Raw genomic sequence first — 144,179 nt, 5'->3', positions numbered from 1 at the left:
AGAGAGGATAGGCAGTCATTGGGTTCACGACAGGACAATCACTGTCACAATGACCGAGGGACACGAAGGTGACTACATGATAGACGGGTACAAACCAGGACTATTAATGATGTAAATATTAGGTATATCGATTACGGAAAACTAAGGGAGAATCTGTTAGAGGAGGTAGGAGATGTGGGGAGTGAAGTCCACCCAATAATTAGCGTAGAAATAAATAATGTAATCGTACCTTGTGTCATCGACACAGGCAGTGTAATGAGTGTTTTGAGGGAAGATGTGTTTAAGTGTTGTAGTCTTACAAAACCATGGCCAACGTTGCCATTGCAAAGGACAACAGTGAAAGGGGCAATTACAGGAAAGGGAATTGAGGTGAAGTTACAAGCGCAGGTAGACTTTGTGTGCCAGGCGAAGAGGTTTAGTACAGTGTTCATGATTGTGTCATCTCTAACTGTAGAAGGGATATTAGGCATTAATTTTTTGAACCAATATAAATCAGTCGTTAACATGAGAAATGGTTCGATGGAGTTGAACCGAGATTCGGAGGAAATTACATTAAGATTCGACGATTGCTTATATGCTAAAGATAACGCACACTTAGCATTATGTCTGGCGGTAAAGTCCGGTAGACAGGCACAGAATACGGGGTTCGAACAAGAGAAGAAGGAAATTAATAAATGTTTGGAGGAGGAGATCAGGGAGAAAATCTGGCATTTACGAGGGACCACAGTCTACGGGGAATTGCAGAAAATTTTATACGAGAATAGAAAGGTATTTAAACATGCTGCGGATACAATAAGAAATTTTGTGTATAGATTCAAGGTCAAGCCACATAAACAGTTTAGGGCCCAAGTGTACCCGATACCTGTTGTGTACAAAGAAAGAGTGGAAGCTGAGATCGAAAGCATGCTACAACAAGGGATTATCGAACCAGCATCCAGTCCGTACAACAGCCCTTTAGTTTGTGTTGAAAAAAAGGATGGGTCAATTAGATTAGTTTTGGACGCAAGAAGGATTAATAAGATAACAGAGCCAGAGACAGATCGGCCGCTGACACTTGACGAATTGCTACAAAAGTTCCACGGGATCAGAGTTCTCAGCTCAGTTGATTTGAGAATGAGTTTCTGGCAGGTGGAGTTAGATAGGGGGTGTAGAAAATACACTGCTTTCTTGTGCTACGGGAAATCGTATCAATTCCGGAAACTACCATTTGGGTTAAATGTATCATCCGCGGCATTTATCAGAGCGCTAAATACTGTCATTCCTAATGAAATAAAAGATAAGGTAACACAGTACGTGGATGATGTCCTGATAGCCGAAAGAAACTGGGAAGACCACAATAGAACTTAAGCATATTGCTCGGTGCATTGGAGAGACATGGGGTAACCGTGAATTTGGGAAAGTCAGAATTTGGACGAAAAGAAATCTAGTTTCTAGGTCACATTGTGACACCAGATGGAATAAGACCAAATCCAGACAAACTCGAAGCAATCAGAGATTTTCCGGTGCCAAGAACAAAACGTCAGCTACGGGGTTATTTAGGATTAATCAATTTTTACAGGAGGTTCATTAAGATTGGGGGTGCAGCGACACCCAGACTATGTCAGCCGACTGGAAGGAATACGGTATGGAATTGGGACCCTGTCGCACAGGAAGAGTATGAGGCGTTAAAGAAGGCACTGCAATCGGCACCTCTTCTCGGGCATCCAGACCTAGGGAAAGAGTTTTGTATGGCCACGGACAGTTCCCGTAGTGGACTTGGGGTAACATTGTTCCAAGAGCAAGAGCAAGGAGGAGAAGTAATACAACAACCTATTGCGTTTGCGAGCCAAGTGCTTAGCAAAGCTGAGAGAAATTACACGGTAACTGAGCTTGAAGCTTTGGCAATAGTATGGGGTTTTAGTAAGTTTAGATACTATTTGTATGGGAGGCATACTAAAATCTATACTGACCACAAGTCACTACAGTTTCTGATGTCGGCCAAACTTAACCATAGACGACTCGCTAGGTGGGCACTCTATTTACAGGAGTTTCAGTTTTCGGTCATGTATATTCCTGGGCCACAGAATATAGTGGCAGATGCGTTGTCAAGGAACCCAGTAGGTCATGGTCAATGCTTTGATGAGGAGGTAAATGAGAACAGATATGATATATTGTATATGCAGGGCGTGCCGTTCGAGAAATACATAGGGGCGGTACTCACAAATATCGCAAAAGAGCAGGATAAAGACGCGTCATGGAGAATGGTGAAGTACAGAGTTAGAGCGAACTTAGATGCCAATATAGCGCGCTTTTATACAATTCAGAACGGGGTCCTTTTCTACCGTAGAAACCCGAACACACAGGACTGGGTGTTGTGTATACCAAATGAAATAGTCAACAAGTTGATCTGGTACACACACCTAAGCTACGGGCATTACGGGGCAAGGAAATGCTGTAAGAAGTTAAGGGAATCAGTTTATTTCATTAGCATAGAGAGGAGGATCAAGAACGTGCTTGGTAGTTGCAAATTGTGCCAGAAGGCAAGATCGTTAACTATCTCATGCAAAGCACCGCTTTTTCCGATAGTGCCAGGTAGATTGAGGGAATTCGGAGCAACAGATTTGTATGGCCCGCTACCTAAGTCAGTGCAGGGATATAGATATGTTTTAGTAGCAGTGGAATTGGTGTCAAAGGATGTGACTTTTACCGCATTGGAACGTGCGACGGGAAGGACAGTGGCAGCAGCGATCGTTAAAAACTTTTTGCGAGAAGTAGGAACTGTAGAAAAGTTCATAGCTGACAATGGACCACAATATAGATCCAGACAATGGCTAACCACACTGAAGAGAAGAAGGATAAAACTGGTGTTCATATCCCGATACCATGCTGCAAGTAACCCCAGTGAAAGAGTGGTAAAAGAACTGGGAAAATTGTGTAAGATCTATTGCCATAGGCAACACAGAAGTTGGAGTATTTTTCTCAAAGATTTTCAGGACATCCTCAATGAGCTACCACATGGAGCAACTGGTTTATCACCAATTACGGTACTAAAGAATGAACCACCACCAGATCGAGTCAGGGAACTGGTAGATTTTCCGCAATCAGGAAAGCAGAGGCACACAGAAATTGTCAAGGTTGCGATAGAGCTTATTAAGAAAGCAGCTAAGGATAGGCAGGAGAAGCAGAAAGGAAAGATCCGTAAGATCGAATTGGCAGTGGGAGACAAGGTTCTAATTAAAACTCATCGATTATCAAAGAAGCACAGATTCCTAACTAGCAAATTCTTTACGGTGTATAGTGGACCATTCAGAGTGAGGCGGATTGTCCATGAAAATGCTGTACTGATTGAGACGATAAAGGGAAAACAATCTCGTGGGCTTCATCACATTTCTAACATCAAATTATGGAAAAGTTAAGGATAGATCGAAAGTAGGCAAGTTATGGTAGATAGTCAGTGTATTTATTTGTGGTGTGTAACGTTGTGCAGCGTTAAATCGAACATAACAATTTTCAGGCGGGATGTCAGAAAGTATGACGGAATAGACTGGTCGAATGAGTCATGAACAGGAGTCGACAGAGTGGTGTATGTACGTATTTTTTGTCGTATGAATAAGGATCAAGCAGAAACGACTTGATGATTAATGAGTGGATAAAGATGGTAGATAGAGAAGTGACGTGATAAATAGTAGTGGATAAAGGTGATATTTAAGGAGAGAAGCGACGTGAAGCAGTGTGATTAATAAAGAGAGATTCGACGTGATGAAACAGTGGTAAATAAAGGTGAGGAGAACTAATAATGTGGAGATGTCTTAGAGGTATGTTACAGAGAGGCCTGTGTATGCTGCAATCGAGATTGATGCGAATGGCGAAGGAAGACCAGGAAATGATGGAGTAATCGACAGACGGAGAGCCGAAATACGAATGAAGAGATGAGGACAACTGCACAACGTGAAGGGACATAAAGGGAGTATGAGACCCAGGTGGTGAACGTTGTGGAATACTGACGTAAGATGTAATATAAGTGTAAATCTAATTCTTACCATAACATTTGCGATTTGGCAAAAATAATATTTTTTGTTGTTGTTGTTGTTGTTGAAGCCTGGTACCAGTATAACTAATCAAAACGGTACCAATAATGTGTACAGTTATTTTGCAGGATGAATAATTTGTGTATTTTTTGTTCTTAGATGAAATGTCGCAATTCTAAGTTGATATTTAGCAGGATGAATAATCGGTAAAGCGAATGCAGAGGTAAGCCGATGGAGAGAGGTGCCAGAGTGAAAGGACGAATTCAGAGACTGGAAAGCTATCTCCGAAACAGCTTCATGTGTTATGTGGTTGAGTATAAGGGAGCAAAGGTATGGTATGTTGTCGTGAGTGTGGTGGTGTTAAGGTTAGCTGACTTCTAGACCTATTCTGTTAGTGTATTAATGGGTTGAATGAGAAGGAAAATGTGATGTCTGGTGAGTGAGAGTCGTAGAGTAGTGTGATCAATGCGCACACTCCTGTAAAGGGGATGCTACCGATCCATAACGAAAACATTATTGTATTATTGTTTGATTTGGATGAACCTCGATGGCAGGTCAGGATCTGACATCATGTGGGTGGTACATACATGTCCTAGAAATGTTGTTATATATAATAAAAAAGGTAAAATATATAAAGAGATATTAATTTCAGTCTGTAACAAGCACAAAGGTGCATTGTATGTTGTAGATTTAGAGTCATCAGTTTCTAAAATGTTTATTGTGTTAGGATGTTAAAGTAGTTTACTATTTAATAACATGTGGTAGGTAATTGTGAGCTGTGTAGATTATTTCTTATTTTTTTGTTAGAACACTTTCAAGGGGTATTAATTTCAGTCTGTCACAAGCACAAAGGTGCATTGTATGTCGTAGTTTTAGAATCAACAGTTTCCAATATTTTCACTGTGATAGGATGTTAGAGTAGTCTACTATTTGATATTGTAATTATGAGCTGTATAGATTGTTTCTTATTCCTTTTGGTTTTTTTTTTGACATGTTCATGTTTTGTATGAGGGACGACAGGTACAATCAATAGCACAAGTGTGGGCTGTATATAGAATAGAGATAAATGTTGATGTTGTATGTGTAGAAAACTAGGGTGTATAATTTTATGTTTTTTAGAACAAAGATTCTTTTATTACCAATGTATCTAATAGATCATACATGTAATCAATGAGTATTTAAATAATGTAAGAATATCCTTTTGTCTGTAATGTTGCGAGATGTACGTAAGGGTCTGACTGATTGGGTGTCGTAACGCCCATACCGCTAGTGGGGCGAAGCTGACGTCGCCATGGGAGAGGTGACAAAGCTGCAGCAGTCCCCACTCCACTGCCGGTCGGGGTACACTCCACGCGCCCGCTACAGCAGGTCAACGGCCTGGGGCGACACGCACGTACCACTGGCCATTCATAAGTTCTGCCACCCTTACGACTGGGGAAAGTATCCCGCAGAGGCAACAGCGGGTGGTTTCTTCTGCTCAACGGCGGAGCGACGGCAGAATGAACGACGCGCGGCAGAGCCCGGCGGGCATTTTTTACCAGCAACTATTAACTAGTGCTGGACTGTGGAGCCGTGAAACAAGATGACTGCTTGTATGTCTCCATAAGGTGGAAAGTGAAGGACTGGTGTTTCCACGTTGTGAGTGGTGGAAAAGATTTTGTCTTTAGCAGACAGGGCGATTGTTTTGTTTTGTCTTGTCCACTGAACGGTGGGATCCATAAACTTTTGGCAGTGACTTGTTAAGTGTGCTTTGTGAATTGCATGTGGGACGCTTGGTATGCTTAAAGAGGACAGTTGTCGTTTGGTTTCTAATTATTGTATGAACGCAAAAAACTAAAGTGGGACACTGACATTTGCATTTGTAGTAGGAGACATTTCTTTAATTGGTGTGGGAATAAGTGCTGTTTGTTGGAACTTACGACTTTTAATTACACCATGAACTGAAAGGACAGAACCGTGGGTAATAGTAGTTGTAGGGCCAATTTTGGACGACCAGATTCGTGTGGATGGTACTCTGAGAGTGACTATGACATTTGTGTTTAATGTGAGATACAGTTTACTGTTCAGTGCGTGTTCAAAATGCCGATTTGAGTGACTTAAAGACTTTCGTCTGGGTAACCATGGGAGAGCTTTGACACCGAGACAGTGTTTCTGGGGAACCTGTCAGCAACTTTTTTGACCCCAAGAAAATCACAGAATGAAATGATTCCGTGTGACTCGCAAGATAGGGAATAATGTATTTGTACTTGTAATTGTGTAAATTTTTTTATATGTTTCATTCCTGAAGGGACAGCAAGTGTAATTGTATTTCATTAACATTTGTGTTTAGAAAATTTGGTACAATGATGCTTTAATTATTAGCCAGTGGCGTAATACTAACGTAGCGGCTCTTGTTGCATAGGTCAGTAAGGTTGTCAAAGGGGACAAGAGTTTGCATTGCACAACAAATATCGGAATTAATTGATGCATTTTGATGTCGTGGACAGTAATGATCTTGTTGGTGTGTTGACTGAACCCACTTATTTTCATTATCACAGTGGTGATATTTCACATTAAAGTGTAACGAAGACTAGTCGAAATGCAAGTTCTTGTCGTCTAAATGAGCAGTAGAGTAAGATACGAGAGCTACTGGTGGATTCAAGCACTTATTGCTAACTATTTACTGCGTGTATTGATCAAAGTTGATGGACTGACTAGCTCAGCAGCAGGTATTTGTACTGGTGGACAAGGGTAAGGTTAAACTCACAGTCGAGTAGTGGTGGCAATTGCTTAAGTGATGATAGTTAATGAGGTATGACATGATGTCTTAGACTGACTATATTACGTAACCAGTATGTAACTTGTGGTATATTTCGTTGTTTTTTTTCTCAGTTTAATTTCTCTGTAGGTTTGATGTACATTTTAGAGTAATGGTATGGAGCCTGATATTCTACATGTAACTAGTGTATGCAATTTTATCTTCTGTTGATTTTGTTTTGTATTTAGACATTGCCGTGTTAAGATTATTACAACGCAATTTATGAATGTCAGATTACTTGTTCGGTGTTTGGATGGTGAGCTATTTAAAATTTCACGAGTACAATTAGTATTTTCTTTTATTTGTCATAGAATTAGTGAAGTTTGGATTGCTCCTAAAAATAACGGAGATCCCGGTAACTAAGCAATTTTTATCTAACCATTATTTTTTATTTGTATGATGTGATGTTTTATTTGTCATGTGGATTGTTGTAAATTTGTATGTGTACGTTACTCCGGATTGTGGAGAGTACAATAATGGAACTAGTGTGTCAATAATTTGGTAAAGTAACAGCATTTGGTCGTCTATTTGAGGTCACCAGGGGCTAAGGTCTCCTCCTGGTTATTTTGATGACTTGCTAAGTTTGTTCTAATACAGTTTTCTTAAAAAAAAAAAAAAGTTCGGAACTACCCTCGCATTGCAAAGATAGTACCGTGCCATTTTTTTCTGCATGGGTAGCCGTTGGTGAAAGGGTACAGTACTGCCCGACATTGAAAATAGGTGGAACATACTTCATTATTTTTGTCAGAACAACACATTTTTTTGTAAAATAACTCAATTTCAATTAATACAGCGAAGCCGGATACCAGTGTGGGAAAGAATGACAATTTATTTATTTAATTGATCACATGTGCACTCCCACAAAGTAAATCCCTACATCCAGTTTGGTGAGATCTGTGAAATGAATGAATGTATGGTCGTCTGCTAACCACAGATAGTGAATGTGAATATATGATCATCTTTGAGACGATCCTTTGGCCACCTTTGGTGGGACCAAAGAGAGGAAATTTACCTGAGCTTTGAGCGCCTGAAATGTGGCTGACCAATACGGTAGCAAGGTGCTCCCCCACTTCAGCAGAGGTGCGAGAGGACCTCAAGAACGGCCATGTTTCGGCACTCTGCCGCTGGATCTTGTGCTGTTAAGACCTGTTTTAGTTGTGCTCTGTAAAGACAAAAGAGTGGAGACATGGTATGCATGTGGAATATTTAAGAGTAGTTTGAAATAATAATTTCTCTATTTCAGGAACTTTTGTGGGGAGAATTAAATGTCAGGCAGGTAATATTAATGGGATTGTAGTAATCTTCGGAAGTGACCAACGGTCACAATGAAACCACATGTAGCAATAAGTTGAAATACTTCTGTGTGCTTAAGTTAAGCTGAGTTACTAGCGTGTGTACAATAAGTTGAAATATTTAAGAAATAGCGTGTGTACCATAAGTTGAAATATTTACGAAATGGCGTGTTCAGGACTTGAAATTAGAGACGAGTACTTCCACATGGTGAGTACTGTGTGAGTCTCAATCTGTGTATGAGACAAAAGATAAAGAGAAGTACTCGTCCATGGTATCAGTTGAGGACTCGCGTGTGTGATGAATACATTCTTAATATTACTTTGCGTGATATGATTCTGTGAGACGCTACATTCAAACTCAAGAGAGAGAAGCAAGGTGAGTCGGCCGTCTATCCAGCAGCGCCACACGGCTTGCATTGCACAGGAAGACGTGCATATATCTCCAGAGTTCATAGTAGGAAAGTAGAATTACGAAGTGGGGCAGTGTCGTGTGAAACTGGGATAAATATTAATTGAAGTGGGAAAGCTGAAAGTGATAATGTTGTGACTATTCCCTGTCTTGTATTTCATGTTGCAGTGTGGTGTATGTCATGTAATTTAAGTATGTGTGGTTTGCATGGGAGAGTAGCAAGGTAGTTTCAGAGGTAGTGGGTATGCATGTTCCTTTTGTACTGCTCGGTCTGGAGGAAAGTTTCGTGATGATGATTGTGAGAGTCGAAGTGTGAGAAATAATAAAAGATCCACCATCCTATCCAGAAAGTGCACTGTAGCGTTAAATAATTACGAGACCATAATATAGAGATTCACCATTGTAAAATCGTGCCCACTGGGCGGAATTTCTCATGTGTTATTGTTGTAGGTTATAGAATTTGTGTGTTTAGGTTATAGAATTTATCGGAATAAATAAGATAGTGAAAAGAAAAAGATTGGTGGACTTTTCCTTCGAATTGTATGTTGTCATGATGTCCTGAATTTATAATGTGCGCGCCATTCATATTCAGTGCGGTGGCCACGTGTTGATAAAAGGCCTTAAATAAAAGACAAAAAAGAAAATGTGGTATTGCCAGTGCGTAGTGAACAGTCAGAGTTCTGTTAATCACTGATAGTCAGTTTGCGTTTCCATTGCGTATTAGTCATATAGGAGGATAATTGGTAACTTAATTGTGAGTACGAGAGTTCATGTTACTCGATAAATAAGAATGAATCCACTCGCTTGGCAGACCACTCATCTTGCAGGCCTGACTGCTTGATGCCACAGTATGAGCAAGGCATGTGGGTGCCTCTCAACATTACAAAGGGAATTATGTTTTCGAATTGTATGTTAGCCTATATAACTAGCGCCTCTGATATTTGTCGCAGTACAGCTACAGAAATCCATTAATTGTCATACACTTACATTTGAAAGAGCATGCCTTCCAGGTAGTGCATAGCGAGTATTTAGAGCCTCCACTGATTTTTGGAATGCTCTGTTGTCCACAATTATGAATGGCTGCATTGTGGAAATAATGAAATGTGTCAAGGCATCGTCTATTTTCTTTTTTTCGACACTTTCATTTCCATAGTTTACGACTTCCATGTTGTTTTGCACTTCATTATTATAGGAGTCTTCATGAAATCTTTTTAAATGGTCGTAAAATGTAAATGTCATGTGACTAGGGCCTCCCGTCGGGTAGACCGTTCGCCAGGTGCAAGTCTTCTGATTTGACGCCACTTCGGCGACTTGCACGTCGATGGGGATAAAATGATGATTAGGACAACACAACACCCAGTCCCTGAGCGGAGAAAACCTCCGACCCAGCCGGAATCGGACCTGGGCCCTTAGGATTGACATTCTGTCGCGCTGACCACTCAGCTACCGGGGGCGGACTAAACAGTAGGGAAGATTAGGTGTGTCGTCCACACAATCTACACGTAGCTTTTGGCATCGTTCATCCCCTGTCTCAAAGAACTGCCACTTAACCGATCTATGGTTTGACATACCTAGAAACGAATTATTTTACAATTAAAAATACAATGATTACGCAGATAAAGTCTAGCCACACTTACAAGAAATTTTGTGAACGTCAATTAACTTCAAAATACCCACTACTATGTGGGATACAAAAATACGTCAAATACACGTTTCCATCGGTTCAAAACAACCGCCTCATTTGTTTCGCCTCCTGCGCTAGTTCCAGAAAGGCCCGGGTGGAGCACACTCGTCGGAAACTCCATTTGACCAGCGATATTCCATCGCGCCCCCCGTTTCCTCCGGCCACCCTTCAATTAGCTTGGCGATCACCGGATGTGGCGCACTAGTTGCACCTTCGATTTACCTGCCATTAACCGCATCCGCAGACCAGAACTAGTTTTACACCATTCTTCAGAAATCCCCAAATGGTTTGCACTTGAGGGATAGCTTGTATATTATAGAGGGGTGTAATGGTACCGTACTGTGGAAACTTGGGAGTAGCCAGTGGCGTGTGCTCTGTTTACTCCTAGCAAGTGCAGCGAACGTTAGATTTAAGTCTTTACTCTTTGACGGTTAGTTCAGTTAGGTTTTTTTTTTTCTAAGTCGGAAAAAGAAAGTATTTTTGTGCAAAGCTCTATGTGGGTTTAATTTGTTGCCTACATAATTGGTGATCCCGGGAAAAATAAGAAAAGCTCTCGCAACTTAATATTGTGCGGCAGTTTCGCCAAATACGGAAGAAGCTAACAAAATTCTGCAAGCAACAAACGACGAGATACGATGGCTACAGCAAGAGATTGGGCCTTTGGAGCTTGCAACGCCGAAGAATGATAGCAAAACGGAATCCATGAATTTGCAGACTCCGGTAGTAGCAGCCACACCACGAGCATACTCACGTGCCGAAGATTTCTCAAGCGCGAATGCGCCGTTATCAACCGCGCCACGGTTGCAGTTCAGAGCGCCTCAATTCACGCCTACGCAACCAGACCGTATGGTTTGCGATAGTAGAGAATATCTTCGAGTGCCAATGCATAACCGAAGACCGCGAAAAATTCACTCTCGCAATTAGCAGCCTGGATCAGAGGACAAAAACGGTAGTCTCTGATATGATCATACATACGCCGCTCCAAAAATCATACACCACACTTAAAACGGCGTTGATCGCTAGCTGCATGAAATTACCTGAACAGCGTCTTTCCCGGGTTGTGTATCTGGAGAAACGCGGGGACAGAAGTCCATCTGAATTTTGGAGACATTTACGCACTATAGTCGACACAAGCATGATATTCAATGAATTGTTACTGCACGTCTGGCGACAACAGCTTCCTCATCAAGTTCAACTGACGTTGATTGCATACGAAGGACAGTCTCTCGACAAGCAACTGCAAATAGCTGACAAAGCTTTAGCTACACTACAGTCGACGGTCGTAGCGTCTGTAGCAACTTCATCTGCCACCTCTGCAACGGAAGCCAATGATTCATCAGAGTGGGATTGTGGTATATTCCTAGTCATCATTTAAGGCCAATTCTTGAAACGTTGTTAATAGGCTTTCCCAGACTAGTTTATGTCTATCTTCAATAGCCTTCTAGATCAGTTCCTTCACTATCTCTGTGACACTCTCCCACAGATTAAACCAACTTGTGACCATACGTGCTGCCCTTCTCTGTATAAGTTCAATATCCTCTGGTACAGATTTCACACACTTCAGCGATGTTCTAAGATGGGTCGCACAAGTGATTTGTAAGCAATCTCCTTTGTGGTCTCATAGCACTTCCCCAGTACTCCACCAATGAACTGAAGTCTACCATCTGCTTTACCCATGACTGAACCTATGTGATCATTCCATTTCAGATCCTTACAAAGTGTTACACTCAGGTATTTGTATTCGCTGGCCAATTCCAACAGTGATTCATTTACATTATAGTCATAGGATACTAAGTTTTTTCGTTTTGTGAAGTGCACAATTTTACATTTCTGAACATTTAAAGCAGATTGCCAATCTTTGCACCACTTTAAAATCTTATCAACATCTGACTGAATGTTTATGCAACCTTTACTTCACTATAGATAACTGCATCATCTGCAAAAATCCTGAAGTTATTATTACTATTGTCTGCAAGGTCATTAATATATAGCAAGAACAGCAAGGGTCCCAACACACTTGCTGGGGTAGATCTGTAGTTACTTCTGCATCTGACAATGACTTCCCATCCCCCTGTCAAAAAGTACTCATTCCAGTCACAAATTTTCCTTGATACCCCATATAATCGTACTTTTGATAATAAGCATAGGTGTGGTACTGAGTCAAATGCTTTTCGGAAATCAAGAAATACAGCATCTATCTGATTGCCTTGATCCAAAGCTTTCCGTATGTCATGTGGGAAATAAGCGAGTTGGGGGTTTCACATGATCCATGTTATCAGAAACCATGCTGGTTGACATGGAGGAGGTCATTCTGTTCAAGATACCTCATTATGTTGGAGCTCAGAATATGTAATAAGATTCTACAACAAATTGACATCAAGGATGTTGGACGGTAGTTTTGTTGATCACTTCTACTACCTTTCTTGTAGACAAGTGTGATCCGTGATTTTTTCCAAGAACTGGGCACGTTTTTTGCTCGAGGGATCTATGGTAGACTATAGAAAAGGGGCTAATTCAGCTGCAAATTCAGTACAGAATCTGACAGGTATCCTACTAGGTCCTGGAACTGCGTTCAATTTTAACGATCTCAGCTGTTTCACGACACCACTGACACTAATACTTATTTCATTCATGTTTTCAGCGGTAAGGGGATTAAATTGGGAGGATTCTCCTGGGTTTTCCTTTGTAACGGAACATTTGCAAACGGAGTTAAGCATTTCAGCTTTTGCTTTGCTACACTCAATTTCAGTTCCTGCCTCATTCGCTAGGGACTGGACACTAACTTTGGTGCCACTACCAGTCTTTACATACGACCAGAATTTCTTTGGGTTCTGTGAAAAATCACTTGACAATATTCTGCTATGGTAGTCATTGAAAGCATTACTCATTGCTCTCTTGACAGCCAAACGTGTTTCTATATATTGTCCCATGATTTATTCTTCACCTACTGTGCAGTAATCTCTGTTTCTTTAGAAGTTTCGTTACAGTGACTGTATACCTTGGAGTTTATGGACTGTTATAGTATATTGGGTACATGTTTATCCAGTGAATGAGTAACATTCTTTTAAACTTGAGCCATTGTTCTTCATCATGCTCCTGTCCTGTACTTAAAGTTTGAAGTACCTTATTGAGATATGACACTACTGATTTTTTATCTACTGAACTGAACATGTATATCTTTAAGCTTGTTTTAGTTATCCTTGTTTAGTAATCATTGTTGCCACAACTGCGTCATGGTCACTGACACCACTTTCGATTTAAACATTGCGAGGTGCCAGGGCTAGCAGTGTATTTAACACAAAATTCTTCTCGAATCTTCATATGGAAATGATGCTCTAAGCCCCCCCCCCTTTTCTAACTCCTACTTTTGCTGTTGCACATGGATTAAGAAGAAATGCGAACTGACTGTAATCGACCCTGCAAGTGGAGTAGAAATCAGTTTGGCACCTGCAATAATTTAATTTGATAGACATTAATTAAATAAAGGAAAGTTTCAGTAATGTAGTGAGAAATGAAAGGGTTGCTCTACCGATTAACAGAATGAAAGTTCTGTCCAAAATAACAATTTGATTTATTATGACTAAACTCAAAATCATAAACAAAACACATGAAACATTTACAATACATCAAAATGGATCAAACTGGATACTCAAATAAATGCTGTGAAGGTGAAGTTGTACATAAACTAGATTGTGACATTTATGACGAAGTGGTATGTGGAGCCAATCCCTTGCAACTCAAATCTTAAGAGAAACACACAACCAACCCAACATTAATTGCTGCTACAGTAGTGAGAACTCAGACAATGAACACCCAAGACAGAACAAAGTTAGAAAAAGGCGAACAGGCGCGCTCTGCTGACCTCTGATTATCACCGTGCAAATTCCCTAATCTGCCGGTGCTGCAGACATACATTACCAAGCTGTCTTCTTAACTGCAAGGACACGATCTGGCGTACCAGAAGCGATGGCTGGTTGCTTCGACGTCCCGTCGTGGTGATGATAATGTCGCGAGTATAGCCCGAAACAAATTGTCCTGGTCTGGTTGTTCCAGACTAAAGACTTCCTAGCAATACAAATGCGCCTCTGAGGGAGACGAAGAAGGCTCGCCACACAATCACAGACGGTACAGTGATTGATTTTAACAAGCGAAGTCACACAGTAACTCTGATACAGTCAACTTTAGCCAAAACTGCCCAAGACAGACAACATAGGCCGCTTGTACGCAGAACGCTCAATTGCCAACTGTACTCTGAGAGTTACGTTGAAGTCGAAACTTCAGCAACTTCGTCAAACAGTTACAATTAAATAAAAGGATATTAGACAGCCAACAGAAGGCAGGCTGTCCAGAGCAGCGAGAGCTCAGTCTTGTAACCTATTCTGACCGAAAGGCGAAAGCCGACTACCACAAGAGCACCCATACAAACCAAACACAGAACATTCCAGCCCCCACGACAGTGGCAGTGGTTAAACGTTCCAATCAGCAACTCGAAAACCGGCGGAAAATTCCACTCTATTGCCGAAGCACTACCATTCCACCAATGGAGATCCTTGGCGCCAATTTCTGCGCCGATTTTGCTACGTCACGGAGCTATGCCCTGAGCAAGCCAATCACAGTTACGATTTTGCAGAAAACGCGGGAATTTGCCCTCCAAGACTGCCTGGGTACACAAGTCATTCCCACACCTCGCTGGTAGCCCGCCAGAAAGTGTTTTCGCTTAGTTTCTGCGAAGTAACAGAACCTCTAGCCCAGCCGCTCCTTCAGGCCCCTGCGGGCGTTTCTCCGCCGCTATTATGACAATGTCGGTGTCTGGAAAGCATTCACTCAACTCCCTCACACACGTCGGCTTCACCCTTTCAAGATCAGCAGAGCCCGCCTGTCACCGGACCAACCGGGTGACAAGAGACGCTGCATGGGAAGTCTGTGTGTGAAGGAATAGCAACTTTTCACCGCATGCAATTAGAGAGGAATATCGAATTACTCAGAGTAAGATAGAAATATGAGGGGGGGGGGGGCTTCTGCCACCTCTCAACATCAGCTATATTTGTTGCCATTAGAGCCATTATATTTCCATCATGAGTGGGATTCCTAGATGCCTGTTGTAGATTATCTCTTGTTTTGCCGATGCAATTAACTTTGTTATAACCAAATCCATCGATATTGCAAAACACTGCACTGAATTGATAAGTAAGATCTGTAATATTGTCCAATATATTAAAGAGAGCGTCAATGCAAGTGAGTAGATACTCAAGAGACAGGTAGAGAGAGAGAACTGAAAGAGGCCAAAAGCCGGGTAAGGATGTAATTTTCTGCTGGCTTCCAGGGCACATAGGAATTCCTGGAAATGAACTTGCAGACGCGGCTGCCAAGGAGGCTTGCTCCATCCCACCTCCTGCTCCCTGTTCCTTCCCCCTGCAGGCAATAACATCATTCGTGATTCGGAAGGTCATGCGTTGGTGGGAGGCTCAGTGGCTGGAAGTGAGGGATAATAAGTTGCGAGTGGTGAAGGATTCTGTCCGACCGTGGCTTACCTCCTTCCGACAACGGCGAGCTGAGTAAGTAGCCATTACATGGCTTCGAATAGGACATTGTCCATTGACACACGGTTTTCTGTTACGTCGTGAGGAGCCACCAACGTGTCAGACATGTCGGACACAGCTGTCTATACGACGTATTTTAACTGAGTGTGTTTTATATGTGGGTTTGAGGGAAGATTTAAGTTTCCCACCAGACCTGCCCTCTATTTTAACTAATAATGAGGCGAGTGTGACTAGAGTTTCACGTTTTTGTGTGATGTCTGGACTTCTTCCCAAAATATTGGGACTGAGATCCTAATGTGCTGTAAAGTGGTTTGGTCACCCATTGTTTGTAAGTGGTCACCCAGCCACAATTAATTATTTTTACCTGTTTTGTACTGGTATTTTAATTTTAGTTTTATTTGCCTGTTTTGATGTGCTGTGTCCAATCTTGAAATTTGAGCATTTACAATTCTCGCAAAGATCGGCTCTTAATTGATCCTTGTTTAACAGATCTTGGCTGCATTTCTCAACATTTATTTCTGAACGGGCGCTGATAACCTCGTTGTAGTGCGCCCTAAAACATTAATCATCATCATCATCAGCATCGAGACTGAAAAAGAGACGAGCCGAGAAACAACATTGCTTCGAATGTCATTTAATTTTTAAGAGAATGAAATAATATTCGGCAAAACTCCAGGATTACCGCATGCTTCTTAGGTGGCCATACGAAAGGCATAAAATGCTCTCGTTCTCACCTGGCATAGTATCGTAATTATAAACAAGATGATGAAAATTCATAACTTTTTCACGGGGTAGTTTTTCTGAGTGAGCTATGTGTGACGCAAAAGCATACTGCCGGGATTTCACCATGTTGTTGAACACTGAAGCCCACTACAGGTATTAATTACAGTTAGTCGCCTGGTACTCTCTGACATCCTTCCTTATGTGAATCAGAGAAATATATTTCAGTTCTGGAACTATCAACTAATACGTTGATAATGAGTCGATCAACAACAGAATCCACGAAGCTACCCAGACACCGCATTTTCTCCTCTTCTTTCTTGACATGCCGTTCTACAGTGGCGGTCGAAATAATAGAGCCACCTCTATTGACGAGATTAAGAACTAGGATATCTATTAGTTCGCGAAATCGCCACGAGTGCCGTGTTGTCAGTCCCTTGTAGACAACATCAGGGAAGACGTTGCTGCTATCTTTAGTCGTCCGAAAGGAAGCGTTTGAGCTAGACGTGTGAAAAGAGGCATAAAGGTAAGAATCTTATGGGTCAAAATAATAGAGCCGCTTTACACATGTGCCTTTAAATTGATTTTTATGCAGTTGTTTTGTATGTAAATTGACGTGTGGTTTTGTTTACATTCGTCTAGATGGGCAGAGCAAAGCATACCAGTGAAGATGAGCGTATAGTAATGTTCCAGATGTTCAAAAGTGGGATGTCCATGAATAAAATAGCCAATGTCTTGCACGTTTCGCGAAAACGAGTCCAGAACGCCATGAGACGGTCAAAACAAACAAAGCCGCAGGTGGAGAACAGGGGGCGACCTCGTGTAACTACTCCTCGCGTAGACAGACTCATCACTAGGGAAGTGAAGAAAGACCCATTTTTGTCAACACCACGACTGAAAGCCATTTTGTTTAGCGACGAACATGATGTTCAACCATCAACCTCAACGATTCAAAGACGACTGAGATCTGCAAAATTGAATGGGCGCATTGCAAGAAAGAAGCCACATGTTTCACAAGCTAATGTTCGGAAAAGGTTAGCCTTTGCCCGGAGAAATGAACAAAAACCTAATACTTGGTGGAGGAACATCCTTTGGTCCGATGAATCCAAGTTTAATAGGTTTGCCTCAGACGGAAAAGTCTATGTGCGCCGCCCACCAAACCAGGAATTTAATCCCAAGTACACTTTAAAAACTGTGAAATACGGTGGCGGAAGTGTTATGGTATGGGGATGTTTTTCGTGGTACGGCATTGGTCCAATACACCGTATCAACGGCATAATGAACGCAGAAATGTACAAAGACATCTTGGCAAATGTGATGCTGCCTTATGCTGAAGAGGAAATGCCGCTGAAATGGAAATTTCAGCACGATAACGATCCAAAGCATACTGCAAGGATCATAAGGCAGTTTGTTCGAGAGCACAATATCGAAGTATTAGAGTGGCCACCTCAGTCCCCTGACGCTTCACCCATTGAGAACTTATGGGAGATCTTAGACAAGAGAATTGACCGCTCAAAAGCTACATCGTCAGAAAAACTGTGGGAAGAAATCCAGAGAGCCTGGTATGCGATCAGTAGTGACGAATGCAGGCGTTTAGTAGACTCTATGGGTAAGAGGTGCAGGGCAATCCTCAAAAATATGGGTTACCCCACGAAGTACTAATGCAGTCCTATGCAAAAAAGACTGTTCCTGTAAGTTTCATAAGACTGAGATCAAGTACAATATATTTGTTTCAATTGGCTCTATTTTTTTGACCCTGTGGTCTGGTATTCTTTTGAATATTATCGATTATTACTGATTATTTTGTGTTGTGTTATCGATATAACTGACTATAGTACAATGTGACTCGGTTGTAATGGTTTCCATCATAGTTCAAACATGTCAAGTAATAAATGTGCACTTTATTCCAAACCTTTGCCAGGTGGCTCTATTATTTTGACCGCCACTGTATATCCCGCCAGCGTTCGGCACTGACTTGTGACACAGCTTCTTGCGTTAGTTCCAGTACGTCTGGCACTTTAATAGTCTCGTTATTTCTCGCGATAAATCCCTTGGCTCCAGTTCAATTCTGTTGGGTTCATATTGTAATACAGTGGCAAATGTGAAAATGCGGCATTTGCACGGTGTGTTAGATGATTGTTTTTCATGTTTCTGTGACACTTATCACTCTGGTTTGTGTGAGACTACGCCAGTGGTATAAAACGATGGACGTAGTCCAAATAAAAGACTATTTACCTTTTCATTTTGGTCCTAAAAACTAAGTTCTATTTTCTTAATTTAAGCAACCTTTATTAACAATCTTTCATAAAATATCGATAGTTAAGAATTTATATTTGAAATGAAAACAGAAATTCCGCAGGCAATATGTAATTAGGAAAAAGAAGAAGTGTTTTATTCATAAAAAATGACGACGAATTTCGCAATTACGAGATGCAGGTATTTCAAATTGAACGAAAAAATAAAAGGACGACCAAGGCGAGACTTGAACGTGCAATCCATGAACTGCACCAGATTATCAATTCACTACGCTACCGATTCCGCCATGCATGCGGGATGTATCTGTATCTCGACTGTACCAAATACAATCCTTCGGATAACTTCAAGGCCGATTTTTTCTTATATTTACGAAAAACTGTAACTGCAACATATTTCTCGTCACTTTTTAACCGTGTGTCCACACGCATGTTTCACTACGGAACAGGACGCAGACTCACTGTCAGCCATTTTCATACTGCGTATCAACGGCGCGACGATCAGAGCACAACAGTACTGTGTCTGTACATGAGTTTTGAAATAAAAACTACGTAAGTAAAGCGTGATCTAGAAAAACGTTGATGCCTTTAATATATTAGAATATCTTTCAGTTTCGTCTTACGTAACTTAATCTAATACCTACTTCCGAGAGCGTAAGAACGCGTGTGTATGTGTGCTACGGCTTCTGACCAATCATCGCGCTTGTGTTTGTCTACACCAGGTTTATTTCTTTGATTAAGGGAGTATAGCAGAGAATTAGAGTGTGTCAAAGAAATGGCTGTATAGCTACGACCATTTGAAAAATTAAAAAAAGAAATTTCGAGGGGAGCTTGCATTACTGTAAGCAAAGTGATCTCGTTAGACTGCCACGTTCGGGAAGCGATCGAAAATACAAAACCTAGAAATGAAATTCTTATTCAGTTAATAAATAATTCAAAAGCCAAGATCGCTTAAACACTGTTTACTGGATGACCGGTTTCAACACACTACAGGTGCCATCATCGGATCTGTGAAGATATAACGTGACAGTTTTGAGGGAGGGCTTACATGAGTTACACTATATACAGTACTATTAGTACAGCACCACATTCCTGAATATAGCTTATGTGGTGCTGTACTAATAGTACTGTATATAGTGTAACTCATGTAAGCCCTCCCTCAAAACTGTCACGTTATATCTTCACAGATCCGATGAAGGCACCTTTAATGTGTTGAAACTGGTCATCTAGTAAACAGTGTTTAAGCGATCTTGGCTTTTGAATTATTTACATAACAGAGTGATCGCCCCACAAAACACTGTGTGTTCACTACAGAATTATTCAATTAAAAACGAAATTAAATTAAAAAACGGAATAAAGAAACAAGTGGCAGGAAGGTTTTGCAACTTAGAATATTTCGCCATTCTCGTCATTTTAACAACTCTTGATCCAAGACTCAAATTCAGGCACTTCAAATATGCCGTCGCTAAGTCAGTGGTTAATTAAACAAATTTGCACGGGGATTTAATGTACCTGTGATGAAGACACATCCGATGATTCTGATAAAGAAGGTTCAAAGTTTGAGATCTGGAAATGTTGCACGTGGTTGGAAAATAAAATCATGAAAATTAAGCTATCAACATCTGCTGGAAGCATTAATGCAGCGGAAGTTCAGATGTACCTGTCGTCCCCTGTTACACCAATAAAAAGAGACCCTCATGAAATTTGGGAGGACACGAAGCTGTTTTTCCAAAAGTTGCAAAATTGTGTCTTCTCGTCATTACATCTGTGCCTGATTACTACTTGTTTTCTTCACAAAATCCATTTTATTTAGTTTCGTAATAAGATTTGTACGAAGATAGATAATCACCGCGTCGCTCAGTAGCATTGTGCCTAATTTAAGTTAATATTAGGGAAGCTAGGTAGATGTAGGTTGGTTTAAAAAATGTTGGTGACTGTTTTCAGTCCCTCAGTTCTTTAAAATATCTCTGACAGCACAGCTTAAATTCTTTTATTATAGGCTATTATTAGTACTTGTAAACAAAATCATTTCGACGTGCTTTTTCCAATACTTCGAAAATGTATAGAAACACAGGAAAAACATCGAAGTATTGGTTTTATGAGCGATGTCTTAACTTCGACGCTTCGCCGTTTCAACATTGATGTCTCAACATCGATGTTTTTAAGAGTGATGTTGCAACCTAGTCAAGGAGTATTTGTTTACACTAGAGAGCCAATAATAATGAAACTACTTAAGTCTAAATAAGGACCTACGACAATATATTAAAATATTTCACTAGAAAAATGCTATATTTACAAGTAACCTAAACATTGATTTAGACGTTATTTCAGGTTTTGTTACACTTTTACCATTTGTACTGTGCACTATATAAACACCTTGCTGTGCTTTTTTATTGACAGCTACAAAACAATATAGTGTACTGATGTATGGTCTCTTGGTAGTATGAAGCCATAAGACCAGTCATTTAAGGTGTATCCACACGATGCCTTTTTTCTGTTGATCTTTGCACATGAGTATAAATTTCCAAGCTATGCATACGCATTTGTGTATGCATAATTTCCTGGAAATTGTGGCCGAGCGTAAAGCGTATTGCTTCCCGCCTTTCGGTAGGAATCTTTTCGTTTTTTAGCAGATGACAGGCAGCTGCGAGTCGTGTAATTTATTGTGTAGTGTGTCTAAGTCATGCCGTGAAGCGATTTAAGATCGATAATATCTGTTGGCTTCAAAGAAAGTACACTTAAATTGATAGCTCGTTACAGACAAAGAAAAGTCGTGTGGAATGCCGCTTCTAAAGATTATTTGAGATGTGATGTCCTGAGCATCAAGTAATAGATAAAAAGTCTCCGGTCATATTACTTTATAGAATAAGACACTGTCAGATTCGAAGTAGAAAATGTGGCTCCTCCTCCTTTTTATAGTCTTTCATGGGTACTAAATTTTAGTTTATTAAGTTAGCGGGTGACGATGTCTTCGATCTCCAGGGTTGTGCTCAGTTTATTTTTATTTAAAGCTGTGAGGACGAGTCTCAAACTTCATTAAAATCTCTTGAGAGAGTAATAGCGGATGTAACGCAGCTTGACATCAGTACTGGGGCAAGGGAGACACCACATCAAAGTATCGTTATCCAAGATGGCGGCGATGACGTCATCCAAGATGGCGGCCGTGACATCATCCGAGATGTCCGATTTTGGCGGAAAGATATGTCAATTGGACTACCTCCATTAACCTAACTCCCCTCTTCTCCAGCATAAAAATTCCAACAGGATAATGCATCACACCACAGTTATCTCTACCAACCTAAGAAACTTGCGGGAAGATAAGTCACTAACCTAAGTCACCCGACCACCACCTCACCTAGGGATTGCTGGGAAATTTGAATTTTGGTGGTCAAGAAAGGTCAATTGGACTATCTCTACTAACCTAAGAAAATGGCGGAAAGAAAAGTCACCTCCACTAACCGAAGTCACGCGACCGGCACCTCGACCTAGTAGGGATTCGTTGGACTCGACCAGTGCTGGACATATGTCTTTATTATTTTCCATGCACTATTTTATTCAAACAATTAGAGGCACTACCACCAACCACTGTGGTCGCCATAGGGTCTGGACTCCAACTGACCTAGTACACAGTACCACCGCCAGAGGGTGCTCTCATCCCACCTGTGACATAATTCAAGATGGTGGAGGCGGGGATGGCGGGAAACAGTGTGGTCGCCACGAGCTCCAGGTCTAGTCCACAGCACCACAACCAGAGGGCATTGTCATCCCTCATGTGATATAATCCAAGATGGTGGTCTGGAGGGGGAAAATGGTGCGAAAATGACTCTGCCTGTGCTGGGCTGCTGAAAAGCAATTTGTTTAGGGATGGAGTATATTTATCACACTGATACAAAACACATGCTCTGAAGTGCTTGGAGTCACGCCATACAGCCCACAGATCTGTAAACTACTCCTAAATATTGCTCTGCAGACACGCAAACAACTCCTAACTTACCAAAACAATTTTAGTACAGGTATGCAAACTCCCCATAAATAATGCAGTACACAGATGTGTAAACACGAAAACCGTCCAAATAACGCAAAGCGCAGCCCACAGACCTGCTCACAAAATAATGCAACAGATACGCAAACAATGTAAGCAGACAACGCCCGCCACACCCCTGTCCACTAGCCCACACAAGAGATACCGACAGCCCCACGAAGTGACGCGGCCATCAGCTGTCAACCACACACAGGTGCCCTTTCGGGTTCCGCACACATGAGGCAGCAACATCCCTTTCATACTTGATACCTGAGAAATTCCACTCAAAATATGTGTTCACCTAGGCACTGTTGCTGACGTGACTGGACGGGAGCGAAGAACTATTTACAGAGTGCAGATGCTCCAAGGTAGGCCATGTGCGTGTGTGCTCACTGCTGCTGGTGTGAAGCCTCCCTCTACTTGCACTCTGGCAAAGAGCTTATTGCCGAACGACACTGCAGAAATCCATTCCAGAATAGTACAAGCTGCTTTCTCACTAACAATTCTAACGGATCATGTGTGATGTGTGGCTGATGCCTTGCCACACGTAGCTACATACCATCGCAAGCACATCTAGCAATGTTCTCAATGTTATACTGAAGCCACATGGCTATCTAAAATAATAACCAAGTTGAACTCTAGTAAATAGCATAGTGGCCCAGAAATACTTAATGTGGGCTTTTGTAGGAGTTTTTGTGATGTCTCAGCTTGTATGCACAGGAATTCTTGCCCTAACAGAACCTCTTTACGAAAATAAATGCACTCTTCCCACCGGCCCTAGTGTGAAACCTCGTCCATCACACGTTATCCTCCCTGCTTTCAACACACTCAAACGTTCTCACCGCTATGTAGAGACTCCTATATCCCAGCACAAAGGATGTCTTGTGAATGAATTGAGCATTATCATTGGCTCTTATTGAATTTACCCGCTGGATTACTGATGCCACCGATATCGAAGCACCATCTACCTTTTCTTTCTTCCTGCAGACGAGATTTTCAGTGGTAAAATTATTATGCACAGATTGCTAAATTGCATTGACAAGTAAATCCACAAAGTTGTCTACAGATCATCAAATACATACGAGACTCACAAGAATATTGGAAGCCAGGAACATATTTACCAGTGAAACTACAATTAAATATTATGATTGCTGCTACTGTTTGACACTGATCTATTCACAGGTAAAGTCTCCTCGTGACAGCTTTGCTTCGGGAATGAATCTCATTTTCTGTAGCACACATAATTTTCTGCATAAGAAATCTCTCCCATTCCCTAGCGGTTATCGATGTGCTAAATCTATATGTCCCTCATGATAGGACACACAGTCATTTTCTCTAGTTATGCCACAACATAAACCCCAGTAACTTTACAATGCAATACATACACATTTTACAGAACATAAGCGACAGTAACGTTACAGTGCAATATATACTAATTTTACACAAACAGTACTGTATCTTTTATATCTGTACAGCACCTGAAAAAATTATGGTGTGCCTACAATAACACTGGCTATATGGGATGGAAAGGCAAAAGTTTAGGTTGAGGTGTACATCAGCAATGAGCTATATAGTCTGGTGACAGATTTACCATTGGAGTCAGATAGTAAGGTACGACTGGAGCCATTGATGGCACCAGCGATGTGGTTGTAGCATCAAACTTAGTGCCGACATTGCACAACAGATCTGTGTGTGAAACAGCAGTGTCGAATAATAATGATCACAGTGTGGTAGGTGCTGAAGACACAGTTGGCATGCTGTCCACCCACAGGAACACGGATTATAATTAAAACTTGTCGGAGTGGGTTCAGAGTGCACATTCATCAATAATGGCTGTACTTGAGGCAGTTGCTGTGTCACACTCGCTGCAACTCACAAACCAACCTTTGCACTAGTATTCTGGTTGATTTTGCACACTGTCTGCTGCTAAAGACAATGAGAACACTGAGTGGCAGCAGGTCCTGATGAAATCAGAGCAGTAAGGCCATATGGGACGGCCAATGAAACAGGTTTCATGTCTAATGGCTGCATTGTTAATATACAGTAAGGTGACAGGGGACAGTATTTCGTGGTTATCATGGTGTCCACAGTCAGCGTCACCAATGTAGGTAGTTTCCCTCATATAGGATAGGGGAACTTACTGGCAGCCCACATACACTCCTGGAAATTGAAATAAGAACACCGTGAATTCATTGTCCCAGGAAGGGGAAACTTTATTGACACATTCCTGGGGTCAGATACGTCACATGATCACACTGACAGAACCACAGGCACATAGACACAGGCAACAGAGCATGCACAATGTCGGCACTAGTACAGTGTATATCCACCTTTCGCAGCAATGCAGGCTGCTATTCTCCCATGGAGACGATCGTAGAGATGCTGGATGTGGTCCTGTGGAACGGCTTGCCATGCCATTTCCACCTGGCGCCTCAGTTGGACCAGCGTTCGTGCTGGACGTGCAGACCGCGTGAGACGACGCTTCATCCAGTCTCAAACATGCTCAATGGGGGACAGATCCGGAGATCTTGCTGGCCAGGGTAGTTGACTTACACCTTCTAGAGCACGTTGGGTGGGACGGGATACATGCGGACGTGCATTGTCCTGTTGGAACAGCAAGTTCCCTTGCCGGTCTAGGAATGGTAGAACGATGGGTTCGATGACGGTTTGGATGTACCGTGCACTATTCAGTGTCCCTTCGACGATCACCAGTGGTGTACGGCCAGTGTAGGAGATCGCTCCCCACACCATGATGCCGGGTATTGGCCCTGTGTGCCTCGGTCGTATGCAGTCTTGATTGTGGCGCTCACCTGCACGGCGCCAAACACGCATACGACCATCATTGGCACCAAGGCAGAAGCGACTCTCATCGCTGAAGACGACACGTCTCCATTCGTCCCTCCATTCACGCCTGTCGCGACACCACTGGAGGCGGGCTGCACGATGTTGGGGCGTGAGCGGAAGACCGCCTAACGGTGTGCGGGACCGTAGCCCGGCTTCATGGAGACGGTTGCGAATGGTCCTCGCTGATACCCCAGGAGCAACAGTGTCCCTAATTTGCTGGGAAGTGGCGGTGCGGTCCCCTACGGCACTGCGTAGGATCCTACGGTCTTGGCGTGCATCCGTGCGTCGCTGCGGTCCGGTCCCAGGTCGACGGGCACGTGCACCTTCCGCCGACCACTGGCGACAACATCGATGTACTGTGGAGACCTCACGCCCCACGTGTTGAGCAATTCGGCGGTACGTCCACCCGGCCTCCCGCATGCCCACTATACGCCCTCGCTCAAAGTCCGTCAACTGCACATACGGTTCACGTCCACGCTGTCGCGGCATGCTACCAGTGTTAAAGACTGCGATGGAGCTCCGTATGCCACGGCAAACTGGCTGACACTGACGGCGGCGGAGCACAAATGCTGCGCAGCTAGCGCCATTCGACGGCCAACACCGCGGTTCCTGTTGTGTCCGCTGTGCCGTGCGTGTGATCATTGCTTGTACAGCCCTCTCGCAGTGTCCGGAGCAAGTATGGTGGGTCTGACACACCGGTGTCAATGTGTTCTTTTTTCCATTTCCAGGAGTGTATAAGGCTTTTATTCACACCAGACAGAATACAATGCATACATCTCATAACATATACTAGAGCGAACTGCCTCTCACAATTGTAGACATTCCACTCTACTGAGCAAGAATACTAGTCGGTGATTATATCTGTGGTGGTGCCTCCAAGCTCCTCAACAATCTACTAGAAATAGAAATGAGCAAGGCTGATCACACAAAAAATACAAAATTGAAAAACACAACCTGTATTCCAGTGAATTCGGGCAACTGTGAAATTCCCAGATTTGTTCAGTCCAAGGAGGTTACTGTATGTACAATATTTGAAGATTGGACAAGAAGAGAATAGAAGCTTTCGAAATGTGGTGCTACAGAAGAATGCTGAAGATTAGATGGGTAGATCACATAACTAATGAGGAAGTATTGAATAGGATTGGGGAGAAGTTTGTGGCACAACTTGACCAGAAGAAGGGATCGGTTGGTAGGACATGTTCTGAGGCATCAAGGGATCACCAATTTAGTATTGGAGGGCAGCGTGGAGGGTAAAAATCGTAGAGGGAGACCAAGAGATGAATACACTAAGCAGATTCAGAACGATGTAGGTTGCAGTAGGTACTGGGAGATGAAGCAGCTTGCACAGGATAGAGTAGCATGGAGAGCTGCGTCAAACCAGTCTCAGGACTGAAGACCACAAAAACAACAACAACAACAGAGTTATGTAAACAACATTTTTTCTAAAATAAAATACAAATTACATGTTGAAAGTTAGTTAACCCTCACATAACAAATAAGAATCTCCCTTAAGTATTTTTCAGTTTCAGGAGTAATCACTGACATGCCTTATTTTGAAATGTGAAATAAATTGTTCAAACTGGTATAAAGTCAATTATTGCCAGGCTTATTGCTGTAGTTTCCCAAGTAGAAAACCTAAAATTTAACTGATATTTGCAAACAAAACATTGTCATCGCTTTGTGTTTCTCATGTATATGTTGTTTAGGTACTTCTTTGCTTACAGTCAATTTTTTGTTTTCTCTTTCTGCCACTATTTCCTAGCAATAAATGTAACACAAGCTCCCAGGCAAAGAAAGGGATCCATACCAGACTGCTTGCACAATGAGGCAACATGTGGACATGAGAACACCCATGTGTACGTGTGTTCTTTCCACAAATTTTTGTGTGAAACGTCCTGGTAGATTAAAACTGTGTGCCCGACCGAGACTCGAACTCGGGACCTTTGCCTTTCGCGGGCAAGTGCTCTACCATTTGAGCTACCAAAGCACGATTCACGCCCGGTCCTCACAACTTCTGCCAGTATCTCGTCTCCTACCTTCCAAACTTTACAGAAGCTCTCCTGCGAAACTTGCAGAACTAGCACTCCTGAAAGAAAGGATACTGCGGAGACATGGCTTAGCCGCAGCCTGGGGGATGTTTCCAGAATGAGATTTTCACTCTGCAGTGGAGTGTGCGCTGATGTGAAACTTCCTGCCAGATTAAAACTGTGTGCCCGACCGAGACTCGAACTCGGGACCTTTACTTTTCACGGGCAAGTGCTCTACCATCTGAGCTATCGAAGCACGACTTACGCCAGGAAGTTTCACATCAGTGCACATTCCACTGCAGAGTGAAAATCTCATTCTGGAAACATCCCCCAGGCTGTGGCTAAGCCATGTCTCCGCAGTATCCTTTCTTTCAGGAGTGCTAGTTCTGCAAGTTTCGCAGGAGAGCTTCTGTAAAGTTTGGAAGGTAGGAGACGAGATACTGGCAGAAGTAAAGTTGTGAGGACCGGGCGTGAATCGTGCTTTGGTAGCTCAAATGGTAGAGCACTCGCCCGCGAAAGGCAAAGGTCCCGAGTTCGAGTCTCGGTCGGGCACACAGTTTTAATCTACCAGGAAGTTTCACACAAAAATTTGTGGAAAGACCACACGTACACATGGGTGTTCTCATGTCCACATGTTGCCTCATTGTGCGAGCAGTCTGGTATGGATCCCTTTCTTTGCCTGGGAGCTTGTGCTACATTTATTGCTAGGAAATAGTGGCAGAAAAAGAAAACAAAAAATTGACTGTAAGCAAAGAAGTACCTAAACAACATATGCATGAGAAACACAAAGTGATGACAATGTTTTGTTTGCAAATATCAGTTAAATTTTAGGTTTTCTACTTGGGAAACTACAGCAATAAGCACCTGTTACCGTAGTGCCCTTTGGAACACAATGGGTAAGGATTACGCCCTCGCTGTCCCAGAACATGGACATCATCATTTTTTCAGCACTGGCGGTTACCCGAAATTTTTTTGGTGGCGGTGAATCTGTGTGCTTCCATTGAGCTGACTGGCGCTGTTTCTGGATTGAAAAATGGCATCCACGTCTCATCCATTGTCACAACCGACAAAAAGAAAGTCCCATTCATGCTGTCGTTGCGCGTCAACATTGCTTGGCAACAGGCCACACGGGCAGCCATGTGGTCGTCCGTCAGCATTCGTGGCACCCACCTGGATGACACTTTTCGCATTTTCAGGTCGTCATGCAGGATTGTGTGCACAGAACCCACAGAAATGCCAACTCTGGAGGCGATCTGTTCAACAGTCATTCGGCGATCCCCCAAAACAATTCTCTCCACTTTCTCGATCATGTCGTCAGACCGGCTTGTGCGAGCCCAAGGTTGTTTCAGTTTGTTGTCACACGATGTTCTGCCTTCATTAAACTGTCGCACCCACGATCGCACTTTCGACACATCCATAACTCCATCACCACATGTCTCCTTCAACTGTCGATCAATTTCAATTGGTTTCACACCACGAAAATTCAGAAAACGAATGATTGCATGCTGTTCAAGTAAGGAAAACGTCACCATTTTAAGTGTTTAAAACAGTTCTCATTCTCGCCGCTGGCGGTAAAATTCCATCTGCCACACGGTGCTGCCATCTCTGGGACATATTGACAATGAACGCAGCCTCATTTTAAAACAATGCGCATGTTTCTATCTCTTTCCAGTCCGGAGAAAAAAAATCGGAGGCCTTCGAACTTGAATGCACCTCGTAGAATGAATAAATAAATCAACTTACAAGTCATTAAATCAACATATGTCCTTTGAGGCTAACACCCACTCTGTGTAATTTTCTTCCTCTATCATATTACTATTTAGCAAAATTGTGCAATATTTGTTAACATTTTCCTTGACTTTAGAGGAGCCTACAGGGAGTGAGGGTAATCAGCTCAACCAAAGATGGACTCCTGCAGGAAGGAGAGAAGAGCTGAGACGCAAATAGCAGTTCTATCATATAAAGCTGGCAACTTAAGAATTGGTGACTGTGTTTTGCTCTTAAGTTTGAGCAATTATGAATTTAAAATTAACTTGCAGAGATAAAAAAAACTCCTATGAAGTAAAATGAAATGACTAATTTTCAGATGCTCAATGAAGGTGTAGATACTGCTCCAACAGAAATGTCTATTCTTAATATGAAAATTAAAAATAACAATGTACAAGCTTGTCATCACAATATGAAGGCAAGAAAATTAACAATAAAAAATAATCATGATCAGTTATCACCACCATTGTCTGTAGGTGATTCTTCATGAGAGGAGGCACTTTTGTGGACAACAGTTTCACAAAGTAATTTATAGCGCCAGTGTTGCTCTTGTAGTCACAGCATTTTTCCTTAGGTTGTCTACCTGTGTTCTGTAGTGCCAGATTGGTTAGAATCAACTGCAGTTTTGTTACTGACTTGTCTCCTGCGTTCCCCAATAAATTAAACTGTTGCCCATACTAATTCCACAGTCATATGGCAACAAATGGACAATTCCACTGCCTTTTTCTGCAGGTGTGCTATTGAGTAGACAGAGTTTCTACGTTTATTACATCATATCAACGCAAACATGGCCACTTTCTTCATTATGAGGATACCTCTCCTTTGTAACTATTCAGTCATCTTGCATTTCATGTATTGTAGAAGCCCCAATAAATGATTTGTCAAACTTTACTACGTTTGTCACATATTTGACTGAATGGTGCTGTTTTATGTGTTTGTCAAACTGTGTATTTGAGATATACACTCCTGGAAATGGAAAAAAGAACACATTGACACCGGTGTGTCAGACCCACCATACTTGCTCCGGACACTGCGAGAGGGCTGTACAAGCAATGATCACACGCACGGCACAGCGGACACAACAGGAACCGCGGTGTTGGCCGTCGAATGGCGCTAGCTGCGCAGCATTTGTGCACCGCCGCCGTCAGTGTCAGCCAGTTTGCCGTGGCATACGGAGCTCCATCGCAGTCTTTAACACTGGTAGCATGCCGCGACAGCGTGGACGTGAACCGTATGTGCAGTTGACGGACTTTGAGCGAGGGCGTATAGTGGGCATGCGGGAGGCCGGGTGGACGTACCGCCGAATTGCTCAACACGTGGGGCGTGAGGTCTCCACAGTACATCGATGTTGTCGCCAGTGGTCGGCGGAAGGTGCACGTGCCCGTCGACCTGGGACCGGACCGCAGCGACGCACGGATGCACGCCAAGACCGTAGGATCCTACGCAGTGCCGTAGGGGACCGCACCGCCACTTCCCAGCAAATTAGGGACACTGTTGCTCCTGGGGTATCAGCGAGGACCATTCGCAACCGTCTCCATGAAGCCGGGCTACGGTCCCGCACACCGTTAGGCCGTCTTCCGCTCACGCCCCAACATCGTGCAGCCCGCCTCCAGTGGTGTCGCGACAGGCGTGAATGGAGGGACGAATGGAGACGTGTCGTCTTCAGCGATGAGAGTCGCTTCTGCCTTGGTGCCAATGATGGTCGTATGCGTGTTTGGCGCCGTGCAGGTGAGCGCCACAATCAAGACTGCATACGACCGAGGCACACAGGGCCAATACCCGGCATCATGGTGTGGGGAGCGATCTCCTACACTGGCCGTACACCACTGGTGATCGTCGAGGGGACACTGAATAGTGCACGGTACATCCAAACCGTCATCGAACCCATCGTTCTACCATTCCTAGACCGGCAAGGGAACTTGCTGTTCCAACAGGTCAATGCACGTCCGCATGTATCCCGTGCCACCCAACGTGCTCTAGAAGGTGTAAGTCAACTACCCTGGCCAGCAAGATCTCCGGATCTGTCCCCCATTGAGCATGTTTGGGACTGGATGAAGTGTCGTCTCACGCGGTCTGCACGTCCAGCACGAACGCTGGTCCAACTGAGGCGCCAGGTGGAAATGGCATGGCAAGCCGTTCCACAGGACTACATCCAGCATCTCTACGATCGTCTCCATGGGAGAATAGCAGCCTGCATTGCTGCGAAAGGTGGATATACACTGTACTAGTGCCGACATTGTGCATGCTCTGTTGCCTGTGTCTATGTGCCTGTGGTTCTGTCAGTGTGATCATGTGACGTATCTGACCCCAGGAATGTGTCAATAAAGTTTCCCCTTCCTGGGACAATGAATTCACGGTGTTCTTATTTCAATTTCCAGGAGTGTATTTTGATTGACAGTAAATGTGACAAGATGGCGGACGTTGTTTGTTTTAAGAGTTTCACCACATATGCAGTGGCAGAATAGTGTGTGCGATAGGGGGGGGGGGGGCGGGGTGGCCCGCCCCATGCCTCTAGTCCTGTGGGCCTCAAGGTTGGAAGGCCCTCCAGGACCAAGCATTTTTAACCAAATACCTAACAAGGTCAACATATGCTCAGTAAACAAGAGACAGTTGTTAGAGTTTGAGACCCCTTATGTATGCAAAACATAAACATAAGTACCAACAGACCTATTATCAGACCATGAACTAGACGCTTTCCCCCTACCTCCTTTCCTGCGAGTCCACTTCCATGCACCTCTGTGGTCTATACCTCAGCTATAGCTTTGCCTGGACCTATCACAAGGCCCAAAAGGCTCCATTCCCCCTGAGTTCCTCAGACGGCAATTTCTCTCTCTTGTCGCCGAGTTCCAGGGCTCACAAATAGTCTAGACTGATCGATCAATGGGCGACACTCTTTTTGGCTTCACTTATGCTCACGATGAGCATACTGAACAGCGTTCATTGCAGGATGGCTGCAGTGTTTTCACTGCAGAGTTGGTGGCCATTTATCGTGGCCTTGAGCTTATCCGCTCCTGCACTGGTGAGTCCTTTGTCATCTGTAATGACTCCTTAAGCAGCCTACACGATCTTGACCAGTGTTTCCCTCAGAATCCTTTGGTAACGACCATCCATGAGTATCTTTACGCCCTCGAGAACTGTGGACATTCAGTTACCTTCATCTGGACCCCAGGATATGTCAGGATACCGGGCAATGAACTTGCTGACCACCTGGCCAAACTGGTTACCAGTAAACCAACTCTGGAGATAGGCCTGGCAGAGACCGATTTGCGATCGGTCTTCCGCCGCAAAGTGTTCACAATCTGGGATACTGAATGGTGCACCCTCAGTACACCAAATAAACTCTGTGTTATTAAGAAGACAACAAATGTGTGGCAGTCATCCATGCACGCCACTTGTAGGGAATCCGTTGTACTTTGTCGGCTCCATTTTGGCCATAAGGGGCTAACACATGCTCATCTCCTCCGTCATGAGGACCCACCATGGTGTCACTGTGGCTCTCCTATGATTGTCGCCCACATCTTGTTCGACTGCCGAATTTTAGCCCCTCTGCGGTGGACTTTTAACCTTCCCAGTGCCCTGCCTATGGCGTTGGGCGACAGCAGATTTAGTTTTAAGTTTTATTTGTGACAGGGGTTTTTATCGTACCATCTAAGGGTGGGCATCTGGCTTTCTCTCCAGGCCTCCAACCTCCCTACGATTTCACTCACTGTCATCATTTCTGTGGATTTTGTTTGCTTTGTTGTTCATCTTTTTCCTATGTGTGTTCATCTCACCTTGTCTTTTTACTGGAAATTTTCATGTGTCTCAATGTGGTCAGCAGATGCAGCAAATAGTTTCATTGAGAAAGTAAGTACGTCATTAGACAAGAGAAATAAGGTGGCAGGAATTTTCTATGACCTCGAAAAGGCATTTGTTTCTGCAAACCATGCATTGCTTGTTTATAAGCTTGAAAAGTATGCTATTAGCGGCAGTGCCCTACAATGGCTTAAATCCTACTTATCCAACAGAAAGCAAAGAGTTAGCATTTCTTCAAATGGCGCATATTATTTTTCTGATGGGGAAAAAAAATATCTCAGGGTCTTCCACAAGCCTCCATATTAGGCCCAGTCCTATTTCTCTTTTATGTTAATGACTTACCATTAAATATCAGCTCCGCATCAGTTCTGAATGCAGATGATACTTCTGTCTTAGTTGAAGAGCAGGATTCGTAAAAAATTCCCAAATCTGTGATCAGTACCCAAAATATCCTAGGAACTTGGTTTCAGCTAAATGGGTTGAATCTAAACATATCTAAGAGCCACGTGATGCAGTTCAAAACCCAGCAGTCAAAATGTGAGCAGATTAAGATTGTACACAACAACCAAGGTATAGAAGAAGCTGACTCAGTCAAACTCTTAGGTTTAAATGTAGATAAAAATCTGAGCTGGCAGCCACACGTTGAATACCTGGCAAACAAACTGAGCAGCTTTGCATTTGCAAAGCAAATATTATCAACTGCAACTGACGTAGACACACGAAAAGTGGCATACACAAGCTGCTTCAAATCCATTACTAGGTATGGCATTGTTTTTTGGGGTACCTTGACAAACATAGTGCGTATACTAAAAATATGGAAAACAATCATTTGAAATATGTCCAGTGCAAATCACAAAGAACCATATCGACGAATATTTAGAAAACTTAAAATATTAACTCTGTCATCCTTATACATACATGAGATTATTATATTTTTGTACACCAGACATGAATTATTTGTGAGAAACCATTTTGTCCATTCATATGACACTAGAAACAATGAAAATTTTATGCTCCCCACCCACCACCTCAGATTGTATGCCCAGGGACCTCAATACATGGGAATGAAATTTTGTAATAAATTAAAAAGGAAGCTATATGAGGTACTCACACTGAAGTGTTATTACTCAGTAGATGAATTCATGCGAAAAAAACTGGAAATTTGAGATGAATACAATGTGTTACACATGCCAAAAAATATCCTCATAGTGTTATTATTTATTAATGTAAAAATCATTGTATCTATTTTATACATTTTTGGCATGTCTCCTGTATGCAAACCAAGTGGATTGTAAATGTACATCATGAGATGAATAAAACACAATTCACACAATTCACTGATAACCCTGTAGTTTGGTCCCTTTGTATCCCAAACCAACCAACCAAGCCATGGCAACTGTTATTGGTTTTGTTCAGAAATTTTAAATTTTTTTAGAAAATGTTGCATGGAACTTAAAAACTGTAGGATGATATCCACTTGTGTGCTAGATGCAATATTCACCTTCTTTGATACCTATCCCATCTATGTAAGTGTACTGTAAATACACTTTAAAAATACATGCATAAGTCAATGATGAAACCAAGAAATGGAAAATCATTTTACATCGCTTTTCACATGTTGCAAATTTTGTACCCTGCAATATATTGTTTTCCACAGTAATTTTGAAGACATATAATCAGAAAACAAGAAGAAATTTCTTAGAATTGTTGCAGTTGATGGTGAAAGATGACCCAACATTGAAGGAGCACTGTTTAAAACTTGAAAAGGCTGCTGGTGAGTCAGACTGAGTTCCTTCTTTTTTTATACAAAATGAATTTATTTTTATTTTGCGTAAACTAATTGAAGGAAAAATTATTACAGATATATAAAAGGCTAAATGTTATGGAATAATTTTTGATGGCACTCCCGATGAAAGCAGAACTGGCCAAATAATTATGTATGCCTTTATACAAGACATCATCGTAGAAGTACCAATCCTTCTTAGGTTTTTTTTTAATGTTGGGAAAGAGCATATGTCAGAAGATATTTAACAGCAGGTGGAAAAAGATGGGCTAGATATTGTGTTGTGCAGGGCTCAAGGTTATGTCAATGCCATATCAATGTTAGGTGTACAGGGAGGAGTACAAGGAAAAATTCGAGACATCAATCTAAAAGCTAAGTGTAATCCCTGAGCTAAGTATTCCTTAAATCTTTGTGGAGTTCACACATTCTCATATGTTCCCATTAGTGTCACCTGTTTTTGAACTCTAGAGAAGTTCTTTCCTTCTTCTAAATATAGATGGGAATTACTTGTAGAAAAAATAGGAACAAGTATGAAATGATCAGGATGTATACGCAGACAAGGAAAAATTCCCGGATTTCTACCGGATTTCCTGGTTAAAAATACACTTTCTCCTGAGTGAAAACATGCTTTTTCCCTGTTAACTGACAGTATATTTTCTTTCGGAACTGTATACGTTATCATACCTTTGAATGGTTATGGTTTTATACATGGGCGTAGAATTTCCGGGCGCTTTAGAAAACGAAACTCAGGGGAGAAAACACGTTTGGGAAAGATCTTTGATGTGCAGCAACATGTACGCTGCACATTTTCGTATTACGAAAGTATAAATTCGAATTCCACCAAACACTGCATTTTACTTTCTGAAGCATTAAAATCGAGACTGCGATGCGTTTTTAAAGCCAGTCATAGCTCACGCCACCGATCTCACCAGCTGATGACAGCGGATATTCAGAGCTTAGGACACATGATGCAGTCAGCCAATAGCAACATCACTGTTAAGTAGCGCGAACACACAAACAGGAAATGTTAATGGTTTAAATTAATATACAGAGTTGCTACAAGAAAAGCAAAGCTTTCACATATAGTATTGGTTTCTAAGGTTAATAAGCTGCAAGAGAAGCTAAGCTTTCACATATAATGTTGGTCTTTTATGCGCGTATTACACTAAGATATATCACATAAATGCGCCAGTAAAATTTCAATGACGATATAAATATCTGCTCTTCTGGGCTCGAAATTCGTGTAATGGCTAGTCATCAAAGAGTTGATTTTTAAATCAGAGTCAAACGCTCTCTGATTTACGAAATTCATCGTACATTCTCGCTGATGGTTCAACTTGCGTAAAAGGAAATTTACTTTGAAAGTAACGCTTTTCAAACCATCATCCGCAATATTTCCCCGCGACCTGTTAGAAATAGGTTCGTTTCAGCAGTTGCCAGAGAGCGCCAGGTAACAGGTGCCACCGCACTTGCGTAGCTACGATGACGTTGGAAGCCCGTGTGTTGGTACGTGTTAAACATTAAAAGATCTTACTTTATATCATAAAAGAAACAAAACATCAGAGGATACTCAAAGAACATCAAATTTCGTGACCCATACTGAAATGTGCACATTTAAAGTGCATATTTAAAGTGCACATTCGTATTTCAAGACTCCCAGTGCAGTTGGTAACAGGTAGCTTTTTTAAATTAAAATATAGAACGTAGGTACGTTTAAACATTTTATTTCGCTTGTTCCAATGTAATATATGTACCTTTATGAATTTATCATTTCTGAGAACGCATGCTGTTACAGCGTGATTACCTGTAAATACCACATTAATGCAGTAAATGCTCAAAATGATGTCCGTCAATCTCAATGCTTTTGGCAATACGTGTAACGACATTCCTCTCAACAGCGAGTAGTTCGCCTTCTGTAATGCTCACACATGCATTGACAATGCACTGACGCATGTTGTCAGGCGTTGTCGGTGGATCACGATAGCAAATATCCTTCAACTTTCCCCACAGAAAGAACTCTGGGGACGTCAGATCCGGTGAACATGCGGGCCGTAGTATGGTGCTTCGACGCCCAATACACCTGTCATGAAATATGCTATTCAATACCGCTTCAACCGCGTGTGAGCTATGTGCTAGACATCCATCTCGTTGGAAGTAATCGCCATTCTGTCATGCAGTGAAACATCTTGTAGTAACATCAGTAGAACATTATGTAGGAAATCAGCACACATTGCACCATTTAGAATGCCATCGATAAAATGAGGGACAATTAACCTTCCTCCCATAATGCCACACCATACATTAACCCGCCAAAGTCGCTGATGTTCCACTTGCCCCAGCCATCGTGGATTTTCTGTTGCCCAATAGTGCATATTATGCCGGTTTGCGTTAGTAGGGGGACTAAGTATGTACCAGGACACGTTGTATTGTTGCCAAATTTATTCAAGATGGCGGCGATGACGTCATCCAAGATGGCGGCATGTACACTTGGCAAAATCGCATGATGTCATCCAAGATGGCGACTTTTGGCGGGAGAATAGTCGAATTGTGCTACGTCCTCTAACCTAACCTTCAGAAAAAATGGCGGGAAGTTTGAATTTTAGCGGGAAAATAGTCCAACTGTGCTACGTCCACTAACATAAACTCAAGAAAAATTGCGGGAAGTTTGAATTCCAACAGGATAATGCATGCAAAGACCGTACTTGTCTTTTTTATTATTATTATTAATTATCATTCATTAACATTCATTATCATTCATTATCATTTATTAACATTCATTATCATTCATTGTCATTCATTATCACTCATTAGCATTCATTATCATTTATTAACATTCATTATCATTCATTGTTATTCATTATTATTCATTATCATTCGTTATTATAGGCCTCCCTCCACTAGAAAATTGCGCCAAATTCAAATTCCAACACGATATTCTCTCGAAAACTGTACTTCTATGTATTATTATCATTTATTATTAATTCAAGATGTCCGATTTTCTCGGTGAGAAAGCCATTCTCCTTACAACCATAACAAAAATCTATCACAAGTTCAAATCCCCAACACCATAATTGATCACATGTACGAGCTTTCTCCGTCACTTATCTTTTTTTTCCCTGGTAACCTATTATAATCACGTCAAATAATAAACTGCACTTATAGTAACGTAATTCAGTCCTTTGATTTTGCAAGGAGGGAAGGGACTGATGACTTTATTTCAAGCAGTACGGTCATCACTTGTTCTCCAACACAGTCAGCACACATATCTTCGATATCGCAGTGCAGTCACCACGACGTCCGCAATCCAACTGCATTAGTTAAAATCCTCACCAGCCCCTGACCAGCTCACGGAAACACTGCCTACGCCTGTCACGTGAGGCGGCTGGCAACTAGCGCGGGGGGCGAGCCCAGCGATCGCTCCCATGTCGTAAACATGTTTCGCAAGACCGCTACGGTCGCAGGTTCGAATCCTGCCTCGGGCATGGATGTTTGTGATGTCCTTAGGTTAGTTAGGTTTAACTAGTTCTAAGTTCTAGGGGACTCATGACCTCAGCAGTTGAGTCCCATAGTGCTCAGAGCCATTTGAACCATTTTTTCGTAAACATGTTTTCGCTGGACACGCTGGATCTTGTCGAGTTTGACGTCACAGCGGCCCATTGCCCGCTCACCACGTGCATTCGTCGCCTCCTCACATTTCCCGCCAAAATTGACTCCCTCGGAGCTAAATCACACAACGGTCAACCGTTTCCCTGCAACACTTCCGGCACCACGTCAAACCTGCAGATACCGACCTCACACAGCTGTTCGCCACGTGTCCTTGTTGTGCGATCGAGAACGCAGTGCTACACTTTTGTCGGCAAAGTTTGTTCGACAGTCCCGCCAAAATTGACTGCCTCGGAGCTGAGTCACACAACGGTCAGCCATTTCCCTGCAACACTTCCGGCACCACACAGCCATTCGCCACGTGCCCTTGTGCGATCGAGAATGCAGTGCTACACTTTTGGCAGCAAAGTTTGCTTGACAGTGGAATCCACCATGACTATATAACAGCACCTTTGGACCGCACTAGAACGCCAGCTAATTGGGCCGCTCTCGCGCGCACGTAATAACTGTACAATCGCTGCGCCACCGCCCCGCTTATGTCACACACCCTCCATACACGCGACGGACATAGCCTTCTGTAAATACCTGGAAAATGACTCTTTATTTCAGACATTACGGTCATGCATGTGTATTCTAACTGACTTCTCCATGCTCACACAGCGAAACTCCAGAGCGCAGTTGATGTACGCGCGGCCGGTTGAGCCCGCTCAACACCGACTCAACGTGGGGCCATCTGGCACTTTCATTCTCATAAAACTCCAATAATATTTTCCTCAAATAATCTCTTGTCTCCATCAACTACTTCACAGTAACTTACCTTCTTATATTAACTTAAATATTAACTCATTCATACTGATCATTCATACTTACTTCCTCATTCATTCTGCTACATACCTATGTCATTACTGATCTCAATAGCTATTATCTCCTGTCATTAGAGTGCCTTGAAATAACTAATTGTTGATTCACCTTATAATTTACAATTAACAACAAATGTAACCTGTGTAGATCTCATTCGTATATGAATGTCTTTTCTCATTCAGTAAGCGTACTCACCTGGGTTTACATTCTCTTCATAATTATGTGTACAAGTGTAACTGCAGTATATAATTTCCATAAATTAACGTTTGTGTTCTTAGGCTGTATAACTTAATGTTCGTGTATTCAATACAAATATTTACGATCTCGTTTTCACAGCGACTTGCTCATGTTCAAATTAGTTGTCATTATATTATGTTGTTTTTTGGTGCACAAAGGGTTTCAAATGTCTGTGGGGATGCAGCCCCCTCAGCTTGTGAGATAATGGGTATTCTAGGGAGTAACAACCTGGGTGAGGTATGCTTGCTATTCTGAAAGGACCTAAGTATAATAGCTGCCATTTTCTGTTCAGTTGTTTTAATTTTGTAGACTTGGGATGTGAACGCAAAAGAATAAGGTCATCAACCTGATAGGTTTGTTAATTCCTGTTCTGCTGTCATTTTGTCGTCGTACCTGAGGAAACAACCCTCTCAGCCGTTGCGCTCCAACACCACCTCACGACCGAAGCACGAGCGCTTAGCTCGGTCGTCGTCTGCTGTGTTTGGCCGGGTTCATTGACCAGCTCCACTATGTTTACATTCCGGCCGGTTGGCGCCCACGCGTCAGCTGATGGCGCGCCGCAATTGTTATTGCTACTTCGTGGCGGGGAGTGCATAACTGTACTGGGAAACGGCGGCGGATTCCAGGGAGGGTTATGATTTGTCATGCGTGAATTTTGTGTGTTCCACATATTCTGTCGGTGAATGTTGGGATTGTTGTTGTTTTGGTGGTAATTATGTCTGTTATATGGCATGTTCCTGTCAAAGTAGCCCGGGATGTACCGGTTATTCTCACGTCTCCTATTGCTGTTGTTGTTGTACTGTCTGTGATTTTCATTTTGCTTGTAGTTACCATTTTGATATGGGTGGTAATTATTGTTGTTATTATTATTATTCCACGAATTTCTGCGGTTGTTCCTACCGTCATACACGTTTCCATTTGAATATGTTTCGCGCGCAGGCATCGTATTGTGTCGCGGCGCGGACGGATGGTTCCACCAACCACCGTCACTACGGTTCCTTTGGGGTGGGTGCTGATTTTGGTTACTAATATGAGTAAAACTTGAATGGCGTGAATCGTATCTGTAAACTACGTCCATTTGATCTAAGAAGTTTAAGAAAGTCTTAATGTCATTCTCCGGTACTCCTGTTAATCTGTCTCGGTATGGAAAGGGTAAGTGGCTCTTTAAAGTGTCAATTATCACTGGCAAGTCGGCTGGTTTGGACCAGTACAGTGTCTTGTCTAGGTACCTCTCAAAGTATTGTCTTAATGTCTCTTTTTTAGGGTCATAGGTCTCGGGGTTGCACACTTCTCTCCTTAGACTCTGTTGCTCATTCTCGGACCAGGATTCGTCCAAGAAGGCTTGTTCGAACTGTTCAAACGTAAGGCACCGCCGTTTCATAGCGGCACCCCACTTAGGTGCTCGTCCTCTCATGAGATTGGTGACGTATCTGATTTTATCGACTTCTGACCAACTACGTGGAAAAACACCGTCAAATGATCTAATAAACACAATAGGGTGGACTTTGTGCTTGTCCTCACTGGAAAATGTCTGGAAATACCCATGTCTTACAAACGTATCATCGGCCATGCCGATTGGCATAACTGTATTGACGTAGTTTGTGTCACTTGCTACTCTAGGTGTCGTACCGTAATATTGCTCGTTTGGTGGAAAAGAAAGCGGCACAGCCGGCCGCGGTGGCCGTGCGGTTCTAGGCGCTGCAGTCCGGAACCGCGGGGCTGCTACGGTCGCAGGTTCGAATCCTGCCTCGGGCATGGATGTGTGTGATGTCCTTAGGTTAGTTAGGTTTAAGTAGTTCAAAGTTCTAGGGGACTGATGACCTAAGATGTTAAGTCCCATAGTGCTCAGAGCCATTTGAACCATTTTTTGAAAGCGGCACATTGTAATTTTGATTTGAAATAGGTGATTCCACAATAGGTGTTCTGTCTGTGTCATTAGCCATGGTTTTAGCTGTTTTGTCGTTCCCTGACGATGCGTTTGCACCAATCGCCAAACACGGCACAACATTGTCTCGTAATTTTGTCACTTCGTCTTCTATGTGTTTTGTCTCGTCTTTAACAAGTGTCTTTGTTTTTGAAAGTATGTCCTGTGTAATTGTTTCAAGTTTTTTGTCCAGACAGTCGTCACACAATTTACATTCGTGTACAATTCTTTCGGCCATGTTGGTGTCGTTGTTTAGTGACGCGAGTTCCGCTCGATCTTCTAATTTTTCTATCTTTTCTTTGAGGTGGGTTTGTTGAAGAACTACCATTGTGAGCTGGTGGGTAATATTTCCCACTTCTTCAGTCAGCTTTTCTTTGGTGGAGCTAGCTGAAGTGTGGGCCTGAGCTAACTCTTCCACACGGGTGTTCACTTCCTGCTGCACATTAACTATTTGAGTTAACTGATTCTCACATCGGGTGATACTGTTTTTTGTTTCATGTGTGAATGTAACCAAAGTTTCTTCCTGTTTAGTGACTCGGTCGGACAATGTCTAAAATCGCTGGCTGAGCTGTTGAGTGGTGTTATTTAATTCTGTCACCTGTTTTGTCGTTCAAAATTTTCGGTCATAGTACGGTTTAGTACGTCAAATTTTTCGTCGCTTTTATCTAGCCTTTGTTTAAAGTCCTGACCAAGTGCGTCCAGTTTTGCGTCAATTTTCTGACTAACGTCTCGTTTCATGTCTGCAAATAACTCTAATAGTCGGTCCAGTTTGTCAGTCTCCTGTGTCCGATTTGTGCCACATTGCTGAATTTGTCTGATATTCGGTTTTGACACTGATGTTAACAATGGCGCTGACGGTCTAGTCTCGCGTCCATTCCACATTTCGTCATTTAAAGTCGCCATCTGTGTATTATCACAAATGTTGCGAGTTTGAGGCAAAATCATTGCATTGATCTGTGAACTCGTCCATGGAGGGAAACGCGGACTTTCTTGTTGGTTGAACGATGAATCTAGTTCACTTAACTCATCTGCCGAAATTATCTCTACCTCACCGCGTTCCATTGTAATAGGATGTAAAGGGTGTTACAAAAAGGTACGACCAAACTTTCAGGAAACATTCCTCACACACAAATAAAGAAAAGATGTTATGTGGACATGTGTCCGGAAACGCTTAATTTCCATGTTAGAGCTCATTTTAGTTTCGTCAGTATGTACTCCAACGTGATCAAATCGTAAATTTTCACAATCAACATGTGTGGGCTGACGAGAATCCGCACGCAATTGTGCAATCACGTCATCAACACAGATTTTCTGTGAACGTTTGGGCAGGCATTGTTGGTGATGTCTTGATTGGGCCCCATGTTCTTCCACCTACGCTCAATGGAGCACGTTATCATGATTTCGTACGGGATACTCTACCTGTGCTGCTAGAACATGTGCCTTTACAAGTACGACACAACATGTGGTTCATGCACGATGGAGCTCCTGCACATTTCAGTCGAAGTGTTCGTACGCTTCTCAACAACAGATTTGGTGACCGATGGATTGGTAGAGGCGGACCAATTCTATGGCCTCCACGCTCTCCTGACCTCAACCCTCTTGACTTTCATTTATGAGGCCATTTGAAAGCTCTTGTCTACGCAACCCCGGAACCAAATGTAGAGATTCTTTACAATATTGTGGTATAATCATTTGCTTAGGTACAATAAAGTTGGTGTTTTAGTTACCCTATAAAGTTCAGGATTTTTGGATATTCTCTGTTGGGAAAAAATACAAATTAAAGTTTCAAATTTGCTCAAAAACGACACATCCGAAAATTGCGTCCTGTTGCGGGAGTCAGTTGTAGTTTAATAAAAAAAAAAGAAAAAGAGAAGAAAATAAGTTGTAGTGGTTAATAAAAAAAAGAAAGAAAAGAAAAGAAAATGTTGAAAATGTGGGAAGAAATGGTGAATAAAAAGGGGGTTTTAAAGTCGTAAATGACCGTGAGAAAGGGGAAAAATGAAAAACAAATCGGACTTCGTATTACAGAAAAGCTATCGGACTTCGTGATTCGGAAAAGCTATTGTTGGGGTGGTCCTTGTGGCGTTTTTGAGTAAAAGTTAAACCAATTTCCACTACAAAAATTATTGAAAAAGAACAGAGAATAACAAAAGGTAACTGACAGGGGGAAATGGCGTAGCTTAGAGTTAATTCTTTACCATGTTAACATGTCTTCTTGTTTCGTGCGGCATCCAGGTCTTCAAATATCTCCCACTTCATTTCTGCGTGAAAAGTCTGCTCCGAAATCTTGCAGTAAGTTTCATTGTCCAGGAATTTCTAATGTACTCAAAACCGTCTTGATATTAAATGCAATTTAATTTACGTTGCTTCCCTCCTTCAAATTTCATAACAACTTCCTCAATATGTCCACACATTAAAATCAGATCAAGACTAGCTATTAAGTTTTTTACGTCAGCATCAGATCATGTCTGCATTAAGCTTCCGCTCTCGAGCGACAATAAGAAACGGATAGAAAAACAATAAAAGAGTTACAATTTTAGTATTTTCTCTGCCGTCGAGCGCTCATACCGCTGCGACGGCACAATTCATGTCTGAGGGAACGAGTGTAGGGCGGCGAAATTCAAAGTCCCGCTACAGTTTACAGCATGCTGCACATAGATAAAGTTCGGCGTTTGTAGAGAATTAATTTGAAGTCTATATCTTGAGAATTATGATGAACTAGTGATCGGTAGGGTGTAGCCTAGTGCATGATATTGAGAAGTACAGCTAAAATGGTGTAATATTATGGAGAAAGTACATGTGTTCTTGCAGTCTATGAGTCTGAGGATGTTTGAAGAAAAGCGAACAGATAAGGAAGGAGAGACAGTAAGGCGTTTGTGCTGAGGAGGGGACGATACCGAATTTGTAAAAGAGAGTTCTGAGGGTGAGTTACGTCCATTGATGTAAGAGGGAAGATTAGCTCTGAGTGTCGGGTCTGTAGAGAGAACAGGTTGACGGTGCTTTCCTAGGATTGGGGAGCATTGCTGCATATAGACGCTGTAGGGATAGGATATTTTTTTCGCATGCTGTAGAGATATACTGGATAAGTGCACTATTTTGTGTCAAATGTGTATATACTGTATTGTGAAGTTAATGTGGTTTACATTGTGTAGCGTTTGTATATACTGCACTGTAAAGTCAATATTGATTATGTTATGTGATGAGTAGAGAGGAAGTCGTAAGGACGGTAGAGATATTTCCAAAGTAACTGCGGTCAAGAGAGTGTATTTCCGATACTTAGCTCATTGTGGAATGCCAATCAAATGAGACCGCGATCGTAAGATTTAACTGTAAAAGTATAATGAGATCAAGGACTTCGGTATTCGAGAGTGCGAATATAATTTTTTGGTCTGTTTGTTTCTAGTTAATGAGTGGTTTAAAGGATGCTGTACTTAGAAAAAAAAGGTGTGTTCTTGTAGTCTATGAGTCTGGATAAGTTTGTAGAAAAAAGCGAGCAGGCAAGGAAGAAGAAGAGAGAGTAGCGCATTTGTGTTGAGGGGGAGCGATCGTCGAATTTGTGGAACAGTTCTGAGAGGGACTTCCGTCCGTTGATGCAGAAGGGCTGATTACCGCTGAGTGTGGCGTGTGTAGAAAGAAAGAGCAGGTTCACAGTGCTTCCTTAGGAATTGAGAGAATTGGGGCATGTAGTGGGTATTGTAAAGTTAATATGGTTTACATTGTGTAGGGTTTGTATATAATGGATTGTAAGGCTACTAATGCTTATGTTATGGGATGAGGATGACCGTGAGTGTATGTGTGTGTGTGTGTGTGTGTGTGTGTGTGTGTGTGTGTGTGTGTGTGTGTGTAGATTGAGGGGGGCTGTGCAGGTAATTTAGCGATCTCTGTAAAAGTAAGCACAGGAAGCATCAGAAAGCAAAGCAGGGTGGTACTTCGATAACGGGTCCTGAGGAAATTAGACCAGTAAATTCGATAAGAAGGAATAAGAATGATTAATCGGTTGTGCTGGGATATAGGAGGGTTGAGAACATTTGCGTATTTTGAGAGCTGGAAAGGTAGGAGGTGGGGAGCGCATTCAGTATTATTTTGGTGAACAAGTTCTGTTAGGGTAAGAATTTGAATTTACAAATAATCTTAGAAAACACGAAAGCGAGCGTTATCTGTTTTTGGGGGACACTATACAATTTTGGAGAGGTTGACTGGGCTCTTATTTTTTTCTTTTTAGTTTTCAAATGATCGTTTTAGATTGAAAGGGGAGAGAAGCGCTGGGATGTGTGCGGGCGGTGTGTGTGTGAACTCGCTCTCGGCTATTCTGACAACAGACGTGAAGGTGGAGATGTGTCGCATATAGGCCGGCGAGCAATGGAATGCGGCCTTAACATGTGTGTTGGACTGCACTGAGTTAGGACGGTGACAGACGACTCGCGTGGCCTGGCTTGGATAGTCATGTTCGGCGTGTAGGTGATATGAATTTCTCAGGTGTTCGGTGTGAATGCGACTGTCATCAAGTCATGTTTGAAGGGTCGAACAGAGGCCTTTGAGCGAATTGAGAGCCGTCGGACGTGTGCCTTAATGTGGGATAGGTTGATTGCGCGCGTCTGTTGAGTTACTTTGCTGTGCGTTATTTGGACAGATTACGAGCACTCACGGTGTTTACAGTTACGCGTACTGCATTATTTAGGAGCAGTTTGATATTGTGCACTGAAATTATGAGCTGTTTGCGTGTCTGCCGACTGTGCAACATGACACCAGGTATATCAGGACGAGTGTTTTTTGTATGAGAGTGATAGGTACACTCGATGCGTAAATAAAATGTACGTTAAGTATTTGTGGGACGATATAGAATATGAGAGAGTTCGAGTTGGTTGTTATTTTTTCTACTTGGAGGGTTTGTTAGATCGAATTGCTGAGGTGAGTAGCTACGAGAGCACGAGGGATGTGATTGCAGCATATCTCCGTCTCTCAGCGGTTAACTAAAGATGTGGCGAGCCATGTTCTCAGCTTAGGTACTGGGGGTGTGCTCTGGCCATGTGCTGGACCGTGTAGATTGAACAACAGTATTAGGGTCGTAGTTTAGCTAGAATATTTATACAGGAGTATGTCCGACGCTAGTATAAAGGTCCAGACTGTGATGTGAGCGGTCTCGCGCTCGTGGTGTGTGAGAGAGGCAAAGCAGACGATTTTGAGTCATCACAGGTGACTTAGGTTAGCGGCTTCGTTTGCCACAATTTTCTTGTGTTTGGTAGCGAAACACCTACTGACCATCAGAATTGAAGCTTGGCTTATTTGTATAGACAGAATGCGATATAAGTTAATGTGGGTTAGTACACGTTAGTAAACGGAAGCAAGCATTAGTACATGTTAGCCAACGAACATGGGTCGGTAAAAGGACGTGGTGGTCGGTAGAGACTTTAACTACTTCATTTCAAGTCCAGGTGGGTGTGGCAGTGGCGAAAACTGATTCCAAGTCTAGGTGGTCGTGGTAGTTTTCCGCATGAGAGAGGTTAATTAATTGATCAGATTAATTAAATAGTCATGTCGACTTTGTTACATTCATTTGCGTAGGTATTAAGCTAGGTGCGCGCGATGGCTCATGTGTATGGACGTGTGTTTTCACCAAGATCCCGGATTAGATAATCGAAGCATGTGGGCTGAATAATGAGAATCAGGTGATCAGTTAACTTAGTGAGAGCGTTCTTTGTCTGACAGAGCCACGTGGACGATCGCGGGCTGTGACGTCAAGGAAGTTTCCAATTCGGTAGAAAAAACATCCTGTTTACCAGAAACGTGTAGGAAGAGGTTGAGTGCTGGTAGCTTAGTTTGAAACAATTTTCTTAGGTTGGTGGCGGAAGCGCAAGTGAGCTTTGTTTACTGGCGGATTTCAAACTTGGCGCTGGTTCCTAGGAGGAGGAGGTAGCGTTCTGGTCCTCAAAAAGTAGTTGATATTAGGGAGCTGAACACGTTTGAATATGTATCTAAAATTGTAAATGGAATTATTTAATATAGTGGAGTGGTGAGAGTGAATTAGCGAGCGTTCTCGCGACGAGTAAACGTGCACGGCACGCGGTTGACAGGAAACATCGTGTCCGCTATTAAGTGCTCGCGGGCGGGGGCCCTCAGGCGACGCGGCCTACCTGTCGCATGGGCCGTGGGGGCTGGGCGGGCACCGTAAACCGCTTGACGTCAGCTGGCCGGGGAGCGGGCCAACACCGACTCAAAGGAGTTGGTTTTCCTGCATTCCTCTTGTTGCAGCATACTTGACTCCATGTACAAATCCCCCCCTGTAAACCAGAAGATAAGCAAGTACGTTCTCATTTTCACCACATTTCGGTGTATATAAGGTTAGTTTATATCTACGCGCTAATCAGTTTTCGCATTTCTTTCGATTTTATGTCAGATCCATCCATGCGACCACGACATAAGTTATCGTTCTGTGTTCTAAAATTGTCTCTACATATAACCAAGGCGTATCCAGTCACCTCCACATTCGGAGAGCGCTTGCTCTGTTTTCTGTACCTCTTTGCACATGCACACCTCGCGGAAGGCCCCCAGGACCGGCGGTAGAGTAGGGTTAACGTTCGAATGTGGATCCGCCGCGAGTTATATGGAGAGCAGTGTTCAGACGTGTATCCAGAATACGTCGCGCACGGTGTAGTGTTTGAAGGTGGATCCGCCTCGCACGAGGTAGGAAGCTGTATTTGAATGCAGATCCACAGTATTCAATACCCGAGTTGGCGTTCGAGTGTGGATCTGCTGCGTACTATATACCCGAAGCTGTGTCCGAGAGGCGGAGCCACCATGCGCAGCATCCATGATAGGGTTCGCGGGTGGACCAAGCACGCATTACGTTGGGAGAAGTATTCTATGCTCGAAGTTTGGTCTACCAGCCGATGGATAAGAATATCTTGTAGAACAAAGTGGCAATTATACCAAAACATTAGAAACAGTCAGAATCTAAATGCAGCAGCCCATTACAAACAGTATTGTAAGGTGCTTAAAAATGTTATTAGGAAGGCAAAAAGTATGTGGTATGCAGATAGAACAGCTAAGTCTCAGCATAAAATTAAAACCATATGGTCAGTCATAAAGGAAGTGGCTGGTCTGCATAGACAGGTCGAGGATATAGGATCAGTGCGTAGTGGGAATGTCTGTGTTACTGATAAGTCGCATATATGTACAGTATTTAATAATCACTTTCTGAATATAGCAGGTGAACTAAATAGAAACCTAGTCCCAACAGGGAATCATATAGCGCTCTTAGAAAAAAGTGTTCCGAGACTGTTACCTGAAATGCTCCTCCATGATACTGACAAGAGGGAGATTGAGTTAATAATTAAATCACTAAAGACCAAGAACTCTCATGGATATGACAGGGTATCTAGCAGAATACTGAAGTATTGTTCTATGTATGTTACCCCAGTACTTAGCCATATCTGTAACTTTTCCTTTAGGAGTGGTCGGTTTCCTGACCGATTAAAGTACTCGGTAGTGAAGCCACTTTATAAAAAGGGAGACATTGATAATGTTGACAAATTTAGACCTATTTCTATGCCATCGGTGTTTGCTAAAGTTATCGAGAAGGTTGTATATACAAGGTTACTGGAGCATTTAAATTCACATAATTTGCTGTCAAATGTTCAGTTTGGTTTTAGAAATGGTTTAACAACTGAAAATGCTATATTCTCTTTTCTCTGTGAGGTTTTGGACGGATTAAATAAAAGGTTGTGAACGCTAGGTGTTTTCTTTGATTTAACGAAGGCTTTTGACTGTGTTGACCACAAAATATTACTGCAGAAGTTGGACCATTATGGAGTAAGGGGAGTAGCTTACAATTGGTTTGCCTCTTACTTTAAGAACAGAAAGCAGAAGGTAATTCTCCACAATATTGAGAGTGGTAGTGATGTTCAGTCCCAATGGGGCACTGTTAAGTGGGGCGTTCCCCAAGGGTCAGTGCTGGGGCCACTGTTGTTTCTTATATATATATATATATATATATATATATATATATATATATATATATATATATATGATACACCTTCTAGTATTACAGGTGATTCAAAAATATTTCTGTTTGCTGATGACACCGGCTTGGTAGTGAAGGATCTTGTGTGTAATATTGAAACAGTATCAAATAATGTAGTTCATGAAATAAGGTCGTGGCTTGTGGAAAATAATTTGATGTTAAATCACAGTAAGACTCAGTTTTTACAGTTTCTAAATCACAATTCAACAAGAATCGATATTTTGATCAGACAGAATGGGTATATTATAAGCGAGACGAAACAGTTCAAGTTCCTAGGCGTTCGGATAGATAGTAAGCTGTTGTGGAAAGCCCATGTCCAGATTATTGTTCAGAAACTAAATGCTGCTTTATTTACCGTTAGAACAGTATCTCAAATAAGTGACACTTCAACTTGAAAAGTAGTCTACTTCGCATATTTTCATACGCTTATGTTGTATGGTATTATTTTTTGGGGTAATTCTTCTGATTCAAAAAGGATATTTTTGGCTTAAAAACGGGCTGTTCGAGCTATACGTGGTGTAAGTTTGAGAACCTCTTGTTGACCCCTATTCAATAGTTTGGGAATTCTGACATTGCCCTCACAGTATATATTTTCTTTAATGTCGTTTGTTGTTAGCAATATTAGCCTATTCCCAAGAGTTAGCAGCTTTCACTCAATTAATACTAGGCAGAAATCCAATCTGCATGTGAAATGCACTTCCTTGACTCTTGTGCAGAAAGGAGTGCAGTATTCTGCTGCATCCATTTTCAATAAGCTATCACAAGAACTCAAAAATCTTAGCAGTAGCCCAAACTCTTTTAAGTCTAAACTGAAGAGTTTCCTCATGGCTCACTCCTTCTATTCTGTCGAAGAGGTCCTGGAAGAGCTAAAAAATTAAGCAAATGCCAGTGTTACATTGTTGATTTTCTTTATTTAAACTTACGACTTGTCACCTGAATGTTTTTTTATATTTCATTTTATCTGTTTCTAATATTGTGTTATAATTTCATGTATTGACTCGTTCCATGACCATGAAGACTTCTCCTTAATTTGGCCCAATGGAACAATAAATAAAAAAATAAATAAAATAAACTTACTTACCTCTGTGTTAAAGGTTAACAGAGAGTGTACGGGATGATCGATCGAGACACAGCTGTAACTAGATAGGATTTAAATGTTGACTCATTTATTCTGGAGAAAGACAAGTTGCTGAAGGTCGATTAAATGATAATGAATGATAATAAATGATACTGAATGATAATGAATGACAATGAATGATAATGAATGTTAATATATGATAATGAATGATAATGAATAATAAACAAAAGTAAGGTTTTGCAGCCATTATCATGTTGGAATTTGAATTGGGAGGAAATTTTCTAGTGGAGGCAGGTCAATAATAAATAAATAATAATAAATGATAATAAATGATAATGAATGATAATGAATGACAATGAGTGATTATAAATGTTAATAAATGATAATGAATGATAATGAATGTTAATGAATGATAATCAGTAATAATAATAAAGACAGGAACGGTCTTTGCATGCATTATCCTGTTGGAATTCAAACTTCCCGCCATTTTTTTTGTAGGATTTAAACGTTGACCTATTTATTCTGTAGAAAGACAAGTTGCTGAAGGTCGATTTTTTTCCAGTGTTCTATCTAGATGCTTTAGTCTCGTGATATAGCCTGCGTTCTAGCCATATGCAGCTACAGTGCTTTACACATGATAGATTGGATGGTTTACGTAAATATGTGTTGAACTACGTTGCGTTTAAATATCACTTCGTTCTTGTTCTTCTTAACTGTATGCTATTAAATTAAGGCACTTTGAGATCTGTTACTATCTGCATCTACATCTACATTTATACTCCGCAAGCCACCCAACGAGGTGTGGCGGAGGGCACTTTACGTGCCACTGTCATTACCTCCCTTTCCTGTTCCAGTCGCGTATGGTTCGTGGGAAGAACGACTGTCTGAAAGCCTCTGTGCGCGCTCGGATCTCTTTAATTTTACATTCGTGATCTCCTCGGGAGGTATAAGTAGAGGGAAGCAAATATTCGATACCTCATCCAGAAACGCACCCTCTCGAAACCTGGCGAGCAAGCTACACCGCGATGCAGAGCGCCTTTCTTGCAGAGTCTGCCACTTGAGTTTGTTAAACATCTCTGTAACGCTATCATGGTTACCAAATAACCCTGTGACGAAACGCGCCGCTCTTCTTTGGATCTTCTCTATCTCCTCCCTCAACCCGATCTGGTACGGATCCCACACTGATGAGCAATACTCAAGTATAGGTCGAATGAGTGTTTTGTAAGCCACCTCCTTTGTTGATGGACTACATTTTCTAAGGACTCTCCCAATGAATCTCAACCTGGTACCCGCCTCACCAACAATTAATTTTATATGATCATTCCACTTCAAATCGTTCCGCACGCATACTCCCAGATATTTTACAGAAGTAACTGCTACCAGTGTTTGTTCCACTATCATATAATCATACAATAAAGGATCCTTCCTTCTATGTATTCGCAATACATTACATTTGTCTATGTTAAGGGTCAGTTGCCACTCCCTGCACCAAGTGCCTATCCGCTGCAGATCTTCCTGCATTTCGCTACAATTTTTTAATGCTGCAACTTCTCTGTATACTACAGCATCATCCGCGAAAAGCTGCATGGAACTTCTGACACTATCTACTAGGTCATTTATATATATTGTGAAAAGCAATGGTCCCATAACACTCCCCTGTGGCACGCCAGAGGTTACTTTAACGTCTGTAGACGTCTCTCCATTGATAACAACATGCTGTGTTCTGTTTGCTAAAAACTCTTCAATCCAGCCACACAGCTGGTCTGATATTCCGTAGGCTCTTACTTTGTTTATCAGGCGACAGTGCGGAACTGTATCGAACGCCTTCCGGAAGTCAAGAAAAATAGCATCTACCTGGGAGCCTGTATCTAATATTTTCTGGGTCTCATGAACAAATAAAGCGAGTTGGGTCTCACATGATCGCTGTTTCCGGAATCCATGTTGATTCCTACATAGTAGATTCTGGGTTTCCAAAAACGACATGATACTCGAGCAAAAAACATATTCTAAAACTCTACAACAGATCGACGTCAGAGATATAGGTCTATAGTTTTGCGCATCTGCTCGACGACCCTTCTTGAAGACTGGGACTACCTGTGCTCTTTTCCAATCATTTGGAACCTTCCGTTCCTCTAGAGACTTGCGGTACACGGCGGTTAGAAGGGGGGCAAGTTCTTTCGCGTACTCTGTGTAGAATCGAATTGGTATCCCGTCAGGTCCAGTGGACTTTCCTCTGTTGAGTGATTCCAGTTGCTTTTCTATTCCTTGGATACTTATTTCGATGTCAGCCATTTTTTCGTTTGTGCGAGGATTTAGAGAAGGAACTGCAGTGCGGTCTTCCTCTGTGAAACAGCTTTGGAAAAAGTTGTTTAGTATTTCAGCTTTACGCGTGTCATCCTCTGTTTCAATGCCATCATCATCCCGGAGTGTCTGGATATGCTATTTCGAGCCACTTACTGATTTAACGTAAGACCAGAACTTCCTAGGATTTTCTGTCAAGTCGGTACATAGAATTTTACTTTCGAATTCACTGAACGCTTCACGCATAGCCCTCCTTACATTAACTTTGACATCGTTTAGCTTCTGTTTGTCTGAAAGATTTTGGCTGCGTTTAAACTTGGAGTGAAGCTCTCTTTGCTTTCGCAGTAGTTTCCTAACTTTGTTGTTGTACCACGGTGGGTTTTTCCCGTCCCTCAAAGTTTTACTCGGCACGTACCTGTCTAAAATGCATTTTACGATTGCCTTGAACTTTTTCCATAAACACTCAACATTGTCAGTGTCGGAACAGAAATTTTCGTTTTGATCTGTTAGGTAGTCTGAAATCTGCCTTCTATTACTCTTGCTAAACAGATAAACCTTCCTCCCTTTTTTTATATTCCTATTAACTTCCATATTCAGGGATGCTGCAACGGCCTTATGATCACTGATTCCCTGTTCTGCACACACAGAGTCGAAAAGTTCGGGTCTGCTTGTTATCAGTAGGTCCAAGATGTTATCTCCACGAGTCGGTTCTCTGTTTAATTGCTCGAGGTAATTTTCGGATAGTGCACTCAGTATAATGTCACTCGATGCTCTGTCCCTACCACCCGTCCTAAACATCTGAGTGTCCCAGTCTATATGTGGTAAATTGAAATCTCCACCTAAGACTATAACATGCTGAGAAAATTTATGTGAAATGTATTCCAAATGTTCTCTCAGTTGTTCTGCCACTAATGCTGCTGAGTCGGGAGGTCGGTAAAAGGAGCCAATTATTAACCTAGCTCGGTTGTTGAGTGTAACCTCCACCCATAATAATTCACAGGAACTATCCACTTCTACTTCACTACAGGATAAACTACTACTAACAGCGACGAACACTCCACCACCGGTTGCATGCAATCAATCCTTTCTAAACACCGTCTGTACCTTTGTAAAAATTTCGGCAGAATTTATCTCTGGCTTCAGCCAGCTTTCTGTACCTATAACGATTTCAGCTTCAGTGCTTTCTATCAGCGCTTGAAGTTCCGGTACTTTACCAACGCAGCTTCGACAGTTTACAATTACAATACCGATTGATGCTTGGTCCCCGCATGTCCTGACTTTGCCCCGCACCCGTTGAGGCTGTTGCCCTTTCTGTACTTGCCCAAGGCCATCTAACCTAAAAAAAAACGCCCAGCCCACGCCACACAACCCCTGCTACCCGTGTAGCCGCTTGTTGCGTGTGGTGGACTCCTGACCTATCCAGCGGAACCCGAAACCCCACCACCCTATGGCGCAAGTCGAGGAATCTGCAGCCCACACGGTCGCAGAACCGTCTCAGCCTCTGATTCAGGCCCTCCACTCGGCTCTTTACCAAAGGTTCACAGTCAGTCCTGTCGACGATGCTGCAGATGGTGAGCACGGCTTTCATCCCGCTAGCGAGACTGGCAGTCTTCACCAAATCAGATAGCCGCCGGAAGCCAGAGAGGATTTCCTCCGATCCATAGCGACAAACATCATTGGTGCCGACATGAGCGACCACCTGCAGATGGGTGCACCCTGTACCCTTCATGGCATCCGGAAGGACCCTTTCCACATCTTAATGACTCCCCCCGGTATGCACACGGAGTGCACATTGGTTTTCTATCTATAGATCAATATGGTGTGCTAAGCTCCAATACTTGGGTACATCTCGAGAAATGTGGTGCACTTGGATGGGTTAGGTCTAGGAAAGCTCTATTCAGACAAGAGAGGTGAAGTGTAGCTATATTCCTCTGCTCGGTTGAGGATTAATTGGGTAGCGACGTTCTAGGGTAGAGTGGTCAATGCCGAAGTGAGGATGGTCTTTTAACGTAAGAGGGCGAGATTGTTCTGTGACCGCCATAGACAGAGAGATTGATTGAGTACTATGCGCGAGGTCTTAGAAATATGTATATCGTTGTCTGGTATACTTTGGTCGTTTTTATGTGTTCGAGAATTATGTGTGAATGGACGTACTGAGCAGTCATCTATCAATGCTCGCAATGATACTTGCGAAGTAGTGGAGGTATGGTTTAGCTATGACATTGAAATTAGGAAAACATGCTGTCACATGATTGGCCAGTGTGCTTTATTATGAGGACAAGGTGTGCGTCGGAATATGGTTATCATTGGATTGTGTTTAAGTATATAATATTAAATGCCCTATCCTCAGTGAGAGGTGTGTGTATGTCGGTAAAAGTATTTGCTTATCTGATTACATGTATGCATAATTTAGTACATTTAAGTGTTCACCAAATATGGCTGTCTGTGGAAAAAGGAATTATTATGTTCTATTGAGCTGGCTTGTATGTGGGGGCGTAAATGCTTGTTCAAAATTATTATAACAGGGTGGGTGGAATATAAGTAGAACAAGTTCTGTGAAAGCGTGTGTAGAAGGAGTGAGTGAGTGGATGACACGACTCATCTACGACTGTATCATTAGGACATGTAAATAAATGTCAGATAATCTAAATTGAGGTCATTTTTTTTTTCTTTTTAGTCATATGTATGACTTCTGCTTGGAGTTATGTTTGTCTATTTGTTCTAAATGAATACTCATCTTTGCTTAGAAAAAGAGTTTTGACAGAATTGTCGGCGCAACGTGAATGACGATGGGTTCGCTGGCTGGGGGGGACACTGTTTACATGTCGAGTTGGAGATGCAGGGGAGGATAGAGATCTGCGCTATTCAGGAATCCGTCTGTGTAGTGTATGTCGTTAGACAATAGCTGGAGAGCAGGTATAGGGAGAGAGCCCACTACGGCATGCTGGTCCTGGGGCTTAGTGGACGGCTTTGACATGCCGCCGGCGGCGCTCGAATTTCAGGCGAATGGTCAAGATAAGATCCTGTTGCAGTAACTGAGGTCATTCTGCTTGTAGACAGGCTGCAGAAGGTAACTGATATGTCTTTCTCCGACTTAAATTGCGTATATCAGATGCGCAAAGATCTGGAAATGGGATCAGTTGAAGGATGTGTAGGGTGTGACTGAAGCCAAGTTGGAATTTTAATGTAGCATGCAGGTTCGGGAAAGGTGGCACGTTTCGCACTGGGTGCAGCCGTCTTGAATAATGGTAATTGTGTAATCAACTTAAGTGATGACAGAGCACTCTGGTGGTTGTCATAGGAGCTAAACACAGTTGAACTTGGAGCCATTTTTGTTAGGTAACATGATATAAATAATAATAAATCATAATAAATGATCATAAATGATAATAAATAACTGGAGCAGCTGTCCGAATGCAGCGACTTGTTGGGGTGTATGGATCTGTAAGAGCGAACTTTGATGTCCTCTAGTCGACCAATTAGTGAAGTAATATTATGTGTTGGGCGGCTTTGGTGATCAAGTCAGAATTTGAGAAGATGATTGATTTGGGTTGGAGTGTTCTTAGATGGGATGTAGATTGTCCCATTGACTACTTCTGCTTCCTCTATTTAGCTGAGTGAAGATCGATTGTGGTGTGTTGGATACATGCTTGTCTGTTCTCTAGACCTGGGACAGACCTTAGTTGACATGTAAATTATAGCCAATATCTCGAAAATGTTGCATGACTGAGACCGGTATTCGAGAGTGGAAATATCATTTTGCGTATGTTTGTTTCTAGTTAGTCAGTGGTTTACAGCGTGCTGCACATATATAAAGTTCGGCGTTTGTAGATAATTAATTTAAAGTCTATATCTTGAGAATTATGATGAACTAGTGATTGGTAGGGTGTAGGCAAGTGCATGATATTGAGAAGTACAGCTAAAATGGTGTAATATTATGGAGAAAGTACATGTGTTCTTGCAGTCTATGAGTCTGAGGATGTTTGAAGAAAAGCGAACAGATAAGGAAGGACAGACAGTAAGGCGTTTTTGCTGAGGAGGGGACGATACCGAATTTGTAAAAAAGAGTTCTGAGGGTGCCTTAGGTCCGCTGATGTAAGAGGGAAGATTTGCTCTGAGTGTCGGGTCTGTAAAGAGAACAGGTTGACGGTGCTTTCCTAGGATTGGGGAGCATTGCTGTATATAGACACTGTAGGGATAGGATATTTTTTTCGCATGCTGTAGAGATATACTGGATAAGTGCACTGTTTTGTGTCAAATGTGTATATACTGTATTGTGAAGTTAATGTGGTTTACATTGTGTAGCGTTTGTATATACTGCACTGTAAAGTTAATATTGATTATGTTATGTGATGAGTAGAGAGGAAGTCGTAAGGACGGTAGAGATATTTCCAAAGTAACTCCGGTCAAGAGAGTGTATTTCCGATACTTAGCTCATTTCAAATGAGACCGCGATCGTAAGATTTAACTGTAAAAGTATAATGAGATCAAGGACTTCGGTATTCGAGAGTGCGAATATAATTTTTTGGTCTGCTTGTTTCTAGTTATTGAGTGGTTTAAAGGATGCTGTACTTAGAAAAAAAAGGTGTGTTCTTGTAGTCTATGAGTCTGGATAAGTTTGTAGAAAAAAGCGAGCAGGCAAGGAAGAAGAAGAGAGAGTAGCGCATTTGTGTTGAGGGGGAGCAATGGCCGAATTTGTGGAACAGTTCTGAGAGGGACTTCCGTCCGTTGATGCAGAAGGGCTGATTACCGCTGAGTGTGGCGAGTGTAGAAAGAAAGAGCAGGTTCACAGTGCTTCCTTAGGAATTGAGAGAATTGGGGCATGTAGTGGGTATTGTAAAGTTAATGTGGTTTACATTGTGTAGGGTTTGTATATAATGGATTGTAAGGCTACTAATGCTTATGTTATGGGATGAGGATGACCGTGTGTGTGTGTGTGTGTGTGTGTGTGTGTCTGTGTGTGTGTGTAGATTGAGGGGGGCTGTGCAGGTAATTTAGCGATCTCTGTAAAAGTAAGCACAGGAAGCATCAGAAAGCAAAGCAGGGTGGTACTTCGATAACGGGTCCTGAGGAAATTAGACCAGTAAATTCGATAAGAAGGAATAAGAATGATTAATCGGTTGTGCTGGGATATAGGAGGGTTGAGAACATTTGCGTATTTTGAGAGCTGGAAAGGTAGGAGGTGGGGAGCGCATTCAGTATTATTTTGGTGAACAAGTTCTGTTAGGGTAAGAATTTGAATTTACAAATAATCTTAGAAAACACGAAAGCGAGCGTTATCTGTTTTTGGGGGACACTATACAATTTTGGAGAGGTTGACTGGGCTCTTATTTTTTTCTTTTTAGTTTTCAAATGATCGTTTTAGATTGAAAGGGGAGAGAAGCGCTGGGATGTGTGCGGGCGGTGTGTGTGTGAACTCGCTCTCGGCTATTCTGACAACAGACGTGAAGGTGGAGATGTGTCGCATATAGGCCGGCGAGCAATGGAATGCGGCCTTAACATGTGTGTTGAACTGCACTGAGTTAGGACGGTGACAGACGACTCGCGTGGCCTGGCTTGGATAGTCATGTTCGGCGTGTAGGTGATATGAATTTCTCAGGTGTTCGGTGTGAATGCGACTGTCATCAAGTCATGTTTGAAGGGTCGAACAGAGGCCTTTGAGCGAATTGAGAGCCGTCGGACGTGTGCCTTAATGTGGGATAGGTTGATTGCGCGCGTCTGTTGAGTTACTTTGCTGTGCGTTATTTGGACAGATTACGAGCACTCACGGTGTTTACAGTTACGCGTACTGCATTATTTAGGAGCAGTTTGATATTGTGCACTGAAATTATGAGCTGTTTGCGTGTCTGCCGACTGTGCAACATGACACCAGGTATATCAGGACGAGTGTTTTTTGTATGAGAGTGATAGGTACACTCGATGCGTAAATAAAATGTACGTTAAGTATTTGTGGGACGATATAGAATATGAGAGAGTTCGAGTTGGTTGTTATTTTTTCTACTTGGAGGGTTTGTTAGATCGAATTGCTGAGGTGAGTAGCTACGAGAGCACGAGGGATGTGATTGCAGCATATCTCCGTCTCTCAGCGGTTAACTAAAGATGTGGCGAGCCATGTTCTCAGCTTAGGTACTGGGGGTGTGCTCTGGCCATGTGCTGGACCGTGTAGATTGAACAACAGTATTAGGGTCGTAGTTTAGCTAGAATATTTATACAGGAGTATGTCCGACGCTAGTATAAAGGTCCAGACTGTGATGTGAGCGGTCTCGCGCTCGTGGTGTGTGAGAGAGGCAAAGCAGACGATTTTGAGTCATCACAGGTGACTTAGGTTAGCGGCTTCGTTTGCCACAATTTTCTTGTGTTTGGTAGCGAAACACCTACTGACCATCAGAATTGAAGCTTGGCTTATTTGTATAGACAGAATGTGATATAAGTTAATGTGGGTTAGTACACGTTAGTAAACGGAAGCAAGCATTAGTACATGTTAGCCAACGAACATGGGTCGGTAAAAGGACGTGGTGGTCGGTAGAGACTTTAACTATTTCATTTCAAGTCCAGGTGGGTGTGGCAGTGGCGAAAATTGATTCCAAGTCTAGGTGGACGTGGTAGTTTTCCGCATGAGAGAGGTTAATTAATTGATCAGATTAATTAAATAGTCATGTGGACTTTGTTACATTCACTTGCGTAGGTACTAAGCTAGGTGCGTGCGATGGCTCATGTGTACGGATGTGTGTTTTCGCCAAGATCCTGGATTAGATAATCGAAGCATGTGGGCTGAATAATGAGAATCAGGTGATCAGTTAACTTAGTGAGAGTGTTCTTTGTCTGACAGAGCCACGTGGATGATCGCGGGCTGTGGCGTGAAGGAAGTTTCCAACTCGGTAGAAAGAACATTCCGTTTACCAGAAACGTTCTGGTCCTCAAAAAGTGGTTGATATTAGGGAGTTGAACACGTTTGAATATGTATCTGAAATTGTAAATGGAATTATTTAATATAGTGGGGTGGTGAGATTGAATTAGCGAGCGTTCCCGCGATGAGTAAACGCGCATGGCATGCGGCTGACAGGAAACATCGTGTCCGGTATTAAGTGCTCGCGGGCGGGGCCCTCAGGCGACACGGCCTACCTGTCGCGCGGGCCATGGGGGCTGGGTGGGCAACGTAAACCGCTTGATGTCAGCCGGCCAAGGAGCGGGCTCAACCGGCCGCGCGTACGTCAGCTGTGCTCTGGAGTTTCGCTGTGTGAGCATGGGGAAGTCAGTTAGAATACACATGCATGACCGTAATGTCTGAAATAAAGAGTCATTTTCCAGGTATTTATAGAAGGCTATGTCCATCGCGTGTATGGAGGATGTGTGACGTAAGCAGGATGGTGGCGCAGCGATTTTCCAGTTATTATGCGCACGCGAGAGCGAGTCAATTAGTGTGCGTTCTAGTGCGGTCCAAAGGTGCTGTTATATAGTCATGGCGGATTCCACTGTCAAGCAAACTTAGCTGCCAAAAGTGTAGCACTGCATTCTCGATCGCACAAGGAGACGTGGCGAATGGCTGTGTGGTGCCGGAAGTGTTGCAGGGAAATGGCTGACCGCTGTGTGACTCAGCTCCGAGGGAGTCAATTTTGGCGGGAAACGTGAAGAGGCGAGAAATACATGTGGTTAGCGGACAAGGGGCCGCTGTGACGTCAAACTCTACAAGTTCCAGCGTGTCCAGCGAAAACACGTTTACGACGTGGGAGCGATCGCTGGGCTCGCCCCCCGCGCTAGTGGCCGTCCGCCTCACGTGACAGGCGTAGGCAGTGTCTCCGCGATCTGGCCAGGGGGTGGTGAGCATATGAACTACGAGGGTTGCCCAGTAAATAATGCCCCATATTTTTTTTCTCCAGAAGTATTTATTCCACAACAATCAAATTTACATATGTGAAAGACTGATGTTTTGCCTACTTGCTTTATTTTTCCACATAATCTCCTTCAAGTTCGACGGCCTTTTTCCAGCGAGACACAAGAGCGTGTATTCCCTGCCGGTAAAAATCTGTACTCTGCCTACGGAGCCAGGTTGTCACTTCGTGAATCACTTCTTCGTCATCGGCAAAACGTCTTCCACGAATGAAATTCTTCATTGGCCCAAACAAGTGAAAGTCTGAAGGAGCCAAATCGGGGCTGTAGGGTGGATGGGGTAACACTATCCAACCCACTTTCGCGATGTGTTCACAAGTCCTCAAACTTGTGTTTAGCGCTGCTAAAGTTTGTCTAATGTTTTGACATAAGCCTCTGTCAAGTCGTAATGCGTCGATCCCGTCGAATGAGAACTTCAGCCCGCTGCAACACGTCAGGCGTGACAGCCGTGGGAGGCCTTCCCGACCGCGGCAAATCTCGGAGCTCCGCAGCACCGCCCTCTGATGCTTTCACCCTCTGTGCCCAGCGACCAACTGTACTCCTATCGACTGCAGATGTTCCGTAGACTTTGCACAAGCGTTTATGAATATTTTCCACGGTTTCTTCCTCTGCTACGAGAAATTCAATCACTGCACGTTGTTTATGACGGATGTCACCTGCAGACGCCATTTTAGAACATTCCTACACCACCGCTCTCTGTCGGAGGAAATTGAAACTTTGCGTACACACGCGGGAAACTTCAAATAACTCGCACCTAAAGTGTCACATTTCTAATATTTTTTATTTCGGAGAAAAAAAATATGGGGCATTATTTACTGGGCAACCCTCGTAATTCAGTTGGAGCGCGGACGTTGTTGTGACTGCACTGCGATATCAAAGATGTGTGTGTTGACTGTGTTGGAGAACAAGTGATGACCGTACTGCTTGAAATAAAGTCTTCAGTCCCTTCCCCCCTGCAGAATCAAAGGATGTGAATTATGTTACTATAAGCGCTGTTTATTATTTGACGCGATTATGATAGGTTACCAGTGGAAAAAAAGATAAGTGACGGAGAAAGCTCGTACATGTGATCAATTGTGGTGTTGGGGATTTGAACTTGTGATAGATTTTTGTTATGGATGTAAGGAGAATGGCTTTCTCACCGAGGAAATCGGACATCTTGAATTAATAATAAATGATAATAATACATAGAAGTACAGTTTTCGAGAGAATATCGTGTTGAAATTTGATTTTGGCGCAATTTTCTAGTGGAGGTAGGCCTATAATAATGAATGATAATGAATAACAATGAATAACAATGAATGATAATTAATGTTAATAAATGATAATGAATGCTAATGAGTGATAATGAATGACAATGAATGTTAATAAATGATAATGAATGTCAATGAATGATAATCAATAATAATAATAAAAAAGACAAGTACAGTCTTTGCACGCATTATCCTGTTGGAATTCAAACTTCCTGCAACTTTTTCTTGAGGTTAGGTTAGTGGACATAGCACAATTGGACTATTTTCCCGCCAAAATTCCAACTCCCCGCCATTTTTTCTGAAGGTTAGGTAAGAGGACGTAGCACAATTGGACTATTCTCCCGGCAAAAGCCGCCATCTTGGATGACGTCATGCGCTGTTGCCCAGTCTACATGCCGCCATCTTGGATGACGTCATCGCCGCCATCTTGAATAAATTTGGCAACAATGCAACGTGTCCTGGTACATACTTAGTCCCCCTACTTACGTTACCGCTGTTGGTTCCAATATCTCTGAGCACTATGGAACTTAACATCTGAGGTCATCAGTCCCCTAGAACTTAGAACTACTTAAACCTAACTAACCTAAAGACACCACACACATCCACGCCCAAACCAGGATTCGAACCTGCGACCGTAGCAGTCACGCGGTTTTGGACTGAAGCGCCTAGAACGGCTTGGCCACCGCGGCTGGCCGCTGTTGGTGAATGACGCTTCGTCGCTAAATACGAGGGCCGTTCAGAAAGTAACCTCCGGTTGATTTAAAAAAATACACCAAGTTAAATAAAAATATTTTAATATATACATCTTACAACTACATCTTTGCACTATTTTTCTACATAGTCTCCATAGCGATTGAGGCACTTATCGTATCTCTTCACAAGCTTTGAAATTCCTTCTGCATAAAAATCACCCGCTTGTGCCTGGAGCCAGCCTGTGACCGCATCTTTGAGCTCTTCGTCGTCATCAAACCGCTGTGACCCGAGCCATTTCTTCAAATGCATGAAGAGGTGATAATCACTTGGCGCCAGGTCTGGGCTGTAAGGTGGATGGTTGATAACGTCCCACTTGAAGGACTCAAGAAGGGCTGTTGTTCTGCGAGCAGAGTGAGGACGGGCGTTATCGTGCAAAAAAACGATACCGGAAGTCAGCATACCACGGCGTTTGTTCTGTATAGCCCGTCGTAACTTTTTTATTGTTTCACAGTACACGTCTTGATTAATAGTCGTACCACGTTCCATGAATTCAACCAACAACACCCCTTTCGCATCCCAAAACACCGTTGCCATCAGTTTTCTGGCAGAAAAATCTTGCGAGGCTTTTCTTGGTTTGGTAGGCGAATTTGAATGTGCCCACATCTTTGATTGTTCTTTTGTCTCAGGGGTCACGTACTTAATCCAGGTTTCGTCACCGGTCACGATTCTGTTTAACAATGGTTCTCCTTCGTCCTCATAACGTGACAGAAAGTCTAATGCAGAGGCCATTCTTTGAGTTTTGTGGTGGTCGGTAAGAATTTTGGGCACCCATCGTGCACAGAACTTACGGTAACCCAATCTTGCTGTCACTATCTCGTACAAGAGAGTCTTAGAAATCTGTGGAAAACCAGTAGACAACTCCGACATTGAGAAACGTCGATTTTCACGAACTTTTGCATCAACTGTCTGAACGAGTTCGTCAGTCACCAATGATGGTCTACCACTCCTCTCTTCATCATGAACGTTTTCTCGTCCACTTTTAAATAAACGTACCCATTCATGGACAACTCCTTCACTCATAACTCTTGGTCCGTACACGGCACAAAGCTCACGATGAATAGCTGCTGCAGAATATCCTTTGGCTGTAAAAAACCTTATGACAGCACGCACTTCACATTTGGCAGGGTTTTCTATTGCAGCACACATTTCAAACTGCCACAAAAACTAAACTAGCGCAGGTACGACGTTCACTCGACCACGGCTTGATGCCGACTGACCTGTTGAGTGCGTGAACGCACAGATGGCGTCGCTACTCCCCCCACAACCCGCACTGTGACCAATCGGAGGTTACTTTCTGAACCGCCCTCGTAGAACGCATGCAAAAAATCTGTCATCGTCCCATAATTTCTCTTGTGCCTAGTGGCAGAACATTTTACGACGTTCAAAGTCGTCGCCATGCAATTCCTGGTGCATAGAAATATGGTACGGGTGCAGTCGTTGTTCATGTGGCATTCTCAATAGCGACGTTTTTGAGATTCTCGCGCAACTTGTCTGCTACTGATGTGTGGATTAGCCGCGACAGCAGCTAAAACAACTACTATCATTTGTTTCAAGTCGTGGTTGACGTTTCACTCGTGACCGAACCCTTCCTGTTCCCCTAAATAACGTAACTATCCGGCGAACGGTCGACCAAGATACCGGGCAGCATACATAGCACACGCCTGTTGGGCATTTTGACCACAATAGCCATACATCAACACGAATCGATCTTTTCCGCAACTGGTTCAAAAATGGTTCAAATAGCTCTGAGCACTATGCGACTTAACTTCTGAGGTCATCAGTCGCCTAGAACTTAAAACTAATTAAATCTAACTAACCTAAGGACATCACACACATCCATGCCCGAGGCAGGATTCGAACCTGCGACAGTAGCGGTCGCTCGGTTCCAGACTGTAGCGCCTAGAAACGCATGGCCACTTCGGCCGGCCTCCGCAACTGGTAAACGGTCCATTTGAACACGAGTAATGTATCATGAAGCAAATACTGTCGGCATTAGTGGAATGTTACGTGATACCACGTACTTATACGTTTGTGAGTATTACAACACCATCTATCACAAAGCGAAAAAAAGTGGTCCATCTAAAACATTCATATTTCTTTATGTATTACACGAATGTGTAATAAAAAATGGGGGTTCGTATTTAAAAAAAAAAAAAAACCGCAGTTGATATCCGTTTGACCTATGGTAGCGCCATCTAGCGGGCCAACCATAGCGCCATCTGGTTTCCCCCTTCAAGCTAGACGTATTTCGTTCTTCGTAGTTTTTTCGTTTGATGCTAATTTCGTGAGATATTTGGCGAGGTCACTATCTATGGACCACCCCGTATATACGTGCTAGAAGATGAAAATGTGCACTTGAAATGCAGTGAACGGTTGAAACTAGCCAATAGTGTGGAATTAAAAACTTTGTTTCAAATATATTGAATGACTCAGCGGAAAAGATTAATAAAAGAAAATGGCACAACTTGACGAGAAGAAGAGATCGGTTAGTAGGACATGTTCTGAGGCATCAAGGGATCACAAATTTAGCATTGGAGGGCAGCGTGGAGGGTAAAAATCGTAGAGGGAGACCAAGAGATGAATACACTAAGCAGATTCAGAAGGATGTAGGTTGCAGTAGGTACTGGGAGATGAAGAAGCTTGCACAGGATAGAGTAGCATGGAGAGTTGCATCAAACCAGTCTCAGGACTGAAGACCACAACAACAACAACAAATTATGTGAATGTATTTTAATTCACTTGGTAGCTCCCGGCCACAGAAAACCTATTGGTTTCCATTGACGTGAGAGCCGTAAACGAAGAGGAAACAACGAAACCACTAAATGTAAACATGGGTCACATGGAGACTGACTACCCACTTCCCCACTAGAACTGAGACTGCTCTGCGCATCAGCCCCGGATCTACGATATTCCGAAACGGGGCAATACTAGATAGTGCCCCCCCCCCCCCCCCCCCCATTTTCGAGCGTTTGAGGAGAAAAAAAAAAAAAAAACAAAAAAAAAGAAGAATTTTCAAAAATACGTTCATTTTGTGGCGCACATCTTTCTGAAAAGTCTGATGCATAAAACATATGTGGTCGAGGAAATGTAGGACATATTATTTGGTCTTAGTGTGCCAAAGTGCAGTGCCACACCTCTTAAAACAGCATTCTTCTATCGCACGTCACTGTATTTCGCTTTGTGGAATTGAAACGTGTGTATTTTGTAATGGATGCCATCAAACTATATTCAGGACAGAGGAAATTAAAATGTCCCGTTGTGCCTCTCCTGTTCCCAGTCGGCCGGTTTGACAGCCTGCCCCTCTTTCTTAAAAAAAGCTATTCAGTAAATTTGCACTCTTTATTCCCTATTAGCTAACAACTTGCTGCTTTGTGTGACAAAATTAAACATAGGATACATAAAACCGGTAAAGACAAGCAAGATAGCATACATCTCTTCAGTCCTTAGCTCCTAGAATTCTTTTTTTCGATTCTTGCTACAGCTTTACATAGCGTGCTTTTCTTTCTGCGAAATAATTTATTACTTCATCAAAGTTCGTTAAACGTTTTGCTACATGAAAAATCGAAATGTCGTTGTCTAATACTGAAAAAGCTGTTAATACAAATAGGACCCAAGATTGGTGTGGTTACTCCATCTGATTATGTCTATTTTGTCACTGTCTGCTGTATAAATCAAAATAGGCCTTTCTAATACTGCAGCAATTGTAACACACACCAAATAAACGGGACTGTTTTGGCACAAATGGCTATTTTTATAACAGGACAGAATATAGTTCACAAAGTACCAATATCAAATGTCTACTAGGCCTACTACAAGCAAAAAACGTTAGGAAATAGTTTTACACTTCATACATCGCTCCAGTTTCTCAAGCATGAGATCGAAAAGTAGTAGTGCGAAATTTTTATATAAATTTGGGATATTCATATTCTTCCATAATTTAAGTGATCCCCGTTTCTTCTCCTTCCTCATGCTAACAAACATTCTTGTCATCACTAATTCTTTAACTATTCCTGCCAATGTCAAAGCTTATTCGCCGGTTAACTTAACTAACTCTGCCAGAATCACCGGTTTAGTTATCCCGTGATTATTCTCTGGTTAGGCGTTGTTACGTGTTCGTACATCGCGCTTTCCATGCTACTTCTAGAATAGAACTTAAAGTGGCTGCTAGCCGGGACTATACAACTGGCCCTTACTAGTGTGGCCAAAACTTTTGTGTCAAAATTTCATTTTCTTGGATACACCGAAAAGATAATGCGTAATCTTTCTTACCTGTTATTCCTATTAGCCGTTTATTTCCCCTCTGGTGGTCTGAATCTGTGTATTTCACTAGTAATTACAACAACGCTGATCATTCGCAAACCCAATCCACCACATAATGAGACAGCGCTTGGCATTAATCCGTTCGGCTTGACTCCGCTCAGCTCATATAACACATTTTGTATGCAGGAAAGTTTGTTTCTAGAGTCCCCTGACAGAGACATCACGTACACTATGCACGCATCACAAATTAACTTACGATTCATTAAGAAATCAACTTAGAATGTGTTCAAAAATCGACAGGGATGCGTTTCAAAGTCATATTAATAATCGATAGACCAACGTGCAGTGGATGCTAGGCGCTTTGAAAAACATTTTTCCCTGTAGCATTTAGCTGCTTGCTGCGACTGCTTTCACTGCCAACAGCCACAATTCTGTAGCCAGAAGCGGGAGGAGGTACTACTCAACTGCGCATGCGCATGATCACGCCCGTGAAACGAATCTAATGTAAGCAGTTGTGAGGTCACGCACTTCAAAGGCAATTTGTTGTTATGAAGCATTGCATAGTCTTCCTTAAGCCTTGGCACATTTTGCTGTTGGCAGACGCTTGTATGATCACTTTTTTGTTGTTGTTATATATGGCGCAATTCATTTGCAGTTAAAGTTTTATTTTCGTTTTTCCTCTCGTTCATGTTTTATTGGTGCATTATTATTCTCCAGTAGCGGGATACAGTACTGCCCTTTGTTAGAGTATCGGTTTTTACCAGTGAAAGTTACAAAAATTTAACTGAAAGCAAAAAATAAATAAATAAATAAAATAAAATAAAATAAAAATGAAAAATTCCCAGGTTTTTCCCGGTTTTCTCCGGACGAAAAAATTCCCGTGTTTTTCCCGGATATCCCGGGTCATATACACCCTGAATGATTGATACTGGAGAGCTCATTACAGGACTATTAACGTCATAAAAGAAAATATGGAAAGAACTGTAAGTACTTTGGAAGATATGCAAGATCCATCCAAGGCAAACATGGAAACTAGACATTCCGCGAGCTCCCTCCTTCCAGCCATATATGATTTTACCTTTTTGACCTTGCATCAACTTTTGGCACACAATACTGGAGGAAGTAAATGTAGTTCAGCAATATCTGCTGTCTCCAAAGATGACTTTGGGTAGACGACTCACCAAATTAAAACCCGTGAATGAGTTTTTAGTGTCAGAATAAACTAGAATTATCGGCAATGGTGTCACTAAAAAATGCATGATGTGGACATCATCATTGACCAACAAGAAAGGAGCAGCATAAATATAAATAAAAAAAGTGCTGGGCGAACTAGTTCACGATGCTGGATTATCAGTACCAGAAGAAGTTTGTCACTTACTGTTTGAATGTGCAGACTGATTTATACAATAAGTGTCACAATGATACAATGCCGCAAAGGAAGTCAACTAAATTTGCAAACAGTTGAAATGAAATTTATGCTTGAAGCTTCTGATGACACTCTGGCCGCAGCACTGAAGAATCTGGTAGAAATTTAAGAGGAGTTTGATAAGAAGCAGGTGCTGCAAGTTGTAAAAAGGTATCATATGCGTCTATGTGCAACTGATACAGTTGTGGACATTGCCACTAGACAGACAGCCCACGAATACTTCAATTCATAATTAAGTGGAACTTCAGTGAATAATCACCCTGTACTTCACTTATAATCCAAAACTTATTGACAACTCGTGTATTAGTTGCAGCATACAAGAGTTCTTCTAAGCTGAAACTAATAAAAAGTTATCTTTGCTATGTGATGAATCAAGGAGGACTAGCCAGTGTCCATTTTGTCAACTGAAAAAAGTTTCAAATGAAACCAATTTGAACAATGTTATTGAGAATTTCAGGAAAATAAAGGCAAGAAAACATGTACTCTAATAATATCAATAACAACTACTATCTTGTACTAATGTTATGAAAATAACAGATATCTTAACTTTTACAAGCTTTGTTTTCAAACATATAAAATCAAAGGTAATTTTCTTATCCTATTCTTCATTATTTTTTTGCACTCTAGCTAATAGTTGCTGTGCCAAATGGTGTTTCATATTCTAAGTTTCTCGCTTGGACTACAAATTGTAGAATACACACGTTGGTATTTTGTCAGCCATTACATGTATATTATTCATATTTTGCAAAATGCACACTACAAATACATGTTTCTAAGCATACTGTGAGTCTCATTTAGTTTCGCCATCCTGGGCCTCTGACGGGCTTAGTCCGCCAGTTCACACATATATTTAGTGAAAAATGGTTGTATTGCAATTTATCTCACTGTATTCTGAGTTTTCACAACTATGAAAACTGTGATCAAGGACAGAAACCAGGCACCATTGGCAATTGCCAAAATGGTATAGAGGTGTCACATCTTTCCCAGTCATATTTAAAAATCGGTATTCTACACACAACATACAAGTGGGAGTGCAATAAAATAAAGTATAAATTCTCTGGCTCTTCCACAGACAATGTGGGATATATGTGCCCACTTTATTGTATTTTAATGAACTGTCACAAGAGGGCCAAGCAGAAGAGAATAATTTTTTGCATAGTATCTCTAAACAAATTGTCAAAAGTTTCACTGTCCATTCTAAGAAAGTTGGTGTAATCGTATGAGTGTAGCATTTCCTTTAACAGGTTTTTATGTGTTTACTTCTTTTAAACCATTCCCTGGAACAGCACTGTCTTCAAGCACAGTGCCAGAGTCAAACATCAGACGTGTTTTATCTGCATTTATAGCCATTCCCCCTAGTGTCAAAATACAGCATTCACAAACAGCACTGCTTTAAGTTTGAGTTTAAATTGACAAACTTTGTTCCTACCCATACACGCTTTTTGACAAATCTGAGGCTAGGTAAGAGCACATTTGACCAACAAGTTTCATTTTTTATGAGGGCCTTAATGGTATCCCCTCCTGATGTATACCTTGGTATGGAGTACTGTCCATGATAAATTAAGATGAAAGATTCAGCAGCAGAGTTTGTTCAAACCTTGTAAGAATAGTGATTTCATCACCCACAGTAACCACTTTGATTTGATCTTGCCTGGAACAATACTTGGGATAACACTCCTGAAACCCTCCATTCATGGCAAATTTTCACAAGGAATTTCACCACATGGTAGCAAGCAAAACAGGTCATCTTTCTGCACTTGATATACTATCTTCCAAGGACATGTGTGGATATCAGTGCCAACTTTTCTGATACTTGACAGCTATTGCGCAATGACCACCTGGTCTAACAGTAAAATTTTATATATATGTGATGTCTGTTCTTTTGGATATATCCAGATGCACTACATTAGAAGTATGCAGATAAGTTTAGAATTTGGGTCTAACAGAAGGCAAGCTAGGGTAGTCCATGCAATTGCAATGAACCACTGTGTTCGGTTGGTTTAGTGGTCAGAGCACATGCCTAGTAAGCAGGAGACTCCAGTTCCGTTCCTGGTCCGGCACAAATTTTCAACTTTTCCCATTGATATAAATCAATGCCCACTCACCCATAGCCAATGTCTCTAATTCTTTTGTGTAACAAAAGTTTATTGCTTAAAGTTTTCATCCCCCCCCCCCCATTTTCTACAATAGTAAAACATCGGTTATTTTTTTAGGATAACTCCAGTAAGATGGCGTCCATTTTGACGCACACATTCCTCCAGCCGGACCTTGAAGTGACTCATAATATTGCGCAGCAACGCAGTGGGATTTGAACAACTTCTTGTTAGATCCACTCTTTCAGAGCTTCAACTGTTCGAGGAGGGGTATCTTGTTAACTTTACATCACATGTTGTGAGGTACGGTGAACGACAGGGCCATGTAATATCCCCATTTCGGGAAATGATTTGGAAACAAAGAATTGACAATATTCATGCTTATTCGAGCAATGTGGGAGGTTGCTCCCTCCTGCTGAAAAAACATCTCATCATTCACTTTGTAGTGTGCAAGTTGTGGAGTAAGAAAGTTATCCAACATGTCTGCATATCTCTGCAAAGTCACTGTTACAGCATTTTCAAGGCTATCTTCAAAAAAGTATTGCCCTATGATCCCTAATGAAGACTTGGTGCACAACAAGTAACTTTTGTGGAGTGCAACAATTGCTGATTCAATTCTTTAGTATTAACATCACTCCAAAATTGAAAGTTCTGCTTGTTCACATGACTGTAGAGATGGAAGTGAGCATCACTTATCCACAAAAGGTTTACAATGTCCTTGTCTTGATTGAACATGTCCAAAAATTCTAAGCAGAACCGTCTTTGGCTATCAAGCTGTTTCCGTAAGAGCCTGAACTATTTGGATTTTGTAGGGGTGAAAGTACAAATCTTGGTGTAAAATTGTTCTTACCTTTCTGTTTGAAATCCCAAGTGTAGCACTGTGCTGGTGAGCTGAGCCATAAGGGCTTCTCTCAATGGCAATTCTTACACGTTCAACATTTTCAGGTGTGTGCACAGTTTTTGCTCTCCCAGTTTTCTTCTTTGTTGTTGACGCCATCTCCTCAAAGTTCTCAACCCACTTTTTAATTGCTCAGGCAGATAGCACCAGCCGATTCTGATTAATGTTGAAGTAGTTGTGGAATGCATGACGTGCTACCTGGTATAAACTACCATTTTGATAAAATGCTGTGGTGTCTGGCACTCCATTACCACTAAATGCTATTTTGCGCCAAACGTAACAGACACTATCCCTTTCACCTCTCCGACGCAGTTTGATTCGCACACTTTTTAAAATTGCTCATTATTGTGCCTCACTCTGTATATGTATATCCGCAAACTTGGTATGTCCTACCCTGGATACTGACTTCTGTTGATGCATTATATTCATTGAAGGAACTTTACTCCTTACAGCAGACAATTGGATCAGTACCCCCTCTTACGGGGGACTTCATACAACATATTTTTATATACAGCCTTAGTTAAGGGGTGCATACGACAGTTAAAGAAAGTAGGAAGGAAATCTGGACCATTATCAATATCAGAATCTATAAGCAGCCACAAACAAGAGATCCATGTACGGTGATAATTTACAGTATCTTTCTAAATCTGATATCAATTAACTGCTGTAAAGAGAGACAAAATAGAACTGAAAGCAAACTTATATTTCAGAAAGAGTAGGCAAAATATTTTGTGCCAGAATTTCATTTGTATACATAGCATAATAGCAAGTAATACATAAATTTAAGGCCACTTACAGTGTTCATCATATACATTAATATTAGATAAAACATCTAAATTTTAGAAATATGACAGTAAAAAAGGAAACATGATTGATTATATTTTTCCCTTTTCTATGAATGGATAACAAGTATACAACCCACAATACAACAAGTAAACAATGATTATTATTTCATATTTGAAATAGCACCAACGTGTTTTCTTCGCAAGTTATCAAATTTTATACATATAGGAAGCAAAATTCATTGTAAATCAATATACCACTCAAGCCAGCAAAGTGAAGTAATACGTTTAATTAAAGCTTAATAAATTAGCTTTATCCAGGTCAGCCTGAAATTTCTGGATAAACAGCAATCATTACAACATCATGTGATACTGCTCAGCCAAAATTTCTGCATTAAACATATCTCAAGTGGGCTGATACAGAAATACTGTAGCACATTCTATGTAAGGTGTTGTATTTTTACATCAAATAATGAAAATGCAATTTCACCATACAATACAGTTACTACCTAAAGAAGCTCAACTTGTTAATTACATCACTTTATCACATAATTTTATGGAACTTAGATTAAAACTGCATGCTGGACTGGTTCTTGAACCCAGAATATTTCTTCCAGGAGTGCTAGTCTAGCAATGTAAGCAGGAGATCTGTGAATTTTGGAAAATAGGAAAAAGGTCTTGGCAGAACAGAGGCTATGAAGACAAATCGTGAGTCATGCCCAGGTAATTCAGATGGTAGGGGCATTTCTTGCTAAAGGCAGGATTCCAGGTTTGAATCCCAGACCCAGCACACCATTTCAACCTCTCAAGAAGTTTCAAAACAGAGCACACACACCTACAGAGTGAAATATTCATTCAGGATACAGTTTTGCTTACATACAGTGAAGAATTAACACAGAATGCTGACCACCCAAACAACTGATCTTAACTGAGAGGAAAAAAAAACAGAAAACTCATTAAAATGTGACAAAAGATAATTATTTGTGCCTGCACATGCACTCAAGCACAAGACATGAGTACCATTATACCTACTGTGAGAGGACACATTAAATTGAAGACTATAACATTATTGCAAGGGCAGGAGACAGAGGGAGGGGATGCAGAGAGAAGTGCACACATGCAACAATACAAATAGATTTTCTGGGGGAAATGTTGCTGATATTCTTCCCTGTGAGAAATTAATACCAAAATAACAACACCTTTTTTACTAAATAAGATTAAATTGTCACTTGTGTCAGAAACACAATTCCAGCATGAATTCAAACCACAAATATAAATATATTAAAATGGTGGCAAACTGTATTGGAAGTGACAGAATTGGATTAAGTGGCCACCTTTCAAGGCACTCATGCTAGTGGCAAAAATTTTCAAAATGTTAAATTTGAACACATACAACTTCCTATATTATCAAATAAACACTGTGTATAGCTTTGTGGTGGCTTCCATCAACTTTTCCCAAAGGTTATCTATAAATTCATTCCAAAGAGGGAACTGCTCAAAGTTGTTAATAGGAGTGGAAGAGAGAGGTCAAAGTTCTACAACTTATGTGTAGAGGTAGGAAGGTTATGTGGTTATGTGCAGTACTGTGGCAGCACTTGCACCATGTGCTCACATTTGTCAAAATCAGAGCAATTGTGTGTCACTGCACTGATTAGGGTATAAGAGCTTTGTGGATAGCTGTTGTGATCTACATTGCTACAAAAATGTGTGTTTGTGAGCTTTGACTGCTTCTCTTTTTCCCATCTGTTATTAAACATAAAGAAAATTATTTGTTCGCACTTTAATTTAGTAATTCTGAGTGATGAAAACTGTGTAATATTTCATAGAGGATGTGCAATATTTCACAGAGGATGAAGATAATATTTGTTGCAACATTTGTAATTGAAATTTTCTGTGTGTTGCGAATAGCACAGTGGGATTGATTCACCACAAACTTACACAATATATTGAGTTACAAAAAAACTTTCATTTGTAGATATTTACATGTCCTCATGTAAGGCAATTCAGGCAAAATATTCAGGTAAGTATTTTTATAACGAAGTATTGCTTTTGAGACACATTTAAATTTGGTATTTCCCTCCTAAGGAAAAAAAAAAGTAGCATCAAGACTGAATACACTGCCAGTATCTGGTCATGATCTATGTAAAACCCATCACTCAAATTCAAAAATGCAATCCCAATTGTTTCATAACATGTAAATATTTATCTTGATGAATGTCAAGCAAGTAAAAGCACAAAAAAATTGCAGTATATCTGACACTCTGTGAACTCTTCTTTAAGTACATATTAATGTACAAAATTATTATTTTACATCAACTGCAATGAGAATAGTTAAGCAGAAGTCCCTAAAAAATTCTGCATCAGAATAAAATCCACTAAAACAACATTTAGTGAACTATAATGGTCTTACTACAAGCTCACTTTGCTGCATAGGCTGCAGTGTGATGCCTTGTGTACTTATTTCACACAGATTTTTAAGAGAGCACAGTTCCATGGGAATGAAATGCCCAAGAAAAAGTCTCAAGCACTTCAAATGAACATAAATGCTATTTCTATTGGAGTGTACAATCTTGGAATGTACAATGTTCCATGGACACTGAAACCTTTAGGAAAGAGGATCAGTTTTGGGTTAAGTACAATTACACACAAAAAAAATGGAGACACACTACTGGTCTGGCAACAATAAATTCATACAATGAAAATATGCAAACTATGCAGATACATGAACGACCAAGTGACTTAAACAGAGAGGTAGAGGGAGGGGGAGCTATGCGACAGAGGACACAAACCCATAATTTAACAGTATACAGTGTTTTCACAACTATAAAAATGGGTCAAACTTACAAGCTGCAGAAAATACAGGACATGAGCAACAATAGTCTAACATGTAAGTGAGTAGGGGAAAAGATGGGGAGGATAGAGGATAAACTTGAACTTTTAATGAATTTTTCATAAGATGTGAAGGCATACGTGAAATACGACAGTATCTTGCTTCATCACCTGTGGAGAAATTGAAAAATTAAGATGGGTAGTCTCATGTTAGATGTATTTGAGTGCAGTTAATCACTTAGTGTCATTACTTTCCTTTAGTGATTACACAGAATAAAAATGCTTACATTTTACTACAGGATTCACTCTTTCTTTTTTAATTCATATTATTTGTCAACATTTGTCAAGATACAGCATAGGAACTGTACATATTCAGCACATTCTGTGAAACATGTATACCAAAAATATTTTGTAAAAGTCATGTGACTAGGGCCTCCCATCGGGTAGACCATTCGCCTTGTGCAAGTCTTTCGATTTGATGCCACTTTGGCAACTTGCGCGTTGATGGGGAAGAAATGATGATTAGGACAACACAACACCCAGTCCCTGAGCGGAGAAAATCTCCGACCCAGCTGGGAACTGAACCCGGGCCCTTAGATTTGACATCATGTCACGCTGACCTTTCAGCTACCGATGGCGGACAGCAAAAATATTATAAACAGTGTGTGATAAGCATTACCTGAATGTGCAAGAATTAGATTTCATTCATTGAGGACTCAGCTCTTATAGACCTTTATTTTATGCAGCTGATATGTTATCTCAAAATTAAAATCAAAGAAAACTACTCTCAACATTTCTGAAAAATGATATGCTATTCACAACAACCTATGAACATGTGTCCCTGCAGAATTTGAGGTATATGAGCATGAGTAAGTATGTTACTGTGTATTTGTGTAGCTCCCACAGTTTGTACAAACATTAAGACATGCCATACAACTTATTGTCTGTTTTACATTAAACATTACTTTCATAAGGAAGTGACAGCCATTTGAATTCCACAGTTTAAATGGTAAAACTACCAAAAACAACTTATATCAATAGGATTTTGATTTTCTGGATAGTTCAACTGTAAGACAGAGAAAATTAAATTGCTAAAACAATAAATGAAAATTTGAGTTAGTCATGAAAACTTACGTCATGCATAAAATACAGAACTTGGAAGCCCATAAAAGCTAACATACAGTTACAAGAACAATTAACATAATATAAATGAGTAAAAGACATTTACGGGTTAAATAACATGTGTTTCCACCAAGATGTCTCCAGTGCAGTCTTTATGACGAAACAGATGTGTGTGCATTCATTAAGTATTCCATATCTTGCAATTCCAAATCTTTAAAAGACAAAAATGTGGTAAATACTAAACTTCAATCTCTAAAACAATCTTATCAGCTTTTTTTCAATTAACAACTGTTAATAAATGCTGCTGGATGAGATTTAATTAAAACTGAACAAGAGTTCTTCATAAATCATTGCACATCACAATGGAAACTACCTAGAACCAACTACTGTTACCATAATTGTGGCCAATAAGCCCTCATTTCATTTTGTGTTATTTATGAAAGAGAATACCAAGTTATAAGGCTATACTAGATACATACAGCATTACTTCTCTTAACAAAATATTCACACTCTGTTGTTTTATTTTAATGTGTTTAAAAATGAGCCATTAACATATGAGCAAAATAGTTACACTACCACAAACTATTCTTGCAAAGTAAATACCAAGATGAACACAAAATCTATAGGATAGTTATGAAAAAGCCATACACACATGAGCAGAATAAACGTTAGCCCAACAGTATGTCAACCCCCACATCAAATGACACATATAAATATGTTATGGAAAGGATAGAGTGCTACTCGCCATACAGAAGAGGCACTGAGTCACCATCACAGGGAAAAAGACTGCTATACAAGCTATCAGCCAGAAGGCCTTCTTCTGAAGTACGTACACACACACACACACACACACACACACACACACACACACACACACACGACCACTGACTGGCTGCTGAAGCTCGATCATGGACTTCAGCTGCACCTGATGGAAGGCAGTTCATGGTCGGATCACAGTGTCCAGACAGACACACACACACACACACACACACACACACACACACACACACACACACAGACAGACAGACAGACAGACAGACAGAGAGAGAGAGAGAGAGAGAGAGGAATTTTCTTCTTTGAAACTAGGCCTTTTGTCCAAAAGCTTGTATAGCAGTCTTTTTGTTGTGCCTGTCTGTGACTGTGTCTCCTCTATACAGTGATTAGCACTCTATCATTTCCATAATACTGTTGCTATTCCATCCTGGACTTTCCAATGTGTGCATATTCAGGTGTACATGATAAATTAATTTTGCTGATATGAATCCTTGTTACATACTATTTCATTTATACTTCTGCTGCTTCTTTGTGCCTTCCATTTCCCAATTTCCATAGGCTTGAGAGTGTTATGGAAGCTCAAAGCTATTATTATTATTATTGTGTGCTGCCCTCTCTATGCTACAACTGTTTGTTTTATGTGACTGTAGCTTTTCAATCTACCTTCATACGCACATAAATTAATTAGTATGGACACAATATTTCACACCAAAAAGTAAACAGAGTATATATAATGTTAAATGGATATTTTTAGAATCCATAACAGCCTGATAAAGTAACTTTCAAAACAATGTACACATTACACTAGTAAGAGGGCATGCAGAGCAAGAGATTAGGACAGTCAGGATCCAATAGCTGCGCAAAAGTCACTGGAAGGGTATCCTGAGACAAAAATATGTTTACAGTAATCACAAATCTTTGTGTACTGGCAAAGCAAGGAAATTTACAGTACCACGGATATATTTCATTAGTTCACATATTTTCAAGAGGACAGCAAGTGATATTACCAAAAGGAGACTGCAATCACGTGTTTTGCCGGGCCACTGTCAAATGTATGTTGGTATACACACTAAAAAGATGGTAGTATTTAGGAGAATGAATTATTATTATTGTGACTTATAAAGAGCTGCCAAATTTTTCTTTTATCTATAAGGGATGAGATAAAGGACATTTTGGAGATGATCACTGCCCAAAGCCAATGAAAGTAGACCCATGACTAAGAACTATGCAACAGCACAGTTCTTAAACAGAGCTGCTGTTAAAGATATAAAAATACTTTTAATCCCAGTGAATATATTTTCTGTGTCAGAGAACTTGCAAACATTCATTTGACAATGATATTTATAAGCAAAGACACCTAAAAACAGCCAAAAGCCTCTACACAAGAACTACTCAATTAGAAACACAGTAAGGAAAAATGGAAACTTCTTATAAAAATATATGACATCCCAAAATGACAGCTCAACATTAAAAATTACGTTTACAGCGATTTTTAATCAGTTTTAATTTTGTGCTGAAACATATACTGCTGAAAAACACCAGCAATAAATCTATTATTTAACAGGTACTATTATATGTATATATGTATGTATGTATATATATATATGCTTAGTCATTAATGGTTGCAGTGTCTCGCTGAAATGACACTGCAATTCAAAAAGTGTAGTAAAATAAAACTACTATAATGAGTATTGCATTGGTGAGTATTAGAAATTCAATAAGCTTTGTTTATTCATAACTCATGACCCAGAGTCTAGCATTATCGGCGGTAGCGTCCCAGATATGCCTTGCAGTTAGGGCATGTGTGATGAACGTCCATACATTCATCAATGCAGCAAGGTATGAGACAACAACCAAGCCAACAGCTGCAAAAAGAAAAAAATAATTAGGCAATATACAGCAAGTTTCCTGTAACCACGGTTATTTCATACATACAAAATAAAGCTATCTTTATTAATATAAAACCTGATGTCCTCAACAATATCTTGGGTGGAATACAAATAATGAAATGAGTACAGATAAACTGTAGAGATGGCGGTGTTTATATGATAGTTATTAAACTGTTTAACAATATTGATTTTTGCCTGATGTTATCAAACCGTGTGCTGTTTGACAAAATAAATGTTCTGGGAAAAAAGGTTAAGTATACCTTAGAAAACAAATGTAATTTTAAGGATGCTATAATTGTGCACCAATCTGGACACACTAAGCTCTGAAAACCCATTCTCACAACCCTCCTCCTCCTCCTTCTTCCTCTTCCTCCTAAATATTCATGAAGAAGAAGAAGGAGTAGAATCTTAATTTTAACCTTCTTTATGAGAATTTAGGGTTTTTAGTCACTATGCCGCAGTAAGACACATGCAGCTTCAGATACAACCAATCTAAATTGTTTTGATCACTTCTGAGCCTCAGTGAGACAGAGGATGAGCCCTTACTTATAAACTGGAACAATAAAAGCAACCGCAGTGGGGTAAACTGAAGCACAAAGGGACAAAACAGATATCCAATACCAAGTTTTATGACCTTTAAAACGTATTACTTTATTATTGGTAAAATGAAGACATTAGAAATGGTGAAAAAAGAGACAAAGAGATTGATGGGAAAAGGAAAAGTCCTGGATATGGACTGGAAATAGCTGTACATTGACAACCAACAACTAATACTAACTGCTCATCACTAAATCATCATCCACAGAAAATCAGGTTTGGCTATAACTCAAACCCATGTCAATTATTATACGAGTGTTTTTATCAAGCCACTATTCTCTTTTCAATGAAACATTTTTTGTTCATATGTGTTGAATGGATTATATTTCCTAGCAACAGCACATATGTTTTTCAGTGAGTGTTAGTAAAACTAGCTTATCCAACTTCTTAATTTCTTCAAGTATGTACTCCACTGCCACAGCTTCACCACTTGCATTCTGACAATGGCCAGGTCAGAATGCAGTGATTTATCATAAATGCCCATGCAGTTTGTTTTCAAGGGTCTTATTGGTTGAAATTTTTGGAATCAGCACAAAATATTTTCTCAAATCGCTGAAATGTTCCCAGCTCCCAGCACTGCATTTAAGTCAAGGTTAAACTTGAAATCGTGCACAATGGTTCTTATCTGATTCCATACTACTTAGTGATGGAATACAATGTCTCCCAAAATTCTTGAAATATATATATTTTTTCATGCCCTGACAGTTAGCAGCACACCCTCAGTCAGTCTCCTTTGAGCATTAGTAGCAATAGTATTGCTGATTTAGTGCACCTCTGTTTTGAGATCACATCATGGCAGATACTTATGTATAATGAAACTTCCTGACAGATTAAAACTGTGTGCCGGACCGAGACTCGAACTCGGGACCTTTGCCTTTCGCGGGCAAGTGCTCTACCATCTGAGCTACCGAAGCATGACTCACGCCCCGTCCTCACAGCTTTACTTCTGCCAGTACCTCACCTCCTACCTTCCAAACTTTACAGAAGCTCTCTTGCGAACCTTGCAGAACTAGCACTCCTGAAAGAAAGGATATTGCGGAAACAGGTAGGAGGCAGGGGGTGAGAAATGGGTGGGCAATGACCACTTGCTCTGGGCTGCCGACGACAACCCAAACTAATGAAAATATGACTTGTGTGCAAGGGCTGTTTAATACTTATCGTCAAGTGAGTGTTCCACGGTCAGCTAGCACTCTGAACGTTCTGAAAACCATCATCTGTGAGTTAAAAAGACATCACTGCTATCTGGCTGCTGCATCACGACAATGCGTACAACCACAAATCTCTCCACATCCATGATTTCCCGGCAAAGCACAACGTGGCAATGCTGCTGCAGCCACCCTACAGTCCCAAACTCGCCCTGGATGACTTTGTTCTCCAAGGTCAAAAACATACCCAAAGGACATGGTTTGACAGCACTGAAGATATCAAAGCGGCTGTGACAACATCTTTACAGGAAATTCCCATTGAGAGCTTTGAGGGGCACACCAGGAGTGGGAGAGTTGGTGGGAAAAATGTGTAAATGCTCGTGGTGAGTACTTTGAACAATATGAACCTGTTACACAGAAATTGTAAATAAATCTTTTTTAAAGAGTATATATTTCATGAATTTTGGGACACAGCTTGTATACTTATGACTTTCCACTACTCTAATAATGGCTGGTGGTATCTAGAAATAGTTGTTATAAACTGCTTACAATGTATTTTCATAAAATTTTCCTCGTAACTTGCATAGTTGGTATTTTTTGATTGGAAAACATCTTTCTCAATACTCTAGAGCTCAGGAAACTGCTAAATACAGCCACCTGTGTAAGCAAAGTGAAAGTAAACCTGCATTCACAATGAAGTTCATTAGAGTGCACTGTGTCTCCAGTTGTGAATGGGACAATATGACTTATTTCCACTATTCAGCTCATCCACACACCTTGAAAGTTCATTTCAAGCTTAGACTGTATGTGTACTGTCACTTTACTGCAAGAAGGGTTGTCAGCAAGAGAAGCTGTCCACTAAATTGGCGCACACACACGCACGTGCACAGACACAGTACTGACATATGAATATCCAATTGCCAGTTCGTGACAAAAAACTGAAGACCTAACTCTCCCTTGTCACCCATAGTTCACAACACCAACTGATTGCTTGCTTAAAGATTAAGAATCATAGGTGCCCTGAGAAGAATGCAAATGAAATGCATGTTGCCTTTCTGAAGGCAACAAGAAAGGCTGTGTCAATCCAGAGAGCATGCAACCATCTCCACATGATTGATTTTGGCTGTAGGTACATACTGTAAAAACAATTCACACTAGAACTGTGCTACATGAATTAGGAGGGCAACAGAATACTTGAAATGCAGCCTGGATCATAGCAGCGAGTTCTCTTCACAAATGTGTGCAGGATTTGTATGATTCACAACAACCATTGTAGAAGTGTGCAAGTAGGTGGGTCAGTCACTATTCTGGTGGGGTATCGTATACAGATGCCAGACACCTCTCATCACAATCAAGGGTAATTTTTGGGCTGCGCACTACTGGAACAGGATTCTCAGATCTGCCCCTTTCACTGTAATGTGTATATTTCAAGATGATCTCATCTATCAAGGAGATAATGCACAAGCACATTGTTCCCATGTCCTCACACGCAGTAAGATATGCTGCTGATCTCTATTATTTGTTTCACAGTGAAACATGGAAGAATGGGGATGTACAAAATGAATCTGTTGATACCTTTTTTAAAATAAAGTTTGCAATACCTGTATCACATTATTTATTCACAGGGAACGACTTTCAACTTTGATTACAAACATATGAATTAAAGAAAGAAATTTGTATGCTTGAGAAACTGCATTTTAACTATTTTGTGGTTAAACTGCTACAATATTCATGAGTATCAAACTGCAAAACAATTCATCATTGTCAGAACATTAACACACTCCAGGATCTAGATTTCACAGCCTTCACCCGTAAAAATTATTAGCTCAGCAAAAAGTACTTGGTGAAAAATTGCTGAAGACATCTTAGTGATCTTTAATTTCACTATAATGTCATGGTAATTTGTTTTACTATACTTTCATTGTTATTGTCATTAACTTTACGTAACCACACTTTGTAATGTTAATGGATTTGTAAAATTCTTGTGATACGTTATTGTTTATTCCACCACTGAATTCATTAAATTGACAAAAGTCTAATTGTAATGTGACAGATTACAAGTACTTAAAAATACTATTAAATATGTTAATTGTTAATGTGTATTTATCCTGCAGTTGCTGTGCCAGTAGGGCAGTGTGGAGTAGGGTGAGTTTGCTGTCTGTTGAAGCAATGTCATACTCAATTTTGCTCATAGTTGTATGTAACCTCATTTTCTTCACCAGGGACAGAACACCAATATAATAAAATGCCATTTAATAAAACAGTCAAATTATATGAGATGGGAGTTGACAGTATATGCAGTATCTCGCGAACTGATGATGTCAACATCAAATTCCTTGGTATCTGCCTAGACAAAAACCTGGGCACTGGTTTTTACCTGCTCTACCAGCTATCAAAATCAGCTACCAACAAAACATTAAAATGGTGTATTATTGCACAATTTACCCGCACCTGAACTATGGTGTGGAACTGGGGCACTGTGCTGCAGGCACACATCTCAACAGAATATTGAGATTCCACAGAATAGCAACTAGGCTGATGTGACTGTCTTGTCATAATTCATACATAAAACAGAAACATCTAATAATAAATTCTGTAACTGGATAGATTAAAAAAACCTTCTCATCAAGCAGCAGCAGGAGAAGACACACATAATGGAATTTAATCTGCACACTTCTGGAGCCAGAGGCTTCTCCTCCTGGCAGAAGGGTTCAAGGAGAAGGAAGAGGGGTGAAGGCAAAGGCCTGATGAGAGATAGGAAATGGGTACAGTTCAGGAAAGTCACCCATAACCCGAGGTCGGGGAGACTTACTGGACAGGATGAGAAGGAAAGACTTTGTCTCATCTCGTCTGGTAAATCTCCCTTGACCTAGTGTTATGGGCAGTTCTTCTGAACTCTACCCCTTTTCCTAAACCTCACTTGCCCATTTCCTTGTTCCCCATGTCCTTCCCCTTTAAGCCTTCTGCCAGGAGGAGGAGTAGGAGGAGGAGGAGGCATTGGCTCTGAAAGCTTGCAAGCTTATATTTCTTTATATGTGTGTTCTCCTGCTGCCACGTGCTAGGTGGATTTCTCTACCCAATTACATTATATTTTCAAAAACTGATTATTTTTATTGCTGTAATAATATATTCTTGAGTTTATACAAATTGACCACATTTTTGTATAAAATCTATAGGGAATAAACAAATGCACTGATGTTCATGACTGACACATTAGAAGTATGGCGAATTACTTTAGACATAGAACAAAATTAAGAAAACCAAATATAATCCACATATAAACAGTTACATGGTTTAACAAGTTCACATTCACTATAAGAAAGCATTATACAAAATTAGTCATACTAAAATTAAAATTATTTCTGTTAAAGTTAATATCACTTGTTGACTTTTAAATGTCAAGATTGTTAATTCACTCCTCAGGGTATGTAACTATTTCTATCTCAGTATGGAGTTAGTTTCTAGATATTAATTTGGGTAACATTATTATTATTACTACTACTACTACTACTACTGTTATTACTATCATTAGCAATATTATGTTCAATATACTATTGAAACACTGTTAATCCTAGGCAATTCACTACCACCACATTCTAATTAATAAGTACTGTAAGATCATTGGATATGTAGCATGACATTTGCAAAAGCTATCAGTAAAAAGATTGTTTTCAAATTTGCCATCCAACAAAACTGCAACATTCTTAGAGTCCTCATAAAAGAGATCAGCAGATTACTGATATAACTTTTATGGTAAACATCACATTATTTGAATTATTTAAACTTCTACCTCCAAACATTTTTTATTCATCTTAGCATTTCTTAAAGATTCTGGCACATTCATTAATTTAACAGAAGTATGTTTTTTAATATTCAATGTTATGTGTGTGTAAGATCGAGCTCTCTTACAAGTGAGTGTGTTCAATTTTGTGAACATGCCATGGAATATGGACCATGAATTGCAAGAATGCTCCTCTGAGCTGCATCCACGTAAACTGCGGAGATAATGTGATAATGAATGTTATGAATGACGTGCTGATACAAGTAGTTTCACACATTCACTAACAAATATAAAGGTAGTATTGGAGTTCCGTGACAACTTTCATTTCTAAATCTGACTGATATACAGACATTGCAACAAATTGTCTAGTTTATCTGCAAAAGCAATTACACATGTTTTTGGATTCTACATGCACTGTTGTGGAGTAAGTGTCTAATATTGTTGTTATAATTCAGATGAGAAGGGCACTAAAATATTGTAGATATAACTGGAAGATATATGTGAAATGGCTATTGTACCACGGATGAATCAACAGACACTGTATAATTAATTCAAGTATGATGACAGGAGGCTATAATTTATCCACGAGTTTAACTACACGTTTTTATTTCTCATTGTTAATACAGCAAGTATAATAATCACAAGCATCTGCATATTGTATCACATACAGAACTACTGCTGCTGGTCAAGAGACAGCAAGGACCCCATCTATGCCAATTCCACATAAAATAATGTAAAGTCCAGGTTGGGATAACAACAATATTAGGAAAAGGATACACTGCTACCCACTGTAAAGATGATGCACTGAGTTGCAGACAGGCACAACAGAATGACTGTTCAACATGTACCTTTTTGCCAGGCATAGCTTTGCCATGCCATGGGGGTGGGGGATGGCTGGGTAGGATGGGGGGAGAGGGAACAGAAGTGGAAAAGGAGATTAGCATGAAAGTAGGTGTGTGTGGTTAAAACAGTATTATTGTACAAAAGTACCATGCAAACAAATGGTGCAGCATTTTGCTAATGTCATCAGCACTTAATTTTGAGAGTAGAGCAGTATCTGGTAATGTGAAAACAAGGTGAAACAGATAAGGTGGCCTACTTCATTGAATAATATTGGGACTTATTCCAAGCTCAACTGTGACAGTGGGTCACTGCCAGGTTACAAGCATATCAATCTTAGAAATGGCCCATCATCCTGTTGCTCATAGACAGTGGCAATACTTCAGGGGTAAGTGAATCACAACAGCAGACACAGACATATCATTCACACACATCATTAAATGCAACATACTGAATTTTCTTTTTTACATAATTATTATCATCATCATCATCATTATCATTCTCCTCCTCCTCCTCCTCCTCCTCCTCCTCCTCCTCCTCCTAGTCACGCAACTGTAAGTAATATTATAGAAATGGAAGAAGACATAGATCAAGGAAGGTGGGAGTTACAATTCTGCGAGAAGAACTGGACAGAGCACTGAAAGACCTGATTCGAAACAAGACTGCAGTAGTAGATGATATTCTGTCAGAATCACTGATAGCCCTGGGGCCGCCAGGCATGATGAAACTCTTCCCTCTGGTGAGAAGATGTAGCAGACATATGAAATACTCTCACACTTGAAGAAGAACATAAGAAATCCCAACTCCATAAAGCAGGCGCCGATATGTGAGAATATTACCAAACTGTCAGTTTTATAAGACATGGTTGCAAATTGCACAAATTCTTTATGGAAGAAAGGAAAAGATGGCAAAAGCCAACCTCGGGGAAGACCAGTTTGGACTCCGGAGAAATGTAGGAACACACGAGGCAACACTGGTCCCAGAAGATGGGTTAAGGAAAGGCAAAACTACTTTATAGCATTTTTAGACTTGGAGAAAACTTGTGACAACTTTGCCTCTAATACTATCTTTCAATTCTGAAGCTAGCAGGGGTTAAAAATACAGGAAATGAAAGGCTATTTACAACTTGTGCATAAACCAGACAGCAGTTCTAGGGTCAAGGGACATGAAAGTGAAGCAGTGGTTGACAGGGGAGTGAGACAAGGTTGTAGGCTATCCATGATGTTATTCAGTTTGTACATTGAGCAAGCAGTAAAAGAAACCAACGAAAAATGTAGAGTAAGAATTTAAGTCCCACAAGATGAGAGGCAACCTTTGAGCTATGACATTGTAATTCTGTTGGTTGGTTGGTTGATTGGATTAAAAGAGGGGGAAAGGACCAAACTAAGAGGTCATCAGTCCCTTGTTCCGAATAAAACAATGCCACAAGTGTGAGAGCAAAACAAACGAGACTGACAACACAAAACGGAATTAAAGGAAAAATCACAAAAACGATGAAGGCAACAAACACGTAAATGGATGAAACGGGGACAAGAAAACCACAGACACGCAAGAAACGGGATGAAGAGAGTAAAACAACAAAGCAGGTGACCATGGCTGGCTGATGATGAGAATAAAAAGGAGAAGCCAGCCACTCAGCAACATGTTAAAACCTCCACCCTAAAAGCACTAGGGTGGAGCATACAGACGGCCAAAGGAAATGCGCTAGAACTTAGATCAAATGATAAAACTCACCCTCACAAATAAAAGTAAATCAGCCAATGAGGCGTTGTCGCAGGGTGCATAAGCGGACAAGGAAAGAAAACTCCTTGATTTCTCCCGGATTTTACAGTTAAAAATAGATTTCTCCCCACTTTTTCCCTCTTAACTGACAGTATATTTTCTCTCTGAATTGTATAACTTATCATTCCCAGCACTTTAGAAAACGAAACTCGTGGAAAAAAAACACATTTTGGAAAGATCTTTGATGTGCAGCAACATGTACGCTGCATATTTTCGTATTACAAAATATAAATTCAAATTCCACCGAACACCGCATGTTACTTTCTGAAGCATTGAAATCTAGATTGAAACGCACTTTTGTAAGCCAGTCATAGGTCGTGTCATGTGATCTCGCCAGCCGATGATAGCGGATATTAAGAGCTTAGGACACATGACAGTCAGCCAATAGCAACAACACTTAAGTAGTGCGAACACACAAACAGCAACAGTTAAAGGTTTAAATTCATATACGTAGTGCTGCTACAAGAAAAGCAAAGCTTTCACATAATATTGGTGTCCAAGTTTAATATGCTGCAAGAGAAGCTAAGCTTTGACATATGAAGTTCGTCTTTTATGTGTGTACTACACTTTAAGATATATCACACAAATGAGCCAATAAAATTTTTAAGAGTGACACAGTCTCATCTTCTGGGCTTGAAATTCTTCTAAATGGCTCGTCATCAAAGAATTGAGTTTTAAATGAGAGTCAAATGCTTTGTGATTTAAGAAAATCATCATACATTCTCACTCATAGTTCAACTTGGGTGAAAGGAAATTTACTTTGAAATTAATGCTTTTCAAACCACCATTCGCAGTATTTTCCTGCGACCTTCTAGAAATAGGTTCGTTTCAGCAGTTGCCAGAGAGCGTCAGGTAACATGCACCACTGTGCTTGCGTAGCAATGACGACTTAGGAGGTCTGTATGTTTGTACATGTAAAACATTAAAAGATCTTACATTATGTCATAAAAGAAATAAGACATCAGAGGATACTTGAAGAGCATCACAATTTCGTGACCCATACTAAAATGTGCGCATTTACAGTGCACATTCGTATGTCCAGATTCCCAAAGAAGTAGGCCTTGACCTGATATTAAGCTTTTCAATGTGGTTTCCGGGATGTAAATTTTCTTGGATTACCAGTACAGTGTTATCTCATGTTTGATTCTTTATTATGGCACAACACCATACGTGTTACAAGATGAAAACGTGCACTTGAAATGCAGCGAACAGTTGAAACTAGCCAATAGTGTGGAATTAAACACTTCATTTCAAATATATTGACTGACTCAGTGGAAAGATTAATAAAAGGAAATTTCTTTAGCAAACCGACAAAAGTAACTTCATTGTTCTGCAAGGCGATTAATGCTTGACCATCAGAAAAGTGGAAATAAAATAAAATCTGAAATTAATAACATATTTTTGCCTCCTGTAATTATGTGAATGTATTTTAATTCACTTGATAGCTCCCTGCCACAGAAATCCGTTTTGTTTTCATTTGACGTGAGAGCAGCAAACGAAGAGGTAACAGCAAAATCCCTAAATGTAAACATGGGTAACGCGGAGACTACCCACTTCCCCACTATTACACGGACTGCTCTGCACATCAGCCCTAGATCTACCATGTTCCCGAACCAGGGCAATACTAGATAGTGCCCTCTGCCGAAACCCCCCCCCCCCCCCCCCTCTTCCTCCCTTCCTCCCTCGAGCGTTGGAGATAGGACATCAAAAATTTTAAAAGGGTGCTGATGACCTCGACATTGAGTGCCCATAAGCCCCAACACACACACACACACACACACACACACACACACACACACACACACACACACACACACACACACGAATTTTCAAAAATACATTCATTTTGTAGCGCACATCTTTCTGAAGAGTTTAATGCATAAAACATATGTGTTCAACGAAATGTAAGGCATGTTATTAGGTCTTTAGTGTGCCGAAGTGCAGTGCCACGCCTCTTAAAACAACATTCTTCTATCGCAAGTCACTGTATTTTGCTCGTGTAGAATTTAAACATGTACATTTTGCAATTGGTGGCATCAAACTATATTCAAGACAGTGGAAAGTAAAATGTCCTGTGGTGCCTCTCCTGCTTCTGGTCAGCTGGTTTGACATCCTGAATTTGCACTCTATTTCCTATTAGCTAACAACTTGCTGCTTTGTGTGACATAAAATTAAATACAGGATACATAAAACCAGTAAAGACAAGAGACAAGCAAGACAACACACATTTCTTCAATCCTTAGCTCCTAGAGTTTTCTTCTCTCTAATCTTGCTACAGCTTTACATGGCATGCTTTCCTTTCTGCGAAAGAATCTATTACCTCAAAGTTCGTCAAACATTTTGCTACATGAAAAATCGAAATGTCGTTGTCTAATACCGAAAAAGCTTTTAATACAAATAGGACCCAAGATTGGTGTGCTTTCTCCATCTGATTATGTCTGTTTTGTCACTGTCTGCTGTATAAAACAAAATAGGCCTTTCTAATACTGCAGCAATGGTAACACACCAAATAAACGGGACTGTTTTGGCACAAATGGTCATTTTTACAACACGACAGAATATAATCCACAAAGTACCAATATCAAATGCCTATTAGGCCTACTACAAGCAAAAAACTTCATGTTAGGAAATAGTTTTACACTTCATACATACGCTCCAGTTTCTCAAGCATGAGATCGAAAAGTAGTAGTGCAAAATTTTTATATAAATTTGGGATCTTCATATTCTTCCATAATTTAAAAGATGTCCCCGTTTCTTCTCCTTCCTCATGCTAACAAACAATCTTGTCATCACTAATTCTGTAACTATTCCTGCCAATGTCAAAGCTTATTCACCGGTTAACTTCACTAACTCTGCCAGAATCACCGGTTTAGTTATCCCGTGATTATTCTCTGGTTAGGCTTTGTTACGTGTTCGTACATCGCGTTTTCCATGCTACTTCTAGAATAGAACTTAAAGTGGTTGCTAGCCGAGGATTGTACAACTGGCCCTTACTAGTCTGGCCAAAACTTTTCTGTCAAAATTTCATTTTCTTGGATAAACCGAGAAGATAATGCGTAATCTTTCTTACCTGTTATTCCTGTTAGTCGTTTATATCCACTCTGGTAGTCTGAATCTATGACTTTCGCTAGAAATTATAACAATTCTCATCGTACATAAATCCAATCAATCACATAATCACACAGCGGTTGGCATTCATCCGTTTGGCTTTACTCTGCACAGCTCATATAGCCCCATTTGTCTGCAAGAAAGTTTATTTCTAGATGCGACGAGGATTCCCCTGACAGACATCACGTACACTCTGCACGCATTCACAAATCGTTCAGAAATGAACTTAGAATGTGTTCAAAAATGTCCAAAAACCGCCAGGGATGCATTTCAAAATCATATGAATAATTGATAGACCAACGTGCACTGCATGCTAGGCGCTTTGTGAAACGAGGTTTTTTTTCCTCAAGAATATGAATTTACGCCACCAAGTGCCTGACATGCTGCGCATGCATGAATCTGGCAACTTGGGTGCGCCAATAAAATTTTCCCTGGTAGCATCTAGCTGCTTGCTGTGACTGCTTACACAGCCAACAGCCACATTTCTGTAGCCAGAAGCGGGAGAAAGCACTACTAAACTGCGCATGCACACAATACCGCTCGTAACTGCTAAAACGAATGTAACGTAAACAACTGTGATGGTGCCTGTTGTTACGAAGCATTGTGTTGTCTTTCTCTCGTTCATGTTTTATTGCTGCAGTATTATTCTGCAGAAGCAGGATACAGTAATATCATTTGTAAGAGTATTGTTTCTTACCAATTAAAATTACAAAAATGTAACTGAAAAGAAAAACAATGAAAAATTCCTGGAATTCTAAAAAATTCCCGGGTTTTTCCCAGTTTTCTCCTGGACAAAAAAATTCCCTGGTTTTTCCCAGATCTCCCGATTGTCCCAGGTCGTATACACCCTGTGTCAGATAAAATTAGCGGCAATGAGCTGAAAACCCACGATTCTGTTGCTGGGCAGTCAAAGTGGGACAGTGCACCAGAAGATGGGCCACTGTCAACCAGGTGCCGCACTGACAGTGAGGCAGGTCTTCATGGCATAGGAGGTAACTATGGGTCGCCCAGGCATGGCTGATACAGAGCCAGCAGAGGACAACTGATTCCCTGCAAGAGGCCCGCATGGAAGACTTCCACACATTTGTAGTCCCCTTAATGACATGCAGTTAGTTCAATTAGTTGTGCATACTGTTATGCCATTCCATCTCCCAAAGCCGAAAAACCCTGCGGCGTAAGTCAGAATGCATGTCAGGTTCTGAGATGCCCATCTTCAGAGATGGTTTCCACGTAGCCTGTTTGGTCAGCGTGTCGGCAAGTTCATTGCCTGGGATTCCATGACCTAGGGTCCAGACAAACACCACTGAACGACTGGACTGTACCAGGGCATAGATGGACTACTGGATGGTCGCTACCAAAGGATGATGATGGTAGCACTGGTCGATAGCTTATAGGCTGCTCAAGGAGTCAGCACACAGGAGAAATGACTAGCCTGGGCATGATCGGATGTGTTCAAGAGCACAAAATATGGCCGTCAGCTCTGCAGTGAGAACACTGCAGCCATCGGGCAATGAGTGCTGCTCTATATGTCATCCATGAACACAGGCAAAGTCAACGTGACCATTGGCCATTGAGCCATCGGTGTAAAAACACTTCATGTCCCTGGCACATGTCGAGAATCGAGAGGAAGTGACAGCAGAGAGGAGTCGCAGGGTTAACTGAGTCCTTAGGGCCATGTGAAAGGTCCAGGCGAAGCTGCGCCCTAGGTGTACAACATGGAGGTGTATGTGAATGGACTTCAAGTACAGGTGGTAAAGGGAAGGACTCCAGTTCAGACAGAAAGGATCGCACGTGAACCGCGATTGTTAGCCCTGATCCGGACCGCCGATACGGTAGACGGGCTGCCGTGGGTGGGAAAAGGAGACGGTAATTCGGATGCGAAGGAGAACTACGAATGTGTGCAACTTAAATGGTAAGCAGTTGTGCACACCTAACCTTCAATGGAGAGACTCCAGCCTCCACCGAACACTGGTCACCGGACTCACTCTAAAAGAACCTGTCACTAGGTGAACGCCACAGTGGGGCACTGGGAAGAGTAAACGCAACACCGAGGGCCTCACCGAACCATAAACCACGCTCCCATGGTCAAGGCAGGATTGAACAAGGGCTCTGTATAGCTGCAGCAGCGTAGAGTGATCTGCACCCTAGTTGGTGTTGTTCAGGCAGCGGAGGGCATTGTGGTGCTACCAGCAATTCCGCTTAAGCTGACGAAGGTGAGATAGCCAAGTCAATCAGGCATCGAAAACCAGTCCTAAGAATTGATATGCCTCCACTACAGTGAGTGGATCATCAGCAAGATAAAGTTCTGGTTCCGGATGAACAGTATGACACTGACAGAAGTGCATAACACATGACTTCATGGCTGGAAAATGGAAGCTGTGGGCTACAGCCCATGACTGCACCTTGTGGATGGCTCCCTGCAGGCACCACTCAGCAACACCAGTACTAGAGCAGCAGTACGAAACGCAGACGTCGTCTGCTTACAGAGAAGGTGAGACGGATGGCCCTACAGCTGCCGCTAGACCGTTCATGGCCACTAAAAATAGAGAGACACTCCATACAGAGCCCTGCGCGACCCCATTCTCCAGGATATGGATGGAACTATGGGAGGCACCAATGTGGACGTGGGAAATACGAAGCAACAGGAAATTTTGGATAAAAATCGGGAACGGGCCTCAGAGACACCACTTGTATAATGTGGCAAGTATGATGATGTCGTCAGATCGTGTCATACACTTTTCTTAAATCAAAAAGATGACAAATAGGTGTTGGTGTCTGTAAATGGCTGTGCAGATGGCAGACTTGAGGGACACAAGATTATCAGTGGTAGTGTGACTGGTGGAAGCCGCCCTGACTTGGAGCCAGTAGGCCACATGACTCCAGAACCCAACCACTGCTGACACACCGGATGTTCCAGTAGCTTACAAATAACAATGGCGAGGCTGATGAGCTGATAGCTATCCACATCAAGCAGGTTTTTACTGGGTTTGAGTACCAGGTTGATGGTGCTCTCCTGCCATTGCGATGGAATGACGCCATCACACCAGATCTGATTGAAGATGATGTGGAGATGTCGCTAGTAGTCAGATGAGAGATGTTTAATCACCTGACTGTGGATCCGATCTGGCCCAGGAGCTGTGTCGGGGCAATGTGCCAGGGCACTGAGGAGCTCCCACTCTGTAAATGGGGTATTATAGGATTCACTGTGGCTTGTAGTGAATGAAATCACTTTCCCTTCCATCCGTGATTTGACAGTGCGAAAGGCTGGAGGATAATGCTCAGACGCAGATGCTCGGCAAAGTGCTCGCCAATCACATTATCGTTGGTTGATAACACGCCATTTATGTTAAAACAGGAACACCTGTTGGGATCTGGTACCCGAAAACACGTTTGACCTTTGCCAGACTTGGGAAAGTGTCGTATGACAATGCATGGTCGAGACTTCTCTCTCCCAACACTCCTGCTTCCGTCATTTGATAAGATGGCGATTTAACACAGATGGAAGGCGGGGCACATGGAATATTAGGATGTGATGGACGTCCACAATCTTGATATGTGGCGCTGGAAGTACAGCGGGAAGATATATGGCTGAACTTCCAGCATTTAAAGCACCACATATGGCTTGACATCATACGGGTAGACCATCACCTTGACCTTCTCGGGCAATGTGTCACCCTCGAAGGCCAAGATGAAGGCACCAGTAGCAACCTGATTATCCCTTGGACCCCGATGGATGCACCGGACAAAATGAACACCTCGTCACTAAGTTGGCGCGCAGCTTGTCGTCAAACTGCAAAAGAAGGTGCCTGTAGAATATAATACCCTGGGCCATATTTATGCTCTTATGGAACGTTATGGTAATGGAAACACCCCCAGCTCGTCACAAGCAAGTAATGCCCGTGACTGGGCAGAGGATGCTGTTTTTATCACGACTGACCTTCACTGCATTTTGGACAAGCCCTCCACTTCCCCAAACTTGTCCTCTAAACGTTCTACAAAAAACTGTGGCTTTATCAAAATAAAGGAGTCCCTATCAGTTCTTGTACATACGAGGTACCGGGGTGAATAAGGTTCACTGGCATCCTTAGCCTGGCGTTGCTCCCATGTTGTGGCCAGTGACGGGAATGATTTTGGGTCATACTTCCTTGCATTGTACTGAGACTTAGAATGCTTCGAGACTGCTGGTGTTTGATCACCAGCAAGTGATGACATGGTACTCTTCATCGCGTGTCATCCGTCCTGGTGCCACCCACTCTGACCAGGGGCCCTCCCCACGGGTGCCCCCCCAGCTGCAGCAAAGGCCAACTGGCACAATGGCCACTGCCGGGAGTCCTGATGCCCCATGGTGACAGGCATCTACTCCTTGGCATACGTGGGGAGTTAACAGCACAGGCATCAGCAGAGGTATCACTGTGTTGTTAGGAGGCTACAACCAACAGGGTACACGGCAGCCCCACCACAACGGACTGGCTACTGTGTTGGATATCAGGTGCAAACAAGTCCATGGTCACCTACGGCGCAGAAAGCGACACTGCATAGTGCATGGTGGAAACCGCACCCAGGAAGGTGTCCTCGCCCAAGAGATTAAGAATGAGCAGTACTGCAATGTGATGAGAAAGTGGGCTACAGATCTCAAGGCACGATGCACCATGTAAGGCGCCCTTCCCCATTTGGCTCGCTCTTCGGAAAAATTTTGAAGAATGGAGATCAAATGCTACAGGGGACCATCACATAAAAGCCGAAACGTGTGAGAGTCCTTTTAGTCACCTCTTACGACAGGCAGGAATACTTCAGACCTGTTCTTACCTTCGGACTTGCAGGGGCATGTAATTCTGTCAGAGACAGTAAAGGACTTGGGAGAGCAGTTGAACGGAATGGACAGCATCTTGAAAGGAGAATAAAAGATGAAAATCAACAAACACAAAACAAGGTTACTGGAATGTAACTGAATTAAATCAGGCATGGCTGAGGTAATTAGATTAGGGAACATTAAACTTGAGCAATAGATGAGTTTTTCTATTTGGGCAGCAAAATAACTGATGATGGACAAAGTAGAGATGATGTAGATTGGCAATGGTGAATAAAGTATTTCTGAAGAAGAGAAATTTGCTATCGAATGTAGATTACGTGTTAGGAATGGGCAGTGTCTTGAAAGGAGGAAATAAGATGAACATCAACAAATGCAAAACAAGGGTAATGGAATGTAGTCGAATTAAATCGGGTGATGCTGAGGGAATTAGATTAGGAAACGAGACACTTAAAGTAGTAGATGAGTTTTGCTATTTGGGGATCAAAATAACTGATCATGGTCGAAGTAGAGAGGATATAAAATGTAGACTGGCAATGACAAGGAAAACATTTCAAAAGAAGAGAAATCTGTTAACATCAAGTATAGATTTAAGTGTTAGGAAGTCGTTTCTGAAAGTATTTGTATGGAGTGTAGCCATGTATGGACGTGAAACATGGATGTTAAATAGTTTAGACAAAAAGAGAATAGAAGGTTTCGAAATGTGGTGCTACAGGAGAATGCTGAAGATTAGATGGGTAGATCACATAACTAATGAGGAGGTACTGAATAGAATTGGGGGAGAAGAGAAATTTGTGGCACAACTTGAATAGAAGAAGGGATCTGTTGGTAGGACATGTTCTGAGGCATCAAGGGATCACCAATTTAATATTGGAGGGCAGTGAGGAGGGTAAAAACCATAGAGTGGGACCAAGAGATGAATACACTAAGCAGATTAGAAGGATGTAGGTTGCAGTAGGTACTGGGAGATGAAGAAGCTTGCACAGGATAGAGTAGCATGAAGAGCTGCATCAAACCAGTCTCAGGACTGAAGACCACAACAACAAAGTTTGTTTTTTTTTTTTTTCCTTGTATACCGCCACAGCGTAGTTTGGTAATTTGCCGATAGTCAGCGCTAGTCACAAACATGGCGATTTCAGGTGCGAGCGAGCTTTCTGTGTGCTGGAGTTTGACAAAAACAAGGGTGCTATAGCTGTTCAACGGATGTTTAGAACCAAGTGTGGTAAGAAGCCACCAAAAAGGAAGGACATTTACCACTGGCACAACAACTTCATTATACGGGCCACTCTTCTTTGCCGTGAGCACTGTCACTTGATATTCCTAATTGGACATTTTGAAGAAATAGCTGATGCCACAAAGGCAGTTGGACACTCTGTTGATCTTTCAGCAGGATTGTGCTCCACCCCATTTTCATCATGAAGTTCGTGGGCATCTGAACGTGGAGCTGCCACCTTGATGGATCAGCTGTGCTACAGAAGTGGACAGCTGTTTCATGAAATGGTCTCCCCGATCACCAAATCTCACTCCGTGTGAATTTTTTCTGTGGGGTCACATTAAAGATCTTGTGTATGTACCACCTCTGCCACGTGATGTAGCAGAGATCCGGGAGAGAATACAGGAAGTGACTGCCACAGTCGATGAAACTATGCTGGGACAGATATGGCAATAATTCGATTATCTTATTGCCATCTGCTGGGCCACTCAAGGTTCGCATATCACATGTTTGTAAAAAGAAAACCTTCAGAGTTTCTCTTCAAAATGCAATATTTATGATATCTGTACAATGTTTGGTTCTTGTGCAATAAATAATTGAAAGTGTTCCTGCACTTTATGCACACCCTGTAAAAAGGACTATTAGCAGGTACTGAATGTATACAAAGAAGGGCACCACAAATAGTTACAGATTTGTCTGAGTCATGGGACAGTATCATAGAAATGCTAATAAAATTGAAATGGCAGATGCACAAAGATAGATGTCATCTACACCTCAAAAGACTACTTACAAAGTTTCAATATCCAGTATTAAAGTGAAGGTTATGAATATACTACAGCTCCCTATGTATCACTCCTGTAGACATCAAAAACAAAATATTAAACTAATTTTAGCATGCACAAAGGCATTTTATCAGTCATTTTTTGTCACACCCCATAAGCAAATGTAACAAGAAGAAACCCAAATACGTGGTGCAATGGAAAGTACCCTCTGTCATGAACTTCACAGTGGTTTCCAGAGTATGAATATCAATGTGCATGTATGGCACCTGAGAAGCTGCAAAAACTTGCAGTCCAATAAACAATATAAAACAAAGCAGGTTCCAGACAACCTAACATGCTATGAACAACCATCAACTTTTTTTTGTTTTTTAGAACTGCAAAATCTAAAAGTCAAAATTAGTCATCAGAACCAATCATCTAGCCAGTTTTCTAGCTGATTTTGCTGAGTCCAAGAAACCAATTTGTTCCTTTCAAGATTCTGTAATTTAGAAGATTTTTAGTAATATCCAGATACAAAAAACCACTCAAGCTTATACCATGCCATATTTCCAGAATCTGTTTCAATAATATAGCACCCCAAGCTTTCCACGCACTGTGGTATTTTTAGATTTCCCTTATCTAGCATTTTAAAGAAGATATTTCAAATTTTAACTTCTGTTAAATATTTTATATATGGTGGCTGTACTAAACTTCAGTGAAACATGTTTGCAGATGGACTACCAACATTAGAAAAGATCTTCCTTTTTTATAGCAAAATAAAAGAACAAATAACTTTATAGATAGACTTATTAGTCTTAAAATCCAGTTTTAGTGTCATTTAAAATCCCATTTGCCAGTAATTAAAAAAACAACCATGAAGCTATTATTCCAGCCAAAGGCTGCAACTATAACACACCACAGTCAAAAGGAGATGGAAAACATTCTTGGCTGGGTACAGCTACATCACACATATTAGAGAAACACTATTGAACAGCACAATGTGTGGTGCATTTGAAGGGTGAAGGACTATGAGAACAGCAGTTTTACTAAGATAAGAGGCGGCACTCCTATTGTTATGTATGTGTGTGAGTTTCGGCTTTTATAAGTATCTGGCATCATCCGAATGTGTTAACACCTTGTGTCTGAAGAGCACTTGCTGTCCACGACAGTTTACTAGGTTTTATTACTTAAAAAGTCTTTGAACTGCTTACACATCTGGGACCCATTCTGTAAGGCTGCCCTTTGTGTGAACCATCTACAGTGTGGCACTGTGTCACATGCTTTCGAAAAATCAAAAAATATGGAATCTATCTGTTGCCCTTCAGCTGTGGTTTGCAGAGTATCTTGAGAGAAAAGGGTGCAAGGAGGCACTGAAGCCCCATTCATAGTGTCAACAGGATATGGCGGCATCAGGTAGTGTCATACGCTTTTTGCAGTTCAAAAAACTGCCTACAAATGACAAATACAAAAGGATACATTTAAGTAAAGCTGGCTTATTATTAATCTTCTGATTTTTTTAAAAAGATTACATCCCTGGCTCTTATAATTCTTCGTCGAATGGGATTTTACAGTATCTGACAAGTATGCACTTAACACAGTTTTGTTCCATTTGTAGCTACTAGCTTCTGGAATGTGGGATATGACTTACTACTGAATAATCTCTAACGTCAGAGGATGCGTTTGTACCCTGAGAAATTTCCTTCTGGCCTTATTTGTTCAAAGCGCTTGTTGGACACCTGTTAACCTGCAACTGTTTATCAGACTCATGGGCCACTATTTGGGCCACAAGATGATTATGAGCCTCGCCTGTGGTACATTGACTGGGCTACAGGTCAACTTCACAGGCCTGGCCCACAGTACAACAATTTGACTCATGATAATTTTTATTCTTACTATCTCTTTGTATCACCCTCAGTTACATGTTATTCTTGGTTGTGTTGCCATGTCAAAACATATGTTCTCAAATATTAGGAATGTGTCCCCATAAAATATTTTCAAAACCTAAGTGTTTTGATGACAACAGTGAGCATTATGTTGATACTTCAGCTATTGACAATAATACTAGTGACATCATACATCCTGTATGACAAAAACGCAGGCAATTACGTAGTTACTGAAGATGATACTGCCAACAAAGATCAACTACCAGAGCCCTGGATTTGGAAAGAAATATGAACTCCACTGAATTGGTCGAAGAAGGGTGTTACAGAAACACCAATTTTTAGAACAACAATGGCCACAAATTACAAAATGTTTGCTCTTTGCAAATGATGATCTGGCCACCAATACGGACAAATTGAGCAAAATAAGATCTGTGATCAAGTATATGATTCAAACATTTAAATAACTGAATATAATGAGAAGGGACACCATTATCGATAAATCGATCACACAATTTAAAGGACGCATACCTTACAAACAATTCAGTCCATAAAAATGGGCATGATTCAATATTAAATTTTACAAATTATGAGAGTCACATTCAGGTTATTGCTACGACTCTAAAATACATGCAGGCCACAATATGATAAAATGTGATGATAGCATCTCATCTTAAAGTGTTGCACAAAAAGCTATCATTGTCAGTATTATACTGAGGACACAATTTATACCTTTGGTACTCTTGACCGCAGTTATTTATGGCAATATTGCACAGTTATAAAACAAATGTCATTGGCATGCGAATAGAAAGAATTTGCGGAAAGAATTTTTTGTAAAGTAAGGTTAAAGAGGAGGGGAATACTGAATTATGAGCAGAAATTGAATATTCGCTGTAAAATGGAAAGGTAAGCAAGCTGTTCATATTATGATGACAAAACACAAAACAGTAGAAATGAACACACAAGGGTCCAGTAATACTTCAAAACTGAGTTGTGTTATTGGGTACAACAAGGAAATGATTGGAACTGATCGGGAAGACCAATCATGAGAAAATTTATGAAAGGACATCAAAAAATTTTCTTTTATCAATTTGCTATACTGGTCTTCTCGATTTGTACCTTTTGTGCAACAAAATAAATAATTTGAAAAAGCAGAGTTACAGTGATTATAGGATTGAAATGAATTGAAATGACTCTTCCATTACTGAAGAATGTACCAAAAACAAATAATAAACGATGAGGACGAGTTTCATACAGAGATTTACGAGAGAGACTGCACATGAAACACTGGGCTCATTTTCATTTTTCCCCGAGGGCATGAAGCTTTACTGTATGGTTAAATGATGATGGTGTCCTCTTGGGTAAAATATTCCGGAGGTAAAATAGTCCCCCATTCATATCTCCGGGCGGGGACTGCTCAGGAGTACGTTGTTATCAGGAAAAAGAAAACTAGCATTCTACAGATCGGAGCATGGAATGTCAGATCCCTTAATTGAGCAAGTAGGTTAGAAAATTTAGAAAGGGAAATGGATAGGATAAAGTTAGATATAGTGGGAATTAGTGAAGTTCAGTGGCAGGAGGAACAAGACTTTTGGTCAGGTGAATACAGGGTTATAAATACAAAATCAAATAGGGGTAATGCAGGAGTAGGTTTCATAATGAATCAAAAAAATAGGAATGCAGGTAAGCTACTACAAACAGCATAGTGAATGCATTATTGAGGCCAAGATAGATACAAAGCCCACACCTACCACAATAGTACAAGTTTATATGCCAACTAGCACTGCAGGTGCCGAAGAAATTGATGAAATGTATGATGAGATAAAAGAAATTATTCAGGTAGTGAAGGGAGATGAAAATTTAATAGCCATGAGTGACGAATTAGATAGTAGGAAAAAGGAGAATAGGAAACGTAGACGGTGAATATGGATTGGGGGTAAGAAATGAAAGAGGAAGCCACCTGGTAGAATTTTGCACAGAGCACAACTTAATCATAGCTAACACTTGCTTCAAGAATCATGAAAGAAGGTTGTATACATGGAAGAATCCTGGAGATACTAGAAGGTATCTCATTGATTATATAATGGTAAGACAGAGACTTAAGAAACAGATTTTAAATTGTAAGACATTTCCAGGGGCAGATATGGCCTCTGACCACAATCTATTGGTTATGAACTGTAGATTAAAACTGAAGAAACTGCAAACAGGTGGGAATTTAAGGAGATGGGACCTGGATTAATTGAATAAACTAGATGTCGTACAGAGTTTCTGGGACAGCATAAGGGAACAATTGACAGGAATTGGGGAATGAAATAAGTAGAAGAAGAATGGGTAGCTTTGAGGGCTGAAGTAGTGAAGGCACCAGAGGATCAAGTAGGTAAAAAGATGAGGGCTATTAGAAACCCTTGGGTAACAGAAGAAATATTGAATTTCATTGATGAAAGGAGAAAATATAAAAATGCAGTAAATCAGGGCTTAACAACTGGCCAGTTTTGAGCGTGAGTACTCGCGTCTGCTCAGGCATGTGCTCGCGAGCAGGTGCAAGGTCGCAGAGTAGGGAGGGAGGGGAGGGAGGGGAAATGCGCGCACACATATGAATAGGACCGCAGCGTGCCTAATGAATCCGCGCCGACTGTGTAACGTTAAAAGTACTACAATCAGCTCTAACAATCACTTCGCTGGTTAAGAATCATGTCAAGTCGCCGTTGTGTAACCCCAACCATGCTTTCACAGTTCAACCCCCGTTGGGAGGAATTGTATCTGTTTACAGAAAAAGATGGTGTTGCAAAATGTTTAGTATGTCACAAAACGCTGAATTCTTTTAGGAAATTTAATTTGCAGCCACATTATATGTCATACCACGCGAAAGACTACGGAAGTGGAAAATGTGATGGACCAGATCGTGCACAGGAAGTTATTAAACTTAAAAGGAAGCTATCCGAAGAAGATCTGGATGACGAAGAAAAATCAACTGAGGCAGCTCTCAGAGTGAGCTACAAAATTGCTTTGTTTTTAGCAAAATCCCTGCGCCTCTTCACTGATGGCGATTTAATAAAAGATGTTTGGTAGTTGCAGCGGACCATTTGTGTCCATCTCAAGTTGAACAGTTTCGGATTGTGCCATTATCTGACATGACCGTTCTGCGTCGCATACAGGACATGGCAGCCGATGTCCAGAGCCAGCTTGCAAATATCTATAAAGATTTTATGGCGTATTCTCTAGCTCTGGACGAAAGTGTTGATATCACTGGAACAGCGCAGCTTTCCATATTTATTAGAGGTGTTAATAGAGATCTTCAGGTGACGAAGGAGCTCCTCGATGTAGTAGCCATGAAGAACACTACAACCGGAGGTGATATTTGAAGTAGTGTTGAAGAAAGTGTTGAAAATATAGGATTGTCGTGGAATTCTTTAGTTTCAGTGTCTACAGACAGTGCACCAGCGATGACAGGGAAAAAATTAGGTTTCGTTGCGCTGTTGAAGGAGAAAATGCAAAAACTGACCGTGCCAAATGAAATAAGGGGCGTTCACTGTGTGATCCACCAGGAAAACTTACGTGCAAAGAGTATCGCTCTAAAAAATGTGATGAGTGGTGTTGTTCGTACAACCAATTATATAAGGAAGCATGGGCTACAACACAGACAATTTAAAAGCTTTCTTGAGGATGTAGAAAGCCAGTATGGTAGCCTGCCTTATTACAGCGAGGTCCGCTGGCTTAGTCGTGGTGAATTATTAAATCGAATTTTTGCCTATTAGATGAGATAAATATGTTCATGGAAATAAATAACATGTGTGTTCCTGAATTGAAAGAGCCTTCATGGAAACGTGATCTCACGTTCTTAGCAGATTTAACTAGCCATCTGAATGCTTTGAACATTTCACTACAAGGTAAAGATCTGCTAATTACTCATTTCATAGATCGAATACGAGCTTTTAAAATGAAATTGACACTTTGGGTGAGTCAGCTGGAAACAGGAAATCTAGCTCATTTTCCTAAATTATCATCCATGCAAGATGTTCACAAAGACTGTGAACGTTATTCACATAGTTTAGTTGCCCTTAACGAAGAATTTGATCAACGCTTTCAAGATCTGACAGCACTAGACAGTGATTCTGATCTGTTCGCCTCTCCATATTCAGCGAATATTGAAGAGATTCGTCCTGAGCTGCAACTAGAAATTATTGACCTGTAGTGTGACAGAGACTACAGAGACAAATTTCAGAACAAGAAAAACATTTTGGAATTTTACAGACACTTCCCTCAGGATAGATTTCCTCATTTGCACAAACTGGCAGCTACAATAATATCAATGTTCGGTTCCATGTATGTTTGTGAACAACTGTTCTCTGCAATGAAATGTAACAAGACGCGCCTGAGAAACGCATTGTCTGATCGAAATTTAAACTGCACGCTGCGCCTACGATGCACAAGAACAATTACTCCGAACATAGACGCAATTGTAAAGGGCAAAAAGTACAAGATAACAGAGAATCCCACACTTCAGTGACACCTTTTATTGTGTAACAGTTCACAAATTAATACGAATGTAGAGGCATACACTAAGCTAATAAAATTATGTGGCACGTGTATATTCTCCTTTATTTGTTTCATTAGTCACAGTAATAATTCGTGAGTGATATCCCTGCAGGTGGCCGCGGATTTACATTGAACTGGCGGCAGCTGTTGTGTGCCCCACGTGACTCTCCCCACTCTCTGCTCTGGTCCGATAGTGGGGGTAGCGTGCTCACACTGCTCCGTGCTCGCACCTTGCTGCTCACAGCTTGCTCCGCGAGCACGTATGTTGTGAAGCCCTGCAGTAAATGAAGCAGGCAAAAAGGAACACAAACATCTCGAACATGAGATTGACAGGAAGTGCAAAATGGCTAAGCAGGGATGGCTAGAGGACAAATGTGAGGATGTAGAGGCTTATCTCACTAGGGGTAAGATAGATACTGTCTACAGGAAAATTAGAGAGACCTTTGGAGAAAAGAGAACCACTTGCATGAATATCAAGATCTCAGATGGAAACCCAGTTCTAAGCAAAGAAGGGAAAGCAGAAAGGTGGAAGGAGTATATAGAGGGTCTATACAGGGGTGATGTTCTTGAGGACAATATTATGGAAATGGAAGAGGATGTAGATGAAAATGAAATGGGAGATATGATATTGTGTGAAGAGTTTGAGAGATCACTGAAAGACCCGACTCGAAACAAGGCCCCGGGAGTAGATAACATTCCATTGGAACTACTGACAGCCTGGGGAGAGCCAGGCCTAACAAAACTCTACCATCTGGTAAGCAAGATGTATGAGACAGCGAAATACCCTCAGACTTCAAGAAGAACATAATAATTCCAATCCCAAAGAAAGCAGGTGTTGACAGATGTGAAAATTACTGAACTATCAGTTTAATGAGTCACAGCTGGAAAATAGTAACGTGAATTCTTTACAGACGAATGGAAAAACTGGTAGAAGCCGAACTCGGGGAAGATCAGTTTGGATTCCGTAGAAACGTTGGAACACATGAGGCAATACTGACCCTATGACTTATCTTAGAAAATAGATCAAGGAAAGGTAAACCTAAGTTTCTAGCATTTGTAGACTTAGAGAAAGCTTTTGACAATGTTGACTGGAATACTCTCTTTCAAATTCTGAAGGCGGCAGGAGTAAAATACAAGGAGCAAAAGGCTATTTACAATTTGCACAGAAACCAGATGGCAGTTATAAGAGCCAAGGGACACGAAAGGGAAGTAGTGGTTGGGAAGGGAGTGAGACAGGGTTGTAGCCTCACCCCGATTTTATTCAATCTGTATATTGAGCAAGCAGTAAAGGAAACAAAAGAAAAATTTGGAGCAGGTATTAAAATCCATGGAGAAGAAATAAAAACTTTGGGGTTTGCCGATGACATTGTGATTCTGTCATCTGTCAGAGACAGCAAAGGACCGGGAAGAGCAGCTGAACGGGATGGACAGTGTCTTGAAAAGGGGATACAAGATGAACATCAACAAAAGCAAAACGAGAATAATGGAATGTAGTCAAATTAAATTGGGTGATGCTGAGGGAATTAGATTAGGAAATGAGACGCTTAAAATAGTAAATGAGTTTTGCTATTTGGGGAGCAAAATAACTGATGATGGTCGAAGTAGAGAGGATATAAAATGTAGACTGGAAATGGCAAGGAAAGCGTTTCTGAAGTATAGATTTAAGTGTCAGGAAGTTGTATCTGAAAGTATTTGTATGGAGTGTAGCCGTGTATGGAAGTGAAATGTGGACGATAAATAGTTTAGACAAGAAGAGAATAGAAGCTTTCGAAATTTGGTGCTACAGAAGAATGCTGAAGATTAGATGGGTAGATCACATAACTAATGAGGAGGTACTGGATAGAATTGGGGGAGAAGAGAAATTTGTGGCACAACTTGACTAGAAGGAGGGATCAGTTGGTAGGACATGTTCTGAGGCATCAAGGAATCACCAATTTAGTATTGGAGGGCAGTGCGGAGGGTAAAAATCATAGAGGGAGGCCAAGAGATGAATACACTAAACAAATTCAGAAGGATGTAGGTTGCAGTAGGTACTGGGAGATGATGAAGCTTGCACAGGATAGAGTAGCATGGAGATCTGCATCAAACCAGTCTCAGGACTGAAGACCACAACAACACTGACCCAACAGCATCAAAATCAAGACTATGTAGAGTTTGCATGGAAAATAAAAAACAGATGTGAAGTTCCAACGCAAGTACCTGTATGTTTCAAATGATATCACATCCTTCAAGATTACTGACTTGTGTTGTACCTTTTTGGAAGAGCGCTAATTATGTGAATTATTAATGTACTCAAGAATTGGAGATAAATGGTACTGATTTATATTATACTGTATAGATAGATGATAAATCTTTTGAAATATTTCTAACAATTATTACATGAGGTTGTAAGTGAGTTGGCTCTTAGGCATGTACTAATATTCTGTAAGTCGTGCACGATTGGCACATCGGACAGATTTGCCAAACCATGGAATTTCCCAAAAGCCTGGCAATCTTTTTTTACATTTTGGGTCCAGGCTGCTTACCTTAAATCTTAGGTTAACGGGTAATAAGAAAAACTGTGGTGGAGACTGCTTCTCCCCAAAATTTCATAGGTAATTTTGCATCCAACATCATCATCTCATTTTTTCCATGCCTGATCTATTGAGTCTCTCTGCTACATCATTTTGTTCCAGAGTGTGGAGAATCAGGGTTTGATGTTTAATTCTTTCGTACTTTAAGAATTTCTTTGAGTCTCTTGTTTACATACTTCTTTCATTATCATTTCATAAGAAATAACATCTTTCACTTGTCTGATTCTCTACAAACCTTTAAAAATTGTGAATAATCTTGAATGCTTGGTATTTACTGCTGACCATGCAAAACAAAACAAAAGAAAAAACTTTGTCAGAAAATCATTAGTGCTAGAAAATATTTAGCTCCTCAATTGATAAGGTTTGTGTTTAACTGCACAAATAAAAAAGTACTAACCCCAAAATCCATTTAGATTTAGAAGTGGACTGTGTGAAGGAAAACCTAGTTTGCAGTCAAAGATATAATGCACACTATCAATCGATCTACATATCTTAGGCCACTCGCCAAACTTTTTCATAATTCTTCCATCACATCTGATTGTAGAGGGACTAATCTTCTATGCCATAGGTTTCACTGTTAGACGAGGATGCACACTTTGGTTCAACATAGTGATGACTGTTGATCCAGTTTCCACATTCCACTGATTAATGATGTTCTGACTATCAATTTCTTCTCTGTTTCATGAATGTGACAGTATCTATAATCAATATTTTCCAACTGTCTTGTTTTTACTGTGTTAATTCTTCGCTACGAGCACAGATTTGTTGAGTTTTAAAGGCTAGGACTGCTGCGAATGTAGTGTGCGTCATTGCAACTGTGCTTTTCATTTGCTTGAACAGCTGAGCCATTAAGACTTGAATTGCTGCACACCTCATTCTTTACTTCCTGTAGTACTTTGTTTTTAATGGAATTTCCCATTATTGGCATGTTGGAGATTCTAAACCTCCTATCACTGGTGTTTACTCATTAGGCTGGTCTGCTTGTAATATACACTACTGGCCATTAAAAGTGCTACACCACAAAGATGACATACTACAGACGCGAAATTTGACTGAAAGGAAGAAGATGCTGTGATATGCAAATGATTAGCTTTTCAGAGCATTCACACAAGGTTGGCGCCGGTGGCGACACCTACAACGTGCTGACATGAGGAAAGTTTCCAACCAATTTCTCATACACAAACAGCAGTTGACTGGTGTTGCCTGGTGAAACGTTGTTGTGATGCCTCGTGTAAGGAGGAGAAATGCATACCGTCACGTTTCCAACTTTGATAAAGGTCGGATTGTAGCCTATCGCAATTGCAGTTTATCATATCACGACATTGCTGCTCGCGTTGTTCGAGATCCAATGACTGTTAGCAGAGTATGGAATCGGTGGGTTCAGGAGGGTAATACAGAACAGTCGAGATGATAAGCACCTTATCCACATGGCTTTAACGGATTGTGCAGCCACATCTCGATCCCTGAATCAACAGATGGGAACATTTGCAAGACAACAACCATCTGCACGAACAGTTCTACGACGTTTGCAGCAGCATGGACTATCAGCTCAGAGACCATGGCTGCAGTTACCCTTGACGCTGCATCACAGACAGGAGTGCCTGCGATGGTGTACTCAACGAGGAAGCTGGGTGCACGAATGGCAAAACATCATTTTTTCGGATGAATCCAGGCTCTGTTCACAGCATCATGATGGTCACATCCGTGTTTGGCGACATCGCGGTGAACGCACATTGGAAGCATGTATTCGTCATCGCCATACTGGCGTATCACCCGGCATGATGGTATGGAGTGCCACTGGTTACATGTCTGTCATCTCTTGTTCCCATTGACGGTACTTTGAACAGTGGACATTACATTTCAGATGTGTTACGACCCATCGCTCTACCCTTCATTCCATCCCTGTGAAACCCTACATTTCAGCAGAATAATGCACGACCGCATGTTGCAGGTCCTCTATGGCCTTTCTGAACACAAAAAATGTTTGACTGCTGTCCTGGCCAGCACATTCTCCAGATCTCTCACCAATTGAAAACGTCTGGTCAATGGTGGCCGAGCAACTGGCTCGTGACAATACACCAGTCACTACTCTTGATGATCTGAGGTACCGTTTTGAAGCTGCATGGGCAGCTGTACCTGTACACGCCATCGAAGCTCTGTTTGACTCAATGCCCAGGCGTATCAAGGCCATTATTTATGGCCAGATGTGGTTGTTCTGGGTACTGATTTCTCAGGATCTATGCACCCAAACTGCATGAAAATGTAATCACATGTAAGTTCTAGTATAATGTGTGTCCAATGAATACCCATTTATCATCTGAATTTCTTCTTGGTGTAGCAATTTTAATGGCCAGTAGTGTACATACTACCCACTTGGCCTTTCACTTTCAAATTAAGATCATTCAATTTGTTTCAAATGATTCTTGACACACATTCTTACACAGATGAACAGTTCTCCAATCTAGATGTTAAGACTGTTCTCAGGAGACTATTCACTAAAGCTCTTAGTCATCGTAGATTTGTTTTAATTTCTCCTATGTTTCTTTCACAGTCATAGTGTTCTGTAGAGACACACAAATAGAAGGGTCAACTGACAAGATTATTTTAGGCCTTGCAGTACATGTTTTAATCTCAACTGTGATCTTGCCCAGTATTCATTGCTGCAGATAACTCAAGCCAACTGTGGCGTTTTGTAATTTTCTCTTGCTTTTAGTTTTTGGAACTCATGTTTGGGTTCAGTAAATGTGTATTGTATTGAGATGGACTTTTTTGATTTAATGGATACATTCTTAATTTTCCTTGCTTCAAATAAACAGCAGTTTTGTGTAATACTTGTTCAGTGGGTGGACTGGGTCCATAACCTGTTGTTTTTGAATCTTTATTTGAACACCTGCCTTTCTTTGAAACCAAAGGAAAAAAAAATTACTTTCACATAGAAGTAACAGCACACAAAAACTATTACTAACTATGAAAGCACAGAAAAAAGAATGAGAAGGTCCATACCAACAGCCTGAGCAATGGTTCGAAGGTGGTTTTCTAGTAGAGGTGTGAATTCCAATTCGTTACTTCCAACAGAGTCTAAACTACAACAACATCCTAATTATGATTAATTAGTAAGACCTACAAACAAAGTGTCTGATTCTGCAATAAGTACAGTCTCTGCTAAGAAAAGTTTATATACAGATAATCTGCTAATGGTAATGAATAACCACATTTTAATTGCATTGAAGCAAGATTGTAAATAACATTTTTACTGTTTATACTCACCCAAGAAGAGCAATAACAACACCAGAAATATATGCAATTAATCCTGGTTCTGTCTTTGTAGCAGTGTCAACCTCAGCATGGCAATATGGACAAATCATGTGAGTTGGCTGTGGGCCCACAGGAACCACTGTTGTGACAATTGTTGGCCCTCCTGATACTACAGCATGCAATAAAATAGATTTATCAGCTTTACATAAACAAAATCTAACTTGAAAACAAGAAATGACTATTGTATTGTACACAGAATATGTTGATAAAATATGAATAAATGGAAGCAGCAAGTAGAAATATCAACAAGGATTGCTGCTTGCCGTAAAGAAGACACGTCGAGTTGCAGACAGGCACAATTTCCGGCCCGAGATGCTGGAGTTGGCAGTCGTGTGCACATGAGGTGTACAAATGTTGTTTGTGTCTCTCTTTTACTGGTGAAGGCTGTGGCCAAACCTGTATGTGAGTGTCTGTTAAATGTGCCTATCTACAACTTGACATGTCTTCTTTACAGTAAGTAGCAATCTGTCTTTTCCTACATTGTCAGTAAAATAGGACCAATTCTAGTAAGCACAAAGAAATGAAAACCAATTTATCAGAGCTACACATTTCTTATGGACTGAAATAAAATGATTTGCCAGACTAGTAATTCAGAAAGTAAATATTAAATTTACATTTGTATATCTGTTCCCACATCAATTATTACCTATAATGTTTGGCTGGACATTTGATATTAACATCAGCTCACTCATTAGTCACTGACAGTATAAGATATTCTTGCAAGTTGTGGTTGAAGTACAAGCAGTATTTTTGTTGAGAGAGCAATAAAATTCTGTCTTCATTAATTACAAACCACAACCTGGACTTTGAGGGACATACTAAATCCACTACAGTTGTACTTTATGAATCTTTTATTTGAATAAAATTGTACACACGGCCTGGGCTTCAGGATGTACGGCAGGAGTAAAAGCAAAGAAATTGTATTCTTAATGTGAAGTACTTTGTACACTGACACATCTTCCATCATTAAGTTTAATATGAGGTACGTTGGTTTGGCCTCATATTTTATACTATTGTTTTATAATTTTTATTTCTTGAAAATTTTATTATGCATTTGTATTACTTTAATTTCATGACAATTGCATTTTACATTGCTTGTTTTCCTTTTCTTGTTTGCTCTGTATCAGGCCTGTCTTAATTAATGCCACTCATGCAGTAATATGGTTTTAGCGCTATTAGTTGTGGATGGTTTTGAGAGAAATTGTGGTGGTGTAGGCATGTTTTTAGCTACGATTTTTTCGTTTGTCCCTCCCGCCGACCCTCGGTATTCGTTCTGGCAGCAGCCACTTCAAGACGTGTGTTTACTGAGGCATCTCATTGTGATTTGTGCAGCAGTCTGCTGACTGATCTTGCTGGGTGACCACGACATGCTGCAGGGCTGGGCATTTGTATGGTATGCTACTTTTAAGATTAATAAAATGGCATTCTACAGCATTTATGCCTCCACTTTACTTTCTTAAATCCGTGCCACACGTCCAGCCAATCACTACTGGTTCATAGGTTACATTAGGCTGGCAATGAGAGTTTATTTGTTGATACATTCATAGCTTCTTCTGTTAGGCCCCATTTACCCAGAGTTGTACTGGTCCACTGAAAGAACCTTCTCAAGCCTGACCTGCATAGGATCTTGATAAATTCTTGTATGCAATCAAGTTACGACCTCATGTTCACATTTATATTAACTGTTTCATGTTAATTCTATGTAGTATCCCTCTTACTTTTCTTCTAGTGTCTTAGATGGAATTTACATCCCAAAATGCATGTTATGTGTGTGATTTTATCAAAAAAGGATTTGTCAAGTACAGCTAGAGCAGATTTATTCATCATGAAAAACAACCTGGACCTCTCACGTAAGTATTATTCTCTCTATGGTTATCTCACACACAGTATTCTTTTGTCCAGCCAAAAATGAAAAAAATAACACTATTGTTAAAACTGTTTATGTTGTCAACATTAGTCTCTCTCTGATCTAAATAGGAACAGTTTCAAATCTTCTAAGGCTTCCAGCCAAATCAAGTGGCTTTAGATAGTACTGGTACTACAGCTACATAAGGATGAGGCCAGCAAAAACATGGCAACAGCCAAGGAGCATTTGGCTAAAAGCTCATTGGTGTTTACCTGTTTGACAAGGCTGGATCTTATTCAGCCGAATCGACACAAGACCATGCATTTGTGCAAGTAACAGTACAGTATACGGGCATCTGGCACATGGAATAAATTTTATATGGTTGCTGCATGGAGGTGAATTAATGCCCAGTGTCAAAAAGTAACTCACTAGTCAACGTTTTCAAAGTGTCTAGTTGTCTGAAAGAAATGGGCCTTTAAAGTGCTTGCGATGAGCATAATATTCATTTCCAAGGATGAATGCTTATTTGTTGATGTTTAATTGTAAAACTTCTACTGCTTCAAATGGTTCTTGTACATATAGCCTAGTGATACATCTCTTATTTGATAATCTCTATATGAGAAATATCAGCTATCTTCAACATTTTCAAAATAGTGTAATATGGCAAACCAGGAAACACTACAATGAAGGGATTGATGCTGGGACTGATGTACACTCCAATCCATAAGCTGCAAATCAGACAAATATTTATTATTATTACTACATTAAATTGCTTTTGTCTAACGTTCTGGTAAATTGACATAACACTGGCTCTCCTTAACAGCATTTTTAGACTGTACATTTCAAAACAATTGTAAAATATTATTCATCTAAAGAATAATTTATGAAAATGTTAGTATTAAAAATGAAAATATAATTAAAAAGTATATTACAATTTTCTGTCGCAATTGTTTCAGAAAGATACTTTGATGATTCTGTTATAAAAACTTATTTCTACGGAGGTTTTGTTTATATAAAACAGTCAATACACTTCGAAAAGCAAAACTGTGAATCTGGACTCTTGCAGAATTGTAAATTTTCTTGATCATGTTAATAAGACATACAAAAATTTAATTACTGTAATGTACAAATAACCCTGTACTTGAACCAAGTTCAGTATGTGACAGTTCGGAGATAGAATACTTAATCTTGGAACGAATAATTCTCAGTTTATGTCAAAACTGATGACATACTTTGAGAACTTATGTTTCAGTACAGTGTCAAAATGAATATAAACCTGTCTTTGTTATTTATTAGAATGTGCGAATGAGATCCTACATGCACGAATATCCAGTTTTTATTATCTGTGGTGAAGCAATGACAATCACATGATGATAAATGAATCAGAAGTTAAATAGTAACATCATAGCTACCCACTACAATTAACACCAGCAACTGTAACAAGCTTTAAGAGTTATTTTGAAGCAAATTCACATTAGTTTTAACATTAATTTATTGTACCATTTGTAGTGGGTTGTTACAACAGAGCAAAGTAAGTGACATAGTCAGAGTTCTAGAAAAATATGAGGACCTGCTAAGTAAATGATGCTGACAGTTACTGTCAATAAAAATGGTCAAGACTAAAGATTTTTCTTTCTCACAGATCCTACAACACCTTTACATGTGCAGTTAGTTAAGATGTCATGTTACATACCTACAAAACACAATGACTGTTTGGTAATGAGTATAGTCAATGGCAGACTGGGACTGTCTAAAAGCAAGAGAGATTTTTATTGTCTTACCAATGGCCAATGCATGTTTAGGTACATACATCAGCCTCTTTACACAAGGGAAAATATTAGACGTACCAAGGAAGATATTACTTTATGACATGAAATACACTGCTGAAATTCTGAAAGTTTTAAAAGATGTTTTCTGTTAAACATTAATAATGGATTATAAAAATATATATTTTGTTTGATCACTTTAAATTTCGTATATTCAATTATGTAAAGCTAACAGTCTACACAAAAATCACTGGCATTTTTTTTTAATTAATTACACTATCGTACGTCAAATCTTAGAGCCAAGTCATCTTGCCATTAAAATTTGTGTGTTGCAGGGCACTGCCCACTTGGCACATGAGGTAACACCTTTCTTACGTAAAAAAATGCATTCAACGTTAGTTCTTTTGTGTGTTGCATTTACTACTTCAGTATAATATGGAAGTCTGACCACCTTTATTTTTGTTCTACAGTAGCTCAAATTTTCTATGGTGATTTGATATGTCATATCCTTACAAAACAAGTACGGTAAAACTTACATGAATGCCCAGGAGTGAAGGGGCTAGATGGTGGTACTCCACCCACAGCCTGGGAGTAGCTTGGAGGTGCAGCTGGAGGTGGCCCATATTGTGGAGGTACAGGTCCTGCTTTGTTCATTTTGTTCTCTGAAGATAGCAAAAATGAAAATAGACACATACAGCTTTGAATTAAAACCAAATTATCAGGACTATACATAAATAAGATTTCTAAGGTGGTCATCTAGCTCGTAATAAGTGAATATTTCTTGCGTGACATTAGCACCAAGGGAGGGTGGGGGGTGGGGGGTGGGGGGGAATAGAATCCACTTTGGAACTACCGTATGACTGCTTGTTACTCTAAGTTTCCTGTGATCAATGACATTTCACAAACTTAAACACAAAGGATACCAAATAAGTCAATCACACGATCTACACAATATACAACCACTAGACTTTACTGCACACCAACGTGATTCAAAGTGAAAAACTTCAAAAGACTTTTTAGAACAGTAATTAATACTATGTTTTGTTTGAATCTCATTGTGCTTCACAAGGTATGATCCAATTGGTTTTATGCCCTTGCCTTCATCCAACAAAATCAGCTGTGGACACTTATGAAAACAGTGTTTTTCACTTACATCTACACCTCCATCCATACTCTGCAACCCACCATATGGTGCATGGTAGAGGGTACCCTATACCACTACATTCATTTTCTTTCCTTTTCTTTGCAAATAGAGCACGGTAAAAATGACTATCTATATTCCACCATACGAGTCCCAATTTCTCCTATCCTATCTTTGTGGTTCTTGTGCAAAATGTATGATGATGGCAGTAGAATCGTTCTGCAGTCAGCCTTAAATGCTGGTCCTCTAAATTTTCTCAATAGAGGTCCTTGAAAAGACCACTACCTTCCTTCCAGGGACTCCTATTTTAGTTCCTTAAGTATCTCTGTAACACTTGAATGTTGATCAAATCTACCAGTAACAAGTCTAGCAGCCAGCCTCTGAATTCCTTTGATATCTCTCTAATCCAACCTGCTGCAGATCCTGAACACTAAGAGTACTCAAGAATAGGTCGCAATAGTGGCCCATATGCAGTCTCCTTTACAGATGAACAACGCTTTCCCAAAATTCTCCCAATAAACCAAAGCTGACCATTCACTTTCCCAGCCACAATCATCACAAGCTCATTCCATTTCATACCACTTTGTGATGTTGACTGACATACTATTAAAGCTGTATTCAAACATTACAGAATTAGTTTTTTTATTCATCTGTATTAACCTACATTTTTTTCCACATGCTTGTAGCTCAGTTAACAGTCTGCAGTGGGGCAACATATCAAATGTTTTGGGAATCTAACAATGGAAAATCCAGGCTGGAATGTAACAATACGAGAGAAGGAAAGCTGCTACTCACCATATAGCAGAGATGCTGAGCTGCAATAGGCACGATAAAAAGATTCACACAATCATAGCTTTCGACCATTACTGCCTTTGTCAGCAGTAGGCGCGCCCGCGCATGCACGCACACACGCACGCAAGCATAACTTGCACACACATCTGCTGTCTCAGAGAGCTCTCTGCTGATGTGCATGCAAGTTGTGCTTGTGTGTGTGTGTGTGTGTGTGTGTGTGTGTGTGTGTGTGTGTGTGTTTTCTGCTGACAAAGACCTTAATGGCCAAAATCTATGATTGTGTGAATCTTTTTATTGTGCCTATCACAGCTCAGCATTTCCGCTATATGGTGAGTAGCAACTTTCCTTCTCTCGTATTGTTTTGGGAATCTAGTAATGTGGAATCTTAATGCTGTCCTTAGCCCATGGTTCACAACATATGTGAGGAATGGGCAAGCTGAGTTTTGCATAAGTGATGCTTTCTAAATCCATACTGATTTGTGGACAGAAACCTTTTGGTATCAAGGAAATTTAGGATATTCAAACTGACACTATATATTCAAGAACTCTGCAGCAAACCAATGTTAAGGGTATTGATCTATAATTTTGCAGGCACATTCTTTTACCCTTCTTAAATACAATACTGTTCTAAGGTATTGGATGCTCTTGATTGCATTGATGTTCTTTTGTTAGTTACATATCTTCGTGCAGAAATGTAAATGTATTTATTTTTTTTGGGGGGGGGGGGGGGAGGGGTGCATGGCAACAATGTGATCCCATACTGCCAATTATTGCCACATTGCTCTGCATTAACTGAGGTTTGGCATTCACTAGCTCTAATCTGAAAGCGTTGCTGGATTTTTTAGACATTTTCTTCCTATTGTGCTTGTTTGCATTTAGCATCATGGTGTCTGAGCTCAAGCTCAGCTGTGAGTCAAAATCTGCAGAAGTTGATGGCCGAAGCAAATATGGAAAATTTACCACGAAGAAGGTGCCCATGCATTTCTTCACCTTAGGAGGACAGAATACTTTGACGAATAAGCCTGAGGAACAGGAGTGCTACTTCACTTGAACTGGCAAACCATGGCAAGAGGCAATGGGAGCTGATTCCAGCTCATCAGTCATAAGGAAAAGACTGTGCAATGGGAATAAGAACTAGAGATGCCAAAACAAAGCCATTTTTAACTGCTGCAATGAGCAAAATGAGGCTGGCATGGGCCAGACTGCATGTACACTGGACTAAAGAGCAGTGGAGAATTTAGACGTTTTCAGATGAAACCTGATTTGATTTTTTGGGGCACAAAAACAACTAGCGTCATACGTGTCCCTGTCAAAACCATACAACATAAAGAAAAAAAAAGGAGTTTAAACTGACTACACACAAAGCCCAATCAATGGAAGGAAAAGCAGCTACAAAACAGGAACTTGAAGTAAGTCCATAAAATACGCCATAGAGAAACAGAGGTCCTGAACTAATGATTAAATGTCCTTCACCTTATTGCCATGACAGATAAAAAGCTAAATGTGTTTGACAGCCCGTGCACCATTCACTCAAACGGCCAATAACTCAGACAGCAAACATAAATGAGAACTTAAGTGGTTAAAAAAAGGGCATTCCATCAAGAAATGGGAAACCATCAAAGATTGAGGGCAATGAGCACAAAGTGGTGTGGGAGCACCACTTAAAGGTGATGGCTAAAAAGACAGTGACCAATATGCAACCAAGTTAAAATGATCTCACGGCAAGAGGGCCGAGAGGAGGTTGTCCAAGCTGCTGAGAGGGGCTTAATTCCCCGGAGCTTGTTCCCATGAAGCAAAGACCAAAGGTGATACCACCTGCAGACAGACAACACAGAGATCATTGGAGGGAATGGAAGAACTAGCGGGCCAAGGTATGAGGACTACAGCCTTCACAGCAGCATCAGAGGCCTCATTTCCCGTCAGACTGATGTGGCCAGGAAACCACATAAACATCACAGTGACACCATCAAGAGTGAGCAAGTGACAGCTTTCCTGGATCCATTGCACTAACAGATGAATGGTGTAGAGTACACAGAGGCTCTGATGTGCACAGGGAAAGTCAGAACAGATGACGCAATTGAATAGGCTGTGTCTCCAGATATACCGCGTAACCTGAAACAGGTTGAAGAGCTCAGCTGTACATACCGAGCAGTGTTCTGGAAGCCGATACCGAAAAATGTCAGTGCCAATGACGAAGGCACTCAATATTGTGGTCAGTCCAAGACCCACCAGTGTACAAAATGGTACTACCATGAAGTTCCATGCAAAGGTCATGAAACTTACAGTGATAGAGCGAAGACAGAGAAATGTCCTTAGGAAGCAAATGAAGGCCAAGGTGAACAAGGGCCGCCACAAAGCCAAAGTGGTGAAGGGTTCACACCTATCAGGAAAGAGACAGGTAGCACAAAGTTAAACTGCCGGAGCAATGGCCAAAAGTGAACTCCAGGAGATAACAGAAGAGGGATGTGCCCCATTCTGGCGATCAAAAACTCACTACTACAGGGCGCAGAGGCTGGAGGATCCTGCTCCATGAGATCTACAGAGGTGTTAGCATTCTCCTTTTGTCAGTCTGCAGAGTCCATGGCAGAAAAATTGTTGGAGATGCGCACCGGTGATACGGTGGTCGACCGGGTGAAGGTATCACGTGGCAACACTGCCAAAGAGGATCTCAGAATCGGTGAAGGAAATGACCATTTGTGGTTGTTTGATCTCTCTGAGCCTTTCCAGTTGGCAGAGGAAGACTCAGGTGTGTTGGCTGGAGGAAGATAAGAAGTCTTCGAGGAAGTATTCCTTCTGTCCTTTCCGGGCTCCCAGTTGTGTAGCGGGTGACTTCGCTTTGCTTTAGGGCACAAAAACAACTGGGGTCATATGCACCCAAGTCAAAACTATAGAACACGAAGACAGAGACGAGTTAAAAAACGACTATACATCAGTCCCAATTGACATAAAAGAAGACATCTAAAAACTGGGACGTGGAGAAAAGGCTAAAAAGACACCCTACAGAAACAAAGGTCCAAAACTAAAAATTAAATGGCCTTCGCCATATTGCTTTGGCAGATAAAAAGTAAAACGCAGTCAAAAGTCTGCACGTCATTTGCTAAAGGAGTCTATAACTCAGACGGCAGACCCAAGTGGGAATGTAAACGGTTAAAGAAAGGGCATTTCTTCAAGAAGTGGCGGGCAGTTAAAACTTGGGTGCAATGAGTACAAAGTGGTGGGGTAGTGCCACTTATTAAATGGCGATGGCTAAAAAAGCAGTGCCCAATACACAGCCTAGTTAAAATGACCTCCTCCTCCTGGCAGGAGGGCCATGAGGAAGTCGTCCCAGCCACTGGGAGAGGCTCAATAAGCCGGAGCTTATTCCCGTGAAGGGAGGACTATTGGCAATGCCAAAGGGACACCACCTCCTGACAGATGACAACTCAGAGATCATCGGAGGAAATATAGGAACTAGTGGGCTGACGTACGAGGACTGCAGCCTTGGCAGCAGTGTCAGCAACCTTGTTTTCCGGCAGACTGAATGACCAGGAACCCACACAAACATCACGGTGGCTCCACCAAAGAGTGACCAAGTGACAGTTTTCCTGGGACCATTGCACTAAGGGGTGGGAGGTGTACAGCACACACAGACTGAAGGGTGCTGAGTGAGGAGGGGGCACAATTGAAAAGTCTATATCACCGGATGTACTCCATGGCCTGATACAGGGTGAAGAGCTCAGCTGTAAATACTGACCAGTGTGCTGGAAGCCTATATTGAAAGACACAGGCGCCAATAACAAAGGCACAGCCGACCCCATGGTCAGTCCAAGCACCATCAGTGTACACAGAGGTACTAGTGCAAAGTTCTATGCAAAGGTCGTGAAACTGAAGGTAATAAAGCAAGGCTGGAGTAGTGTCCTTAGGAAGTGAATGAAGGCCAAGTTTAACATGGGCCCCTTCACAAAGCCAAGGTCATGAATGGTTCACACCCACCGGGAAAGTTGCAGGTAGTGTGAAGTTAATCTGCCATAGCAAGTGCCGAAAGCAGACTCCTGGAGGCGACAGAGAAGAGGGACGCACCCCATACTGGTGGTCAAAGGAATCATTGAAGGAGGTACAGGATGGGTGCCCATGCATGGCAGACAAACGGCATGCATACCTGCTGAGGAGAAAGTCACAGCGGTAGGATAAAGGTAGTTCAGCAGCTTCAGCATACAGACTCTCAACCGGGCTAGTGTAAAAGGTGCCAGTGACCAAATGGATGCCACAATGACAAATTGTGTTGAGACGGCATGAGAGGGACGAACGTGCAGACGCGTAAACAAAGCACCCATAGTCAAGTTTCGAACGGACAAGAGACCGGTACAAACGGAGCAGGGTGGTTCGATCGGCACCCCAGGAAGTAACATTGAGGAACTGTATACAGCGGGCTGACACTTAAGAAACATGAGAGGACCAAGAGTTTCCTTTCAGCCATGAGCCCCAGGAATTTTGTCGTTTCAACAAATGGAAGGGCAACAGGCCCAAGATGTAAAGATGGTGGGAGAAACCATTTGCACTGCCAGAAAGTCATACGGACAGTTTTGTCAGCGGAAAAACGAAAGCCATTGTCAATGCTCCAGTAGTTAAGACAGTCATGACATCACTGAAGATGCCGCTCAGTGAGATAGGTCTGTGGAGAACTGCAATGTATGGCAAAATTGTCAACAAAAAGGGAGCCGGAGCTGCCCGGCGGGAGACAGGCCGTTATAGGGTTAATGGCAATAGCAAAGAGGATGACGCTCAGGACGAAACCCTGAGGCACACCATTTTCCCGGATAAAGGTGTCTGACAAGACAGAACCCACATGCACCTTGAAAACTCAGTCTTTTTAAAATTCCTGAAGGAAACAGGGCAGGCAGGCAGCCCTGGAAGCCCCATGTGTAAAGAGTATGGAGGATACCAGTTCACCAGCAGGTGTCATACGACTTCCCCAAATCGAAACACACAGCCACAGTCTGGGATTTCCACAGAAAATCATTCATAATATGAGTGGACAAAGTAACGCGATGGTCAACTGCAGAATACCGTGCTTGAAATCCACACTGTGCAGTCGTTAGAAAATTGTGAAACTCGAGCCACCATACCAGCCGGGCATGAATCATACGTTCCATCACCTTGCAAATGAAGCTGTTGAGAGAGACAGGGTGGTAGCTAGAAGGAAGGTTTTTGTCCTTAGTGGGCTTCGGTATGGGTATGATGGTGGCTTCATGCCAAAGTCCAGGTAATGTGCCCTCTGCCCAGATGTGGTTGTACATGTTAAGCAGAAAGTACTTGCCCGCAAGAGAAAGATGCTGCAACATCCGAATGTGGACAACGGATAGCCCTGGGACAGAGGATTGGGATGAACTGAGAGCATGATCAAGCTCCCTCATAGTGAAGACGGCATTGTAGCACTCACATTTCTGAGAAGAGAAGGGTATCGCCCGAGCCTCCCCCGCTTGTTTCTGATGCAGGAAGGCATTCCGAAAAAATGGCAGCCCAAGGTGCTGGAGATAGCAATAGGGTCCACGATAACATAGTCTTCTACTGTCAGGCCGGAAATTGACGAATGGATCTTGGTACCAGAGAGCCATCTGAAGTTGGCCCACATGACAGAGGAAGGTGTGGAACTGTTAAGGATACAGGGTACTTTTTATGACTAATATAAATTCTATAGTCTCTGCTGATTACATTGAAACATACATTACAAGGTTTCACATGAAAAATGACCTATATACATCAAATTTTAAAATTTGGGTCATGTATGCCACCATGTCCCCTATATTTCTGTTACAGAAACCAGTATTATTTTGAAAAGAACTGTGAACTTCTTGTTTCCAACAATTATACACACGATATAGTGTATATTTTGGTAACAGTGAAGGTTTCTAGTGTTTGTAAATGATAATCTTCGCTAGTACGAGGGCGGTTCAGAAAGTAACCTCCGATTGGTCACAGTGCGGGTTGTGGGGGGAGTAGCGACGCCATCTGTGCGTTCACGCACTCAACAGGTCAGTCGGCATCAAGCCGTGGTCGAGTGAACGTCGTACCTGCGCTAGTTTAGTTTTTGTGGCAGTTTGAAATGTGTGCTGCAATAGAAAACCCTGCCAAATGTGAAGTGCGTGCTGTCATAAGGTTTTTTTACAGCCAAAGGATATTCTGCAGCAGCTATTCATCGTGAGCTTTGTGCCGTGTACGGACCAAGAGTTATGAGTGAAGGAGTTGTCCATGAATGGGTACGTTTATTTAAAAGTGGACAAGAAAACGTTCATGATGAAGAGAGGAGTGGTAGACCATCATTGGTGACTGACGAACTCGTTCAGACAGTTGATGCAAAAGTTCGTGAAAATCGACGTTTCTCAATGTCGGAGTTGTCTACTGGTTTTCCACAGATTTCTAAGACTCTCTTGTACGAGATAGTGACAGCAAGATTGGGTTACCGTAAGTTCTGTGCACGATGGGTGCCCAAAATTCTTACCGACCACCACAAAACTCAAAGAATGGCCTCTGCATTAGACTTTCTGTCACGTTATGAGGACGAAGGAGAACCATTGTTAAACAGAATCGTGACCGGTGACGAAACCTGGATTAAGTACGTGACCCCTGAGACAAAAGAACAATCAAAGATGTGGGCACATTCAAATTCGCCTACCAAACCAAGAAAAGCCTCGCAAGATTTTTCTGCCAGAAAACTGATGGCAACGGTGTTTTGGGATGCCAAAGGGGTGTTGTTGGTTGAATTCATGGAACGTGGTACGACCATTAATCAAGACGTGTACTGTGAAACAATAAAAAAGTTACGACGGGCTATACAGAACAAACGCCGTGGTATGCTGACTTCCGGTATCGTTTTTTTGCACGATAACGCCCGTCCTCACTCTGCTTGCAGAACAAAGGCCCTTCTTGAGCCCTTCAAGTGGGACGTTATCAACCATCCACCTTACAGCCCAGACCTGGCGCCAAGTGATTGTCACCTCTTCATGCATTTGAAGAAATAGCTCGGGTCACAGCGGTTTGATGATGACGAAGAGCTCAAAGATGCGGTCACAGGCTGGCTCCAGGCACAAGCGGGTGATTTTTATGCAGAAGGAATTTCAAAGCTTGTGAAGAGATACGATAAGTGCCTCAATCGCTATGGAGACTATGTAGAAAAATAGTGCAAAGATGTAGTTGTAAGATGTATATATTAAAATATTTTAATTTAACTTGGTGTATTTTTTTAAATCAACCGGAGGTTACTTTCTGAACGGCCCTCGTATTTACTTTTGTTTCACTGAAGCAGTTTGTTCACGTGTTACTGAATGTTTGTTGCCCAAGCGCTACATATATTTGTGGAAGTAAATATCCTTTAGTGTGCAATAAATACGAACTATGCCATGCATCGAGAAATCTAATAAAAGGGAATTCCGTGGTAACCACTTCACAAACAAAGCAAGCCACACTGTTGAAAGTAACCTATGTATCAGTTCTTCAGGGAAGAAATTCCCACATGGCACGCCTCCTGGTGATTCAAATTTTTGTGTTAACAATGACGCTGTTTGTAGTGGATTTTTTGTTGTTGATGTGGGCATCTTATCTTCTTTGACAAAGGAAGTGGTGAAATGTAAACAATGTGATGGTGTAGGCTGTCTGGAAATAGCTGAACAACAAAGCAGGAACGGTTCAGTGTCAAAATTAGATCTGTGTAGATCCTGCAATAAATCTACCTCAAAAATGACTTCAAACATTGTGCGTAATTCATGTGATGTGACATATGATGTGAATTTGAAGTATAGTGTATGCAATGCGTGCAATAGGTAAAGGAAAAAAAAGACTGCTCAAACGTTTTGTGGATTGATAGACCTTCCTCCTCCTCCCAGTAGGTTCAGCAAGTACATAAAAATACTATTAGGTGCCTTGACAGTTGTGTCTAAAGCACCTATGAAACATGCAGTAGAAAAAGCTGTAAATATTAGTGGAACCAGGGACATTGCTGTTGCACTTGATGGAACATGGCAACATTGAGGACATCATTCCTTGAATGGTGTTGTAAGCGCTATTTCTCTGGAGAATGGAAAAGTAGTTATGTTGAGTGCTTATCTAAGTACTGCCATAACTGCCATAGTAACACTGAATGACATATTGAACATCAGTGTCCTAAGAACTATGATGGTTACAGTGGAGGTATGGAGTGTGATGGAACTCCAAAAATATTTCAGAGGTCAGTGCCTGTTTATAACATTAGATATACGAAGTACCTAGGCGATGAGGAACTAAAGCTTTCAATAAAATTAACGAGTCCAATTTTATGGTGATATCTTGGTAACAAAACTGGAGTGTTGTGGACATGTGCAAAAGAGGATGGGTGCTACACTTAGGAAGCTATGAAGATAAATGAAAGGAAAGTTGCTATCTGATGGAAAATCTGTCTGGACAAGGCAGATTGACAGAAACTGAAATAGACCTTTTTCAGAGTTATTATGGACTGGCCATTAGACGAACTGCACCTCTGAATGATGCTACAGCAATGAGAAAAGCTGTATGGACCACCTACTTTCATAAGTTGTCCACAGGTGACCACCCTGTTCACACACTTTGTCCTAAAGGAGCAGATTCTTGATGTGGTTACAAAAAGCAAAAGAAAGTGGTCAAATATACCATCATAAGCATTCTGTTCGTGAGCCTGTTATGAATTAATTAAAACCAATTTTTTAGAGCTGAGTGACCCTGTTTTGCTTAGTAAATGTCTTCATGGGGGCACTCAGAATTCAAATGAAAGTTTCAACCATTGCATATGGGAAAGATTACCCAAGAATGTTTTTGCAGGACTAAATACATTAAAAGTTGGTGTACTAGATGCAGTGATGTGTTCCAATGATGGTGTGATAGGAAGGTTGGAAGTACTGAGAAATTTAGGCTTAAAATGTGGCTCTAATATGGAAGATCAATTGCTTGCATGTGGAAGACAGCGGGAGCATGAAGCTGAAAGGCTTGCTCTAAGTTATCAAAGAAGTAAGCAGTGCTGAAAGAAATGCCAACAGGAAGCTTGAAGATGAAGAAATACTGTAGGATGAAGACTGTGCTTCAGGAATGTTCCGAGGCACAGTTTAATTGGAGTCATATCTTTATTCGCAATTTCCCACAAGTTGTATTTTTCAGAATTCAGGTACAAATATTTCCTGAAGCTTATAAAGCATTGCTCTAATTTTTTTTCTGTAGCTTCAATAGTCTATACTTATGTAGAGACTTAAGCTTTATTGCATAATCAACTAAATTATGGAAAAAAAACATTTTTATTAGGAAAAACATTATAAAAATTAAAATGTAAGATATGATATTTTTTATCCTTATGATATACAAAATTGGTAGAATTAAATAGATCTAGTATCTCAGCCATCACGTCAAGCATATCTGGTAAATATTTGGTCTCCTTAAAATGTATAAAATTGGATTAAATGGTACCTCAATTTGAGGAAGTAATTTGGGAAAAAAGTGCATCAATTTCTTTACAATTTTTTTAATAAGCTTAAGAAGGTTCAAAAATATTCAAAATACTTCTAATTTGTTCAGAAAGTGTGCTGCATTACCCGATATCAACAAAAAATCTATAAAACACATACATTATAAACAGTGCCTGAAAGAAATAGGTGTTGATTTTTACATAATATTGAGCCACAAAAGTACCCTGTATCTTTAAAAGAACTAGTGAAAGAAATCCAGCTAGCTATTTTGCTATCCCGAAGAACGCGACATCACTTTGCATGCATCTGTTTATAATGAATGCAGTTTGCCATTGTAGGATGATGGTTCAAAATGCGGAAAGCATGTCTCCTTGCACTAATTGCATTGCACCAAGGGACTGGGACATAGCATGGTAAAGAGTAAGTGCAAGGAATGGAATGTTCTCAGCAGTAAGGTGGGGTAGGAGTCAGCAAACAGATAGCACATGGGAAATGGCCGCTCAAGTAGGCGTCAGAAAGAATGGGCAAGCTGGGCAGTGCAGAAGGTAGGTGCAAATGGGAATAGGTGTGCGAAGAGTCGGGAAGCTAAGTGGCTGCTCCAGCGTTAAGGCAGAAGAGGCTGGGTTGATTAAGAAGATCAGCCAAGAGGGCACCTCTGAGACAGGTTCTGGGAGAACCCCAAAGGGGATGATGCACATTAAAGTCACCAAGTAACAGAAATGGGGGAGGTAGCTGCCTAATAACCTGAAGGAAGTCTGCCCTGGTGACATCGAAAGACAGAGGGACATAAATGATACAGATGGAAAAAGGCAGGTGGGGAAGGAAATAGTGAACTGCAACATCTTGAAGATGTTTAATCGGGGAGAGGAGTTGTCTATGAATGTCATCTTGTTTGAGCAGCATGACGCACTTATGAGATGGAATGCTGACCTCAGGGGGGAAGGTCAAAACAAACCGGCAAGAAATGTGAAAGCTCAAAGAGGTCGTGAGGGTGCAATTCATTTCCTGAAGGCACAATACAAAGGGACACTGCAATGCTAAAAGCAGCTGTAAATCCTCTTTGTGGGAGAGAAGGCTGCGAACGTTCCATTAGAGGAGAGTCATGATGATGAAGAGATGAAGAGGAGTCACCTCAGCAGATGCCTAGTGACAGCCTGCGGAGAGTCACTACTACAGCGAACAGACTCAGGAGGATCCTGCTCCATGGGGTCCACAGAAATATCGGATCACCTGTGCTGTCGGTCTGTGAGTCTATTGCTGAGAAACGGTTCGGGGTGCGTACAGAGGCCAGCTGGACAAAGGTATCATGTGGCAACGCCATCAAAGAGAATCTTCGAGTCAGCAAAGGGAAAGACGGTTTTCCTTCGGTGGACTTCTTCAAGCCTTTCCGGTTAGAGGAAGACTCTGGCGTTGTTTGGCTGGAGGGATGTGCGAAGTCTTCATGGGAGTGCTCCTTCTGTCCTCTCCAGCCAACCAGTTGTGTAGCTGGTTGGTTGGTTGGTTTGTGGGATTGAAGGGACCAGACTACTAGGGCCATTGGTCCCTTTTTCCACGAACTTGAAACACTCACAAAGAATAAAAACAAACAATGGAGATGACAAGAGATGACACAGGACAAGAGATGACACAGATAAAGACCAGAAGAAAGGAATTAAAATCACACCGAGTGTCTCTGTGGTTGGCCAACCACAGAAACAAAAAAGGAAAGCCAACCACCAAGAAACGCACTAAAAACCCCAATCTAAAATCGTAGGCCAAAGGTCAGACTCAGTTAAAAAAAAGAACAAACACTTAGATCAAGCAATAAAAACCCCCTGCACGAATAAAACTCAAAACTAAATCTGCCATCGCAACATTAGCTGATAAAAGTGCAGGAAGCATATCAGGCAGTGGAAACATCTGCCTGAGTGGAGTTAAAATCGGGCAGTCCAAAAGATGTGAACCACTATCAAAGCTGATCCACAGCGACATAAAGGTGGGTCCTCACGACGCAGTAAATAGCTGTGTGTTATCCAGCCGTGGCCAATGCACAGCCGGCAGAGGACAACAGAGTCCTTGCGAGAGACCCGTAAGGAGGAGCGCCACGCACCAGTAGTCTCCTTGATAGCCCGAAGTTTGTTGGGTGATGGGATGCCTACATGACCGGGGTCCACTTGCAACTTGCAAAGAACATTGGTGAGGCTAATGGGGCGGTTGTTCTCCACCTACAGTGGGTTCTTGCCAGGTTTCAACATGGGGATTACGACGCTTTCCCGCCATTGTGACGGGAACTCATCCTCAACCCTGGATACGGTTGAAAAGGTCTATGAGGCATCGGTGGCAGCCCACGGAGAGGTGTTTGAGCATCTGACAGTGAATGCGATCTAGCCCGGGAGTCTTATCGGGGCAAGCGGCTAGGGCACTTTGGAATTCCCACTCACTGAACAGAGCATTGTACGATGTCGAGCTGTCTCAACACTCGCTCAATGACGCTGCCTCGGCCTGTTGTCACTGATCCACCCCACAGAGGGTTATGGGCATTGAAGTCGCCCAGTAACAGAAAAGGTGGCGGCAATTGGGCTGTCAGCACAGCCAGGACATGCTGTAGGACATCACCATCCAGTGGAAGATAGAGACTGCAGACAGTAACAGCCTGAGGCGTCCACACCCAAACACTCTAAAGGTGTTTGTAGAGGGACAGACTCACTGTAAAGGGAGTGAAGGACATAAATGCAGACGCCACCAGATACCCTCTCATAAGCTGCCTGGTTCTTATAATAACCCCGATAGCCATGAAGGGCGGGGGTTTGCATCGCCGGAAACCAAGTTTCCTGAAGAGCAATGCAGAGGAAAGGGTGAAGGCTGAGAAGTTGTCAGAGCTCAGCAAGATGGTGGAAAAAACTGCTACAGTTCCACTAGAGGATGACACTGTCCATGGCCGAGAAGGGCGTGAAGGGACCGAGGAGACAGATTACACCACTGGGTCACCTGCTACCACCAATTGAGTACCTGTGTGAGTGACATCCATTGTGTCTGAGAGTCTGACGAGATCTAGGTCCTCAACGGACGTCAGAATCTCTACCTTGCCCTCGGACACACAGCTTCTAGGTTGCAGTGGGGTGGGTGCCACCACAAGTTACTTCGTCTTAGAGGTCTTCTTTTTGGACTTGTCTCACTGCTCTTTGGGTTTCACTGGCTGAGAGGGCTTCACTGATTCATTCTCCAGGACGGAGGAGGATTGCGAAGCCCTACGACCAGCTGCTTGTGGCCTCTTACGCCACTGCTAGGCATCATCCTTCCCATTTGTGGAAACCCAGGAAGGGAGGGACCCAAGGGACCCCATACTAGTGAGAGGAGCCAAAGAAGTTGGACACTTCTCCGGCTTAGAAGTGGGGACAGACATCCCCGATGGGTGGGGGGATGTTGCCCCCAAGGTAGGTGGCGCAGGAGCAACAGGGTGGGTAGTGCCCCCCATGGGCAAGGGGGCATGTGGAGTTGTACGGCTCAGTGAGCCCACTGGAATTCGCTGAACTGATGGGGCTATCACGGTTGTCGTAGCGGCGACATATGAGGAAGTTATTTGCACAGGATGGAGTTGTTCATATTTCCTCTTAGCCTCAGTATAGGTCCGTCGGTCCAGGGTCTTATATTCCACGAGTTTCCGCTCTTTCTGTAAGATCCTGCAGTCAGGTGAGCAAGGTGAATGAAGCTCTCCGCAGTTGACACAGATGGGAGGCGGGGCACATGAAGTGGGCATCCGCAATCTCGACATGTGAGGCTGGAAGTACAGTGGGAAGACCTATGACCGAACTTGCAGCATTTACAGCACTGCATCAGGGGAGGGATATAGGGCTTGACATCACAGCGGTAGACCATCACCTTGACCTTCTCCGGTAGTGTATCACCCTCAAAGTGCAAGATGAAGGCACCAGTAGCAATCTTCTTATCCTTCAGACCTCAATGAACGCGCCGGATGAAATGAACATCTTACGCTCTAAACTGGCGCACAGCTCGTCATCAGACTGCAAAAGAAGGTCCCTATGAAAAATAATACCCTGGACCATATTTAAACTCTTATGGGGTGTGATGGTAATTGAAACATCCCCCAACTTGTCACAACCAAGTAACCTTTGTGACTGGGCAGAGGATGCCATTTTTTATCAATACTTACCCAGAGCGCATTTTGGACAAGACCTCCACCTCCCCAAACTTGTCCTCTAAATGCTCTACAAAGAATTGAGGCTTCATTGACACGAAAGACTCCCCATCAGCTTTCGTACAAACTAGGAACCGGGGCGAATAAGTGTCACTACCATCCTGATCTGTATCATGTTTGTACAATTCTCCTGTGTGAACGATTTTTTCAACAGAAATTTAAAACTTCGAATTTCCTTTTGCTATTTTCAACCTCCACTCCAGACTGGTCAACAAGTGACTGGATAGAAGCCTTAGAACTGCTTTACAATTTTACATAGGACCAGAATCTTCTTAACCAAATCTTACGCTAGAGTATTATGGTTGTGGTGGTTGTATGCTTCACACATAGATCTTTTTACAGATGTACGAATCTCAGCTAACTTTTGCCTGTTGTCAGTTGCACATTTTCTTTTAAACAGGGTGCAACAGTTTTTGCTTCCTCGGCATTTTCCGAATTCCGTTGTTAAATATGGTGGGTCTTTTTGCTCCTTAATCCACTTACTCAGCACATACTTCTCCAGAGCGCAATTTACATTCTGTTTAAACACTGCCTGTGATTCCTCTCTGACAATCATACTGGGAACTAAATTATGTCAATTCATTATCTAAGTGAGATGCTAACAACTGCTAACCTGCCCTTTCTAGTAGAAAAACACAAAATGTCCACAGGTGAAAGTACCATTGCATTTCAAGTACTGGTAGATGTAGTGTAGCTGGTCGCTGATAGCAACTACATGTAAGAATTTCTGACAACCACTTCCCTTTGTGAATTTATACATAGACTTGTCCAACATTTAAATTAGAAACAAGAAAAGGACACTATAGATACCATCGCAGTACTGTTGGCTGAAATACGTTCCTGAAGATACAAACATTACAATTTGAAGCACAGAAACAGAAAGTGGGTAAAAGCCTCACAGTACTGGATTTTCTAATGAAAACTTCAGTAGAAAATGTGGGAAAATGATGAGAAGTGGAGTTACAGGATCTGACTGCAAAACGAAACTTCACTTTCTATTTATTAAATATGAACCTAAATTCTATAAGTAACAGTTTCATAGTGATGTCAAAATGTGATAACTGCAGCAGCTTATCAAATAAAGATAACCTAAATTGCAATGACTGGTAAGTGTCAAATTTTGTAGCAGAAACAACTGTAGTAAAACATTTTAGTTCACACCCACATAGGGAAATACGGAAGCGTCCGATCCCACCCGTCTGCTTTGACCCATGACGTCACAAATATGACGGAAACAAAAACACACACACACACACACACACACACACACACACACACACACACACACACACACACACACACACACTTTCCACAAGAAGCCTAATGACACTAACGGGACAAGCGCGGGAAATGGGGTGTTTTGGGTGGGTGGCAAACTAAATATAAACAAATTTAGACGCCTTGTATAGCTACAACATGTAAGTGAAGACAGCCATGCATGAATACCCACCCACCTCCCCAGGGGTCGTAACCCCTGCAACCCATAGAAGATAAAGATGCTTCAGTAGCTGATTAGTGTTTTTTGTCTTTTAAAAAAAAAAAAAATCTCACGGGATAGAACGAACAGATCAGAAAAGTAAATAAAACAAGATAAAACAGAACTGGAGACTGCCACACTCAAACTAAACTCCGCGCCGTCATGACGTCACACACGACAACACCCTTACGTCACGGGTCAAAGCCGACGTGTTGGATCGGACGCTTCTGTCGACCCCCACATAGTACATTTAAATGACTAAAGACTTAGAAAATATTAGCGACCACTCTTGACAGTTTTCCCTTCTACTTTCATGACAGTAAAGTCTCCTCCTTCAATGTTTTAACGTTTTGAACACTACTTGTTAACAAGTCAGTATCAGAGAAATCAATGTAGTGGACATCACCACCACCTTGAGAGTTGCTGTCACTCTCTTCCATTTGACCGAAGAATTTGATTGGATGTGTGCTTTTTTGGTAACTGCTTTGATCTTCTGTCTTTTGCTACTGCATCTAACTGTTGTTTGACAGGTGTACTGGTAAGGACAGTTGATTTTCGTTTCTTTCTACGTCTTGCTGTTTTCCTAGCACCTGTCTTTACCAGTACACCAGTCAAACAACAGTTAGGTGCAGTAGCAAAAGACAGAATATCAAAGCAGTTAAAAAAGCATACATTCAATGAAATAAACCCTTCAGTCAAATGCCAAATACTGAAAGAGAGCAACAGCAACTCTCAAGATGCTGATAATGTCCACTACATTGATTTCCTCCAATACTGACTTGTGCACAAGTGGTGATGAAAATGTTGAAATGGTGAAGAAGGGGAATGTAGTCACATTTACACAAGATGTGTAATTATTGTTTGCAGATCTCATCTGATGCCTAATATTCTCCACACTGCCATCTGCAGGTTTGTTAATATCTGCTGCCAGTGAGTCACTGGCTGTTTCTTACTGAAATTGTAGAGGTGTCCGTTGCATATGATAAAAAAAATCTTTTTCAGTAAGTATGTTTTAACTGGAAGGTTCAATATCACTAACGCTAAAGCCTTTCAAGATATTGGACACAGTAGAAGCCAAAGAATATGCTACCCCTACAAGACTGCAATGTCTTATACAGTAATTCTGGGGGCATTAGGTGTTCCTATGATCATCATATTCTTTCATCAGCAGCTTGCTAGTGTTAACTGAACCGGTCCATTTTAACCCAAATTTTTTGGTCCATAATTAGCCCCACCTTCACTTTATCAAAAACCTTCAAAATAATGGGAAAATAGTTCCTTGTACAGCTTATATTTCACAGAGTATAATAAAGCAATAAACACTCAATTTAACCCACAAAAACAAAATGGTATACTATTGGTAATTAAAATTTTAATGTCATTTCTTATATATGGGGAAAAAATTACACATTTTAATGTATATCTGCGAATGCAGCTAACTTACAGCAGCCATGTAAATTCAAATTGTACTTCCAACCTAAGCAAACAACTTTATAGTACGAAAACAATTTTCCCTCTTGAATTGTTAATTTTGTGATAGTCCAATTAACACTGCGGTTTATTTAACCCCAATCTACCCTGCATCTCAACTGCACTAAAAATTAGATGCTGTGTACATTTGATGGCAAGTATTCTGTAAGGATGCATCTCAATGATTTTACCACAAGTAATCGTGTTATTCGCCCAAGAAGCAACAGCTGTGGAATCATAAAGTCTCGTTTAATTTACTATCAGTTTTACACAGTTATTTGTGCTTACAAGATTTTCGTTAACACAGGCATAAACATAAAAACCTAAAGGTATGTACACCGTGTTCCTAAAGAAGCTTCAGATACAAATTATTCGTAGCATGTAACAGCATACCGTTGTTTACAAGTCTCCGTATAGTTACGCCCCAAAAACACTTTGAACCCCTCTCCACTGTTATTAATGTGCCCTGTCCTCAATTATTCCTGCTCAGAGATAGAGTAACACGTGTACATTACAATAAGGTCTTTGCTTATTTGCTGTCGTCATACTTCATGTTTTATATTATTTTGTAAGGGCAATTTACACTGGCTGTCACGTCATTTCAAAGCATTCCACAATGCATTTCAAACATGATTTCAAATGACGGCATTCACACACGCAACGAAGGGATTATCAAGTCATGTCACGTTACGTCAAGTCAATGGCTTCTCGGGAAGATAGTTTTGACGCTGTCATCGTTTGCTAACAAAGGGAGCTAACCTATTTTCACCACGCTCACACGTAATCCCTAGGTGTGGATTTTGCGCTTTTGTGTCTAATTAATATTTATTCTATTATTATGCTTTGTTTTCGTGTCAAACTGCAGTTGTTCCTAGTCGACTTTTATCTGTTCTTCCAAAACCGAGGTCAGATAGGTGAAATCGAAAAATTATTTAAGTTTTATAATAAAAGAACAGAGCTAATACCACACTGTATATAAATAAGAACATAAGCTGGTGAAGCAGTAATCATTAAATAACATTTTAAGTGAAAAAGTCAGCTCTAATGAAGGAGAAAAAATAGTCATTTGTGACGTTATTAGTTACGTAAAAAAAGTATATAACAGCCCAACGAAAACGGCAATGCTTGACAATTGTTAAATATGGCTGGGAATTGGATATATGTCCTAATCTCCTTCTGTCCCTCTTTTTGCCCATCTCTTCCCTAACCTTCTCTTTGTCCATTTCCTCCTCTCCCGACCTCCCCACCCCTCTCTGTCGATAACCGCCTTCCCCTATCTCCCTCCATTCCCTCCTACCTTTCTCTCTTTCCGTTTCTTCCTTCCCCTCTGCCTATCTCCTCTTCCACCCTTTCTCTGACATTGAGTTCTGTTTACTGTTATTTCACCAAAACTCTGGTTGGGAGTTCAGTTCCCTAATAATGGAAAGGGGAAATGGGTGGCGTAATTGGTATGTGAAATCCAGTTGCTGGATCTGTGAGGATAGTACCATCAATGATAGTATTTTGCCTAGTTTTAATCTCTGAATGCCTAGGATCACAATGATTTGATGATCCAGGTTCCATAGTAGTAATCTAATCATAAGCCAATAAGCCATATTAACTACTTTCCTATTTTCTGTTAAAACTAACTGCAAGGAAGAAAGCAAAACAGCACATTGTTGCATATACAATTTTTGTTTCAAATTATATTCAAGGATAAAGAATATATTTGACGCAAACCATTTTGTAATAGTTTAAATGTCCTGCTGTCATACTCAAAACTGACTGTGAAAATGTTAACAAAACTGCACATTTTGACATACAGCTTTTCTTCCTTACAGTTAGTTTTAACAGAAAAGCTGGAAATTGTTGTTTAAAACATATTTAGCCTGTGTCAGTATGAATATTTATTAGAGCAATGTGCAAAAATTGAAGTAAATTGGTCAAGCACTTTTCGAGATTTTTGCTAACATCGTTTCCACTTTATGTAAAAATATGGTGTAAATTGATACAGAACATGTGGTGTCACCACCAGACACCATACTTGCTAGGTGGTAGCCTTTAAATCGGCCGCGGTCCGTTAGTATACGTCGGACCCACATGTCGGCACTATCAGTGATTGCAGACCGAGCGCCGCCACGCGGCAGGTCTAGTCTAGAGAGACTCCCTAGCACTCGCCCCAGTTGGACCAGGGGGGTGAAACTCATATAGGGATTTCCGGTAACACGACGTTGGTTTGGTCCCAGGCCACTTGGAGCGCTGCAAGTTTAGCAATTTATAGTCTCGTGTTCCTATTGGATGACGTAGTCTTCCATAATTGTTTTGATATCGTAGCAACATGATCGTGATTTTTCGTTTAAATTGCAGTGTAAGTATGTTGCTATTATTCTGCTTAATTTTTGGATGCATTCGTAATATTTGATGGTGTGATGATTCAGTATTTACTTTTTTACTTTTGTTTCATATAAAACACGAGGTTGTATCATCACATTACGTTCTGTGGACTCTTGTATATTTGTTCCTACAAAGAAATACAATTTCCGTTGCTCAGTTTACTTAAAGGGTAAGTATATTTCTTATTTCTGTTAATATTTCCTTGTATTTCATAGAGAATCCCATGCTAGCAGCTTTTGACATAGTTTGTATTCAACTTTCCGAATCCTGTAATGGAATATAATTCTGGCTTTGATTCATCTTCCTTTTTGCCATGAAGTACTCTTAGTGACATAATAAGTATCATTTATTGTGCCGTTTACTACATACCAAATATTGGACGTGTTACAATTGATTCGTAATGCCTTGAGTGTGTTCTATTTCCCGTTTTCGACAGCAAATATTCTGTACAGTACATAACACTCTATCCATGTAAAAAGTGTTTGTTGCTGTTATATCGACAAAGGTTGTGTTCTCACATAAGACATTTGTTTCGAATTCACACAAAGCAGGTCCTTCAAGCAGTTGAACATTTACATGTATTATTGTGGCAATATCCAATGCAGTAGAAATCTTCTCGCACTTTAATGCTCAACACAATGTAATACAGATTTACAGCTGTAACTGTTACTGATAATGTACAGTTGAATTTGGTATCTACCATGGTATCTAGATGCTGGAATATACTGAAATGGTACAATAAGCAGTGTTTCTACCGCCTGATAGCACTGTTTAGCACTGTTTAACGAAGTAGTGTTGAATATAGATTATAGTGCAACTACACTCACACAGTTATATATAGAGTGATGTAGAAATGAGAATTTGTTTCGTTTTTTCACTATTTTGTAGCAATAACACATCAGATTACAAGCCATGATAGCAGTTATCAATACTTCAGTACAGGATAGCTGCATTTAGACATAAGCTAATATGATTTTTGATAGTGAAATTAATTTCACATTAAGTTTTCTTTAACATTAATCAATGTAAACCATACCTGATCTTTTTTCTCGTTCCTAATTTTTGGTTTGAATAACATTTCAGACACATGAGGATGGATCATACAGGAAGAGAAGAATCCAGTTTGAGATTGAAATTGAAATACTCGTGCAAGTTCCTGGATGCAGGAGTAGTTATTAAGTAAAAATAAATTCCAAACACAAGAATAAACATTTCTATAAATTTCCAGCTGCATCAAAAAGTGAGACTTTAAAGAAGTGGAAATTGATCTGTAATATAGATGAAGGTGTCAACTGTAGTTATTATTATGTGTGTGAGGATCATTTTTATGAAGCAGATTTTGTGAACTTTACTAGACACAGGCTAAATCCTGGTGTTATACCAAAGCACATGGAATTGGTGTTGTATCATCCTCCCCCCACCCATCTGTGTTACACTGGTGGTGGTTGTGGCGGTTTCACCACATCGGGTGCAAATATAAGTGTGCACAAGACAGGTCACAATGCAAAATCTACAGTAATACAACGAAGCAGTCCCCCTTTACAGAGCACAGATGATGGTGAGTACAGCTTTTTATCCTCACCTGTTTATGATGTTGAAAGTAGTGCAGGTGTAATGGGATCTGGCGTTTCTAAACGTGATTTAACTCCAAGAAAACACAAAATGTATAAATTGCGTAGAATTACAGTTTCCAGAGTGTGTAAATTGAAAAAACAGCTACAGGATGAGAGGAATAAATTGAAAATTCTAAAAGAGTTGTATGATAACAGGAAATTTTAGTTAATTGAAGAAGGGTTGAATGATGTGACTAAAACTTTTATTAATAGTCAGTTAAGAAATGCCAATATTCAGCCCACAGCAGTACGGTGGTCTATACAAGATAAGGCATTTGCTTTATCTCTTTATAAGGCTTTATCTATTTATTTGGCCACATACTTCTCCCTTCCATCTGTCAGGCTGCTCAAGGGAGTGCTTTCCCACATACTATTTGATACAGGACTTAATCCAGCTTTATTAAACTTTTAAGCAAGGGAAGTAAGTAATATGCGTGAAAATGACAAGTATTGCGCTCTACTTTTTGATGAAATGTCTCTGGATGATGGTATGTACTATGATGCACACAAACAGCTAATCTATGGGTATCAGGACTTGGGTCATTTAGGACGTTCACCTGTAGCTGCTAGTCAAGCATTGGTTTTTATGCTGAAAGGCATTCACAGAACTTGGAAACAAGTTGTAGCATATTACTTTACTGCAACCACTTTCCACTACACCCATTTGAAATCACTCATTGTTCACATCATAAGTGAACTACAGAATATTGGGTTCAAAGTGGTTTGTACTGTATGTGACCAGAATGCAACAAACCAAAAGGCCCTTAAGCAACTGTGTGAAGCAAATTTGTTGAAGCCCAGTATATTTCATTTTGTTGTCAATAATCAACCAATTGTTACCATTTGTGATGTACCACATCTGCTCAAAAACATTAGAAATGCTTTGATAGATAATAAAATTCAATTTGAACCTCACAAAGCAGCAAAGTTTGAGTACATCAGTACAGTGTTCTTTTTGGATAAAAAAAGGTTCAAAACTTTGCCCAAATTAAAAGCACAACACTTTAACTTTTCTGATTCCCATGTCAAAATGAAGGTAAAAGTTGCTGCTGCACAAATGAGCCGTACTGTTGCAGCTGCAATTGAAACATATGTTTCTACTCACAGAATACCATCTGAAGCTATACACACAGCTGAGTTTGTGGAAAAGGTAGATAATCTCTTTGATTCACTCAAAAGTAATGAGCAATATCCCAGGGATGGAAAACAGTTTAGGTGTGCTTTATCAGAAAATTCGCCACATTTAGAAATGTGGTATAGCATATTGAGGGAAATAGGCAGCTGGCAAATAATAGATTTAAAAACGGGAAGAAACAAAACTAGTATGTTTAGCTTCATAAAAGGTTGGCAGATTACATTACCGTCTATTATTTGCTTGTGGAAGACCTTGAAAGTGGTTGGCTTTAAGTACTTAAATTTAAAGGCGTTCAATCAAGATGCTTTAGAAAATTTCTTTTGTTGTATAAGACAACATGGTATTGCTAATACAAACCCAACTTGTTTTCAGTTTGTACAAGCTCTGAAGACTTGTGTTGTCAATCATAAGACTTTGCCTTTCAAAGCCATGAGTGTAAGTAACTGTGAAAATGATGATTACACTCCCTTGAGCAGTTTGTGTCACTTTTTGGCAGCTAGTGGTAGGAGTGAACATTTAAGTGAATGTGAGATGAAAGACACTGATACACCTGAGCAAATTTATTCTTACTCAGATGGTATCATCGAGTCTGTAGAAGATCAACAATCGTTAGCCTATGTAGCAGGCTATGTACTAAAAGCCATAGATGTACCAGATGATTGTGAAACATGTAATACCAGTCTCTACTCCTCTGTCGTGACTGAAAATCATTTGTTTACCTCATTTAAAGAGAATAGTGAGGAGCATTCTCATTTGAAATATGCAAGTGAAAGAGTCATGATTTTCCTAAGAGCACTAAATGATCAGCTGTGGTTACACAACAAAACTAGATGATAATTTAAAAAAAAACATTTGTTCTGTCTCATACAACAATTTGTAATAAACATGATATTGAAGAGAGACTTCTAAAGACAAGTATTCCATTTATAATATACAAGTATGTGAAAAAAAAGAAATTTACAAACAAGAGGAAATTGTGTATGCAACAACTTAAAAAGAAGTTCAAATCATGTTAAAAGACTTTGTATTATGTTTATTATGTGTACAATGAGAGTAAGCTCCCTATACATATACAAATGTTCTTGTATCAAAATCATGCCTTTGACTTGTTATGACAAAATCTGGTAATTCAGCAGGCACATAACTTAACACTTTCTAGATGTCCTGATTGGATTCTAAAAGTATAATGAATAAAGTGCTGTCAAGCGGAATTTGTGTTAATTTTCAGTAGTGTACCAATCAGTGTTTTCAAAGAGGAAGTAAATAAATAAAAATGTTAAAAATAAATGTACCAGTGTCTTCTTTCATTATTTAAACATGATGGGTGTTGCCAAAATAACAGCCTTTTTGGGGAAAAAAGAAAAAAAATGTTGTGTTGCAGTTCATTTTATTTGTATGTCTCATTGGCAAAAACAATTTGGCTACATTCGTCTACCTGCTCTGCTCCCAATTTGTTTTTCAGTTTTGTAAAGTAGTATTTTGTGTGTTTCATAAATTTATTTGAACTGTGCAGAAGTTCAATTTCAGATGACTGAATATCCATAAATAACAATCAACAGAATAAATAATAAATCGGATTTTGTAGACATTACAGTACATCCTTGGTTTGTAGCACAGATTTTTTTGTAAATGACCTCTTGGTTATCCATTAGCTGTGTAGTTATTTATTTGTGTAACCTACTATTCCACTTTCGATCATGTGAGTGGACGTAATGTGCTTTAGGATATGTGGATACGTAAAAATCATTTATATATGCATGCAATGTCAGATGATTTTTGTCTGCCATGTGCTAAAGCTCGTTTATTTCCACATGATAATGGCCACATGGCCAAAATCGCAATATTGAGTTTTACAAAAAAATTTCACAGTCAAAAGGTGACGTCGTAATTTACGAAAATTTTCACAATGTAAACTGCAGCTATGAGTAGTTAATGTTTGTTTTCGATTGTGATTTCTGTTATATATTACTTTGCAAGATCCAAAAACCTTTATTACTGCACTATGTGGCCCGCATTCAAAGATTAAATGAAAAATATTGTCCTCTAATTCGCGTATTTAGAAATAAACATAAGAGATTTTCGCGCCATATTTTTTTCGTATTGAAGTTCACAGCCAGGCCACAAGTAGCGCTGGTGTCGTTCTGTGTTTCCGTATAATAATGTGGTCTTTGCACTTCTACTATATTGGTGTTCTGTGAGTTGAACAGCCGACTTTGCTAGCGATGGTTCACTGCCTACATACGCTCTCATTTGCCGAGACGACAGTTTAGCATAGCCTTCAGCTACGTTATTTGTTACGACCTAGCTAGGTGCCATATTCAGTTACTATTCTGAACAGATAATATTGTGAATCATGTAGCGTCAAGAGCGACGTTCATCAATAATGAATTAAAGCTAAGTATCAAACTAATTGCTTCCGCTTTCTGAATTCTAATTCCTTGTCATGTTCCAGACCTCACGTCAGTATAGTCCTTCCCTCCTCACGCCAGCCTGCGTGAGCTAAAACGCGTGCATTTCGGCCTCCACTAGTAACACGGTGTTGGCTCTTCTGCCAATACAACAGAACATTTCGGGATGTCTACTATATATACTCCTTATATTTTGTGTAGTTTTCTATTCAAATATAAAAATATGTTGCCTAGTCCATCCAAGTGTTTATTAGAGTATCATGTTTGAAGTACACGATTCACAAACCTTTTGAGAATTTTCTAATAAAGTGTACCTTTATATATTGCTTGTATGTATTTATAAATTATATATAATGAAAAATGCAACCTATATCTGTCCAATTTTTGTGATTTTAATATATATACAAGATGTACAACTTTGTTTCCGCCGTTTTCCGATAGGTGGCGACTGGGGTAAGTAGTGGTCGAAAGAAACAGATCGCAGTCGTCAGGAGTTAGCTTGGACCTCGATCAACATAACCTCATTCAAACAGTAGTCGATTTGCGTTTGCGTCATAAAGTTGTTCTTGATTGAAAATGTCAGTTTACGAGCCTAACTCTCGTCATTTGCGGGAGGTGTTACTGTTTTGTTTCAATATGAAGAAAACAGCAGCTGAGTCTCATCGAATGCTCTCAAGTACGTGTGGTAAGGGCGCTATTAGTGAAAGAACGTGTCGTGAGTGGTTTCAACACTTCAAGAAGGGTGATTTTAACGTCGCAGACCGGCGTAGTGGTGGAAGAAAGAATGTTTTCGAAGGCGCAGAATGGGAGACGTTGCTGAGTGAAGACTCGCGTCCAACTCAAGAAGAATTGGCACAATTAGTGGAAGTGACACAGTAAGCAATTTCAAAACGTCTCAAGGCTATGGGCATGATTTAGAAAGAAGGAACATGAGTCCTGTGTGAGCTGAAACCAAGAGACATTGAACGGCATTTGTGTATTTGTGAACAGTTGCTTCAGAGGCAAAAACGGAAGGGATTTCTGCATCGCATTGTGACTGGGGGCGAAAAATGGGTTCATTACGATAACCCTAAACGCAAAAAATCATGGGGATATCCTGGCCATGCTTCCACGTCGACGGGCCAACCGAATATTCATGGCTCCAACATCATACTCTGCAGTTGGTGGGACCATGAGGTGTTAAAACCAAGTGAAACAATCACAGGTGCTCGTTATCTAACGCAATTAATACGTTTGAGCAGAGCCTTAAAAGACAAACAGCCACAATACAGCGAGAGGCACAATAAAGTGATTTTGCGCCATGACAATGCTCGACCCCACATTGCAAAAGAGGTCAAAACGTACTTGGAAACGTATTATCCAGACAATCCTCCCTCTGACTATCACCTGTTTAGAGCAATGGCACATGGCCTGGCTGATGAACACTTCCAATCTCGTGAAGTCACATATTGGATGGATTCGTGGATCGCTTCAATAGATGAACAATTTTTTCGATGCGGGATTCGTACACGCCCAAAAAGTAGTGGCCAGCGATGGAAAATACTTTGAACGATACATATGAAACCAATTTGTTTCATTAAAGTCTCAAATGTTGGGGAAAAATGCTGGAAGTAAAGTGTGTGTGTGTGTGTGTGTGTGTGTGTGTGTGTGTATGTGTGTGTGTGTGTGTGTGTGTGTGTGTGTGTATCTCTTAAAGTTTATTAGACTATCATGTAAAAATCTGAAGTAAATCAGATGAGAACTTTTTGAGATTTTTGCTAGCAATGTTCCCTATTATATACTACACATACATTTATGTACCATATATATTAAAAATGTGTACAGCTTTTATATGTGGGTGCCCCACCTAAAATTTTCACTGCCAATATCTTTGGAAACACAATAGATTTTGACAAATGGTTTGATGGGTATGAATGTATCGCAGGAGCTCACAAAAGTAAATACTATAAGACATTCTAAACCGTGTGCAAATATTGGTTTCAACACAAACTTATATTTTTTAAATGGATAACCCATATTATTCTATATGCAATCAATAACATGAGAACAGCACTGGTTAGCATCGCAATACGTCAATTACATCCCAAGAAATTGGAATGCAAAGTTGACATGTGAAATGAACGAGATTCATTGCTATTGCACTTTCCATGATGCAAGTGTGACAAGTGCATTGCTCGTGATTGCGATGTGATTGACGTACCATGATGGGACAAGTGCTGTACTTACATATGATTGCTATGTGCAGTGTTAGCATGTGGCCTAGGAAACACTGATGTCCAGTCATCCACAGTGAAAACAAGGACACGGGTTACTCGTACATGCTTTATTGAACTTTTCGACAGTACTACAATGGACATAACTTGCAAGCTTCCTACTTTCGATTGCAATCACGACTTTAATAAAAAGAGGAAAGGTAATGTTAATCAGAACGCTGGGAGGAGTTGTGGTCTCAATAACAATAGATTTATTCATTCTTAACATCTCAAGACAAAAACATAAAAAACGGCTAAAGAAACATTTTTTTATTGGACAAACACTTTCAATGATATGCGGTCTATGGAGAACAAAGTGATCAGCTGGGGATAAATACACAATACTAACCAGAACTAATCTCTTTACCTGACTTCATGCATGTGAATCCATGGTATGGCCCAAAACCTAGGCTATCAATCATCTATACTGTGCTATTACATAAAGAAGAATGTGGCTCCAAATAACAGAGTGCTGAGAAGCATATATTGGAGCCCTACGCTGTAGCAGCGAATACCTTACTCTCCTGGTAGTCAGGGGGACACACCACGATGCTCTTGACGACTGGAGTCATGGACGGCAGCAATCTGTTGTCAGTGGCGCTCGCTCGAAAAATTGTAAGTACGCGGTCTCACTTTCAGCTAATTCGGAACTCAGGTACTTCCCTATGAGCCTCTGAAACCTCGGTGGATTCCAGCGTGCAGGTGGACTCGTTTGCTGGTCTGCCAAACCAATTTGACTCTGTGCCACGACTACGCGTGATGGAATATGCCAAATGTTTAGACGGCTGACTCAAAACACATACATACACCCATGCATCACATGTTGTGTGCGTGATGTTAGAAGCAGTACCTCTGACGGTTCAGATGGTGTCTGGCACAGGCTCTAAGTGGCACACTAGCAAAGGACACAAGTCTCACCGTTTAGGTAAAGACCTGCAGTTCTTTACTAGCGAAGCGCCAGTACAAGGGTGTTCTCTTCTCTTTCTCTCAGCTCTCCTCGCCAGCTCGGTAGCCTAGCACATTTACATCTTAGACTACTCCCACTTTAGCCCAAACCAATCACGAGCTGGAGCGCAGTACTCGAAGCTGGGAGACCGTCCCTTGCTCTGCATACACAGTTTTGAGCAATCAGAGACTTAAAAAATTAATTGGGAGAAAAGGAAAAAAGATTCAGCTTCGCGGCCTCTTTCTCACGCGTTTATGCCGTGTCTTTTGCTAAAAGCATGACCTGGATGGAACCACAGTCCTCCATAAAGAGATCGTTATCTCCCCTGTTGTGTCCATTTCGAACTTTCCAAAGAACGGCTATAAATTCATTAAAAGCCTTGTGCCTTCACAACTATGTTTTGTACCAGAGTCTGGACATCTCGGTTCCACTGACCTGTCCCACTGAAATTCGTAGAAGCACACAGCTGTCTTATCGGCTTCCTGCCTAACAAGGGCCCATCTTCTGCTTTATTGCCAGTCATCAATGCTCTGCTCGTAGCAGTGGCGACTCCCTGGCGCTAGTCAGTCTACCTGGATGTGGCCGCCGACCGACCGGCGCCATCCAACGTATGTGCACAATGAGACCGAGGAGTTGGGCAGTTCACAACGTTTTCACCAAGGTTCCATGAAAAAAATCTCCCTCGGCCCTCAGCCGCCATACGCTTTTAATGCAGTCGTTTAAATTGGCACCCTCTTCCTTTGAATGCAGGTAAAGGTTACCGCTATTCCTTCATTAGAGCGCACAAGCAAAACCGTTAACTACTGCCAACCATTTCATCATATGAGTCAAGTCAGGTTGTATCCAGATATAGCAACCAAGTAATATAGATCAACATTACTAAGAACAGTGTGCAGCATAACACAGTATCAGCAGTGAGAATGCCTTGCAATCTCTCAAACCATCATCCAGAGTATGCTAAGTAAATGGCTGTCCTGGGTCTCACAGAGGGATCCATGCTATCTGTATGTAGTAGAACATCAATTACACAATGGTATGTGCCATGTTCAGGACATGTCACTTAATATCTTTAATGACAGTGACACAATTGAACCATTACAGATGATGCAACACATACATAAATGTACAATAGTACCAACAAAACAAACAAACATCTTCTTCCCAACACACAAAATGTACACTGGTGTGCAATCACATGTCTCACAGCCGAAATGCTGCAACACATGTTCAGAGAGATCGACATTTGCTTGGCAACAGCACTGTGTGTGTCCCATCACAGATCCACTCACAGCTGTCAGTGTTTGTGGTGTCACTGCAGTGCATGCAGCGTTAATGTGGGCTTTCATGTTCGCCATTGTCGTGGGACCTACTGATACACCACATCTTTTACATGTCCTCAGAGAAAAAAGTCCGTGGGGGTGAGGTCCGGCTACAGTGCTGGAAATCCTTGAATGAGACCGGCCTGTCGACGTGGGAATTGTTTTAGAGCCTGCAGTGCCGCCATGGCATTATGCACAGAGCATCCAACATGTTGATACCACATTATTTGATGCAAATGAATGAGTAGGTCTTCCATCAGTCCAGATAAGGTACATCTTAGGAATCGTTCCTACTGTCGCCAATCAATGATTTATGGGCCAATGACGTGGTGTCCTACGATACCACACCATACATTGACACTCCTCTTACGTTGATGTTCAATCTGACGAACCCAGTGTGGGTTTTTTGGTCACCAATAATGCATATTATCTACGTCCCATGGTTTGTAAATGTAGCCTCATTAGTAAACAGTACCCTATGCATAAAGTCAGTCTTGCCACAGAACCCACTGACAGTATTCCAAGTGATTGCGAACATCGTTGCCATGGAAACCTTGCCTTGTGATATAGGTGGTATCTATCCCTGTGCAGAATACGCATCACACTTGTTCGATGGATTCCCATCTGTCTCTCCGTTTCACTAATACTTGCATGAGGGTTTATTGCAGCAGGTATCAGAACAGCTACCTTTGCTACTTCATGTGTTACGCCTCTGCTCCATATCCACATTTGTGGAGACA

The 144,179-nt window shown here is 41.1% G+C and overlaps 1 protein-coding gene across 1 annotated transcript; it reads right to left on the bottom strand.

The window, feature by feature from the left end:
• Nucleotides 1-72,217: 72,217 nt before the first annotated feature.
• On the bottom strand, nucleotides 72,218-131,935 carry LOC124612343 (LITAF domain-containing protein). The gene is made up of 4 exons (XM_047140497.1): nucleotides 131,787-131,935; nucleotides 113,415-113,540; nucleotides 109,219-109,375; nucleotides 72,218-78,904 (listed from the first exon to the last, which is right to left on the bottom strand). Exons 2-4 carry the CDS (start codon nucleotides 113,530-113,532, stop codon nucleotides 78,799-78,801), a joined length of 381 nt encoding a protein of 126 aa, XP_046996453.1. The 5' UTR covers nucleotides 113,533-113,540; nucleotides 131,787-131,935; the 3' UTR covers nucleotides 72,218-78,798.
• Nucleotides 131,936-144,179: the final 12,244 nt, after the last annotated feature.

Source organism: Schistocerca americana, chromosome 4, assembly GCF_021461395.2.
Source record: "Schistocerca americana isolate TAMUIC-IGC-003095 chromosome 4, iqSchAmer2.1, whole genome shotgun sequence".
In the NCBI taxonomy this organism is placed as follows: domain Eukaryota; kingdom Metazoa; phylum Arthropoda; class Insecta; order Orthoptera; family Acrididae; genus Schistocerca; species Schistocerca americana.
The sequence above is the reverse complement of the archived record's forward strand: the minus strand, read 5'-3'. Positions and strand labels throughout refer to the sequence as shown.

Bases quoted from the DNA above. Each gene is read 5' to 3' on its own strand.
- LOC124612343 (XM_047140497.1), bottom strand. From the start codon at position 113,532: ATGAACAAAGCAGGACCTGTACCTCCACAATATGGGCCACCTCCAGCT. The intron at 109,376-113,414 runs GTAAGTTTTACC...TGCATGCTGTAG, and splicing joins CTTCACTCCTGGGCATTCAT to TATCAGGAGGGCCAACAATT. The intron at 78,905-109,218 runs GTGAGTATAAAC...TTCTTTTTGCAG, and splicing joins GTTGTTATTGCTCTTCTTGG to CTGTTGGCTTGGTTGTTGTC.